General features: G+C 44.7%; 4 protein-coding genes and 1 pseudogene across 11 annotated transcripts in view; all 5 read left to right on the forward strand.

The window, feature by feature from the left end:
• The first annotated feature begins 1342 nt into the window (after nucleotides 1-1342).
• Nucleotides 1343-85627, forward strand: LOC124011223 (aryl hydrocarbon receptor-like). 3 transcript variants are annotated; one of them, XM_046324368.1, is made up of 14 exons: nucleotides 1343-3732; nucleotides 4540-4560; nucleotides 4685-4875; nucleotides 30920-31035; nucleotides 42532-42621; nucleotides 45882-46005; nucleotides 48712-48845; nucleotides 63964-64166; nucleotides 68443-68552; nucleotides 76236-76377; nucleotides 78612-79118; nucleotides 79365-80607; nucleotides 82642-82681; nucleotides 83023-83088. In XM_046324368.1, exons 1-13 carry the CDS (start codon nucleotides 3692-3694, stop codon nucleotides 82663-82665), a joined length of 2946 nt encoding a protein of 981 aa, XP_046180324.1. In that variant the 5' UTR covers nucleotides 1343-3691; the 3' UTR covers nucleotides 82666-82681; nucleotides 83023-83088. The 3 variants fall into 3 exon arrangements, with proteins under 3 accessions (XP_046180324.1, XP_046180321.1, XP_046180323.1); XM_046324365.1 differs by lacking the exon at nucleotides 82642-82681 and having other exon boundaries at nucleotides 83023-85627; XM_046324367.1 differs by lacking the exons at nucleotides 4540-4560; nucleotides 82642-82681 and having other exon boundaries at nucleotides 83023-85627.
• LOC124011224 (polyadenylate-binding protein 1A-like) lies at nucleotides 57236-62479 on the forward strand. Its single transcript, XM_046324369.1, has 4 exons — nucleotides 57236-57252; nucleotides 60607-61820; nucleotides 61904-62099; nucleotides 62347-62479. The coding sequence occupies exons 2-4, from the start codon at nucleotides 60608-60610 to the stop codon at nucleotides 62411-62413; spliced, it is 1476 nt and encodes a 491-aa protein (XP_046180325.1). The 5' UTR covers nucleotides 57236-57252; nucleotide 60607; the 3' UTR covers nucleotides 62414-62479.
• A 22101-nt stretch (nucleotides 85628-107728) lies between the features above and the next one.
• LOC124010692 lies at nucleotides 107729-119680 on the forward strand (annotated as a pseudogene).
• Nucleotides 119681-120023: 343 nt separating this feature from the next.
• LOC124010869 (major facilitator superfamily domain-containing protein 6-A-like) lies at nucleotides 120024-137048 on the forward strand. Of its 4 annotated transcripts, none has more exons than XM_046323609.1 (12): nucleotides 120026-120264; nucleotides 127857-129199; nucleotides 129321-129391; nucleotides 129617-129671; nucleotides 129808-130130; nucleotides 131040-131137; nucleotides 134996-135157; nucleotides 135367-135465; nucleotides 135648-135727; nucleotides 135843-136043; nucleotides 136287-136290; nucleotides 136473-137048. In XM_046323609.1, the coding sequence occupies exons 2-12, from the start codon at nucleotides 127859-127861 to the stop codon at nucleotides 136481-136483; spliced, it is 2445 nt and encodes an 814-aa protein (XP_046179565.1). In that variant the 5' UTR covers nucleotides 120026-120264; nucleotides 127857-127858; the 3' UTR covers nucleotides 136484-137048. The 4 variants fall into 4 exon arrangements, with proteins under 4 accessions (XP_046179568.1, XP_046179565.1, XP_046179566.1 ...); XM_046323610.1 differs by having other exon boundaries at nucleotides 136241-136290; nucleotides 136473-136614; XM_046323608.1 differs by lacking the exon at nucleotides 136287-136290 and having other exon boundaries at nucleotides 120027-120264.
• Nucleotides 137049-142743: 5695 nt separating this feature from the next.
• Nucleotides 142744-144179, forward strand: part of LOC124011386 (NGFI-A-binding protein 1-like) — a 7070-nt gene continuing 5634 nt past the window's right edge. The window contains exons 1-2 of one of the 3 annotated variants that reach the window (XR_006834577.1): nucleotides 142744-143084; nucleotides 144021-144179. The exon at nucleotides 144021-144179 is cut by the window's right edge and continues 659 nt beyond it. Coding sequence is in view for 2 of the 3 variants with exons in the window: in XM_046324705.1 (XP_046180661.1) it covers nucleotides 144023-144179 (157 nt within the window). In the remaining variant the exon portion in view is untranslated. The remainder of the gene's footprint in view (nucleotides 143085-144020) is intronic. The other 2 variants (XM_046324705.1, XM_046324706.1) reach the window with 2 other exon arrangements.

Raw genomic sequence — 144179 nt, forward strand, 5'->3', positions numbered from 1 at the left:
AGTAAAGATGAGGTCGAGCGTATTGCCTGCCTTGTGAGTAGGGGGGGAAGGTGAGAGGGTGAGGTCAAAAGAGGAGAGGAGTGGAAAGAAGGAGGCAGAGAGGAATGAGTCAAAGGTAGACGTGGGGAGGTTAAAGTCGCCCAGGACTGTGAGAGGTGAGCCGTCCTCAGGAAAGGAGCTTATCAAGGCATCAAGCTCATTGATGAACTCTCCGAGGGGACCTGGAGGGCGATAAATGATAAGGATGTTAAGCTTGAAAGGGCTGGTAACTGTGACAGCATGAAATTCAAAGGAGGCGATAGACAGATGGGTAAGGGGAGAAAGAGAGAATGACCACTTGGGAGAGATAAGGATCCCGATGCCACCACCCAGCTGACCAGAAGCTCTCGGGGTGTGCGAGAACACGTGGGCGGACGAAGAGAGAGCAGTAGGAGTAGCAGTGTTATCTGTGGTGATCCATGTTTCTGTCAGTGCCAAGAAGTCGAGGGACTGGAGGGAGGCATAGGCTGAGATGAACTCTGCCTTGTTGGCTGCAGATCGGCAGTTCCAGAGGCTACCGGAGACCTGGAACTCCACGTGGGTCGTGCGCGCTGGGACCACCAGATTAGGGTGGCAGCGGCCACGCGGTGTGGAGCGTTTGTATGGTCTGTGCAGAGAGGAGAGAACAGGGATAGACAGACACATAGTTGACAGGCTACAGAAGAGGCTACGCTAATGCAAGGAGATTGGAATGACAAGTGGACTACACGTCTCAAATGTTCAGAAAGTTAAGCTTACGTAGCAAGAATCTTATTGACTAAAATGATTAAAATGATACAGTACTGCTGAAGTAGGCTAGCTGGCAGTGGCTGCGTTGTTGACTTTGTAGGCTAGCTGGCAGTGGCTGCGTTGTTGACACTACACTAATCAAGTTGTTCCGTTGAGTGTAATAGTTTCTATAGTGCTGCTATTCGGGGGCTAGCTGGCTAGCTAGCAGTGTTGATTACGTTACGTTGCGTTAAAAGAACGACAACAATTATCTTTGATACACAGACGGCTATGTAGCTAGCTATGTAGCTAGCTACGATCAAACCATCACAGATTGACGTCAGAATGGGGTTTCCAGTAAATGTCTTAATATTCTTGGGAGTAAAGCAATATGGAACATATTACATACTGTATCTTGTACTTTTAGAATATGCCCTTCAATCTGAGTCCATTTAGGAGGGTTATTCTCATTAAACCAGAGAAATAGTCATCTAATCTGTGCTGTAGATATCTATATCTTAGACCAGTTAATTGTGTAACCAGTGATGTGTCTAGTTTTGTGAGAAATACTAAGATACAAAGAAATCTTGTGCACTATATCTCCCACTGAAAATCCTGTGATGCAAGAGTTCTCTCAAATCTTTTGAGTCAGTGGTTCCTAAACCAAAGCAAACAGCATGGGGGAAAGAGGGCACCCTTGTCTTGTACTTCGACCGATAGGGAAGCAGAGCAGACACCATTTAATTTGTGCTCACTCTGGCTTTTAGTGTGTCATATAAAAGCTTAACACAGTTACTGAAATATGCACCAAAATGTAAATTCTCCAAAACCTTGAAGAGATACTTCCATTCAACACGATCAAATGCATTCTCTGCATCAAGTGATACTACAACTGCGGGTTCATCTGACTGTCTTGCTTCGGATAAGATATGAAAAAGGCGCCTTAAGTTATTAATGACATTCTATCTTTAATGGACCCCAGTCATTGTTAGTCAATGTTCGTAGGTACTCTTCCAGCCTGAATGTGATGGCTTTAGCAATCAATTTCAAATCAACATTAATGAATGAGATTGAGCGATAAGAAGATGGCATAGTGTGGTCTTTTTCCAGATTACAGATCAATTAAATCAAGGCCTCTTGTAGAGTTGGAGCCAACACGCCCTGTCAATAATATGTTGATGCATTTCCATTAATGCATCTATTAATTGTTGTTTAATTTTTTGGTTAAATTCTACAGTGAAACCGTTCCTGACTGAAGGCTCATGACTGCCCTCAGCATTTGCCCTTTGTTTATTGGCTAATAAATTCGTATCTCTCTCCGATAGTTTGGGCAGTTTTAGTGACTTCAGGAAAAGTTACGATTTTTTTTTTCAGATTCTAAATTTTCCAGATGCTTATGTGACTCCTTTTCACCCTAGAGGTGAATGATATTATCTGCCCTCTCAGGTATGCCTGAGGGCCCTCATGATTACTACAGGATAGGAGGAGAGAGAGCAGTCAGAGTATTTATTTCCAATAATAATTTTATCTTTAAAGACATACCTTTTTCAAAGATGTATGTTATGTTATGCTGTGTTATGCTATGTTACTTTATGTCATGATATGTTATCTGTGAAAGTAGAAGTAGTAGCTTGCCCCAACCACTTATGAAACGATGTTATGTCATATTCATTTTGGTCACTAGAGGGAGCATACTCACATAACATTACCACAAGCCCTCTGGTGTTATACAAAAAAGAGATAATATGTTTGCACACAACTCACTTATTGAGTAATACTGGGCTGAAACAGGAAAAAGAAATGTTGGTGTTATTCAAGAGTAACTTTTTTTCTTGTAGTTCTGGAGAAAATACAAGAAAGAAAGAAAGAAAGAAAGAAAGAAAGAAAGAAAGAAAGAAAGAAAGAAAGAAAGAAAGAAAAAAATAACTTTTAGAAGGTTGTGAAATGTCATTTTCTGACCTGAGGAAAGGTCCTCATGGTTATTTTAGTTATAGAAGGGCATACCTAAAATGAGTAAATCAAGATAAATAAACTTCTGCAAGGTTTTCCAACTTCACTAAATATATAATTGCATAGTCGAATAGCCAACCAACTTTACAAATAGTTGACAAATTGTGCCAGTGACCAAATGGAACCTTGAGCTGATCCTATTTCTGTTAATTGCTCGCGCCCTCTAACCTGAGGCCTAATCCTTGCGCGCGCCCTCTAACTCAAGGCCTCTGATTCGCGCGCCCCCACTTCTGATCCTTGCGCGCTCTTGCACAAATCTGTGCCAGTTGTCTGGTCAGTCCAGTCCAATGCGTGTACCCTGGAATAACTGGGTTGTGAGGGGGGCTGTGGGCTCAGGTTGAGAGCGCGCTTTAGCTGCTCGTGCCACAAGAGATTTGCAAAGAAGCGATAGCGAAAAAGCGGCAATATGTTTCAATCTCGTTATTATTTCCCCCTCTATTTTTTTCCACTAATGTTAACTTTGTATCGAAACGAATGATGACATGGACTTTGCATGATGAGGAAGGCATTTAATAACGGATGTCAACAGCATTTTACGCACAGGTTAAACACGGCGGAAGGGATGCACTTGCTGCCACTTTTTGACGAATGTCAATTTAGCATTGCTTATTTGATGGAAAACTATATTTCATTGTGAAACGGCGTTCAGTTGCATGCAAGGGCATTGACGTAATCGTTGTCAGTATTTGTTTGTAGGCTTAATGATTTGAATCGCCTGACAAACATCCACGTCATTGATGTAGGACAAGAGGACTGATGAATCAGAGCATTGCTTGATCCATTCTTGAAAACAGTTCCTTCTGGACATGATCTGGGGATGAGTAGATAAGATAGGTTATTAGACAACCATTACCGGGTTTATGTAGATCGGCTCGGTCTACAGTTAACATAGAATAATTCGGCTATACCACAGGCTACTAGTAAAGCCTCAACCATGTATGCTGGACGGAAAAGAAGAAAACCGGTGCAAAAAGGGTACGTGAGAGTTTTTTGAACATTGCATTAGCTTGAATAATGAACTAAAATGGCCCACCAAAAAGTTGTTATTCTTTTTTATTATTTGATAATATATGAGTCAACGCTATATGACATGATAGTCACTCACGATCCATCCAAATAGCATGTATATATCTTCAATATTCTTTGGTGCAGACAGATGTGGATATATATATATATATATATTATAAGCAGTATGTTTATCCTATGTAGTATATTGTGTCAGGATAATGATGCGTAATGTTATGCATAATGTCTTGAATAAAAATAACTCAACACATAATTTGACTCATAATCATGATGAGGTCAAATGGTTGAAGTGATGTTCAATTCAAATGGAGAGAGATGATTCAATATGATGATTCAATTTGATTCGATTTGAATCTTAACGAACCCATGCCAGTGCTTCGGGCACAGGTGCAAGGCGCGTAAGGCTCGTGCTCATCATTCTCAGGCCTTAGGTATTTATTTTCGTTTCAGTATTTTTCATAGTTCAATGTGCCCTTATTGTATCGTGTGAAACGAAAAGTACTTGTAACTTGACTATTCATATTTTTTCACACTGTATTTCAAATGGTATTATTGCTTATCTATAACTGGTTTTAAAAAAATAAGCTAAAAAGGAGCAAAAATAATAATTAAACTTATAAGGAAATAAGAAAATGATTATAATAATATTGTTATTATTATTGCTATTAGTATTATTATTGATATGATGATTATTTATTATTAAATGTATAGTATTATTATTAATACCAATATTTAATTATATGATTTATCATTCAGCATCGAAGTGAAAGACCAAAAGTGAGTACTGAGTGGCAATAGGTCCACTGTTTACCTTCTTATCAACATTGAGAGAATTAGCTTACTGGCTTCATAATTTCCTCTGTGATTCCCTAATAAACCCCATGTCTCTTCTCCTGCTCAGAGAGAAACAGACAGCTCCGTCTGAAGGGACCAAGTCTAACCCATCAAAGCGCCACCGGGACCGTCTGAACTCTGAGTTAGACCGTCTGGCCAGTCTACTGCCCTTCCCAGAAGAGGTCACCTCCAGCTTGGATAAACTCTCTATCTTACGGCTCAGCGTGAGCTACCTGAGGACCAAGAACTTCTTCTCAGGTGATTGTGTGTGTGTGTGTGTGTGTGTGTGTGTGTGTGTGTGTGTGTGTGTGTGTGTGTGTGTGTGTGTGTGTGTGTGTGTGTGTGTGTGTGTGTGTGTGTGTGTGTGTGTGTGTGTGTGTGTGTGTGTGTGTGTGTGTGTGTGTGTGTGTGTGTGTGTGTGTGTGTGTGTGTGTTGGCTGCAGGTAACTGTGTGGAGGTTATAAGCTTAGGATATGCACTGTACGGACATACAGTGGGGCAAAAAAGTATTTAGTCAGCCACCAATTGTGCAAGTTCTCCCACTTAAAAAGATGAGAGAGGCCTGTAATTTTCATCATAGGTACACTTCAACTATGACAGACAATATGAGGGGAAAAAACACGGACTTTCAACTCCCTCCAAAGATTTTCTATAGGGTTGAGATCTGGAGACTGGCTCGGCCACTCCAGGACCTTGAAATGCTTTTTACGAAGCCACTCCTTTGTTGCCCGGGAGGTGTGTTTAGGATCATTGTCATGTTGAAAGAACCAGCCACGTTTCATCTTCAGTGCCCTTGCTGATGGAAGGAGGTTTTCACTCAAAATCTCACGATACATGGCCCCATTCATTCTTTCCTTTACAAGGATCAGTCGTCATGGTCCCTTTGCAGTAGGTATGGTGTTCTTTGAATGCAACTCAGCATTCTTTGTCCTCCAAACACGACGATTTGAGTTTTTACCAAAAAGTTATATTTTGGTTTCATCTTACCATATGACATTTTCTTCTCAAGACACACCACATACATGATGTGAAGACAATCCTGAACTACTCGAATAAGCTAATCAATGACATACAAAAACACATTTTTATACACTTTCAATATGGGGTTTTCTATGCCAGAATCCCAACCTTTTCCGCCCTTCCAGTTTTAGGATGATGCTGCTCTGCAGGCGCTGAGTTCTGGAGGTGGTGATGGGTCATGCATAATTCAAAGAAATTGAGCTTAAATCATTTATAAAACAGAGGGAGGAAAATGTTTGTTTTAGACAGTCAATTTTAAAATGGCCGTTGAGGTGAGTCGAATGGAAACAGTGGGCATGACCCAACTCTGCCGTGGGTAAGAGCTGTATTGAAGATGCTGCATGGGGAATGGAAAGTGCATAGCTGGGGAGGAGAGGAGAGGAGGGGCAGGGTTGAGATTGCTTATGGGACTATCTTCAAGGCACACCGGAACAGAGCTCAAATATTGTGGCGATGTTTCACCTCAATCACTTCTGGACCTTACTACCCAATGTGTATGGTTTTAAGAGAAACCTCCGTCTATTTGGAAAGGGAAGGGAGATTGGAGGTTTGCGTTTGGATCAGCGTGCGCCTGTGGAGACAATAACAGGTTTAATATTGGAGAGGACTCCACTAGGAGTTATTTTAATTAAAATACCAGGAGCAGAGACTCCCAGGACAGGTAGAGAGATTAACCAAGGAGAAGTCCCTTCCTTCCCTCCCATCCACCACACTGCTTAACAGAAACACTTAGGAGAGGAAGAAAGAGGGGAGAGAATGAAAGAAGGGGAGAGGAACCAAAAGGGCTGAATGTAATGAAGTATGAGTCCTCCATTACTGTTTTCCTGGGATCAACAATGTGATCATGTGTGAACATGCCCCGTCTCTCTGTGAGGCGCTTTGGATAGAAGTCGCTGCTCAATGACATATATGATACATTATGTTACACCATACATCAACAATTGATTAAGTGCAATTGGAAGAAACTGTGTTTCGTTAAATCGATTGAATACTGAATATTTTATAGCTGCGTTATGTCGGCGGCAATGTAAATGAACTTAAACAATGTAACACTTGAAGGAAAAATACAAATCTGATCACATTTTTTGAATAAATCATGGCTAGCTACAATAAAGCCTAGCTACAGAAAATTGCCGTGGGTCGTCCTGCATTCGATGGCACCGTTTTGCACCATTTCACCCAAACTGCTGTACCAGTGTACCACTATAGATAAGGGTACAACATGCGTATGACACTCGTGTGTAGCCTTTGCAGTGAACCATTTTTTTTATGTGAAAATAGTACAAATGCTATTTGATGTGCAGGGATTAGAAGAGTTATGTTATGTTTTGCATGCTTTTAGTGAAGAGCTTGTGTGGGTTTTAAATGGAAGTTTAGCATAGCTCTTTAGATTCAACGGGCAACTAATACTTCACAGTAGCCTTGTACTGTACATCATTTTAACATTGGTAGATCGTTAGTTCCATGGTTGTCCACTTTGCCCTGGGTCTGACAGAGACTGTTAATGAGTCTGAGCATTGGAGATATTCAGAGTGGCTTTGGAGCGCACAATAGGGCAATCTTTACAGGGTTTTGTCACAGAGAAGGAGTGATCGTGAGAGAGAGAGAGGGAGAGGGGGAGAGGGATAGGGAGCGGGAGAGGGGGGGAGAGGGATAGGGAGCGGGAGAGGGGGGGAGAGGGATAGGGAGTGGGAAAGACAGGAAGGGTGGATGTGGGGGTATGGGTCACATAAGGGTGGAAACAGTTAAGCCAGACCGTAAAGCCTGACTTATTTGAGGTTTTTTGGTCATGTTTTTGCTTATGTCATGGTAATAGTCTCATGTGGCTCAGTTGGTGGAGCATGGCACTAGCAACGTCAGAGTTGTGGGTTCGAATCCCACGGGGGCGACCATTATGAAAATGTATACACTCTCTACTTTAAGTCCCTCTGGAGAAGTGGGTCTGATAAATGACTCACATGTCAATGTTAAACTGTTACATGACTCAGCTGAACTGTTTCCAGATGTGCAGCTTGGTGTCGACATTCATTCATATGGTGACAATTAAATATGGTGTAAAGACCAGTTTACAAAGAAATGTTCACACACTAAGGGCTTTATTGTCTCATCTGGCGCTAAGGAGGCGCAAGTGTCAAACGCACGTCAGTTTGCAATTTCGTCGTCGCTGGCACACTGGCATTTTCCAGGTTCGGCAATTTGCCTGTCTTAACATCGGCTCCCTTGGGCTGAGGTGGTAGGGTTGGCAATATTTGAGTTGTTTCCTTGAAAACAAGTGTTTTCTCCCAATTTAATTGATTTTGATTAAAAACCCAAACATAGCCAACCCTCCCCTTAAATCAAGACTGGTTTAAACAACATCGCATAGGTGCCTATTTTTTATCCTGGCCATTAGCCAACTAGCCTAAGTGTCAAATCAAATCATATTGTATTGGTCACATGCATATGGTTATCAGATGTTATTGCGAGTGTAGCGAAATGCTTGTGCTTCTAGTTCCGACAGTGCAGCAATATCTAACAAGTAATCTCTAACAATTCCACAACAAATACCTAATACACACACATCTAAGTAAAGGAATGGAATAAGAATATATACAGTGCCTTGCGAAAGTATTCGGCCCCCTTGAACTTTGCGACCTTTTGCCACATTTCAGCCTTCAAACATAAAGATATAAAACTGTATGTTTTTGTGAAGAATCAACAACAAGTGGGACACAATCATGAAGTGGAACGACATTTATTGGATATTTCAAACTTTTGTAACAAATCAAAAACTGAAAAATTGGGCGTGCAAAATTATTCAGCCCCTTTACTTTCAGTGCAGAAAACTCTCTCCAGAAGTTCAGTGAGGATCTCTGAATGATCCAATGTTGACCTAAATGACTAATGATGATAAATACAATCCACCTGTGTGTAATCAAGTCTCCGCATAAATGCACCTGCACTGTGATAGTCTCAGAGGTCCGTTAAATGCGCAGAGAGCATCATGAAGAACAAGGAACACACCAGGCAGGTCCGAGATACTGTTGTGAAGAAGTTTAAAGCCGGATTTGGATACAAAAAGATTTCCCAAGCTTTAAACATCTCAAGGAACACTGTGCAAGCGATAATAATTGAAATGGAAGGAGTATCAGACCACTGCAAATCTACCAAGACCTGGCCGTCCCTCTAAACTTTCAGCTCATACAAGGAGAAGACTGATCAGAGATGCAGCCAAGAGGCCCATGATCACTCTGGATGAACTGCAGAGATCTATAGCAGAGGTGGGAGACAAATCTGGCCTTTATGGAAGAGTGGCAAGAAGAAAGCCATTTCTTAAAGATATCCATAAAAAGTGTCGTTTAAAGTTTGCCACAAGCCACCTGGGAGACACACCAAACATGTGGAAGAAGGTGCTCTGGTCAAATGAAACCAAAATTGAACTTTTTGGCAACAATGCAAAACGTTATGTTTGGCGTAAAAGCAACACAGCTCATCACCCTGAACATACCATCCCCACTGTCAAACATGGTGGTGGCAACATCATGGTTTGGGCCTGCTTTTCTTCAGCAGGGACAGGGAACATGGTTAAAATTGATGGGAAGATGGATGGAGCCAAATACAGGACCATTCTGGAAGAAAACCTGATGGAGTCTGCAAAAGACCTGTGACTGGGACGGAGATTTGTTTTCCAACAAGACAATGATCCAAAACATAAAGCAAAATCTACAATGGAATGGTTAAAAAATAAACATATCCAGGTGTTAGAATGGCCAAGTCAAAGTCCAGACCTGAATCCAATCGAGAATCTGTGGAAAGAATTGAAAACTACTGTTCACAAATGCTGAGCTTGAGCTGTTTTGCAAGGAGGAATGGGAAAAAATGTCAGTCTCTCGAAGTGCAAAACTGATAGAGACATACCCCAAGCGATTTACAGCTGTAATCGCAGCGAAAGGTGGTGCTACAAATAATTAACTTAAGGGGGCTGAATAATTTTGCACGCCCAATTTTTCAGTTTTTGATTTGTTAAAAAAGTTTGAAATATCCAATAAATGTCGTTCCACTTCATGATTGTATCCCACTTGTTGTTGATTCTTCACAAAAAATACAGTTTTATATCTTTATTTTTGAAGCCTGAAATGTGGCAAAAGGTCGCAAAGTTCAAGGGGGCCGAATACTTTCGCAAGGCACTGTAGCAAATTGAATGGCCCTGACTGCAGATTATTGTAACTGTGTGTGTGTGTGTGTGTGTGTGTGTGTGTGTGTGTGTGTGTGTGTGTGTGTGTGTGTGTGTGTGTGTGTGCGTGCGTGCGTGCGTGCGTGCGTGCGTGCGTGCGTGCGTGCGTGCGTGCGTGCGTGCGTGCGTGTGTGACCACTGTCTAGGTGTTTTCAAATGCTGGAAGTGTTTTGCCTCACAACGCTGTAACCCTTCTACTTTCTCTCAAACGGGGTGTTTGATCAGTCTTGCCCTTTTTGTTGGCCTTTTATCTGGGTACTGGGTAGAGCTTCTGCATGTTTCCCTTCTGCTGCCACATGACAGTGTGCAGGACCGACGCCAGCTTCAAAAAGATGGAAAACGTTGGTTAACACATTTAGGGTGGAGAACAGGAGATCTGATTATAAACTGATCGTTTACTCAAAATCAACCATAATGTCATCGTTTGTTCACCATTGATAAACTTGATAAACTGTGTTGATAAGTTTTACCCAGTATAAAACTCTGCAGTCGTTCCGTTTCAATTTGCCCACCTGCTTCTGGGTTTTGTTAACATACCGTTTGATTTAGATAAAGAGTATTCCGTCTTTTCGATGTCTCTCTCCAACTCGCGGAGATGAGGTGATGATGGTGTTGTTGTATTTTCTGGTTGCCTCGTGCCGTTACACCAACCCGGTCACCCCCGCCTGTGCCTGCCCCCTCTCTAAGCTCTGTTTAATTGAGTGTATCTGTCACGCCCTGACCTTAGAGATCCTTATTTATTCTCTGTTTGGTTTGGTCAGGATGTGACTCGGGTGGGAAAATCTATGTCTTCTATTTCTTTGTTGTTTTTCCGAGTGTGGTTCCCAATCAGAGGCAGCTGTCTATCGTTGATAGCTTACGGCACAGCCTTGGATTTGTGTCGCGTTACAAACGATAGCTAAACCTCAGTGGCCGGAGTAGAGTAGATCTGTTGTCTGGATCTGGTGGGTTTTTGCCTCAGATCACCTTGTCTTCTTTACATCCATGGTTCGATTGATTTGAATGAGTCTCAACCATGACGGTTCCAGATCACATTGGTAAATGAACTCCCAGTGATTTTGCATGAGACCCCTTCTCTTCTCACATGGAGAGAAAAGGGGACCCTGTGCTAACGATCTTATGACTGGTCCATGATGAATTGACTAGAGCCAATGGAGAAGTGATGGATGAGGACTTTGTGGACCACACAGAGCCAGAGAAACAAGACTGAGGTTTTGTCTCAAACTGGTTAAAAAGCAAAAACCAAGTGGGTGGCTAGAGAGCAAAAACTAACAAAGAACCCCGTTATAGAAAGTTCAATTCCAGGTCTTGGACTTTAAAGAAATATAGCTTTTATAAGTGTAACATTGTTAAACAGTTCTCAGAACTGAGACACAAAATAAAGTGTCGCTTTTGTTTTCAATGTCTTACTATCAACATATTGTCATTACATCGAGCTGAAAAGGTGCATTTGAGGATAAAAGTATTTTGGAGTAAAAACAACAGGATTAATCCACTTAAAGAGGGTTTATACTCCTTTGAAAAGGAAAATAAGAAGGGGGGGGTGGAAAACCCCCCAGCAGCATAACAGAATCAAACCTTGTGGACACAAAAGGGCCAGTCTTGTGCTGCTATGTCAAGGTAGCCAGACAGGAATACATTGGTCTTAAAAGGTCACTTTGGTGTGATTACCGGAGTGTACCCATCAACTGACCTATTTTCTCATGGTTCAACCTACTGTAGTGCCCAGTGCTATTAGAGAGAGAGATAATGAGATTCAGTAGATAAAGAAGAAACTGAACAAATAGTCTCTCTCTCTGTCTCTCTGTCTCTCTCTCTCTCTCTCTCTCTCTCTCTCTCTCTCTCTCTCTCTCTCTCTCTCTCTCTCTCTCTCTCTCTCTCTCTCTCTCTCTCTCTCTCTCTCTCTCTCTCTCTCTCTCTCTCTCTCTCTCCAAATTCCTGCTCTTTACCTTACACCATCAGTCTGTCAACAAGCTTTTCTTAATTCCTGGAAAAACTGATCCCGTAGTGTGTGTGTGTGTGTGTGTGTGTGTGTGTGTGTGTGTGTGTGTGTGTGTGTGTGTGTGTGTGTGTGTGTGTGTGTGTGCGTGCGTGCGTGCGTGCGTGCGTGCGTGCGTGCGTGCGTGCGTGCGTGCGTGCGTGCGTGTGTATAAAGCACTGTCATTATGTTCCATCAATGAACCCCCTCACACACACAGACACACACCATGCTCCAGCCACAGGCCACCATATTTTCACAACAACAGCCATGTTTATTTTGGCTAAGCCCGACCCTAGTGCCCCATCCCTCCCCAGTGTGATTGTGTGTTTGCGTGCGTGTGTGTGTGTGTTGAACTGATCACAGCCCTGGTCACTTATTAGACTGAAGCTTCCATACAGATCAGTCAAACTGTCTTATGAGGAGTAGAGGAAAACAGACCCCTGCCAACACAGCTTACAGTTCTCTTAATTGCTTTGGCAGCTTTCAGGTAAACTTTGAGCATGATGACAATTTTAGCCAGAGAGAGGCTTACTGTAGATTTGAAATGGAGACATGATGAGCTACGAGTTCCCTCCTCCTTCTCCCTCTCTCTCCTCCTGTTAGCACTAGTCACAGCTATCTCTCTCCCCTCTCTGTCTCTCTATCTCTCTCCTGTTAGCAATAGTCACAGCTATCTCTCTCCCCTCTCTGTCTCTCTATCTCTCTCCTCCTGTTAGCACTAGTCACATCTATCTCTCTCCCCTCTCTGTCTCTCTATCTCTCTCCTGTTAGCAATAGTCACAGCTATCTCTCTCCCCTCTCTGTCTCTCTATCTCTCTCCTCCTGTTAGCACTAGTCACAGCTCTCTCTCTCTCTCTCCTCTTTGTTAGCACTAGTCACAGCTATCTCTCTCCCCTCTCTGTCTCTCTATCTCTCTCCTCCTGTTAGCACTAGTCACAGCTATCTCTCTCCCCTCTCTGTCTCTCTATCTCTCTCCTCCTGTTAGCACTAGTCACATCTATCTCTCTCCCCTCTCTGTCTCTCTATCTCTCTCCTCCTGTTAGCACTAGTCACAGCTCTCTCTCTCTCTCCTCTTTGTTAGCACTAGTCACAGCTATCTCTCTTCCCTCTCTGTCTCTCTATCTCTCTCCTCCTGTTAGCACTAGTCACAGCTATCTCTCTCCCCTATCTGTCTCTCTATCTCTCTCCTCCTGTTAGCACTAGTCACATCTATCTCTCTCCCCTCTCTGTCTCTCTATCTCTCTCCTCCTGTTAGCACTAGTCACAGCTCTCTCTCTCTCTCTCCTCTTTGTTAGTCACAGCTATCAATTAATTTCAAGGGGCTTTATTGACATGGGAAACATGTGTTAACATTGCTAAAGCAAGTGAGGTAGATAATATACAAAAGTGAAATAAACAATAAAAATGAACAGTAAACATTACGCATACAGAAGTTTCAAAACAATAAAGACGTTACAAATGTCATATTATACATTTGTAATGTCTTTGTTTTGAAACTTCTGTAAGTGTAATGTTTACTGTTCATTTGTATTGTTTATTTCACTTTATTTCACTTACAGTGTCGTAACAATGTACAAATGGTTAAAGTACATAGGGGAAAATAATATGGGTTGTATTTACAATGGTGTTTGTTCTTCACTGGCTGCCCTTTTCTTGTGGCAACAGTCTCTCTCTATCTCTCTCCTCCTGTTAGCATTAGTCACAGCTATCTCTCTCCTCTCTCTGTCTCTCTCTGTCTCTCTCTGTCTCTCTCTGTCTCTCTCTCTCTCTCTCTCTCTCTCTCTCTCTCTCTCTCTCTCTCTCTCTCTCTCTCTCTCTCTCTCTCTCTCTCTCTCTCTCTCTCCTCCAGTTAGCACTAGTCACAGCTACCTCTCTGTCTCTCTCCCCTCCTTGTCTCTCTCCCTCTGCCATGACTTGTGAGACAGTAGAATAACTAGAGACAGTGTTGGGACAAAGACTCTCTTATCTGAGCAGGAACCCGTCCCAGCCACGGTACCCACTATTAAGGCCAGGGAATCGTCCATCATTGTGTCAGTCACACATTTTTCTGCTTTAAGTGGCCATTAACGCTCATTAAAATCTGATAGAGTGGGGACTGTTCCAGTGCTCTGCTGCCGAGCTGTCACAAGGCATTGCAGTCTCCTGATAGCTATCCACTACTCTACTCGCTCCAATAAAAACTAAAGGGAAAACAGTCTCCACAAAATGAAATGGAGAGGGAATGTGCTGTGACAAAAGCATCCCGCTACTGAAATGAAATCTTACCGTTGTAAAAAAAAAAAAGCTGTAATGTGACATTTTGTGACATTAATTTGGCCTAGCGTGTTCTTTTGACCGCTTATGATCCGAGTTTTGTTCACGTAATGTTTTTAAATGTTTTATCATCATGACTGGAAGCAGGAGCTTTATTGCCTGTGGTTTGTGTTGGTTTTCAGCTGAGATGCTGCTGACTTAATTGTTGGACCAATTCACATTTGACATGCAGTCTCCTTCTAAAAGCTCCTTCTCCAGAGCAATGCCAGGCCACCGAAGATCCTTCTAAACCCGGATCCCAGACTCAAGTCAAGTCAAGTTTATTTGTCATATCCACAGGATACACATGGTGTACACACGGTACAATGAAATGGAGGTTCACCTCTCAATAATGTGACAACAAGAATATAAAATGTCAAAAGTAATAAAGTATACGCATTTCTTTCTATATAATATAAATACAAGGAAGGCATTCAACAATTTACACGTGTGTCAGGAAGGGGGATATTGAGAGCAAAGTGTTTAAATTGTGCAGTTTAGCATTAATAAATAGATGTCTTAATAGCAGCAGTCGCGATGTGTGTGTGTGTGTGTGTGTGTGTGTGTGTGTGTGTGTGTGTGTGTGTGTGTGTGTGTGTGTGTGTGTGTGTGTGTGTGTGTGTGTGTGTGTGTGTGTGTGTGTGTGTGTGTGTGTGTGTGTGTGTGTGTGTGTGTGTGTGTGCACGTACCAGCAAAGCAAAGCGGGGCGAAGGAGAGCGAAGCCTGTACAAATCCACACTGACAGATCCACTACTACCTGGGACTTATTGGTCACGTCAATGTTTACATTGATAGATAGCTGCTTCTGGCAGACATGTAGTAGGGCCAAATAACGTACATCTCGATGTTTGTGCGTGTGTGTGTACATGTGTTGTGCATATTTGAGGCTATGTGAGTGAGTTCAAGTGTGCTACGGTGTGCAGAGTCAGCAAAAATGGTCAGTCCCGGATCAAGTGTTCAGCAGTCTGATGGCTTGTCCCTGACCCCATGCTCCGACGCCGTCTGCCAGGCAGTACAGGAGTGAACAGTCTGATGGCTTGTCCCTGACCCCATGCTCCGACGCCGTCTGCCAGGCAGTACAGGAGTGAACAGTCTGATGGCTTGTCGCTGACCCCATGCTCCGACGCCGTCTGCCAGGCAGTACAGGAGTGAACAGTCTGTGGCTGGGGTGTGTGGGGTGTGGGGTCCCTGATAATGTTGCGGGTCTTCCTCAGACAACCCGTTGAGTAGATGTCCGGTATGGATGGGGAACACGGCCCCAGTGATGGACGCGTTTATGTGACTATTTCCCGCCTGGTCCCTGTCACTTTCACTGTGTGTTTATCAGACCCTTTATTTCCCCTTCTGTTCACTGTGTTTACTCCCGGAAACATTTCATGCGCTGTCCACATGATCAATATTTCATTTCATTTCTGCTTTTCAACTATCGTATGGTGTAACCCGAACCCAGGCGGTGTACTGTAGGCCTATGGAGCTTATGGAGTTGGCTGAAATTGATACATAGGCAGAATGCTATGGTATGCTATACATTGTTGGGAGTCATTGCTACAGGCAGTTACAGAGCATAAACAGCTTTATTTAATCAAGAGGCATATTGATGTTTGTCTTTTGTAATTAGTGTGTAATGAAACCAGCAGACAAACAGGAGATCCATAAATTAGTCCGGTTAGTGGCCGGGCCTCTCTCTCCCAGCGGGGCCACCCCAAATGTGCCTGCCCTGCCCTCTCTGGCCACCCAATGGCGTGTGTGTGCGTGTGTGTGTGTGTGTGTGTGTGTGTGTGTGTGTGTGTGTGTGTGTGTGTGTGTGTGTGTGTGTGTGTGTGTGTGTGTGTGTGTGTGTGTGTGTGTGTGTGTGTGTGTGTGTGTGTGTGTGTGTGTGTGTGTGTGTGTGTGTGTGTGTGTGTGTACTCCCCTCTCTGCTACCCCATGAAACAGTGAGAAACAGTGCTGCCAGTTGGCTAGCTACTGTATTGGCGCCCTGTAGGCAACATCAAACAGGATCAGGGCCACCATGCAGTGTGTGTATGTGTGTGCGTGTGTGTGTTGTTGCCCTGTAGGCTACATCATCCAGCGTCAGACACTCCTAGTGGAACTGGAATTGCCGATGCATCAGTTCTTGGAAGTGTTTTGTTGTTAAAGAGGAAGTGTTGTTTATGACGAGTGGTGCACAGCGCTGAGGTTTGGCTCAGCTGGATTCAGAGCTGCTATTCCCTTACTCTACGTAGTGACATTTTACACATGAGAAAACACAGTTACAGTTGAATTCGGAAGTTTACATACACCTTAGCCAAATACATTTAAACTCAGTTTATTATAATTCCTGTCATTTAATCCTAGTAAAAATTCCCTGTTTTAGGTCAGTTAGAATCACCACTTTATATTAAGAATGTGAAATGTCAGAATAATAGTTGAGAGAATGATATAAGGTGCCTTGCGAAAGTATTCGCCCCCCTTGAACTTTGCGACCTTTTGCCACATTTCAGGCTTCAAACATAAAGATATAAAACTGTATTTTTTGTGAAGAATCAACAACAAGTGGGACACAATCATGAAGTGGAACGACATTTATTGGATATTTCAAACTTTTTTAACAAATCAAAAACTGAAAAATTGGGCGTGCAAAATTATTCAGCCCCCTTAATGTAACGGCGTTCGTCTGTTGAAAGAAGAGAGTCGGACCGAAATGCAGCGTGTAGGTTACTCATGACTTTAATGAACTGAATCGCGGTACATGAAATAACTGAAATACTAAATACAAAAACAACAGAACGGAACGTGAAACTAATTACAGCCTATCTGGTGACTACAACACAGAGACAGGAACAAAAACCCACGAATTACAAAGCGAACTCAGGCTGCCTAAATACGGTTCCCAATCAGAGACAACGATAAACACCTGACTCTAATTGAGAATCGCCTCAGGCAGCCAAGCCTATACCACACACCTAATCAGCCGCGATCCCAAATAATACAAACCCCAATACGAAACACAACATATAAACCCATGTCACACCCTGGCCTACCCAAACATATAACAAAAACACAAAATACAATGACCAAGGCGTGACACTTAAGTTAATACTTTGTAGCGCCACCTTTTGCTGCGATTACAGCTGTAAGTCGCTTGGGGTATGTCTCTATCAGTTTTGCACATCGAGAGACTGAATTTTTTTCCCATTCCTCCTTGCAAAACAGCTCGAGCTCAGTGAGGTTGGATGGAGAGCATTTGTGAACAGCAATTTCCAGTTCTTTCCACAGATTCTCGATTGGATTCAGGTCTGGACTTTGACTTGGCCATTCTAACACCTGGATATGTTTATTTTTGAACCATTCCATTGTAGATTTTGCTTTATGTTTTGGATCATTGTCTTGTTGGAAGACAAATCTCCGTCCCAGTCTCAGGTCTTTTGCACTCCATCAGGTTTTCTTACAGAATGGTCCTGTATTTGGCTCCATCCATCTTCCCATCAATTTTAACCATCTTCCCTGTCCCTGCTGAAGAAAAGCAGGCCCAAACCATGATGCTGCCACCACCATGTTTGACAGTGGGGATGGTATGTTCAGGGTGATGAGCTGTGTTGCTTTTACGCCAAACATAACGTTTTGCATTGTTGCCAAAAAGTTCAATTTTGGTTTCATCTGACCAGAGCACCTTCTTCCACATGTTTGGTGTGTCTCCCAGGTGGCTTGTGGCAAACTTTAAACGACACTTTTTATGGATATCTTTAAGAAATGGCTTTCTTCTTGCCACTCTTCCATAAAGGCCAGATTTGTGCAATATACGACTGATTGTTGTCCTATGGACAGAGTCTCCCACCTCAGCTGTAGATCTCTGCAGTTCATCCAGAGTGATCATGGGCCTCTTGGCTGCATCTCTGATCAGTATTCTCCTTGTATGGGCTGAAAGTTTAGAGGGACGGCCAGGTCTTGGTAGATTTGCAGTGGTCTGATACTCCTTCCATTTCAATATTATCGCTTGCACAGTGCTCCTTGGGATGTTTAAAGCTTGGGAAATCTTTTTGTATCCAAATCCGGCTTTAAACTTCTTCACAACAGTATCTCGAACCTGCCTGGTGTGTTCCTTGTTCTTCATGTTGCTCTCTGTGCTTTTAACGGACCTCTGAGACTATCACAGTGCAGGTGCATTTATACGGAGACTTGATTACACACAGGTGGATTGTATTTACCATCATTAGTCATTTAGGTCAACATTGGATCATTCAGAGATCCTCACTGAACTTCTGGAGAGAGTTTGCTGCATTGAAAGTAAAGGGGCTGAATAATTTTGCACGCCCAATTTTTCAGTTTTTGATTTGTTAAAAAAGTTTGAAATATCCAATAAATGTCGTTCCACTTCATGATTGTGTCCCACTTGTTGTTGATGCTTCACAAAAAAATACAGTTTTATATCTTTATGTTTGAAGCCTGAAATGTGGCAAAAGTTTGCAAAGTTCAACGGGCTGAATACTTTCGCAAGGCACTGTATTGCAACATTTCTTTCTTTCATCACATTCCCAGTGGGTCAGAAGTTTACATACATTCAATTAGTATTTGGTGGCATTGCTTTTAAATTGTTTAACTTGGGTCAAACGTTTCGGGTAGCCTTCCACAAGCTTCCCACAATAAATTGGGTGAATTTTGGCCAATTCCTCCTGACAGAGCTGGTGTAACGGAGTCAGGTTTGTAGGCCTCCTTGCTCGCACACGCTTTTTCAGTTCTGCCCACAAATTTTCAATAGGATTGAGGTCAGGGCTATGTGATGGCCACTCCAATACCTTGACTTTGTTGTCCTTAAGCATAACGATGGTCATTGTGGCCAAACAGTTATATTTTTGTTTCATCAGACCAGAGGACATTTCTCCAAAAAGTACGATCTTTGTCCCCATGTGCAGTTGCAAACCGTAGGCTTTTTTTATGGCAGTTTTGGAGCAGTGGCCTCTTCCTTGCTGAGCAGCCTTTCAGGTTATGTCAATATAGAACTTGTTTTACTGTGGATATAGATACTTTTGTACCTGTTTCCTCCAGCATCTTCACAGGGTCATTTGCTGTTGTTTTGGGATTGATTAGCACTTTTCGCACAAAAGTACGTTAATCTCTAGGAGACAGAACACATCTCCCTGAGCAGTATAACGGCTGCGTGGTCCCATGGTATTTATACTTGTGTACTATTGTTTGTACAGATGAACGTGGTACCTTCAGGTGGTTGGGAATTGCTCCCAAGGATGAACCAGACTAGAGGAGGTATAAAAAAAAATCTGAGGTCTTGGCTGATTTCTTTTGATTTTCCCATGTTGTCAAGTAAAGAGGCACTGGGTTTGAATGTAGGCCTTGAAATACATCCACAGTTAAACCTCCAATTGACCAAACTATGACAATCAGAAGCTTCTAAAGCCATGACATCATTTTCTGGTGAAATAATCTGTCAGTAAACAATTGTTGGAAAAATGACTTGTGTCATGCACAAAGTAGATGTCCTAACCGACTTGCCAAAACTAAAGTTTGTTAACAAGAAATGTGTGGAGGGATCGAAAAACGAGTTTCAATGACTCCAACCTAAGTTGTACGTCAACTTCCGGCTTCAACTGTATGTGTTCTAGTATTACAGTATGAACATGTACACTTAAGGGTCGTGTTCCAAACTGTACACTTCCATGTAGGTTACAAAAGCAGTTCTAACTTAACATGTCCTCAGCTCTGTCTTAACATTTCAGAATTCGCTTCCTTCTGTTACCCACATCAGGAAGAGAGACTCATGGTTTTGAGTTGCTAAGCAATGGGGGGGGGGGCTGAAATCGCCCCCGGCTCGCCCAAAATAGATTACCCCCCATATCCAGCTATGGGGTGTAATTTGGGAGCTAGCCCTGAACAGACAGGGATTCATTGAGTCCAAGGAGGTTGAACGGTACAGCATGGCTATGTGCTTGGATCAGATAACCTTGGCAATGAGAGTCATCAGCAAACCACTGTAAGCCAATTCACAGCTCATTGCGGCATCAAAATGTATCCCAGGTATTCCAGGAAGAGGAAGGAGTCCTCTTAGCCAGCTACATAGTCGTCTCCAACTGTACTGTGTCATATGCACTTCTCGCCTGTCCTGATCAGATCAGCTGATTAAAGCCACATCATGCGACAATAGTAGCATTGCTTGTTGTGACCATGATACAGTGGTACTGTGATCATGTTAGCTGTCTGTTGTTGCTGTGCAGCTGTCCTCACCCTCAGATGAACAAAGTGCTTTCAGACAGTCTTGAAGAGGAAGAGAACGTAATAGTATACTTTAATATCCCATTGGGAAATGCTTTGCAACAAGGGGATGTGCTTTTTAAAGACGGAATCACAAAGAAGTACCGGGGGGGGAAAGAGAAACAAATTACAGATTTTCTCACTCAGGAGGCCTACTATCTTTTGATCAAATAAACATCCTAATTTGAACCAAGTTGACAGCGTCAAGGACATTTCACGGTACATGTTGTTTTTTAAAGTGTTGTTTATACAGACGGACAGCGGGATCTGGCAAGAAGCCAAACACACATGTTTTATTAGTCTCTGAGGACATCTTGCTTCTTCAAGGTTTCTTTCTGGATCATTTCTTTCAGCCATGTGTGCGCTTTCCTTTCAGTTGAGACATCATGATTCATTGATTGATTTATTCAGTCGAGTGTGGTGGAGGTTATTCAACTGGGAGCGCTCCCCCTCTCTTTAAGCTTTCAGTATTGTCTGGGGTAGTCAGTCTTGTGACCTTCGTATTGTTTTCCATTCAAAAAAAGTTCTAGTCCCGGATTCAGTCCGAACGCTCTTTGTCGACTGCACCTTTTAAAGGCGATGTTCCCGTGTTCACGGTAAACACTGCATATATCAGCTCAGTCGAAAATTACCTTTAAATGGCGCATAGCAGACAAAACATGATCTGATTGAATCCTGGCCTAAGTTGTATTGTAGTTGTGTTTGGCTGCAGGTACTCTAGAGGTTAGAGTGTTGTGCCAGTAACCAAAAGGTAGCTGGTTTGAATCTGTTAATGTGCCATTGAGCAAGGCACTTAACCCTAATTGCTCCTGTAAGTCGCTCTGGATGAGACGGTCTGCTAAATGACGTGAATGTAAAATGTTGTATTTACACTTGGTTGTCCTGATTGCGCTTTATGGGCATCCAAACACCACTGTTTCCAGGATAGGCCATCTGCTCTGCTGTGATCTGAGAGCAGGCAGATTAGGGCTTACGTAACACTACATCGCTTTTCAGTTCATGTTATTATCATCCTCGTGCGTGTGTGTGTGCGTGCGTGCGTACGTGTGTGTGTGTTGGAGCAGTACATACTGCACTCTTCAGATGTTGTTTATGCAAGTGGTTAATAAATTAATTAATGCTAGTGGTTCTGTTTTCTAAAATAACGGATGGTTTGGGTGGGGAAGGGTTTGTGAGTGTTGAGTGTTGTGCAAAGCTACACCTGTTCTATTTCTACTTCCTGATCCTAAGCCTCCCTGGTGTGTGTAGAGGGTTAAGTCGATCCTCCCCACCCAGAGAGGCACTGATCTCACGCTAGAACGGAGAGTGGAAGTAGCCTGGGTACCAGTCCGTTTGTGCTATCATTCCACTCCTTGCCACTCCTTGTTTGGCATGACAACAAAGCACAACGACTGGTACCAAGGCTAAAGTGGAAGCCCTGTAGAGCAACTTTCTGGTGCGGTGTCGTAGTACAGCATTAAAGTATCCTGGTCCCAGATCTGTTTGTGCTGTATAACCAACTCCTATGATCAAGTTGACCGTGGCAGTTGGCAAGACAGCACTAACAGATCTGGGACCAGCATGTGGCGTTGTAGTAACGTTATATAGTGTTGTGTCCCAGGCAGCATCGCTCTCTCTCTTTCTCTCTCTCTCTCTTCTACTGCACCTGCTCAGCCACTCAGGAAATCCATGTGCCTGGTTGCATGGAATAGTGGCTGTATAATTACTCATGTTTTGATTTCAATTATACAAAAGTTCACATCACGTCATAAGCATAGAATGGCCTTAATCACATCTTAATAATGTTCCTCGTTACCAAGCTAAATATAGGGTCATATAACGTGATTCAAAGCGTTTAGCATTGTTATTGTGCTGCACAGCATGACAGAGATATCAATGAGGCTATAATACGACGGGCGAAGGGAAACATAACATGAATGGAACAGTCCTCTAATGAGTGAACCATCTCAATATTGTACCATTTCCATTCAGTCCTGGAGTAATGCTTTAAGATGTATCCAGAATCTACAACTAGACAGTCAAGGCCTGTGCTCGGGGCTTGAACTATCACTAACCAGTGGTGTAGTGGTGGGTAAACGCAGGTAACCTTTTTTTTTGTTTTTGAGAGAGAGCTTTTACCCACTTTTTGCAGGAATAAATGTATTGAAAATACAGGGAGCGTTACTTTAGTTTCCATTAACGGAAATCAACGTTTTCCTACCTGTTTTTTTGTTTGTTACCTCTACGTCACTGCTAACCTGGCCAAAAGAGCTCTCTTCCTTGGCTAAATGGAGAAATCTGGAAATTGATGAAAGAATGAGATTATGCTCTAAAAACAGCCCTAAAATCTAAATCAGAGCATGACAGACGTAGGTTTACCATGTTGAGAAATAAGGTGATAAACGAAATCAGACAGGCCAAGGCAAACTTTTTTATTAACATAATTGGTGAAGCAAAGGGAAATTCTAAATTGATATGGGATAATCTAAAAAAGTTAACAGGGAAAGACCATAGTAACACTGCAAAAAGACTATAAATCATGGTGAATAACAATCTAACACAGGATGCAGTTGAAATAGCAACAGCCTTCAATTCCTACTTTATTGACTCTGTCAGGTTACTGACACAGAACCCCTCCACTGATTTCTTGGGCTCAGTGCTAGTGAATGACACTCAACCTGTCTTCATTATAAGGGAGGTTTCTGAGTCAAAGGTGAACAAGGTGATTAGCTCACTAAAGAACTCTAAAGCCAAAGATGTGTTTGGGATGGACTCTACCTTTCTTAAAAACTACAAAGAGTCACTCATTGGCCCCATTACTAAGGTCACCAACACATCTATTGGTCTCAGTGTGTTTCCAAGGGTATGGAAGTCGGCCATAATAACGGCCATCTTTAAATCAGGCGACCCTGCTGACGTGAGTAACTACAGGCCCATTAGTATACTACCTGTGGTGTCAAAGGTTGTTGAAAAGTGTGTAGCAGAACAACTGATTGCCCACCTCAACAACAGCCCCTTCACATTACACTCCATGCAGTTTGGCTTCAGAGCGAAACACTCCACAGAAACGGCCAACTGCTTTCTTCTGGAAAATGTGAAGTCCAAGATGGACAAAGGGGGTGCTGTTGGGGCTGTGTTTCTGGACCTAAGGAAGGCTTTTGATACTGTTAACCATGAGATTCTCATCACAAAATTGTCCAAGTTCAACTTTTCCCCTGATGCCTTGAGATGGATGAAATCATACCTTGAAGGCAGAACTCAGTGTGTCAGAGTGAGCAATGAGCTGTCGCCCACTCGTAGCTATGATGTGGGCGTGCCCCAAGGGTCAATACTGGGGCCCCTCCTGTTCAGCCTGTACATGAATGATCTGCCTTCTGTCTGTACTGGGTCTGAAGTTCAAATGTATGCAGATGATACAGTGATATATGTGCATGCAAGGAGCAAACAACAAGCTGCACAAGAACTCACTACTGTAATGGTCCAGGTTACAAAGTGGCTCAGTGACTCGTGTTTGCATCTCAATGTGAAAAAAACTGTTTGCATGTTCTTCACAAAGAGGGCAACAGATGCTACTGAGCCAGATGTCTATGTGTCAGGGGAGAAGCTCCAGGTGGAGCTTGGCCAAGTACCTTGGCATCATACTTGATTCCAACCTCTCTTTTAAAAAGCATGTGAAAAAGGTAATTCAAATAACTAAATTCAATCTAGCTAATTTCCGATTTATACGAAATTGTTTGACTACAGAGGTAGCAAAACTGTACTTCAAATCTATGATACTCCCCCACTTAACATACTGCTTGACTAGTTGGGCCCAAGCTTGCTGTACAACAATAAAACCTATTCAGTCTGTCTACAAACAGGCTCTCAAAGTGCTTGATGGGAAGCCCAATAGCCATCATCATTGTCACATCCTTAGAAAACATGAGATCTTGAGTTGGGAAAATCTTGTGCAATACACCGACGCATGTCTTGTATTCAAGATCCTTAATGGCCTGGCTCCCCCTCCACTCAATATTTTTGTTAAACAGAAAACCCAGACATATGGCAGCAGATCCACAAGGTCTACCATGAGAGGTGACTGTATAGTTCCCCTAAGGAAAAGCACCTTTAGTAAATCTGCATTCTCTGTGAGAGCTTCCCATGTCTGGAATACACTGCCATCAGACACGCATAACTGCACCACATATCACACTTTCACAAAATGCTTGAAGACTTGGCTAAAGGTCAATCAGATTTGTGAACATGGTCCCTAGCTGTGTGCTGCCGCTTTCCATGTTGTCTGTAGCTTGTGAGGTATGGAAACACTTTGTTGCTTTTATGAATTTTGTCTTGCTGCTTTTTGTTCTATGTTGCTCTGTCTGTATGCTATGTCTTGCTTGTCCTATGTTGCTATGTTGCTATGTCTATGGTGCTATTGTCTATATTATAATTGTTTTTAATAACCTGCCCAGGGACTGCGGTTGAAAATTAGCCGGCTGGCTAAAACCGGCACTTTTACTGAAACGTTGATTAATGTGCACTGTCCCTGTAAAAAATAAAATAAACTAAACAAACAAAACAACCTATGATGAGGTTGAATGTTCTCTCCCCTACAGTTAGACATGGGGTTTAGCAGGAGGATGTTGTTACCTCTACGTCACTGCTAACAACCTATGATGAGGTTGAATGTTCTCTCTCCTACGGTTAGAGATGGGGTTTAGCAAGAGGATGTTGTTACCTCTACGTCACTGCTAACAACCTATGATGAGGTTGAATGTTCTCTCCCCTACGGTTAGACATGGGGTTTAGCAGGAGGATGTTGTTACCTCTACGTCACTGCTAACAACCTATGATGAGGTTGAATGTTCTCTCCCCTACGGTTAGAGATGGGGTTTAGCAGGAGGATGTTGTTACCTCTACGTCACTGCTAACAACCGCTCCTTGAAAGCGGCAACTCTACCCTTTAGCTCAGTGTGAATGTTGCCTGTAATCCATGGCTTCTGGTTGGGGTATGTACGTACAGTCACTGTGGGGACGACATCCTCGATGCACTTATTGATAAAGCTAGTGACTGATGTGGCGTACTCTTCAAAGCCATCGGAAAAATCCCGGAACATATTCCAGTTTGTGCTAGGAAAACTGTCCTGTAGTTTAGCATCCGCTTGCCTGACCACTTTTTTATAGACCGAGTCTCTAGTGCTTCCTGCTTTAAATTTTGCTTATAAGCAGGAATCAGGAGGATAGCGTTATGGTCAGATTTGCCAAATGGAGGGCGAGGGAGCACTTTGTACCACCTTTAATCTCTGTGTGGATTAAAGGTGGTCTAGAATTTTTTCCCCCTCTGGTTGCACATTTATCACGCTGATAGAAATGAGGTAAAACTGCATTACAGTCCCCGGCCACTAGGAGCACCACCTCTGAATGAGCGTTTTCCTGTTTGCTTATGGCGGAATACAACTCAGTGAGTGTGGTTTTAGTGCCAGCCTCGGTCTGTGGTGGTATGTAGACAGCTACATACCACGGGTATGCACTGAACCACACAGCCATATATTTACAACAGTACAATGCCGTTTGCTGTTACAGTATGCAGTACAGTAGCCATCTATCCCCAGTGCACTCAGCCACAGAGTCACAGCCAGAGGTAGGGAAGGTTAGAGAATGCCGGTGGTGGCCCGCAACCGATGGAGTTGGTCATCTGTACACTGGAACTGAGGAGCTCCTATTCTGATTGGCTGCCACCACATTATGCCAACAGGAAGTGTGTGTGTTCAGTAAGCGGGCGGCAGGCAGTCACTCTCCTTGTTCTACGGAGTCAAAAGCAATTGTTGTTTCCTAGGCGCCCCGGGCGCTGTGTGTGTGTCCCAGGCATCTGCTGCTGCTGTGGTGTCATCGACACGTAACGCGGCGCACAAATAGGCCCTGGTGTTAATGTTTGATGGCGGACATGCCTCTCCTCTCCCGGCTCTCCCTTCAACAGCAGCAGCAGCCTGTGTGGTACCACGACACTGCACTCTGTCTCAGAGAAAGCTCTCATCACTCCCCTGTTCATTCACTTAGACAGGTGTGATGTAATGGCTCTTGCCGTCAAGCCAGCACTGGCTATAGCTAACGTTATAGTGGATTTTCTCGCTTGTCAGGGGCTGTTGATTTCTAGGGCTAAGTACGTAGAATGTGCTGGGTTGATTATGAGCATTCCAGAATCCAGTTGATCTCTATGTTGAATGAAAGAGTTGATTGTGTTGGAGAGATGGGATAAAGATGAGTTCCATGAGCCAGGGTTCTAACTGAATCCTGCTCTGTTCTGTCCAGAATAGCAACAAGGAGCCGTCTCTTCTTCTTCTTCTTCTTCTTCTTCTTCTTCAGAAAACCACCGCTACGCTATTTGCACCAGCGTGTCAATTCATGTTTTGTAAGGATGATCCGACCGCCCAGTTTCACCCAATTGATGTCCAGCCTCTCTTCCACATGCTTCCCTAGCCGCCTGACTCTGGATTTCAGGTAGCTAGGGGAAACAGCCCTGCTATAACTACGAATACTTTTCCTTGATGGCTGGAGAGGGAGGGAGAGAGAGGAAGAGGAAGGCAGACTGACCTGCTACTGCTCTACTGCTTCATTGTGGAAATGAGACACAGGTCTGTGTTCGTGAGAGCAACGTTGGGTGTGTGAGAGAGAGAGAGGGTAGCATGTTTTTAACTCCAAGCGGACAGATAGACAGGCACTAGACCCTGTGTAGTGTAGTATAATGTATTGCCGTGCACTGTACTGCCTTGTAGTGTAGTATACTGTACTGTAATATACTGTAGTATGTCCCTTATCTTGTTCTGTCTCTAACAGAGAAGAATTTCCCAATCCCCTTTCAAACAGGGAATGCTGTGAGGGTCATTGGTGATGTTGTGCGTAAACACCAACCTCGCATCAATATCAGCGGTTTTGCCTGTAAAGTGCTGTGTCTCATCAGAGAGGCTACAATATACAGTTCATATCACTTCAACTCATTTTCACTCGTCTTTACAATAAGGAATCGCTGAGTAATAAAAGGGTCAAAGGTTAAGTAGAGTATTTCTGTCGCCTCTAGTCACGGTGAAACCGCATTTCCTAACCCCTTTAATACTGTTCGCGGAATGCTATGAGAGTTTCTATCATTTCAAATCTTTATTACTCGTTTGGACAAGGAGTTTCTGGGGATCTCTGTATGTAAGGTGAAACGATTAGTATCGCTGTTTTTGCCTTCCAGTCACAGAGACTGTGTTGGGGTCCTGAGAAGTACCATTGGTTGCGTGCTGGCCGGCCTTATAGCCCTGTCAGAAAAGGAATGCTTTACTGATACTTCCCAGTAGATGAGTTTATATCATTGCCAAGCAGAAGGGTTTAGTGTGTCAGTATGAATCTGTGTCTGGGTCTGAGTATGGGTCTGAGTCTGGGTCTGACTCCCAGCACATTGACCTGATGGCGATAGACTTAACCCCCACAACTAAGTCCTAGGATGGTGGGTGTGTTGACCTTGTGACCCCTCTATTGTCCCCTCTAGCCTCACCCCCCAGCCCCCTCAATCAAGTCCTTCTCCAGATCACTATAGACCTGTGTGTTGGTCATTTAGAGCATCATGTCCACACACTGCTCAGGGGTCAGGGAGTTGTATAGGGGTCAGAGGTCAGGGGTCACGCTGAGCGACTGTAGAGTCTAATCCCTCTCGTCTCTGTGTTTGGGTGTTACAACTCAAACTTCATTTTCTCCAGTTGAGCAGTAGCCTACATCCAAAATGACACGTTCATTTCGATTTATAATATGTGTTTCTTAGAGCTACTGTATATGTGTGTGTGTGGTGTTTAACGGTATATCCATATTGTAGAGCCAGGCAACCTCCCCACTGGTTTGAGCCTGTGATCCAGACTGGACCATGTGGGATGAGGAGGGGGTACTGTGGGTAGAGTACTCCTAGTTAGTTCTCCAGGGAGGGCAGACTGAGGCTACAGAGTGATGGGCATACACACACACACACACACACACACACACACACACACACACACACACACACACACACACACACACACACACACACACACACACACACACACACACACACACACACACACACACACACACACACACATTGGACAGAGTGAGGCTCCAGAGTGATGCTCCAGGTTTAGAGGTGCTGTAGAGATGTCACACTTGTTGGTGTCTTTTTTCTCACTGTACAACACTAATGCCTTTTCCACGTCTCACACAAGTGGAGAAAATCCCTGTCCTGTCTGTCCTTCACTTTTCTCTCTTTCACTCCCTCTCTTCGTTTTCTCTCTCTTACTCTGTTTTTTCTTTCCTCTCTAACTCCCTCATTTTTGTATTTTCTCTCTCTGTCTCTCTTTCTCTCTATCTATCTCTCTCTTTCCTACTCTCTCTATTTTCTAAAGCATATTCAGTATACTAATAATTCAGAATACTTTCTCAGTGTTTTATTGTAAGGCTTTAGCTCTTTTCATTCCCACATCTCCTCCTTCTCTTTCTCCCCCTATCCCCTTCATGGTCTTCTCCTCCCTCTATCCCCTCCATGGTCTTCTCCTCCCCCTATCCCCTCCATGGTCTTCTCCTCACCCTATCCCCTCCATGGTCTTCTCCTCACCCTATCCCCTCCATGGTCTTCTCCTCACCCCTATCCCCTCCATGATCTTCTCCTCACCCCTATCCCCTCCATGATCTTCTCCTCAACCCTATCCCCTCCATGATCTTCTCCTCCACCTATCCCCTCCATGGTCTTCTCCTCCCCCTATCCCCCATGGTCTTCTCCTCCCCCTACCCCCATGGTCTTCTCCTACCCCTATCCCCTCCATGGTCTTCTTCTCCCCCTATCCCCTCCATGGTCTTCTCCTCGCCCTATCGCCTCCATAGTCTTCTCCTCCCCCTATCCCCTCCATGGTCTTCTCCTCCCCCTATCCCCTCCATGGTCTTCTCCTCCCCCTATCCCCTCCATGGTCTTCTCCTTCCCCTATCCACCCACGGTCTTCTCCTTCCCCTATCCCCCATGGTCTTCTCCTCCCCCTATCCCCTCCATTCTGGGGCAGCAGGTAGTCTAGTGGTTAGAGCGTTGGACTAGTAACCGAAAGGTTGTAAGATTGAATCCCCGAGCTGACAAGGTAAAAATCTGTCATTCTGCCCCTGGACAAGGCAGTTAACCCACTGTTCCTAGGCCGTCATTGTAAATAAGAAATTGTTCTTAACTGACTTGCCTAGTTTAAAAAATCAAAAATGATCCTCCCCCTATCCCCCCATGGTCTTCTCCTCCCCCTATCCCCTCCATGGTCTTCTCCTCCCCCTATCCCCTCTATGGTGTTCTCCTCCCCCTATCCCCTCCATTATCTTCTCCTCCCCCTATCCCCTCCATGATCTTCTCCTCCCCCTATCCCCTCCATGCTCTTCTTCTCCCCCTATCCCCCCATGGTCTTCTCCTCCCCCTATCCCCTCCATGGTCTTCTCCTCCCCCTACCCCCTCCATGGTCTTCTTCTCCCCCTATCCCCTCCATGGTCTTCTCCTTCGCCTATCCCCTCCATGGTCTTCTCCTCCCCCTATCCTCCATGGTCTTCTTCTCCCCCTATCCCCTCCATGGTCTTCTCCTCCCCCTATCCCCTCCATGGTCTTCTCCTTCCCCTATCCCCCCATGGTCTTCTCCTCCCCCTATCCCCTCCATGGTCTTCTCCTCCCCCTATCCCCTCCATAGTCTTCTCCTCCCCCTATCCCCTCCATGGTCTTCTCCTCCCCCTATCCCCTCCATAGTCTTCTCCTCTCCCCTATCCCCTCCATGGTCTTCTCCTCCCCCTATCCCCTCCATGGTCTTCTTCTCCCCCTATCCCCTCCATAGTCTTCTCCTTCGCCTATCCCCTCCATGGTCTTCTCCTCCCCCTATCCTCCATGGTCTTCTTCTCCCCCTATCCCCTCCGTGGTCTTCTCCTCCCCCTATCCCCTCCATGGTCTTCTCCTTCCCCTATCCCCCATGGTCTTCTCCTTCCCCCTATCCCCTCCATGGTCTTCTCCTCCCCCTATCCCCTCCATAGTCTTCTCCTCCCCCTATCCCCCCATGGTCTTCTCCTCCTTCTGTCCAGGCCAATGTTGTTTGCCTCACTGGATCATCCTCCTCTCATAATGAATGTTTGCAAACACATCAGTAGTACTTCAAACTAACATGGGCTCAGTCAGAGCCATTAGCACAGCTACAGAGAGCCAGAATAGACAGCAGCATGCGCTAGACTAGGCTAAAGAAAGCACTCCGCAATGCCTGCTTGGAAAACCTGGAATGCTGGCAGAACCCACATCAGCCTTTAAAGCCCCCTTTAAACTGTTTGAAGTTTTGATTATCAATGCCATATGATTGGTTTCATATTTGTGGTGGTGGATGGCGTTTGTTGTTTGCGAGTCATAATGAATGAGCCTGTTCAGAGATGGTGTTTAATGAATTGTTAATGAGCTAGGGACCTGTCATGCCTGTGTGTTGTAAAGCACTCTGACATTCACAGCAGTTCTCTGTAAACACTATTTCAAAGACTTAAACCCTCTCTCTCTCCTCTCTCTCTCTCTTTCTCTTCACCTCTCTCTCACTCTATAGTTGCCCTGAAGACCCACGCTTGCAAGGGTTTTAAGGCCAACAGTGGTAACCATGACAACAGCAAGACATCGGGATTGGTGGATGGCTGGATGCCCGAGGGTGAACTCCTATTGCAGGTTGGTGGGCAGGCTCCAGGTGCAGGGCATAAACACACGACAAGCAGTGTGACACCCCAGCTGGGGCCTGCACTACACCATACATTCTGTGCACTGTAACTCTATCAACATATGTTTCAAATCATTGCATCAGAATGTTCCATTATGTCAAGAAATACTATGAGCCATCTTTCCACATACACACACCACCACCTGTAGCCTAGGCACATCTGGTCTACTCCACTCTACTCCAAACTGACCAGGAGACATAAGAAGACTACTCCCTCTGTCAAGCTCATATCATCTAGCGTGTCTCGCTTCAGATCAGGGCTGGTTTTATAGAGCACGCTGCCTGCCTGCCACAGTGCATAGCTACATGTCTTAGCATTTCCCCAAACTTTCTGGGCTTCTGTTCTGTCCCTTAAGCATGCCACGGGCTTGGAGAGAGAGAGAGAGCCTGGAGAACATGGCGAGAGTTAGAGAGAGAGGGAGAGAGAGAGAGCTGTCTGGCTGAAGCGTAGCTAAGTTAAGTGAGCAGTGCTTAGATTGGAGAACAGAAAGAGAACATGGCGAGAGTTAGAGAGGGAGGGAGGGAGGGAGAGAGAGAGAGACAGAGAGAGCGAGACAGAGAGAGAGATGTCTGGCTGAAGCGTAGCTAAGTTAAGTGAGCAGTGCTTAGATTGAAAGCTTTCCCAGGCAGGCACAGTTAAGAGCCTTGATAGAGAGGCAGGTGAGACAGGAGACTGCAGGGCTCTCACACACAGCAGGCACAACATGGCAGACATGGAAAGTCTGTCTTGTAGAGGGAGTGCACCACAAGGGGACAAGCATAGATATGTACAGTTGAAGTCGGAAGTTGACATACACCTTAGCCAAAGACATTTAAACTCAGGTTTTCACAATTCCTGACATTTAATCCTAGTAAAAGTCACCACTTTATTTTAAGAATGTGAAACGTCAGAATAATAGAGAGAATTATTTATTTCAGCTTTTATTTCTTTCATCACATACCCAGTGGGTCAGAAGTTTACATACACTCAATTAGTATTTGGTAGCATTGCCTTTAAATTGTTTAACTGGTCAAACGTTTCGGGTAGCCTTCCACAAGCGTCCCACAATAAATTGGATGAATTTTGGCCCATTCCTCCTGACAGAGCTGGTGTAACGGCGTCAGGTTTGTAGGCCTCCTTGCTCGCACACACTTTTTCAGTTCTGCCCACAAATGTTCTATGGGATTGAGGTCAGGGCTTTGTGATGGCCACTCCAATACCTTGACTTTGTTGTCCTTGAGCCATTTTGCCACAACTCTGGAAGTATTCTTGGGGTCATTGTCCACTTGGAAGACCCATTTGCGACCAAGCTTTAACGTCCTGACTGATGTCTTGAGATGTTGCTTCAATATATCCACATAATTCTCCCAACTCATGATGCCATCTATTTTGTGAAGTGCACCAATCCCTCCTGCAGTAAAGCACCCCCATAACATGATGCTGCCACCCCCGTGCTTCACGGTTGGGATCGTGTTCTTCAGCTTGCAAGCCTCTCCTTTTTCCTGCAAACATAACGATGGTTAATATGGCCAAACAGTTCTATTTTTGTTTCATCAGACCAGAGGACATTTCTCCAAAAGTACAATCTTTGTCTCCATGTGCAGTTGCAACCCGTAGTCTGGCTTTTTTCTGACGGTTTTGGAGCAGTGGCTTCTTCCTTGCTGAGCGGCCTTTCAGGTTATGTAGATATAGGACTCGTTTTACTGTGGATATCGATATTTATGTACCTGTTTCCTCCAGCATCTCCACAAGGTCCTTTGCTGTTGTTCTGGGATTGATTTGCACTATTCACACCAAAGTATGTTCATCTCCTTGAGACAGAATACGTCTCCTTCCTGAGCGGTATGACGGCTGCTTGGTCCCATGGTGTTTATACTTGCGTACTATTGTTTGTACAGATGAACATGGTACCTTCAGGCATTTGGAAATGCTCCCAAGGATTAACCAGACTTGTGGAGGTCAACAAATTATACATCCACAGGTACACCTCCAATTGACTCAAATTATGTCAATTAGCCTATCAGAAGCTTCTAAAGCCATGACATCATTTTATGGAATTTTCCAAGCTGTTTAAAGGCACTGTCAACTTAGTGTATGTAAACTTCTGACCCACTGGAATTGTGATACAGTGAATTATAAGTGAAATAATCTGTCTGTAAACAATTGTTGGAAAAATCACTTGTGTCATGCACAAAGTAGATGTCCTAACCGACTTGCCATAACTATAGTTTGTTCACAATACATTTGTGGAGTGGTTGAAAAATTAGTTTTAATGACTAAGTGTATGTAAACTTCAACTGTAAACTGTAAACTTCAACTGTATAGTAATAGTGTTCTAATTCTATTTATATGGGGGAAAGTTAAGTACTGCTGGTGCTTATTGGCAGATTGGGCTCTTTCCTTAACATACAGGATCTCAGCCTAGAAGGAAAAGGTTGTACCAGGCCTGCTGAGACCAGCTGATTAGTTTGGACTTGTTTAGAGTAGCTTCAAAAGTTATGTCCATGCCATAGCCTACGTTGGTGCCATCATTCATCCCCAACTTAAAGAGACATTGCTCTATTCTGTCATGCACTTACAGGGGCTTATTTGGCCCTGCACTTAAAGGGACAGCGCTCTATTCTGCCCTGTTCTTTGAGACTGTATCAACAGTTAACAAATGAAACAAATACCAAAATATTGTTTTTGAGTGGAATTGTCCTTTAAAGGGACAATGCTCTATATTCTGCCCTGCTCTGTACTGGATGTTCATTCAGGGGAGATGTGATCTGCTTCATCTGCAATCAGCTCTATATTCTGCCCTGCTCTGTACTGGATGTTCATTCAGGGGAGATGTGATCTGCTTCATCTGCAGCCCCCCCCCCCCTGTTGTGCCATCATGCAGAGTCACACCGTGCCAGAACAGTCAACACAGAATCTCTTAAGACAGGCTGAGCTATAGAGGGAGGGAGGGAGGGAGGGAGGGAGGGAGGGAGGGAGGGAGGGAGGGAGGGAGGGAGGGAGGGAGGGAGGGAGGGAGGGAGGGAGGGAGGGAGGGAGAGGCTTTGAGGGAAGGAAATGAGGGAACTATTGTATTTGAGAGAGAAAGCATAGTAAATGGTGAGAGAGGGGGAAAGAGAGAGAGAGAGAGATGCTAAATGAAGGCGAGGTCGTTATTCATGACATTGCTGTTGAGAGGGCCGGAAAGAGAAGGGGGGAGAAGAGAAGAGATGGGGGGTCGGTGGAGAGGAGAGGCTATTTCTGACCAGGGCTGGCTGTCTTGCTATGTTCCATTTCAGACACTTGGCCATGAATTATAGAGTGACTGTGAGGACATCCATTATTGAAAAGGGCGGTAAAATGAGAGCAGAAAGGTGTTTGATATTCTCCATGTAGCCTAATGTACATGACCTTTTTTAAGTCCACGTCATTCAGGTTACTTTTTCAGTGGATCAAAATATAATTCCACAAGCATTTGAAGTTCAATAAAGGCATGGGAGAATCAATATCAGTACAACATCAGCACAACATCAGTACAATATCAGTACATGCCAAAAAGTAAAACAACTGATTGTACAAGAAAGGAATGCACCCTTGTGTGTTCCCTATGGCCTGCCAGTCTGTGCCAGTGTTTGCCCTACCATACTGTGACATTGTTTGCCCTACCATACTGTGCCAGTGTTTGCCCCACCATACTGTGACATTGTTTGCCCTACCATACTGTGACATTGTTTGCCCTACCATACTGTGACATTTTTTGCCCTACCATACTGTGACATTGTTTGCCCTACCATACTGTGACATTGTTTGCCCTACCATACTGTGACATTTTTTGCCCTACCATACTGTGACATTGTTTGCCCTACCATACTGTGACAGTGTTTGCCCTACCATACTGTGACAGTGTTTGCCCTACCATACTGTGACTTTGTTTGCCCTACCATACTGTGACTTTGTTTGCCCTACCATACTGTGACATTGTTTGCCCTACCATACTGTGCCAGTGTTTGCCCTACCATACTGTGACAGTGTTTTCCCTACCATACTGTGACATTGTTTGCCCTACCATACTGTGACATTGTTTGCCCTACCATACTGTGCCAGTGTTTGCCCTACCATACTGTGACATTGTTTGCCCTACCATACTGTGCCAGTGTTTGCCCTACCATACTGTGCCAGTGTTTGCCCTACCATACTGTGCCAGTGTTTGCCCTACCATACTGTGCCAGTGTTTGCCCTACCATACTGTGCCAGTGTTTGCCCTACCATACTGTGCCAGTGTTTGCCCTACCATACTGTGCCAGTGTTTGCCCTACCATACTGTGCCAGTGTTTGCCCTACCATACTGTGCCAGTGTTTGCCCTACCGTACTGTGACATTGTTTGCCCTACCGTACTGTGCCAGTGTTTGCCCTACCATACTGTGACATTGTTTGCCCTACCATACTGTGCCAGTGTTTGCCCTACCATACTGTGCCAGTGTTTGCCCTACCATACTGTGCCAGTGTTTGGCCTGCCATACTGTGCCAGTGTTTGCCCTACCATACTGTGCCAGTGTTTGCCCTACCATACTGTGCCAGTATTTGCCCTACCATACCGTGCCAGTGTTTGGCCTGCCATACTGTTCCAGTGTTTGCCCTACCATACTGTGCCAGTGTTTGCCCTACCATACTGTGCCAGTGTTTGCCCTACCATACTGTGACATTGTTTTCCCTACCATACTGTGACGTTGTTTGCCCTACCATACTGTCCCATTGTTTGCCCTACCATACTGTGCCAGTGTTTGCCCTACCATACTGTGACATTGTTTGCCCTACCATACTGTGCCATTGTTTGCCCTGTCAGTCTGTGGCAGTGTTTGCCCTGTCAGTCTGTGGCAGTGTTTGGCCTGCCAGTCTGTGGCAGTGTTTGGCCTACCATACTGTTCCAGTGTTTGCCATACCATACTGTTCCAGTGTTTGGCCTGCCAGTCTGTGCCAGTGTTTGCCCTACCATACTGTTCCAGTGTTTGGCCTGCCAGTCTGTGCCAGTGTTTGCCCTACCATACTGTTCCAGTGTTTGGCCTGCCAGTCTGTTCCAGTGTTTGCCCTACCATACTGTTCCAGTGTTCGGCCTGCCAGTCTGTGCCAGTGTTTGCCCTACCATACTGTTCCAGTGTTTGCCCTACCATACTGTGCCAGTGTTTGCCCTGCCAGTCTGTGCCAGTGTTTGTCCTACCATACTGTTCCAGTGTTTGGCCTGCCAGTCTGTGCCAGTGTTTGCCCTACCATACTGTTCCAGTGTTTGCCCTGCCAGTCTGTGCCAGTGTTTGCCATACCATACTGTTCCAGTGTTTGCCCTACCATACTGTGCCAGTGTTTGCCCTGCCAGTCTGTTCCAGTGTTTGGCCTGCCAGTCTGTTCCAGTGTTTGCCCTACCATACTGTTCCAGTGTTTGGCCTGGCAGTCTGTGCCAATGTTTGCCCTGCCAGTCTGTGCCAGTGTTTGCCCTGCCGGTCTGTGCCAGTGTTTGCCCTGCCGGTCTGTGCCAGTGTTTGCCCTGCCGGTCTGTGCCAGTGTTTGGCCTGCCGGTCTGTGCCAGTGTTTGGCCTGCCGGTCTGTGCCAGTGTTTGCCTTGCCGGTCTGTGCCAGTTTTTGCCCTGCCGGTCTGTGCCAGTGTTTGCCCTGCCGGTCTGTGCCAGTGTTTGCCCTGCCGGTCTGTGCCAGTGTTTGCCCTGCCGGTCTGTGCCAGTGTTTGCCCTGCCGGTCTGTGCCAATGTTTGCCCTGCCAGTCTGTGCCAGTGTTTGCCCTGCCAGTCTGTGCCAGTGTTTGCCCTGCCAGTCTGTGCCAGTGTTTGCCCTGCCGGTCTGTGCCAGTGTTTTCCCTGCCGGTCTGTGCCAGTGTTTGGCCTGCCGGTCTGTGCCAGTGTTTGGCCTGCCAGTCTGTGCCAGTGTTTGGCCTGCCTGTCTATGCCAGTGTTTGGCCTGCCCGTCTGTGCCAGTGTTTGCCCTGCCCGTCTGTGCCAGTGTTTGCCCTGCCAGTCTGTGCCAGTGTTTGGCCTGCCTGTCTGTGCCAGTGTTTGCCCTGCCTGTCTGTGCCAGTGTTTGCCCTGCCAGTCTGTGCCAGTGTTTGCCCTGCCAGTCTGTGGCAGTGTTTGGCCTGCCAGTCTGCGCCAGTGTTTGGCCTGCCTGTCTGTGCCAGTGTTTGCCCTGCCTGTCTGTGCCAGTGTTTGCCCTACCATACTGTTCCAGTGTTTGCCCTGCCAGTCTGTGCCAGTGTTTGCCCTGCCAATCTGTGCCAGTGTTTGCCCTACCATACTGTGCCAGTGTTTGCCCTGCCAGTCTGTGCCAGTGTTTGCCATACCATACTGTTCCAGTGTTTGGCCTGCCAGTCTGTGCCAGTGTTTGCCCTACCATACTGTTCCAGTGTTTGGCCTGCCAGTCTGTGCCAGTGTTTGCCCTACCATACTGTTCCAGTGTTTGGCCTGCCAGTCTGTTCCAGTGTTTGCCCTACCATACTGTTCCAGTGTTTGGCCTGCCAGTCTCTGCCAGTGTTTGCCCTGCCAGTCTGTGCCAGTGTTTGCCCTACCATACTGTTCCAGTGTTTGGCCTGCCAGTCTGTGCCAGTGTTTGCCATACCATACTGTTCCAGTGTTTGGCCTGCCAGTCTGTGCCAGTGTTTGCCCTACCATACTGTTCCAGTGTTTGCCCTGCCAGTCTGTGCCAGTGTTTGCCATACCATACTGTTCCAGTGTTTGCCCTACCATACTGTGCCAGTGTTTGCCCTGCCAGTCTGTTCCAGTGTTTGGCCTGCCAGTCTGTTCCAGTGTTTGCCCTACCATACTGTTCCAGTGTTTGGCCTGGCAGTCTGTGCCAGTGTTTGCCCTGCCAGTCTGTGCCAGTGTTTGCCCTGCCAGTCTGTGCCAGTGTTTGCCCTGCCAGTCTGTGCCAATGTTTGCCCTGCCAGTCTGTGCCAGTGTTTGCTCTGCCAGTCTGTGCCAGTGTTTGCCCTGCCAGTCTGTGCCAGTGTTTGCCCTGCCAGTCTGTGCCAGTGTTTGCCCTGCCAGTCTGTGCCAGTGTTTGCCCTGCCAGTCTCTGCCCGTGTTTGCCCTACCATACTGTTCCAGTGTTTGCCCTGCCAGTCTGTGCCAGTGTTTGCCCTGCCAGTCTGTGCCAGTGTTTGCCCTGCCGGTCTGTGCCAGTGTTTGGCCTGCCAGTCTGTGCCAGTGTTTGCCCTACCATACTGTTCCAGTGTTTGCCCTGCCAGTCTGTGCCAGTGTTTGCCATACCATACTGTGCCAGTGTTTGCCCTGCCAGTATGTGCCAGTGTTTGGCCTGCCAATCTGCGCCAGTGTTTGGCCTGCCTGTCTGCCAGTGTTTGCCCTACCATACTGTTCCAGTGTTTGCCCTGCCAGTCTGTGCCAGTGTTTGCCCTGCCAATCTGTGCCAGTGTTTGCCCTACCATACTGTGCCAGTGTTTGCCCTGCCAGTCTGTGCCAGTGTTTGCCATACCATACTGTTCCAGTGTTTGGCCTGCCAGTCTGTGCCAGTGTTTGCCCTACCATACTGTTCCAGTGTTTGGCCTGCCAGTCTGTTCCAGTGTTTGCCCTACCATACTGTTCCAGTGTTTGGCCTGCCAGTCTGTGCCAGTGTTTGCCCTACCATACTGTTCCAGTGTTTGCCCTACCATACTGTGCCAGTGTTTGCCCTGCCAGTCTATGCCAGTGTTTGCCCCAGTGTTTGCCCTACCATACTGTTCCAGTGTTTGCCCTGCCAGTCTGTGCCAGTGTTTGCCATACCATACTGTTCCAGTGTTTGCCCTACCATACTGTGCCAGTGTTTGCCCTGCCAGTCTGTTCCAGTGTTTGGCCTGCCAGTCTGTTCCAGTGTTTGCCCTACCATACTGTTCCAGTGTTTGGCCTGGCAGTCTGTGCCAGTGTTTGCCCTGCCAGTCTGTGCCAGTGTTTGCCCTGCCAGTCTGTGCCAGTGTTTGCCCTGCCAGTCTGTGCCAATGTTTGCCCTGCCAGTCTGTGCCAGTGTTTGCCCTGCCAGTCTGTGCCAGTGTTTGCCCTGCCAGTCTGTGCCAGTGTTTGCCCTGCCAGTCTGTGCCAGTGTTTGCCCTGCCAGTCTGTGCCAATGTTTGCCCTGCCAGTCTGTGCCAGTGTTTGCCCTGCCAGTCTCTGCCAGTGTTTGCCCTACCATACTGTTCCAGTGTTTGCCCTGCCAGTCTGTGCCAGTGTTTGCCCTGCCAGTCTGTGCCAGTGTTTGCCCTGCCAGTCTGTGCCAGTGTTTGCCCTACCATACTGTTCCAGTGTTTGGCCTGCCAGTCTGTTCCAGTGTTAGCCCTACCATACTGTTCCAGTGTTTGGCCTGCCAGTCTGTGCCAGTGTTTGCCCTACCATACTGTTCCAGTGTTTGCCCTACCATACTGTGCCAGTGTTTGCCCTGCCAGTCTGTGCCAGTGTTTGCCCCAGTGTTTGCCCTACCATACTGTTCCAGTGTTTGCCCTGCCAGTCTGTGCCAGTGTTTGCCATACCATACTGTTCCAGTGTTTGCCCTACCATACTGTGCCAGTGTTTGCCCTGCCAGTCTGTTCCAGTGTTTGGCCTGCCAGTCTGTTCCGGTGTTTGCCCTACCATACGGTTCCAGTGTTTGGCCTGGCAGTCTGTGCCAGTGTTTGCCCTGCCAGTCTGTGCCAGTGTTTGCCCTGCCAGTCTGTGCCAGTGTTTGCCCTGCCAGTCTGTGCCAATGTTTGCCCTGCCAGTCTGTGCCAGTGTTTGCCCTGCCAGTCTGTGCCAGTGTTTGCCCTGCCAGTCTGTGCCAGTGTTTGCCCTGCCAGTCTGTGCCAGTGTTTGCCCTGCCAGTCTGTGCCAATGTTTGCCCTGCCAGTCTGTGCCAGTTTTTGCCCTGCCAGTCTCTGCCAGTGTTTGCCCTACCATACTGTTCCAGTGTTTGCCCTACCAGTCTGTGCCAGTGTTTGCCCTGCCAGTCTGTGCCAGTGTTTGCCCTGCCGGTCTGTGCCAGTGTTTGGCCTGCCGGTCTGTGCCAGTGTTTGCCCTGCCGGTCTGTGCCAGTGTTTGGCCTGCCGGTCTGTGCCAGTGTTTGCCCTGCCGGTCTGTGCCAGTGTTTGCCCTGCCGGTCTGTGCCAGTGTTTGCCCTGCCGGTCTGTGCCAGTGTTTGCCCTGCCTGTCTGTGCCAGTGTTTGGCCTGCCAGTCTGTGCCAGTGTTTGGCCTGCCAGTCTGTGCCAGTGTTTGCCCTGCCTGTCTATGCCAGTGTTTGCCCTGCCTGTCTATGCCAGTGTTTGGCCTGCCCGTCTGTGCCAGTGTTTGCCCTGCCAGTCTGTGCCAGTGTTTGGCCTGCCTGTCTGTGCCAGTGTTTGCCCTGCCTGTCTGTGCCAGTGTTTGCCCTGCCAGTCTGTGCCAGTGTTTGGCCTGCCAGTCTGCGCCAGTGTTTGGCCTGCCTGTCTGTGCCAGTGTTTGGCCTGCCTGTCTGTGCCAGTGTTTGCTGTCACTCTATCAGGGGGCATACATCCAGACCAGATGGCATACAGGCTGGGAAAACAAACAACTAGCTGTGCCATGTTGCAGACTGGAACAGGCTTGCTCTCTCCCTCTCTGATCTTTCAACCAGCCTCTTTCCCTCTATCCATTCCCCATTCTCTCTATCATTCCCTTGTCCTGTTTTTTTCTCTCTCAATCTCTTCTCTCACTCCATCTCTCTCTTTTTCGTATCCCTCTCTCTTTCAATCTCCCTTCATCCTTCCTTCCTCTCTCGTGAGCTATTCTCTCTCTCCATTCCCAGTGCGCCTCTCACATCCCCTTGCCACATCCCCTTGTGTTTTGTTCTGTCTGCTGACGGCAGCTATAACTACAGCAGGCAGCGTTCTTTCATCCTGGACAAGTGCATGATGTCCACAGCCCCATGAAATATGAAAAATACATTTTTGATCAAGATTTTTGGTGACTGCCCAAGTCCCGTCCCCCCCAACCCCCAGGGAGGAGGCTGTGTGGTCTTCAGCTAGACAGAATAATCTAAATATTTATACAGAGAGCCTGAACACCGCTCTGCTTTCTGAGTGTTTATGTACAATGTGGGGGTGTCGGGCCACAGAGATGGAACTAGGAAGTGGAGGACAGGGCTGCTGAGGAGAAATGGAAGGACTTACAGATGACCTGGGGTGACAGTGGGGGTGGCAGCTTTCTGGGTATTTTTTGAGAGAGCGTAGGACCTGCATAATAAAGAAGAAACTGTATGAGCCGGCAGCTGCGAGGCTCCTCGGGATCCCATGGATGTCAGGGTTTCAGACAGGACTAGGAGCCTTCAGGTTTAAAGACAGAAATAAAGGCAGGCCATGATGAGCAGTTTGTGGCCCTTGAGTTCATTATAGCTTACCCAGACAAAAGCTAAGAAGTACTTTACACAACGCTAACTGGGGGGAATATGATATTGGGTCTGCCAGGTAGAATTTGAATCATATAGCTATTTACTTGCAAAAGGGATGGGAGTCAACCAACCTGATATTATCTGGGCTATGTTTCTCTGGGTGCCATCCGTGGAAAAAGGCAGATAATGACCTGTGTATGGTAGGCTATGAGGCTATAGTTTCCATCCACTGTAGATTGTGTAATGGGGCTCTCGTTGCTGACATGTTGGAAATGAATATGATGGGGTGATTCAAGGACGTGAGTGTCAGGACAGCTTCCCTGTAGTGCCATCGGTTGGTTTAGGGAACGTGTACCCACGCACGCATACACACCTAGAGCGATAAGAGCGACGGAACGACTCCTTTGCCCCTGAGCGTTGTGGGGGAGATGGAATAGCAAAGTGTGAGACGCTCTGTATGGTTCTGTGACCTACACCCCCGCCCCCTCTCTTTCTCTCTCTCACCCCCCCCCCCTCTTTCTCCCCATCTCCAGCCTGTCATTGTGTTCAGGTGACACGTCCTCAGAGTGGGGCGTCTTGCCTCTCCTCCTCCCCTCTCCTCCACTGCTCCTCTCCTCCCCTTCTCCTTCACAGCCTGAAGTGGTGTCATGCCCCTGTTTGCAGTTTCTCTTTTTGTCGCCCTCTGTTTCCCCCTCTGCCCCCCCCCCCTCTCTGTTTCCCCCTCTGCCCCCCCCCCCCTCTGTTTCCCACCTTCCATTTCCCCCTCTCTCAGTTGTGTCTGTCAGAATAGGCCAGGTTTGACAGGACCTCCCGTCCTCAGGAATCTGTCTTGTCTGTCTGCACGCTGTAGTCTGTCCTGCTGTTTTATACATGCTTGGTGTTGGCATTGAAATACAAGACACACCAAATGGCACAAATGTATCACTAGAATATGGGTTGTCACTGTCTTCTCGTGATGGACACCGGACACAGTCATTCAGAAGCTGCTATTCATTTGCGTCAATCTCCTCTCTATCCTCGTTGTCCAGCCCAAAAATAATTGCACTCGCTAAACGTCTTTGATAGCAGTACGCAGTGAGGGACATTCCCTAACTTCCTGTCTGTTGTGACTTGTTCTCCCTCCTCAGGCCCTTAATGGCTTTGTCCTGGTCATCACTGCAGAGGGGGTCATATTCTACTCCTCTCACACCATTCAGGATTACCTGGGATTCCACCAAGTAAGTCTCTACTGCTGATCACAGGGCTCGCAGCCACTCAAACACACTGGCACACGCACCACACACACCGTACATCATACACACACACACTGCCGCTCAAACACGCACGCACGCACACACACACACGCAGCACACACACCATACATCATACACACACACACACTGCCGTTCAAGCACACACACACACACGCACGCACACGCACACACACACGCACACACTGAGCTGAGAGAGGAGGATTGGGCCTGCCTACAGAGCCACAGCATGGCACTAAGGGAGTCTGGAAGAGGTTAGCCTCAGCCAAGCCAGTTGGACTAGGCTTTACATGACTCTGCCCTCATTCTATTTACTATAGAACGAACCAGGGAGTGCTGGGACACGGACTGAAAACTATAGTCCTACTGGTTTTTGTGCCAAACCGGATCTAGCGCACCTGATTCTAATAATTATCTGGTTGATAAGCTGAATCAGGTTAGTTACAACTGGGGTGGAAGTGAAAACCTACAGGAGGGTAGCTCTCCAGGAACAGGTTTGGGAGTGAAAACCTACAGGAGGGTAGCTCTCCAGGAACAGGGTTGGGAGTGAAAACCTACAGGAGGGTAGCTCTCCAGGAACCGGGTTGGGAGTGAAAACCTACAGGAGGGTAGCTCTCCAAGAACAGGGTTGGGAGTGAAAACCTACAGGAGGGTAGCTCTCCAGGAACAGGTTTGGGAGTGAAAACCTACAGGAGGGTAGCTCTCCAGGAACAGGGTTGGGAGTGAAAACCTACAGGAGGGTAGCTCTCCAGGAACAGGGTTGGGAGTGAAAACCTACAGGAGGGTAGCTCTCCAGGAACAGGGTTGGGAGTGAAAACCTACAGGAGGGTAGCTCTCCAGGAACAGGTTTGGGAGTGAAAACCTACAGGAGGGTAGCTCTCCAGGAACAGGGTTGGGAGTGAAAACCTACAGGAGGGTAGCTCTCCAGGAACAGGGTTGGGAGTGAAAACCTACAGGAGGGTAGCTCTCTCTGCATCCTGCCCCTTCTTTGCCCCAACAGTTACAGCCAGAATGAGGGTGAACATAAATATGCTGCTGTACAGTGCCTACCTTCACCCAAAACTGCCTTGTGTCCTTGCCTGCCCTTTTGCACCACCTCCGCCCACCTCCATTCCCTAATCTTGCCCTCAATGCCCTCTGGTACCCAGCCCTGCTCTGTGCTAAGAGCTTTAGCTTGCTAGAGTCAGGATTTTCACTGGATAAGGGTTTGATAACCCCGTCCAGAGAGGTCAAACGCAGGTTAATCAGTTAATAGGAGCTGATCTATAGCATATTTAATCACAGATCTCGGTAAGCATGCATACTGTCTGTCCTACGTTTGTTTAATTGAGTTAACCCCCAGCAGCTGATTAACTGCTCTCATAGCCTTATTTATTCAGGTTGGATCACCTTTTGATAACATCCATGCTCACGTACACAGTTGGGTTAAGCTGCATTAGCAATTAATATCACCCGTTAAAGCTCTCTCTCTCTCTTTCCTTCTCCCTTTCCTTCTCTCTCTCTCTCTCTTTCCTTCTCCCTTTCCTTCTCTCTCTCTCTCTCTCTCTCTCTCTCTCTCTCTCTCTCTCTCTCTCTCTCTCTCTCTCTCTCTCTCTCTCTTTCCTTCTCCCTTTCCTTCTCTCTCTCTCTCTCTCTCTCTTTCCTTCTCCCTTTCCTTCTCTCTCTCTCTCTCTCTCTCTCGCTCCCTATTTCTCCCTTTCCTTCTCTCTCTCTCTCTCTCTCGCTCCCTATTTCTCCCTTTCCTTCTCTCTCTCTCTCTCGCTCCCTATTTCTCTCTTTCCTTCTCTCGCTCTCTTTCCTTCTCTCTCTCTCTTTCTCCCTTTCCTTCTCTCTCTCTCTCTCTCTCTCTCTCGCTCCCTCTTTCTCTCTTTCCCTCTCTCTCTCTTTTTCCTTCTCTCTCTCTCGCTCCCTATTTCTCTCTTTCCTTCTCTCACTCTCTTTCCTTCTCTCTCTCTCTTTCTCCCTTTCCTTCTCTCTCTCTCTCTCTCTCTCTCGCTCCCTCTTTCTCTCTTTCCTTCTCTCTCTCTCTTTCCTTCTCTCTCTCTTTTTCCTTCTCTCTCTTTCATTCTCTCTCTCTCTTTCCTTCTCTCGCTCCCTCTTTCTCTCTTTCCTTCTCTTTCTCTCTTTCCTTCTCTCTCTCTCTTTCCTTCTCTCTCTCTTTTTCCTTCTCTCTCTTTCATTCTCTCTCTCTCTTTCCTTCTCTCTCTCTCTCGCTCCCTCTTTCTCTCTTTCCTTCTCTCTCTCTCTTTCCTTCTCTCTCTTTTTCCTTCTCTCTCTTTCCTTCTCTCTCTCTCTTTCCTTCTCTCTCTTTTTCCTTCTCTCTCTTTCATTCTCTCTCTCTTTCCTTCTAATAATATATATATATATATATATATATATCTTGTTATATCTTGTTATTCTCTCTCTCCCTCTCTCTCTCCCTCTAGCTCTCGCTTTCTTTCTCTCTGTGTTCATCAGTGGAGGCTGCTGAGGGGAGGATGGCTCATAATAATGGCTGGAAAGGAGCGAATGGAATGGCATCAAATGTATATGATTACCATTCCCTCAATTCCGCTCCAGCCATTACCGCGCGCCCGTCCTCCCCAATTAAGGTGCCACCAACCTCCTGAAGGTGTTCATACTGCTGTAACTGCAAGCTGCAGTAGAATAAATGTTCCCACAGTGTGAACAACACCTCTCAGGCCTTGTTTCATTTCAACAACCATCACTTCACATCTACAGCGCTAACTGAAATCCTTTTGGATGTGGCTGCCTGTTGTGGAGCTGTGTGTATGGTAATGAGAGGTAGCACTGAGATGCTAGTGTGACACGGAACCTCGGGCTGTGCTGTGACCATGTCACCACTCACTGTGTCCATGTCACCAACTCTCTTGAGGTGGTCCAGCTCATGCCCTAACCTTCCTCCTCACTGCAAGCCCACAAAACAAGGAGTGTGTGTGTGTGTGTGTGTGTGTGTGTGTGTGTGTGTGTGTGTGTGTGTGTGTGTGTGTGTGTGTGTGTGTGTGTGTGTGTGTGTGTGTGTGTGTGTGTGTGTGTGTGTGTGTGTGTGTGTGTGTGTGTGTGTGTGTGTGTGTGTGTGTGTGTGTGTGTAGAATCTTACTGATTCTACAGGAGTGAACTCAGTTGTGTTTAGATCATTTTTCAGTAAGTCAGACAATAGTTCCCAGTCCTATGTGCTGGTGCACGTGACCTTTCTAAAGACCTCTCTCTTTCTCTCCTTGTTCCAGACAGACGTGATGCACCAGAGTGTATTTGAGCTGATCCACACTGAGGACCAGCAGGAGTTTAGGAGGAACCTCCACTGGGCTCTCAACCCCCCGGGCGTGCCCCAGCAGGGGGAGTCACCCCCAGGTCAGTCGTACGCTGCGTCTCACTGTCTATTCCTGGCCGACCCATTTTCACGAATCTGTCCAAAGCCACTGTGAGCCTTTCACATTACTAAACTAAACTAAACTAAAAAGAAACATCCTCTCACTGTCATCTGCGTTTATTTTCAGCAAACTTAACATGTGTACTGTAAATATTTGTATGAACATAACAAGATTCAGCAACTGAGACATAAACTGACATGTGACTAACAGAAATTGAATAATGTGTTCCTGAACAAAGGCGGGGATGGGGTCAAAATCAAAAGTAACAGTAACAGTCAGTATCTGGTGTGGCCACCAGCTGCATTAAGTACTGCAGTGCATCTCCTCCTCATGGACTGCACCAGATTTGCCAGTTCTTGGTGTGAGACGCTACCCCACTCTTCCACCAAGGCACCTGCAAGTTCCCCGGACATTTCTGGGGGGAATGGCCCTAGCCCTCACCCTCCGATCCAACAAGTCCCAGACGTACTTAATGGGATTGAGATCTGGGCTCTTCGCTGGCCATGGCAGAACACTGACATTCCTGTCTTGAAGGAAATCACGCACAGATCGAGCAGTATGGCTGGTGGCATTGTCATGCTAGAGGATCATGTCAGGATGAGCCTGCAGGAAGGGTACCACATGAGGGAGGAGGATGTCTTCCCTGTAACGCACAGCGTTGAGATTGTCTGCAATGACAACAAGCTCAGTCCGATGATGCTGTGACACATCGCCCCAGACCATGACGGACCCTACACCTCCAAATCGATCCCGCTCCAGAGTACAGGCCCCGGTGTAACGCTCATTCCTTTGACGATAAACGCGAATCCGACCGTCACCCCTGGTGAGACAAAACCGCAACTCGTCAGTGAAGAGCACTTTTTACCAGTCCTGTCTGGTCCAGTGACGGTGGGTTTGTGCCCCTAGGTGACGTTGTTAATGGTGATGTCTGGTTAGGACCTGCCTTACAACAGGCCTACAAGCCCTCAGTTCATCTCAGCCTATTGCGGACAGTCTGAGCACTGAGGGAGGAATTGTGAGTTCCTGGTGTAACTCGGGCAGTTGTTGTTCCCATCCTGTACCTGTCCCACAGGTGTGATGTTTGGATGTACTGATCCTGTGCAGGTGTTGTTACACGTGGTCTGCCACTGCGAGGACGATCAGCTGTCCATCCTGTCTCCCTGTAGCGCTGCCTTAGGCGTCTCACAGTACGGACATTGCAATTTATTGCCCTGGCCACATCTGCAGTCCTCATGCCTCCTTGCAGCATGCCTAAGGCACGTTCACACAGATGAGCAGGGACCCTGGGCATCTTTCTTTTGGTGTTTTTCCGATTCAGTAAAAAGGGCTCGAGTGTCCTAAGTTTTCATACCTGTGACCTTAATTGCCTACCGTCTGTAAGCTGTTAGTGTCTGAACAACCGTTCCACAGGTACATGTTCATTCATTGTTTGTGTTTAATTGAACAAGCATGGGAAAAGGGTGTTTAAACCCTTTACAATGAAGATCCTTTAAAAGTTATTTTGGATTTTTACGAATGATCTTTGAAAGACAGGGTCCTGAACAAGGGACGTTTCTTTTTTTTGTTGCTGAGTTTAGCTAGCGATATATGTTTGATGCTTTGTTGCAAATGTACAGATGGCAATACATACAGTATATATGCCATACTGAAATTGAACTTGTGGAAGGGGCTGAGGTGAACTACTAGCGGAACAAAAACAAAAGATAAAAAAGAAACTGCTTTGTTTCAATGTGGTAGTTAGTTGTAGTGACGTCGTTGTTTCACCTTAAAGTGACACATACAGTGACAGCATACACCACACTGGTTGACGTTTACTACTAGCAGAACAAACAAAAAAACATGAAAACATGACCAAACGAAGAACTGCAACGAGTCAGCCTGAAGTCACTCAGACCCAATGGGTTAGTCACTCAGACCCAATGACCCCAATTTCCCCAGCTGAGCTATGTAGAGAGAGGGAAGGAGATGAGAGAGAGGAGGAGGGGGAGAGAAAAGAGCATGTAGAGAGAGAGAGAGTGAGAGAGAGAGAAAAGAGCATGTAGAGAGAGAGAGAGAGAGAGAGAGAGAGAGAGAGAGAGAGAGAGAGAGAGAGAGAGAGAGAGAGAGAGAGAGAGAGAGAGGGGAGGAGGAGAGGGAGAGAAAAAGAGCATGTAGAGAGAGAGAGAGAGAGAGAGAGAGAGAGAGAGAGAGAGAGAGAGAGAGAGAGAGAGAGAGAGAGAGAGAGAGAGAGAGAGAGAGAGAGAGAGAGAGAGAGAGCATGTAGAGAGAGAGAGAGAGAGAGAGAGAGAGAGAGAGAGAGAGCATGTAGAGAGAGAGAGAGAGAGCATGTAGAGAGGGAGGTGATCTTTATCAGGCTCTCCATGACTTGCAGGGTAAATGTTAGAACACACACAGCCGTCGGTTTTAATTAGGCAGGGGGTTAGAGCTAGCTACCGTAGCGTTATCGTGGTACTTTAGAACAGGGACGGAATGGAGAAGAGGGAGGAACAGACTGGAGCTACACACCCACACACACACACACATAAGTGCACGCACACACATGAACATACACACACTCACCAAACATAATGTAGGAGCATCTGGACCCTGTTAAACTCTGTTCAACAGCCATTTTAATAGACCACAAATGAAGTAGGCATTGAATATAGTGATTTGACTTGGTCCTTGACCTGTTTCTATTCCTCAGATGGAAAGCCAGTCCCCAGCTCATCCCTGGTGACCTATAACCCCGATCAGCTGCCTCCAGAGAACTCCTCCTTCCTGGAGAGGAACTTCGTCTGTCGCTTCCGCTGTCTCCTCGACAATTCCTCTGGCTTCCTGGTTCGTAACCAATCATATTCCTCCTCTCTTAACCTCATCTGCACAGGAGTACTGGAGACTGACATGTCTCCTTTTAGGAATATTATTCTTGCAATGATGTTTGAGCTCATGTTCGAGATTTGCCCTCCATTGAAGACAGCCATTGTTGGACTTATGGTCTGTGTATGTGTGGATATAAGGGAGAAGGCGTGTAAGTGTCTGTGTGTACGAGCGTCCTTACTTCCATGTGTACTGCATTCTTGCGTGCGTGCGTACGTCTACAAGTGTGTGTGTGTGTCAGATCACACCTCGAGACATCAGCTTTATTAGAAGAGAGTGTTCCTGTGACTGTGTCCCATGACTGTACTGAGGGAGGCTGAGCCGTACAAGAACAAAGGCCTGGGAATACCCAGACACTTCTAGTCTGGCCCCTGGCGTGGGGTGTCCCGACTCCCACCAGAGAGCCCCAGAGGCAGGCACTTTACAGTGCTACTGTACCACCTCCCCCCTTATCCCAGAGCTACCCTCCATTACTGACCCCTGAACTACTGAATCACCCATACCCCCCTATGCCCCCCGACAGATCCTCCCTCAGCAGATCTCTGAGCATTCTACTTTCCAGGGCTACCTCCCCCATTTAGACCCCTACCTCCCACTTCCTCTGCCTCCCCCACTCCTTCCTGGCCCTACCTCCCCCTTTCTCCACTTCTCCGTCAGAAGCACAACACTCTAAGGCCAAAGGAGACTTTTTCTCCCAGCTACAGTAGCTAGAGAGGCTATTAGCCTGGTCAGCGTGGTGTCGTACCACTTCAGACCACGGCGGGATCAGAAGCCACTACCCTCCCTCAGTAATCCGTCTTAAAGAGCCACAGGGTCGTGGGGAAAAGGGCTTAAATCTGCCTTCCAGAGGAAGAGAGCACCCAGAGAGGAATTTGCTTAGTCAGAGTAGCTCGAGGACTCCCAAAGGGCTCAATCTTCTCCTCAGACTAAGGTTGTGCTGGATACCACAGAGACAGAGAGAGAGAGAGAAGAGGACAGAGCCAGAGCACATTGACTGGGCTAGAACACAGTAACATAGAAGTAAATGTATTGCTGTAGGGGCCTACAGTATAGTCCACGTGCAGTTAGTATAGTACAGTCAGAGAGCTGTGAGGGATATCAGCCTGTGCTTGCTGTTAAATCTGCATTGCAGAGCTCATGGTGCTGGTGTGGGTGTGTCATAGTGGGCCCTCCTGCCTGGTGAACAGAAGGGGGAAGCCCCCTCCTCTCCTGCGCTCTTCCTAGACTCTACGTCTCACCAGTACAGAACGTGACCAGAGTAGTGGGGGCTGGTGGTAGGGGAAGGGAAGAGGAGAGTAAGATCGGGGTATTTCCCAACTCTGTGGAGGTCATTTGCGTGAGAGGTAAGCCAAGGGTCTGCCTCGGTCTAATTTCCATAGCATTGTTTTGGTAATCCTATTGCTATTTGAGGGTAGATTCTTGACATCATTGCACCTCACCTTATGCCCAGCAGGACCAATTAACAAGATGTTTTATTTTTTTATTTCACCTTTATTTAACCAGGTAGGCTAGTTGAGAACAAGTTCTCATTTACAACTGCGACCTGGCCAAGATAAAGCAAAGCAGTTCGACACATACAACAACACAGAGTTACACATGGAATAAACAAACATACAGTCAATAATACAGTAGAAAAAGTCTATATACATTGTGTGCCAATAAGGTAAGGGAGTCAATAATAGGCCATGGTGGCGATGTAATTACAATATAGCAAACACTGGAGTGATAGATGTGCAGAAGATGAATGTGCAAGTAGAGATACTAGGGTGCAAAGGAGCAAGAGAAGTAAATAAATACAGAATGGGGATGAGGTAGTTGGATGGGCTAATTACAGACAGGCTATGTACAGGTACAGTGATCTGTGAGCTGCTCTGACAGCTGGTGCTTAAAGTTAGTGAGGGAGATATGATTTTTGCAGTTTGTTCCAGTCATTGGCAGCAGAGAACTGGAAGGAAAGGCGGCCAAAAGAGGAATTGGCTTTGGAGGTGACCAGTGAAATATACCTGCTGGAGCGCGTGCTATGGGTGGGTGCTGCTATGGTGACCAGTGAGCTGAGATAAGGTGGGGCTTTACCTAGCAGAGACTTGTCGATGACCTGGAGCCAGTGGGTTTGGCAACATGTATGAATCCTTCAGGGCCAGCCAACCAGAGCATACAGGTTGCAGTGGTGGGTAGTATATGGTGACAAAATGGATGACACTGTGATAGACTGCATCCAATTTGTTGAGTAGAGTGTTGGAGGCTATTTTGTAAATGACATCGCCGAAGTCGAGGATCGGTAGGATGGTCAGTTTTACGAGGGTATGTTTGGCAGCATGAGTGAAGGATGCTTTGTTGCAAAATAGGAAGCCGATTCCAGATTTAATTTTGGATTGGAGATGCTTAATTCTAGCTCTTGATTCTAGCCATCCCGGATCCGGGATCGTGTATACAGCCTCAAGCTCATTAAGATAACGCAACGTTAACTATTTAGCCTAGCATTCAGCATGCAACATTTTCACAAAAACAAGAAAAGCATTCAAATAAAATCATTTACCTTTGAAGAACTTCAGATGTTTTCAATGAGGAGACTCAGTTAGATAGCAAATGTTCAGTTTTTACAAAAAGATTATTTGTGTAGGACAAATCGCTCCGTTTTGTTCATCACGTTTGGCTACGAAAAAAACCTGTATCCAGGAGTGTAATTCTCTAGGCAAGCTCATTAGCATAACGCAATGTTAACTATTCATGAAAATCGCAAATGAAATGAAATAAATATATTAGCTCTCAAGCTTAGCCTTTTGTTAACAACACTGTCATCTCAGATTTTCAAAATATGCTTTTGAACCATAGCTAAACAAGCATTTGTGTAACAGTATTGATAGCCTAGCATAGGATTAAGCCTGGCATTCAGCATGCAACATTTTCACAAAAACAAGAAAAGCGTTCAAATAAAATAATTTACCTTTGAAGAACTTCAGATGTTTTCAATGAGGAGACTCTGTTAGATAGCAAATGTTCAGTTTTTACAAAAATATTATTTGTGTAGACAAATCGCTCCGTTTTCTTCATCACGTTTGGGTAAGAAAAAAATGAAAATTAAGTCATTAAAACGCAAACTTTTTTTGTTAACAAATTAACTCCATAATATCGACAGAAACATGGCAAACGTTGTTTAGAATCAATCCTCAAGGTGTTTTTCACATATCTATTCGATGATAAGTCATTCGTGGCAGTTTAGTTTCTCCTCTGAAGAAATGGAACGCGCATGGACCTGGAGATTACACAATAATTTTGACGCAGGACACCGGGCGGACACCTGGTAAATGTAGTCTCTTATGGTCAATCTTCCAATTATATGCCTACAAATACGTCACAATGCTGCAGACACCTTGGGGAAATGACAGAAAGGGCAGGCTCATTCCTGGCGCATTCACAGCCATATAAGGAGACATTGGAACACAGCACCTTCAGAATCTGGGGCATTTCCTGTATGAAACTTCATCTTGGTTTCACCTGTAGCATTAGTTCTGGGGCACTCACAGATAATATCTTTGCAGTTTTGGAAACGTCAGAGTTTTTCTTTCCAAAGTTGTCAATGACATGCATAGTCGAGCATCTTTTCGTGACAAAATATCTTGTTTAAAACGGGAATGTTTTTTATCCAAAAATTAAGAGCGCCCCCTATCTCGAAGAAGTTAATGTGATTCTGGAAGGAGAGTTTACAGTCTAACCAGACACCTACAGTGGGAAGAACAAGTATTTGAAACACTGCCGATTTTGCAGGTTCTCCTACTTAAAGCATGTAGAGGTCTGTAAATTTTATCATAGGTACACTTCAACTGTGAGAGACGGAATCTCAAACAAAAATCCAGAAAATCACATTGTATAATTTTTAAGTAATTAATTTGCATTTTATTTCATGACATAAGTATTTGATCACCTACCAACTAGTAAGAATTCTGGCTCTCACAGTCCTGTTAGTTTTTCTTTAAGAAGCCCTCCTGTTCTCCACTCATTACTTGTATTAACTGCACCTGTTTGAACTCGTTACCTGTATACAAGACACCTGTCCACACACTCAATCAAACAGACTCCAACCTCTCCACAATGGCCATGACCAGAGAGGGTGTAAGGACATCAGGGATAAAATTGTAGACCTACACAAGACTGGGATGGGCTACAGGACAATAGGCAAGCAGCTTGGTGAGAAGGCAACAACAACTATTGGCGCAATTATTAGAAAATGGAAGAAGTTCAAGATGACGGTCAATCACCCTCGGTCTGGGGCTCCATGCATGATCTCACCTCGTGGGGCATCAATGATCATGAGGAAGGTGAGCGATCAGCCCAGAACTAAACGGCAGGACCTGGTCAATGACCTGAAGAGAGCTGGGACCACAGACTCAAAGAAAACCATTAGTAACACACTACGCCGTCATGGATTAAAATCCTGCAGCGCACGCAAGGTCCCCCTGCTCAAGCCAGCGCATGTCCAGGCCCGTCTGAAGTTTGCCAATGACCATCTGGATGATCCAGAGAAGGAATGGGAGAAGGTCATGTGGTCTTATGAGACAAAAATAGAGCTTTTTGGTCTAAACTCCACTCGCCGTGTTTGGAGTAAGAAGAAGGATGAGTACAACCCCAAGAACACCATCCCAACTGTGAAGCATGGAGGTGGAACATCATTCTTTCGGGATGCTTTTCTGCAAAGGGGACAGGACGACTGCACCGTATTGAGGGGAGGATGGATGGGGCCATGTATCGCGAGATCTTGGCCAACAACCTCCTTCCCTCAGTAAGAGCATTGAAGATGGGTCGTGGCTGGTTCTTCCTGCATGACAACGACCCGAAACACACAGCCAAGGCAACTAAGGAGTGGCTCCGTAAGAAGCATCTCAAGGTCCTGGAGTGGCCTAGCCAGTCTCCAGACCTGAACCCAATAGAAAATCTTTGGAGGGAGCTGAAAGTCTGTATTGCCCAGCGACAGCCCCAAAACCTGAAGGATCTGGAGAAGGTCTGTATGGAGGAGTGGGCCAAAATCCCTGCTGCAGTGTGTGCAAACCTGGTCAAGAACTACAGGAAACGTATGATCTCTGTAATTGCAAACAAAGGTTTCTGTACCAAATATTAAGTTCTGCTTTTCTGATGTATCAAATACTTATGTCATGCAATAAAATGCAAATTAATTACTTAAAAATCATGCAATGTGATTTTCTGGATTTTTAGATTCTGTCTCACAGTTGAAGTGTACCTATGATTTAAAAAATGACAGACCTCTACATGCTTTGTAAGTAGGAAACACTGCCGATTTTGCAGGTTATCAAATACTTGATCTCCCCACTGTAGGTATTTGTAGTTGTCCATTCTAAGTCAGAACCGTCCAGAGTAGTGATGCTGGACGGGTGGGCAGGTGCGGGCAGCGATCGGTTGAAGAGCATGCATTTAGTTTTACTTGCAGTTGGAGGACACGGAAGGAGAGTTGTATGGCATTGAAGCTCACCTGGAGGTTAGTTAACACAGTGTCCAAAGAAGGGCCAGAAGTGTACATAATGGTGTCGTCTATGTAGAGGTGGATCAGAGAATCACCAGCAGCAAGAGCGACATCATTGATGTATACAGAGAAGAGAGTGGGCCCGAGAGTTGAAACCTGTGGCACCCCCATAGAGACTGCCAGAGGTCCGGACAACAGGCCCTCCAATTTGACACACGGAACTCTATCAGAGAAGTAGTTGGGGAACCAGGCGAGGCAGTCATTTGAGAAACCAAGGCTGTTGAGTCTGCCGATAAGGATGTGGTGATTGACAGAGTGAAAAGCTTTGGCCAGGTCGATGTATACAGCTGCACAGTAATGTCTCCTATCGATGGCAGTTATGATATGCACCCATGACCAGCTCTGAAACCAGATTACATAGCGGAGAAGGTACACTGTGATTCGAAATGGTCGGTAATCTGTTTGTTAACTTGGCTTTCGAAAACCTTAAAAAAGCAGGGTAGGATAGATATAGGTCTGTAGCAGTTTGGGTGTAGAGTGTCTCCCCCTTTGAAGAGGGGGATGACCGTGGCAGCTTTCCAATCTTTGGGAATCTCAGACGATACGAAATAGAGGTTGAACAGGCTAGTAATTGGGGTTGCAACAATTTCGGCAGATCATTTTAGAAAGAGAGGGTCCAGATTGTCTAGCCCGGCTGATTTGTAGGGGTCCAGATTTTGCAGCTCTTTCAGAACATCAGCTATCTGGATTTGGATGAAGCAGAAATGGGGGAGGCTTTGGCGAGTTGCTGTGCAGGGCTGTTAACCGGGGCCAGCCGTAGAAAAATGCTTATTGAAATTCTCAATTATAGTGGATTTATCGGTGGTGACAGTGTTTCCTAGCCTCAGTGCAGTGGGCAGCTGGGAGGAAGTGCTCTTGGGAGGAGAGAGCCATAAGACCCACCACACCATACTGACCTCGCATGAGAGGATACATGCCGAGAGGAGAGGAGGAGGAGGAGGAGAAGTTCGGAAAAAGGAGAGCAGAGGAGGGGTGGAGAGAGTTAGGGAGAGGTTAGTTGAAATGAGGAGAAGGGAGGACGAGGCCCAACTTAAACTCATCAATCAGAAGAAAGAAATGAATTCCACCATTTACCTCTCTCATAAACTTTGTGTACTATTTTTATCTCATCTTTGAATTGTTGACGTAATCACTCCAGAGGACTCAGAGCGGAGGACAAAGTATCCGGTTACATTACAGTACCTTGGTGTGTTTTATCCCTTCCTTGCATGTTCTCTAATCTTCCATCACCCTATTCCCTATATAGTGCACAACTTTTGACCAGAGCCGTATAAACCCTTGTCAAAATCAGTGTGCTAAATTGGGAATAGGGTGCCATTTAGGACACAGTCCAAGTCTCATCTGGTGTCATCAATTTCCATCCTAAACATCATTCTCCTATTATATGATGGTTATTACATACAGCATGGTGCATTGTATCTGACTCTCGTAGGAGAATAATGAACAAGTTAATTGAATCGTTTTACTTTTCCTCATTTCGCTGAAGTACGGGGAACTCTAATGACATTTTCCCTCGAGCATTCAACTGTTAAATAAAGTCAAAGAGATGCGTGTCCGTCAATGCTAATGTTTCATTTGTTCCATTCTTGTTTTCATACGGGACAATATTCAACATGACATTGTTGATTATGGTAATGCCTATTGTCTAGATCCTTGCACGGCTTTTGTTGCTGTTAGAATCCATCAACTAGTAGGCCATGAAATCTTAAGAGGCTTCCGTTTGGCTCAGGAAAAAAAGCTATTTCTTCCTGTGAGAATGTCTTGTGTCGACATTCAGTCATGTGCAATGTTATCTGAATAAAGATTGCACTGGAGACTGACTTTGAGCAGGAGACACAGCCCCGTCAATATTCCAGTAGGAGATTCAAGCTGTCACACAAATGAAGCTCAAAGAATTCTGCTTTTGCTGGTTTGACAGTTGCATGTCCCAGTGAATTGGCACACATACAGTAGTTTCATTAGTTCATCCTGGTCGTCTGTACTGTAGTCTCTCTTTGACGCACTGTTAGCTGACCAGCGTATGCAATATTTGTTTCTGGTTCCATGATCATTTGTAACCTAGTGTAGCAAGTCCAGACCTTCATTAAATAAACAAAAAGGTATGTTCCCCAACCAGAACCAAATCTTGTGTGCTGGCCATGTAAACAAGAGACTAGGTCATTTGTACTGCTCTAGTAGCGTTCTATTCAACTACAGCCCTTCACTACATAAACAGAAGGTCCAGTAAGTTCCTAACCTGAATGTCCAGTATGTTCCTAACCTGAAGGTCCAGTATGTTCCTAACCTGAAGGTCCAGTATGTTCCAAACCTGAAGGTCCAGTATGTTCCAAACCTGAAGGTCCAGTATGTTCCAAACCTGAAGGTCCAGTAAGTTCCAAACCTGAAGGTCCAGTATGTTCCAAACCTGAAGGTCCAGTATGTTCCAAACCTGAAGGTCCAGTATGTTCCAAACCTGAAGGTCCAGTATGTTCCAAACCTGAAGGTCCAGTATGTTCCAAACCTGAAGGTCCAGTATGTTCCAAACCTGAAGGTCCAGTATGTTCCAAACCTGAAGATCCAGTATGTTCCAAACCTGAAGGTCCAGTATGTTCCAAACCTGAAGGTCCAGTATGTTCCAAAGCTGAAGGTCCAGTATGTTCCAAACCTGAAGGTCCAGTATGTTCCAAACCTGAAGGTCCAGTATGTTCCTAACCTGAAGGTCCAGTATGTTCCTAACCTGAAGGTCCAGTATGTTCCTAACCTGAAGATCCAGTATGTTCCTAACCTAAAGCTTAAGCAGAAATCCACAGGACAGGCGTGAACTCAAAAATACCATCCTAGTGCACCTAGTGCACCTCAACTCCTGGTATTTACCCAAAGCCAATTAGCTCTAAGTATTGATGTTTTAACAGGGACAGAAGAAGTTCCCTTTCATTAGATCCATGGCACTCATCACTGTCAGGAGAGGGACTGATGTGTTGCCGTGGAATCACACCACGGCGAAGGAACAGAACATAACATGCCTCTCGAAGTATCTTCTCCGATCCATCCTGTCCTGTCATGTCACGCAAAGAACTCAGAGCGAGCCTGACACTGACATGTCGTGCACGTCATATGTCGGTTACTTACTGTGAATGTAAATACGTATTTCTGCCCCTCCAGCGAACCGTGCGACCTGTGTGCTCTGCTGTTCTGTGTTGTTTCTCATCAAGGTGCACCACGCATCCACGTGATGGAGATGGATGGTTCTACTGTAGTGTAGTGTGTGTATGTGCGTGTGTGTGTGTTTAATGTAGTGCAATGTAATATAGTTCTACACTGTCCCTCTGGGGATCTGACAGACAGGGGAGGAGGAGGGTCTGAATATTTTAACAGTCCAAAAGCCACATGCAAAGGCTTCCCTGGCTTTTCTATTTAGCAATTTGATGAGCAGGGTTATGGCCTGCTAGGTGGGGATGACAGGGCATCTTGGATGTTTACAGTGTGATCGAAGGGCCCCCAGGCCTCCAGCCAGCCTAGCGAGAGTCAGAGAGACAGGCTCAAAGACAAGGCTCAGCCGTTAAGACTGGTCTCTCTCTCTCCATCTTCCTCTCGCTCTCTGTCTTTGTCACTCTCTTTCTTCTTTCCAGGGGTGACTGTTGTAAATAAGGCTTGATTGCGTGCGACAGGGAGAAAACGAAACAGGCACTGAGTGGAGTAGGGAGAAGACAGCACATGTGATATCATTTTCATTGTCACAGCGGCAGCAGAGGAATGTGTCATGCAGTTGAATGGGAGAGTCCTAGTCTCTCTCTAGTCTAGACTGCTGTGGTTGGCTAAGGGAGATCGTTTGAATCATTCACTCTCTCCTGACACTTCTCGGCTCTCATACAAATGAATAACATCCTCACTGTAGTATACAAACAGAGATATAGCAAACCTGACTGACACAGAGCTCTATTACATTTTTAAACGGTTCAGTTTTACAGGGGTATTGTTCATTCAACCTCTCACTAAAAGTGCAATGACTGTGAAACAAAAGCTATTCCTCTAACCTGAGTGTGTGGTTTCTCTCTCTGTCCGATTTGAGTATAAAAATCATTCCAACCTACTATTTACCATTTTATTATTTGTGTTTTATCCATCGATAAAGAGAACATGCTTAGGGTTTGCCATGTGTATCCTGCGTTGGAGATATTACAGTCATTTAGATCATCAGTTGAAGTCGGAAGTTTACATACACCTTAGGCAAATACATTTAAACTCAGTTTTTCACAATTCCTGACATTTAATCCAAGTAAAAATTCCCTCTCTTAGGTCAGTTAGGAACAACACTTTATTTTAAGAATGTGAAATGTCAGAATAATATTAGAGAGAATGATTTATTTCAGCTTTTATTTCTTTAATCACATTCCCAGTGGGTCAGAAGTTTACATGCACTCAATTAGTATTTGGTAGCATTTCCTTAAAATTGTTTAACTTGGGTCAAAAGTAACCTTCCACAAGCATCCCACAATAAATTGGGTGAATTTTGGCCCATTCCTACTGACAAAGCTGGTATAACTGAGTCAGGTTTCTGGGCCTCCTTGCTCGCACATGCTTTTTCAGTTTTGCCCATACATTTTCTATAAGATTGAGGTCAGGGCTTTGTGATGGCCACTCCAATACCTTGACTTTGTTTTGTAGGCCTCCTTGCTCGCACAAGCTTTTTTAGTTCTACCCACACATTTTCTATAGGATTGAGGTCCTTTTGTGATGGCCACTCCAATTACTTGACTTTGTTGTCCTTATGCCATTTTGCCACATCTTTGGAAGTATGCTTGGGGTCATTGTCTATTTGGAAGACCCATTTGCAACCAAGCTTTAACTTCCTGACTGATGTCTTGAGATGTTGCTTCAATATATCCACATCATTTTCCCAACTCATGATGCTGTCTATTTGGTGAAGTGCACCAGTCCCTCCTGCAGCAAAGCACCCCCACAACATGATGCTGCCACCCCCGTGAATTCACGGTTGGGATGGTATTCTTCGGCTTGCAAGTCTCCCCGTTTTTCCTCCAAACATAACGATGGGAATTATGGCCAAACAGTTATATTTTTGTTTCATCAGACCAGAGGACATTTCTCCAAAAAGTACGATCTTTGTCCCCATGTGCAGTTGCAAACTGTAGTCTGGCTTTTTTATGGCAGTTTTGGAGCAGTGGCTTCTTCCTTGCTGAGCTGCCTTTCAGGTTATGTTGATATAGGACTCGTTTTACAGTAAATATATATACTTTTGTACCTGTTTCCTCCAGCATCTTCACAAGGTCCTTTGCTGTTATTCTGGGATTGATTTGCACTTTTCGCACCAAAGTACGTTCAGTTCTAGGAGACAGAATACGTCTCCTTCCTGAGCAGTATGACGGCTGCATGGCCCCATGGTGTTTATACTTGCTTACTATTGTTTGTACAGATGAACTTGGTACTTTCAGGCGTTTGGAAATTGCTCCGAAGGATGGAGCAGACTTGTGGAGGTCTAGAATAAAATGTTACTCATGTACAAGTTGGATATATGATACAGAGGTCTTGGCTGATTTCTTTTGAGGTTCCCATAAATGTCAAGCAAAAAGGCACTGAGTTTGAAGGTAGGCCTTGAAATACATCCACAGGTACACCACCAATTGACTGAAATTATGTCAATTAGCCTATCAGAAGCTTCTAAAGCCATAACATTATTGTCTGGAATTTTCCAAGGCACAGTCAACTTAGTGTATGTAAACTTCTGAACCACTGGAATTGTGATAGTGAAATAATCTCTCTGTAAATAATTGTTAGAAAAATTACTTGTGTTATGCACAAAGTAGATGTCCAAACCGACTTGCCAAAACTATAGTTTGTTAACAAGAAAAACGAGTTTTAATGACTCCAACCTTAGTGTATGTTAACTTCCGATTTCAACTGTATCTCTCTCTCTAACTTCCCAAACTGTTAAAAAAATAAAGATTGGGTTACATTTAGTTATGTGTTCAAATTGTAAATATTTCTGTTTGCTATCTAAATCCTGTTAACTACATGACTATGATGCAATAAAGAAAATATGGAACATCAGAATTGCATTTCACGCTACATCACTTATGACATCACAAATCAGTTAGTTCTGGGAATTTAAGTACATGACAGCTGCTCATTCGCCTGTCATTCTGTGTTATTGAGCTAGCTTCAATACGTGTGAATTAGGTCCAAAATATCCAAAATGAATTCTTTGTATGTTGGTGACCTCCACCAAAATGTCACCGAGGCAGACCTAAACGAGATGTTTAGTGAGGCTGGACCAATCATTTCTGTTCGTGTATGTAGGGATCGGGATACACATCGTTCCCTCGGGTACGCCTACGTTAACTTTTATCAGCAAGACGATGCTGATCGTGCCCTGCTCATGTTCAGCAATGATATGCTCGAAGGAAGATATCTACGCGTCATGAGGTCTGATCCTGACTGTACCCTGAGGAAGAGTGGGGTGGGAAACATCTTCATCAAGAACCTGTGCAAGAAGTCTATAACAAACAAAAACCTGTACGAGACCTTCTCAGCATTTGGAGACATCTACTCTAGCAAGGTAGTTTGTGACGAGAATGGCCATTCCAAAGGTTATGGTTATATTCAGTACAAGACCCAGGAGGCTGCTGATAGAGCCATCGAGAAATTAAATGGCATGTTAATGGATAACGAAAAAGTGTTTCTCGAGCACTTTAAGTCACGCAAAGAGCGAGAGGAGGTGCTTGGAGCCAAGGCCAGAGAGTTCAACAACGTGTTTGTCAAGAACCTTGGCAGAGACACGAACGATGAGAAACAGATTGAGCTTTTTGGAAAATATGGACCAACCGTTAGTGTCAAGGTTATGAAAGATGATAACGGGAAGTCGAGTGGGTTCGGTTTTGTTTGCTTCGAGAGGCATGAGGATGCACAGAGAGCCGTGAACGAGATGAACAGGAAGGAGCTAAACGGGAGGCTGATATATGTAGGCCGCGCACAGAAGAAAGCCGAGCGCCAGACGTTGCTGAAACTCAAGTTTGGGCAGAAGAAGCCTGACCCCAAGGCCAAATACAGAGGTGTAAATCTCTTTGTAAAGAACCTGGATGATGCCTTTGATGATCACCGTTTAAGGAAGGAGTTTTCTGCATTCGGAACAATCATCAGCGCCAAGGTGATGACGGAGAACGGGCGCAGCAAAGGCTTTGGCTTTGTTTCCCTCTCCTCCCCCGAGGAGTCCACCAAGGCTGTGACGGAGATGAATGGCCGTATTGTGGGAACCAAGCCGCTTTACGTGGCCCTGGCTCAGAGCAAGGAACAGCGGCAACAATACCTGGCAGACCGGTACAAGCAGAGGATGGTCAGTGTCATGGCAGTGCCCAACCCCATCATCAACTCCTACCAGCCTCCTATTCCACAGGTAAATCCAAACAAGAGTCCATGCAGAAAATCATATATCCAACTTGGACATGAGTAATGAACATTTTATTGAGAAATGCTAACTTCGAATTCCATATAGCCTTTTACTCCAATGTGCACATTCCACAGGCCCAGTCCCATGCAGCTGCCTACTACTTCAGCAACCAACTGGCTCAGCTGAGTTCCAGCCCTGGCATGATGACCGTTGAGCGGATAGCAACACAGGCCTTGGGCCAGCGCCCACATCATCCTGCCAGTGCAGATGCAGCCACTGCCATGAGCAAGCCTCAGTACAAGTATATGTGATATAATTAAATGTGCCTTTAATAAATACATAAATACAGTACCATTAAGTGTACCAGCAATCAATATGCTCATCATTCATCTGAGTGTGAGCTGTATTGATGTCTAAGCAGTTTGATTGTTGATGTTTAGGTATTCCTATATGTGGAACATACAGCCAGCTTCTCATTCATGAACAAACGTGACTGAAGCAAGCTTGGTTGTGCTCGTGAATCATTTCTCATATTTTCTCCCTTTCAGGAATTCAACATTCGCAGCTGGCGATGGCTTACGCAATAACTCTGCTCCCCACGGCAGTCCATATTGAAGTCCAGGAGCCTCACCAAGCTAAAGCCGGACATAAATCTGTCCCAAACACTGGAGCTTGAAGCCAAGAGAGGAACAGGGTCCTTCAAACTTCCTTTACAGAAGAAGAAAGAAAAATTTAAACAAAATGATATTTTACAGTAAAGGCCCAGTGCAGTCAAAATTATGTTTCCTGTGTTTTGTGTCATATAACAGCTGATGAAACTAAGACTGTAAAAGTATGAAAGATATTTTGCAGTGTTATTTCCTAATAGTTGCTGGTTGAAAATACAATCTACACAGGACCTTGTAATCAGAAAGTTTTGAATGGGTGGAGTTATAGCCTGCCTGGTGACACCACCAGGCAGCATAAGTTAGTATGCCAATAACAAAGAGAGTTCCAAACCTAGCTAGTTTTCAGGTTACATATCACTCCCACTAAGCCCCTCCAATTAGGTCCCTCACTCAGACCACTCACAGACAGTCTAAAGAAAAAGGGGTTGTTTTGCTAAAAAGCTATTTTTGGATTATTTTTTACAATTTTATTGGAAAACTATTACAGTAAGGTACTTAATTGTCACGCAGAAATGATTTAATATTGAGATGAAAACGGCTGCATATGGACCAAAAAAAATAACGTCATAAGATAAGCTAGACCTTGAAAGAAACAAGGGTCATTTTAGGTCTGAAAAATGGGAATATTAGTTTCCTTTGTTTGACTTTAAAAAAAATGTTTTTTTACCGTGTTTGTGTGTAGCAGACATGAGTCGTGCTCATGGTTGATCATGGTCTCGTGATGGGGAAGCCATGCCTGCGACTTGGCTAAAGGGAGTTTCCTCTTGGTCTAATGGATATGATGGTGTTGTTGCCCAGCACCCTGTAGACACTTGTGTACTCTATACACATGTTCTCCACCAGCTTACAGCACAGCTCCACGATCAGAGGGACAAACTGGGGGAGAAGGGAGAGAGTGGGGAGGGAGGGAGGGAGAGTGGAAGAGGGACAGTGACTTAAGGGATGGAAAGTTGCCAAAACACTGTTCTTCAAAACGCACACTGTGTTTTGATCCATCAGTGCGTCTCCCTCCAGGATACAACAAATCTCTGCACATCTTAAAGGCGATCAATGAGACGACAGGCCTAAATACTGCGCAGTACATCCATGTCTTACAGTAGCTGCACTGCTCTACACCAAACCTGGGTTCAATTAGTATCCATTTCCTTTCAAATACTTTCATCTCTTCCATTTCCTCTGTCTATGGTGTCAGATGGGCAGGGTTTTCACTTTGCACTTTTGAAACTATTCCATTGGTACCAGACAAGCTCAGTCAAGTGCACAAATACTAGTACTATTTACATACTACTATTTTATTTTATTATTTTAATACTAGTAATACAATAGTATAGTTTTAGTATTTACTAATAGTATTTTCTAATAGTATTTACTATTAGTACTACTGTTGTCTCACGTTGCTATCCTTCCAAGTCTCGTTCAATACTCGGCTATTGGTTTCCAAACGAATACTGTATGAGGAAGCATGGACCAACCAGCTTTTTTTTTCTTTCTCCCCAGGCCCTGACCCTCCAGGGCCGTCTGAAGTTCCTGCATGGCCAGAACTGCCACCTGGATGACGGCTGCAACGTGCCCCCCCAACTGGCCCTGTTTGCCATCGCTACCCCCCTCCAGCCTCCATCCATCCTGGAGATCAGGACCAAGAACATGATCTTCAGGACCAAACACAAGCTGGACTTCACCCCCATGGCCTGCGACGCCAAGTATGCTCACGCTATTCAGTCTTACTTCACTGCGACGCCAAGTATGCTCACACTATTCAGTCTTACTTCACATTATGATGGGATGTTGTTAAAGTTCCACCGGTTATACCTGGTTGAATTAACTTCATTAGAACCCCTTTTAAAAAACGGAACTCGTTGTAATCTGGTTGTAATGATGTCATTTCAACCAGTTTTGCCTGCTGGGGTGTTGCTAGGGTATTTCCTACTGTGAAGAGCAATTTCTTGTCATGTGGCTATAATATGTTTGAGGTAGTGGTAATTCAAACATATTTTCACTGCCATTGATGTCCTGTCTCTAATAAAAAAACAAAAAAAGTGTTTTAAGTGAGAATAATCTGCAGCCGAAAAAGAATGGAAATTCACGAGCACCACAATACCTATTCCACCCATGCTCTACTAAGGTTTTCAGGCAAACAGCTTTGACCTACTACAATAACTATGTTGGTATTGTACTTCAAACTATGTATAGGCAGGATGAATAGGATTCAAACCTTCTCAAACAGTCTAATTCATACTCTTGCAGGAGGTGCTTCCACGATAATGTGATTTGTACCACATGCAAGGTAAAGTATTTGATTCTTCACACTCCACAGTGAGAAGTTCTCATTACACTACCTTTTCATGCATTTTTTATTAAATGAAAGCAAGCTTTTCTATAAATACTTACGAGACCATCAGGCTTTATTGAGCTGTTTTGTCTTGTAGTAATGTGGTGCATGCCTGTATTTCCTAAAACCTTTATTTTAGCAAAACATGTCATTGAAAAAAAATATATCATAATAACAACCTTTTTTGGTCAGTAGATGCCCAACATAACAACAGGTGGTGTGTTGGACATAGTAGCTCAGATTGATAGAGCCTGTCTACATGCCTGATTTCTGTAACCGTTAGCTTACCTGTGTAATATTGGCATAAGCTCAGAACCAATTGTGTTTCAAACAAGTTATGTTTGTACTTGTATTTATTTTTGCAATAAAGATGTTGAAGCAACATTAATACAAATGTACAATAAGCATAGGTCTAAAAATACATACAGCCAAATGATACATAGTTTGAAGTACAATATCAACATAGATACTGTAGTAGGTGAAAGCTGTGTGCTGGAAAGCCTTGGTAGAGCATGGGTGCTCGTGAATTTCCTTTCTTTTTTCGGCTTCAGACCAATTCCTATTCTCACTTAAAAATATATTTATTTATTTTTATTTCCATGTTTTTTACACCGGATGGTGATTATGCAACATTATTATACAACATTATAATTAAGCAATAAGACCAGGGGGGGTGAGGTATATGGCCAATATAAGGGCTGTTCTTTTTCCACGACACAATGCGGAGTGCCTGGATACAACCCTTAGCTGTGGTATATTGGTCATATACCACAAACCCCCGAGGTGCCTTATAGCTATTATAAACTGGTTACCAATTAGAAAAGTACAAATAAATGTTTGTCATACCCGTGGTATACGGTCTGATATTCCACAGCATTCAGCCAATCAGCATTCAGGGCACAAACCACCCAGTTTATAATACAACATAACACATGCTCTCCTTGCGAACCCTCACAATGTCATGTGTTTTATCAATCGATTTATTGATAAGATCCCAGTATATACTCCTACTGATCATTGCTCAAAGCAAATTGGCAAGAGCAAGGAAACAAAGACTGAAGCAAATATTTACTATGCGATTATACAATGTAGCTGGCTAGATGACTTCAGGAGCGCAAAATATGGATGAGCTGTCCGCAATGGAAGGGTTCTGAAAAATGATTTCTTGCCAAGGCGAGAAGTGATTGTGAATATATCATAGTCATCCACCTCGGTGGAAACGTCTTGGGACACATAAAGGGGACAGCGCTGGTGCGTCAGACACCAGCTGATTAGGAGGTAGTCATCCGAATGTTCACAGGACATCGGTGGTCTACTCTGTCATCACACAGTAGAGGAGTTGGATGTTTCAGTGGGAGGAGGACATCAACAAGCGCATAGAGATGGCCAGGCACTCTGTCAACCAGCTGGTGTTTGCAATTCTCCGTGACAGGCGCATGCACACAGTTGGCCACTTCCTTGGGCATTACCGTAGGGCAGGGTTTCCCAAACTTGGTCCTGTAGTCCCCCCTGGATGCAAGTTTTAGTTTTTGCCCTAGCACTACACAGCTGATTCAAATAATCAAAGCTTGATAATGAGTTGGTTATTTGAATCATCTGTGTAGTGCTAGGGCAAAAACCAAGGGAGGGATGGCTTGAGAGTCTGAGAGCTGATCATTCCTCCGTTCTAGCAAGATGCACACAGTAGTACACACCCCTTGCCTGCCTCTCCACAAAGTCAACGGCTCTTTTAAGAGCTACCTAATAAATGTAAATAAGTGTGTGTGTCGGGAGAGAGGGAGGGAGGGGGCTGTCAAAACTATAAATGAAAGAATGGTCAAAATATGTATGGTATGCTACAAATTCCAATTTGTTATGGCTAATGTTAGCTAGGTGGCTAACACTAATGTTAGCTAGGTGTCTAACGTTTGCTAGGCTAGGGGTTAAGGTTAGGAATGGGGTTAAGGTTGCAAAGTATATTAGTTTAAAAAGTAGTAAGTAGTTGCAAAGTTGGTAGTTAGCTAAAATGCTAAAGTTGTTCAAGATTTGAACAACTTTTGAGTTGCTAGAAATCTGCGTTATATGCCCATCCTTCCACCCCGACCAACCACCCTCGAGGCTTTTCCTATTTCTGAAGTAAATCTCTATTTGTGATGGCATGTTATAGAAGGGTCCAGACACTTTTTTTTGTGATTTGGTTTGTTTTTGAGAACATGCCATTTTACATCAAAAATAGAGATTTACTTCAGAAATAGGAAAAGTCTCCTTCAAGTAACCTTCTGTCTGATGTAACCATACCAAACGTAACATAAGATACTTATTTCAGTGTTCTGGATACACATTTGCTATGTTCAACATAGCTAACTTACAATTTCTTAACAATGCTATTTGTTTTCTTGCTATGGTTTGTGTTTTGGTGTTGGTTGTTCTTAGTCTGGGGAAATATAGCGTAACTAACTGCAGTGTTTATCCTGTCTGAAATCTGGCTACCTCGTTTTAGCTTTACCATAGCTTGGTACGTACAATGCAGTTTTTCCAAAGTTTTGTGGTTTTAAACTTAACGTTAACTAGCTATATGTTTTGTGTAAGAATGTATTATATATTGTGGTGCATGAACTGACCATACACGTTATCTAATGTTACAGTATAACGTTTGCCAAGGTTACTTGGATACATTTAATTGGCTATCATATTTGTTTGTTCTCCAATTTACACGCAAGTGTCTAGATCAGCAGTAAAGGGGTGATGACTTTAGCATTATGTGAAAAACCCTACGTGTCAAAATATAGCTAGCTAGCTTTCATCACTTGTCGGTTAGCTAACTTACCTTACCAAAGCTAGCGCTCATCTCACTCGTATAATGTTACGGTAGCCAGCTAGCTAAACAAAACAAAACCACATTCATTGGCTAGCTACCTGTATTTGCCTGTTGGTTAGCTAGTTAGCTTTCAGCGGACTGGTGTTAGCTACAGAAGCTAGCCGTTGGACTTTGTACAAGTAACGTCAGCTACCTAGCTAATCAAAATATCCGTTTGCATTCATTGATTAACCTTAGCTTGAATACCACCATATAGCTAGCCATATACATTAGACTAGGTTTGCTCATGTACACTTCATATGACTGGCAGGTGGGGCAAGCAGCTCTGTTGTTGCCGAGCAACCAACCCAGTGTTAGGACTATGAGTTTCGGCTAAAGATGTTAGCATTGTCAGCTACAAAAAAGGTAGATGATCGTTGTTTCTTAACAGACGCAAATGTGCACGTGAGAGCGATAATTTATACATTTAATAAAAACTGCTGCACCTACAAACTTAGTCAAGCCGGCGTTTTTCTAAAGCCCAATATTCACTTTATGGAATCTTTAGTCTTGTTTTAATCCACCGTCTAGGATTTAAGATGGGTAGGCGCAATAAATAATTGTAAAAATCAATTGCTAGCTGCCCTATAAAAAAATCTGCAGTTAAAAAATCTGGCAGGTGGTTCTCGGTAAAGGACGAAAGGCTCATGATGAGAGGCGGATGAGTGTGTTGTGGACCTACAAGTTGATTTGGGATTTTCATTGAGGTTGGTGTCATATATTTAACACTGAGCTTCAACCAATGCCTATAATAGACGACTAGTGTCTCGTCTATAATAATGGTGTTTTTGTGTATCTTATTGCATTGCAGGGGGAAGATCGTGCTGGGCTACACTGAGGCTGAGCTCCGGGTTAGAGGCTCTGGATACCAGTTTATCCATGCAGCTGATATGCTCTACTGTGCTGAGAACCACGTCCGCAGTAAGGCTTTTACTATGACATCTCTACCTTTAATAATAATAATGGGATATTCCAAATAACATTGGTTTAGAACAGTAACTTGACAATTTAACGTGATATACACTACATGGCCAAAAGTATGCTCGTCGAACATCTCATTCCAATATCATGGGCATTAATATGGACTTGGTCCGCCCTTTGCTACTATAACAGCCTCCACTGTTCTGGGAAGGCTTTCCACTAGATGTTGGAACATTGCTGCAGGGACTTGCTTCCATTCAGTCACAAGAGCATTAGTGAGGTCGGCACTGATCAGTCGGCGTTCCAATTCTTCCCAAAGATGGATTTGAGTTCAGAGCTATGTGCAGGCCAGTCTTCCACACCGATCTCTTCCACATTCTTCCACACCGATCTCAACAAACCATTTATGTATGGACCTCTCTTTGTGTATTAATAACAACAAGATGACTCATGTCAAATATACTGTGTCCATAAAATGTGTATAGGTTCAGAGCTTTTGTGAAACAGCACAGTTATATAGCAAAACAGAAATCAGACTTCAGCGATAGATTGGAGGGGTTTGATGGTAGCTGAAGGACGGGATTGAAAACCAACAAAAAATAACTATTGTAAAACACATTGTGTCTGTAAAATGTACAGTACCAGTCCAACGTTTGGACACACCTACTCATTCAATGGATTTTCTTAATTTTTACTATTTTCTACATTGTAGAAAAATAGTGAAGATATCAACACTATGAAATAACACATATGGGATCATGCAGTAACCATAAAAGTGTTAAACAAATCTAAATATATTTTATATTTGAGATTCTTCAAAGGTGAATAAGAATATTTTGAAGATAAATACACAACGCAGAGGATGAGAGGAATAAAAACTAGAGTACTAATGGTATTTGGCCCAGATGTACTGCAAGGACTTCTGATTGGTCAACCCCAGGCTAGGGTGGGGGGTTATAAAAGTCATCCTGTCCTTTGTTCTTTGGAGAAAAGCTGAGGACAGGGGAGACTGAACATCTACCTCCTAGCATAACATCTATGGTATGTCCTTCTCAAATAAACCTATTTTTCTCCCCCTGATTTGCTTTGGAGTTTGCGTTATTGAAGAATGACATAAATTGCTAACAGTAGCAACCCTTTGCCTTGATTACAACTTTTGCACACTCTTGGCATTCTCTCAACCAGCTTCACCTGGAATGCTTTTCCAACAGTCTTAATTAACTTCTTCGAGATAGGAGGCGCTCTTTTAATTTTTGGATAAAAAAACGTTCCCGTTTTAAACAAGATATTTTGTCATGGAAAGATGCTCGACTATGCATGTAATTGACAGCTTTGGAAAGAAAAAACTCTGACGTTTCCAAAACGTATCCAAAAAGATATTATCTGTGAGTGCCCCAGAACTAATGCTACAGGCGAAACCAAGATTAAATTTCATACAGGAAACGGTCCAGATTTTGAATGCCCTGTGTTCCAATGTCTCCTTATATGGCTGTGAATGCACCAGGAATGAGCCTGCACTTTTTGTTGTTTCCCCAAGGTGTCTGCAGCATTGTGACGTATTTGTAGGCATATCATTGGAAGATTGACCATAAGAGACTACATTTACCAGGTGTCCGCCCGGTGTCCTGCGTCGAAATTATTGCGTAATCTCCAGGTCCATGCGTGTTCCATTTTCTTCAGAGGAGAAACCAAACTGCCACGAATGATTTATCATCGATAGATATGTGATAAACACCTTAAGGATTGATTCTAAACAACGTTTGCCATGTTTCTGTCGATATTATGGAGTTCATTTGGAAAAAAGTTTGGGTTGTAATGACTTAATTTTCGGGGGTTTTCTTACCCAAACGTGATGAACAAAACGGAGCGATTTGTCCTACACAAATAATCTTTTTGGAAAAACTGAACATTTGCTATCTAACTGAGAGTCTCCTCATTGAAAACATCTGAAGTTCTTCAAAGGTAAATTATTTTATTTGAATGCTTTTCTTGTTTTTTTGAAAATGTTGCATGCTGAATGCTAGGCTTAATGCTATGCTAGGTTATCAATACTCTTACACAAATGCTTGTTTAGCTATGGTTCAAAAGCATATTTTGAAAATTTGAGATGACAGTGTTGTTAACAAAAGGCTAAGCTTGAGAGCAAATATATTTATTTAATTTCATTTGCGATTTTCATGAATATTTAACGTTGCGTTATGGTAATGAGCTTGAGGCTATAAATAGGATCCCGGATACGGGATTGCTCGTCGCAACAGGTTAAAGGAGTTCCCACATATGCTGAGCACTTGTCGGCTGTTTTTCCTTCACTCTGCAGTCCAACTTATCCCAAACCATCTCAATTGGTTTGAGGTCGGGTGATTGTGATCTGATGCAGCACTCCATCACTCTCCATCTTGGTTAAATCGCCCTTACACAACCTGGTGGTGTGTTGGGTCATTGTCCTGTTGGAATACAAATGATAGTCCCACTAAGCGCAAACCAGGTGGGATGGGGTATCACTGCAGAATGCTGTAGTAGCCATGCTGGTTGTGTGCCTTGAATTATAAATAAATCATTGACGATGTCACCAACATAGCACTGCCCACACCATCACACCTCATCTACCCATGTTTCACGGTGGGGGGAAACACACATGAGGAAATCATCTGTCCACCTACTTTGTGTCTCACAAAGACATGGCGGTTGGAACCAAAAATCTCAAATTTGGACTCCTCAGACCAAAGGACATATTTCTACTGGTCTAATGTCCATTGCTTGTGTTTCTTGACCCAAGCAAGTCTCTTCTTCTTACTGGTGTCCTTAAGTAGTGGTTTCTTGGCAGCAATTAGACCACGAAGGCCTGATTCTCGCAGTCTCCTCCGAACAGATGAGGTTGAGATGTATCTGTTACCTGAACTCTGTGAAGCATTTATTTGGTCTGGAATTTCTGAGGCAGGTACCTCTAATGAACTTGTCCTCTGCAGCAGAGGTAATTCTGGGTCTTCCTTTCCTGTGGCGGTCCTCATGAGAGGCAGTGTAATCATAGTGCTTGATAGTTTTTGTGACTGCACTTGAAGAAACGTTCAAAGTTCTTGATATTTTCCATATTGACTGACCTTCAAAGTAGTGATGGACTGTCGTTTCTCTTTGCTTATTTTAGCTGTTCTTGCCATGACATGGACTTGGTCTTTTACCAAATAGGTTTATCTTCTGTATACCACCCCTACCTTGTAACAACACAACTGATTGGCGCAAACTCATTAAGAAGGAAAAAAATTCCACAAACTAACTTTTAACAAGGCACACCTGTTAACTGAAATGCATTCATGGTGACTACCTCATGAAGCTGGTTGAGAGAATGCCAAGAGTGAGCAAAGCTGTCATTAAGTCGAAGGGTGGCTACTTTGAAGAATCTCAAATATAAAATATATTTAGATTTGTTTAACACTGTTTTTTGTTACTCCATGATTCCATATGTGTTATTTCGTAGTTTTGATGTCGTCACTATTATACCACAATGTAGACATTTGTAAAAATATAGAAAACCCCTCGAATGAGTAGGTGTGTCCAAACTTTTGACTGGTAGTGTATGTAGTATGAATAAGCTGGAAGTAGGAGCCTAGGTGTTGTTGTCCACTAGTTTACTCAAATTGGGAGAGGGGTAGTAGGGTTAGGGGAAAATAAAAAAGGAAAATCTATTTTAAGAGATTGAAAATCATGCAGACAATTAAATTTATGGAATCTACCATCTATCTGCAATATTAAAGCTAATCTACCCCCCAAAAAATGTTTTATAAAAAACAAACATTTAAAGGGCCTTCCCCAAACGTTGGAAGCACAGACTCGTCTAAAATGTCATTGTATGGATGTAGCGTTAAGATACGTTCTCCTGGCATCCGCCAAACACAGATTTGTCCGTCGGACTGCCAGATGGTGAAGCGTGATTCACCACTCCAGAGAACGTGTTTCCACTTTTATTTTTATTTCACCTTTATTTAACCAGGTAGGCTAGTTGAGAACAAGTTCTCATTTACAACTGCACCCTGGCCAAGATGAAGCAAAGCAGTTCGACACATACAACAACGCAGAGTTACACATGGCATAAACAAACATACAGTCAATAGTACAGTAGGGGGAAAAAAGTATATTTAGTGTGTGCAAATGAGGTAAGATAAGGGAGGTAAGGCAATAAAATAGGCTATAGTGGCGAGGTAATTACGATATAGCAATTAAACACTGGATGGATAGATGTGCAGAAGATGAATGTGCAGGTAGAGATACTGGGGTGCAAAGGAGCAAGATAAATACATAAATACAGAATGGGGATGAGGTAGTTGGATGGGCTATTTACAGATGGGCTATGTACAGGTGCAATGATCTGTGAGCTGCTCTGACAGCTGGTGCTTGAAGATAGTGAGGGAGATAAGAGTCTCCAGCTTCAGCTATTTTTGCAGTTCGTTCCAGTCATTGGCAGCAGAGAACTGGAAGGAAAGACGACCAAAGTAGGAATTGGCTTTCGGGGTGACCAGTGAAATATACCTGCTGGAGCACGTGCTCTGGGTGGCTATGTTGACCAGTGATAAGGCGGGGCTTTACCTAGCAACGACTTGTAGATGACCTGGAGCCAGTGGGTTTTGGCGACGAGTATGAAGCGAGGGCCAGCCAACCAGAGCATACAGGTCACAGTGGTTGGTAGTATATGGGGCTTTGGTGACAAAATGGATGGCACTGTGATAGACTGCATCCAATTTGTTGAGTATGCTATTTTGTAAATGTCGAGGATCGGTAGGATAGTCAGTTTTACGAGGGTATGTTTGGCAGCATGAGTGAAGGATGCTTTGATGCGAAATAGGAAGCCGATTCTAGATTTAATTTTGGATTGGACATGCTTAATGTGGGTCTGGAAGGCATGTTTATAGTCTAACCAGACACCTAGGTATTTGTAGTTGTCCACATAAGTCAGAACCATCCAGAGTAGTGATGCTGGACAAGCGGGCAGGTGCAGGCAGTGATCGGTCGAAGAGCATGCATTTAGTTTTACTTGCATTTAAGAGCAGTTGGAGGCCACGGAAGGAGAGTTGTATGGCATAGAAGCTTGTCTGGAGGTTAGTTAGCACAGTGTCTAAAGAAGGGCCAGAAGAATACATAATGGTGTCGTCTGCGTAGAGGTGGATCAGAGAATCACCAGCAGCAAGAGCGACTTCATTGATGTATACAGAGAAGAGAGTCAGCCCAAGAATTAAACCCTGTGGCACCCCCATAGAGACTGCCAGAGGTCCGGACAACAGGCCCTCTGATTTGACACACTGAACTCTAACAGAGAAGTAGTTGGTGAACCGGGCGAGGCAGTCATTTGAGAAACCAAGGCTGTTGAGTCTGCCAATAAGAATGTGGTGATTGACAGAGACGAAATCCCTGGCCAGGTCGATTAATACGGCTGCACAGTATTGTCTCTTATCGATGGCAGTTATGATATCGTTTAGGACCTTGACCATGGCTGAGGTGCACCCATGGCCAGCTCGGAAGCCAGATTGCATTGCTGAGAAGGTATGGTGGGATTCGAAATGGTCTGTGATTTATTTGTTAACTTGGCTTTCGGAGACCTTTGAAAGGCAGGGTAGGATAGATATAGGTAGCAGTTTGGGTGTAGAGTGTCTCCCCCTCTGAAGAGGGGGATGACCGCGCCAGCTTTCCAATTTTTGGGAATCTCAGACGATACAAAAGAGCGGTTGAACAGGCTAGTAATAGGGGTTGCAACAATTTCGGCAGGTAATTTTATAGAGAGAGGGTCTAGATTGTCTAGCCCGGCTGATTTGTAGGGGTCCAGATTTTGCCGGTCCGGTGTCCAATGGCAGTGAGCTTTACTACACTCCAGCCAACGCTTGGCATTGCGCATGGTGATCTTAGGCTTGTGTGCAGCTGCTCGTCCATGGAAACGCATTTCATGAAGCTCCCGACGAACAGTTCTTGTGCTGAAGTTGCTTCCAGAGGCCGTTTGGAACTCTGTAGTGAGTGTTGCAACCGAGGACAGATTATTTTTACGACAGTCACATTTGTGAGCTTGTATGGCCTTCCACTTTGTGGCTGAGCCGTTGTTGTCCCTAGACCTTTCCACTTCACAATAGTACATAACAAATCGAGCTCTCTGAGTTTAAATACTGGAGGGGACAATTTGCCTAATGAAAGTGTTAAAATAGTCTAGTGAGTGTAAAGACAAGCATGATGTTGTTAATATCAACAACAAAAAGATCCAGTATTCATTGTTCGACAGATGGTTATTTCAGTACAGTATATGCTGTTTTTCAAAACTTTTGACTCACAACCTTTCATTGCTTTTAGAAAGTAGTCCAGGGTAGTACGTCAGTATGTTTAAAAGACATGTAGGCAGAGCTTTGATTGGCAAACTGTCCGAGAGTTCGTGGAAGTCTGGTTGCGTCCTTAATAGTCTCTCCTTTCTCCCAAAGTGTACACTTGTTCACTTCCCTTCATGGATTTGAAAGGAAATGACTGGTATATTAAACTCCCTCTAGCCCATGCCTACAGCAATCCAATGCTTTTACATTGGTTGAGAGTAGTGAACCAGTGCACACTTCAGGAGGGATTATTGGGACAAACCATATAGACGGCGTTGGCTGACAAACGTCACAAAAATGATGCGCGCACATCGATGTGGCCGGAAGCCACGCGGTTTTTATGATTATGAGCGGTCGGGTAACTAGCAACAATGGCTAAAAGCTGCCTTGTGGGGAACCGTAGGTGGCTTGTTTCAGCTAGTTTTATCTTGTTGTTGATACCATGTCTTGTTATGAGGTGTTTTGACAGATTTCATGTCAATTCTAATATGGCAAAACAATTCACTAGCTAGTTAACCAGCAACTCTAACGATGTATTTGAGAGACAGGTGCTCATTGTGCACATTAATTCATGTTTTCAATTACCATTTGGAAACAAAATGTAGTCTACATGTTGTCAGCAATTTAAGCCGATCCCGTCTGTTTTGCCTCATAGTTAAGCGCTCAACGTTTTTTGTTGCCAAACAACCAACCCGTCTCTGTGGGACACATGGTTGGCTAGAGTGGAGAATATGTTTACACATAATCCAGATTATGGAGGAGATTGTGCAAAGCCCAGAGCAGATTAGAGCAGAGTGAACAGAGCAGAGTGGTGAACTGGGGCCACATATCCATATCAGGAATGGAATAAAGATCCAAAGTCCACCAGTGTCCACTGAAAGTGACACACGAGTTTCAGCAGCACTGCAGGGGAACACATTGGGTGTAAATCTGCCGTGTCTGCACATCTCTTTACTGCAAGCCTCTCTTTAGAACAATGGGTCGACGGGTGTCTCACACCTGTGTCCATTCGCCACCATGAACCTACTCCGGAAAGCTGCACAGTTGAGACGTGTTCTACTCCACAACACGCCTTGCAAAGACAAGAATAGGCCAATTGGGTGAAGGATCAAGGATTGTGTGTGTGTGTGTGTGTGTACATTTAGAGGTGTGATGGTGCATAGGTGCATGTACACTCGCATGCGAACAGCATCTTTCGGCAGACTTGCTTTTGTAAGCGTCGTGAGTGTGTAGGGGTTGGTTCCATGCATGGGTGCACATATGCACTGTGTTGACTATGTTAAGTTATGACCATACAATCATTGGTTCTGATACATCCCCCCTGACTCGGTGTCGTATGTGATTCCAGTGATCAAGACCGGAGAGAGCGGGCTGACGGTGTTCAGACTGCTCACTAAGGATAACCGCTGGAGGTGGGTCCAAGCCAACGCCAGACTGGTCTACAAGAACGGCAAGCCTGACTACATTATCGCCACCCAGAGGCCCCTGGTGTAAGTGCAGCTTTAGCCCCCCTGTTTGTATGAAAGATTTCAATGAGGTGAATGTAATGTGTAATCCTAAACAGTCAGAGCTCTTTAGTCCATAGTGTTAGAGACTTTTGTCCAAATAGTAGTCCCTAGTGTTCTGGTAAGCTATGTCTCATCCTCCTCTTGTTCCCAGTGGGTAAGAGGGAGGACAGTAGATTGGATTTCATCACGTTAATAAAATCCTCGCGACCCCAAATATATTGGGGGTAAAAATGTAATTCACAGGAAATGTTTACTTTTTTAATGTGGGGCTTTGACAGTCAATCATTTAAATAATTTATCTCATATAGATATATCCCATATCCCCATGTTGTGTCTGAGCGTCTCAGGGTCAGGGGGCGTGGTCAACAGTGCGTACCTCATCTCTCCTGTCACATCCAACCTGGATCGATATTTGGTTTTAATGCAGATGAGGGCTCTGAATCCGCATACCATGAGTTTTAATGCTCTGAGGGAGACTGCATTGTATTCCCTTGGAGTCAAGAACCAAAACGTCTCCATAGTGACCGGTGAATCCATTGTCTGCAGCATTCGGTCACATGGCAGCTTGATCAGCTGTTCAATTTCACTTCCCGGCATGTCAACTGAATCAGGATCACACAGATTTTGCTGATTTGTTATATAATTTGTTTGTATGTCCCCTGCGTGCTTGCGTTCAATTCGTTCACTTCCCCAAATATGTCTGTTACATAGGCAAGGAGACACATTTTCTTTTCATTACACAGAAAGTAAACAAAGTTTGTCATTTAAATCCATTGCGAATGACAACCGATCCGCTCTCAATTTGAAAAAATCTTTCCAACACTCCCCCTCAATAACCACCAAGCTTCGGTGTGAAAGACAACATTGTCATGCTCTGATCCCATATCCCCAAATAGTTTTGAGAACAGGTGTGCACAATGTAGTTTACAATGTTCTGCGCTCAGCTCTTTTGCCGCCAGTTGCTCTCGGTGTATCCAATATAGCTCAGTGGGTGTTGTCACGCCCTGGTCTTGTGATTGTCTCCACCCCTCCAGGTGCCACTTATTATCCCTGGTGTATATATCCCTGTGTTTCCTGTCTCTCTGGGCCAGCTCGTCTTGTATGTTTTTCAAGTCAACCAGCGTTTTCCCGTTCTCCTGCTTCTATTCTCTTTTGCTATTCCTCACGGTCTTGACCCTTGCCTGTCCTGTCTCTGAGCCCGCCTGCCTGACCGCTCTACCTGACCCTGAGCCTGACACCGAGCCTGCCCGCCGACCTGTACCTCTGCCTCCCTCTGGATTACCGACCTCTGCCTGCCTTGACCTTGTCTTCTGCTTGCCTCTGGAACGTTAAACCATTGCTACTTCGACAGTCTGCATCTGGGTCTTACCTTGATTCCTGATAGGTGTATCATACAATGCGTCCATTTGGCAGAGGGCGACACATTCATAACTAAAGATCAGAGGCCTGCCCACCGTCCCATGGTAGATGGAGCCCCATCTGTGCAAAAGCCCACCATTCGATCCCATGGAATCTGTTTTTCAGCACATTGAACGTCCCCTGTGCCATATCATGCTTGGGAATAGTGAGACAACAATATGCCCTCGTAAATAGCACAGCTAACATCTATTTGGAGAGCATAAGGTGGGGAGTTTGAGTCGTTCAGTCAGTTTCCTCTTGATTGCTTGCTATAGCATAAATTTGTAGTTTCACAGTGTTATCTGACAAAGGTATTGCTGTGAGTTTCTGTGTCTCTGTCTCCCCACACATTGTTTTCCCCCATATCAATTGCGGCCGGTAATGTCCGTCTCTGCAATAGCGTGTGATTTCATAGCGTAGCAGGCTTAGCCATTCACCGTGGAAAAGATTCAAGTGCAACCGTCAAGAGCGGCCTTTTGCCACGATCTGAGGGCGCTCTGTCGTTGGATTTGAACTTTTAGATTTGAATCATTTCATTCCGATTTTTAAAGTTCACCACATGATCATTTTGATTTTGAGAGACAAAGAAGATATGTTTAGTTTTTTTTTTTACCAGGATTTTGGAAATTCTCCCACAACCCCATTTTCATATCAGGCAACCCGACATGGGTCACGACCCCTAGTTTGGGAACCGCTGCTGCACACTTAAAATGACGCTCCCACCAACTTTAAGGACACAAAGCCTTAACTTTGCTGGAGTTTTATCCTAAACAGAAAGAGTGTGTTCTGATTGGTTCTCTCCATCCTCTCGTACTCAGGGAGGAGGAGGGAGGAGAGCACCTGAGGAAGCGTTCCATGCACCTCCCCTTCACCTTCGCCACGGGCGAAGCACTTCTCTACCAGAGTAGCTACCCCATCCACGGCCTCACCGACTCACTCCAGACTAAAGGCAAGACCAAGTCCAAGAAGGCCAAGCTGGACAAGAACTCGTCGAAGGATCACGGTGGACTGGACCCCAGCTCCCTGCTTGGGGCATTGATGCGGCAGGATGAGTCCGTGTACGTGTGCCAACCAGCCGTCGAGCCCAAGATGTCCTTCCACAGTAGTCTGTTTAGTGAGCGAGGCGAGGGGGAAGGGCAGAGCAGTGGAGGCTGTAGCAGTGGCCCTCTGGGTGGGGGTGTGGGAAAGAGCTGGAGCTCCGTGCCCAACGGGGTCACCACCACCACCTCCACTGGCCCCAACGGGGAGCCTCCACCCAGCTTCGACCCACTGCTCGCCACCCTGGACTCACTATCTCTGGAGGGGGACGAGACATGCTCTAACAGGTGATTGTATATTTGTATGTACATTTAAGTAATTTATTGTATATAATGTTATATACAAGTATTTTCCAATTGAATTGAGTGTAATGTCCCTTTGGACTGCCCACTGTACAGCCAGTCTTGCCCAACCTTTCCATTTTTTTGCCCTTCAGTTTTTAATTCCAATATTTTGTTTATGTATGCATTGTTGTACTCCCAAGTCTATATGTATTTTGAATTTGTCAAATAAAATAAATGTCTTCCCATCAGCGAGCTGTTCTCTGCTCTGGAGAACCTGGGTCTGAACGCAGAGGATCTGGAGCTACTGCTGCTGGATGAGAGGATGATCAGAGTGGAGATGGATCCGGACTACATCCCCTCGCTCAACGACCTGCTCACCAACAACGAGATCCTCTCCTACATCCACGACTCGCTGGAGAACAAGACCGAGGAGGGCCAGGGTGGGGACAATCACGTGTCCATACCACAAGCCTCAACCACAACCCATCCCCCTGGCCCTATCCTTAATTCTACCCTTATCCCTAACCTTTATAACCAAGCCACCCCCGCTATGCATATCTCTACCCTCCACCCCCAGGCTACTATCCCACCTATCCCCCAACCCACGTTACCCCCTCACAGACTACCAAAGCAGCCACCCATAGTGCAGCTCTCCCAGCAGATGCAGCAGCACCTCAACTTAGTAAAGCCCGTTCTGGCAAAATACCCCTGGCCCCCGACACAAACGGACGTCCCCACGCCAAGCCAGCCAGACACACTGCAGCACACAACCTCACTAACAGTGGTCGATAATGGTCACTGGCTTCACCAGCAGGAGCATCTGCATGCGGGGCTGGACGACCACTGCCACAGCATTCACCCTCTGGTCAACGGTAAGACATCCCAGCTGGGGCCTCAAGGGTCCGGGCAGCTCAAACACCACCAGCACCAGAACATCATCCATCTTCAGAGCCAGTGGCAGCAGCAGAACCAGCACCTACAGGTCCAGCTTCAGCCTCAGTGCCATTTCAAACAGCAGAAGGCAAGTAGCAACAGCGGTGCCACTCTCAACGGGGTGCACCCTGATCCCGATTGGCAGAGGTACGGCTACGACGACCAGTTGGGACTGACCGCTAACGGAGCCTGCACCGTCTCCTACACCAACGGGCGCGCGGACACCCTCTCACACGCTACAGGAGGTGAGGTCACTCTCACAGATTACGGTACGGGTGCTTCGACTACCGTGGGCATGGTGATGAACTGGGGTACGGTGGGGGGCACAGGTCACTACCAGGGAAAAGGCGGGGTGACTGCTACCCCCTCAGACCATCTGGAGCATCACAAACAACATTCTCCACTGGTCCCATCCGCCTACTTTCACCGCCAGTACCCCACCACCCAGAACTCCTTAGATTACATCCTGGGGCTGTCACAGCCGCAACACACCATGCCTTCTCTGGGCGCCTACGGCATTTTGAATCGCCCCGCTTCCCAAGATGCCACTCACTGCAAGGTAAGAGTCAAAGAATAAAGCAAGATGCTCAAATATGGATAATAAACCTGATGTCTTTTTCTTTTGTAATATTTGGTGAATTTCTGTGACTGTATGTTTGTGGGACTGTCTTGTTAATGGTTGACATCCCAGCATTAGGAGCACTATTTCTATGTCATGAAAGCGATTTCTATGTCATGTGAAACCGACGAGTGGAGAGCAAAGGGTCACGGCGGTGGAGAATCTGTCGATGGAGAGGAACGTAGGTCTCCCGTGGAGTGGCGTTGGATCTTTCAGGATTGCGCCACAATCAAGTCAACCGTTGAAGGGATTCTGTCGACGTAAGCATCGACAGCAGTAGGAAAACCCTCTCCTGCCAGGGCTGTTTCCTTGCCGGTAGCACAACTTAGCCTTGACCTAAATGCCCCGGAACTGATCCTACCGCAGTGTGATTGTGACGGAAGCAGCTCTGTTCTGCAGGGACCGCCTTACAATCTGTTCAAAGCTGATAATGTCAAGCATGACTTCTGATCAGGACACTGACTGGGAGTGAACTGGTGTCGGCTACGTCCATGGCTGCTCCTTCAGGGTGTCGCGTACTGTACAGTTGCAGTATATGTTGTGTTCGGGTCATGTAGGGTCCCAGCTCCGTCGAGGATTGAATGAGGTCGCTTTTAAGAGTGTATCACGCGCGGTGTGCGTGTCACACACACACACACGTTTTTACCGGTTGCTAACGTGTCGATCTGAAGTGAAGACGCTCCGTTTTAATTGCACAACAAGCCTCCGTACATTTGGAGACGAAGGTGAGATTAGGACCCGCCTCTGTGCATTTGTGAATACAGTACAGGAGGCTTGTCAGGGAGGGACACAAGGGGCTCAGTCGGTCAAAACAAGGTCTCAGGACAAGACGAACTGGACATTAGTACAGCACACAGTCCATTCTGCATGCTGGACACCATCTTCCTCTCCTTGTTGTTTGTTGTTGTGCTGAATTAATGTTTCAAGATCCATGAAGGGTAACGAACGATAGAGTTGGTTGTTCTCTTTGTTGAGAGAGAAGAGCCGATGGTGAAGAACTGTAATGAATAGAACAAGGTTGAAGTCCCACAATGAGAGCTATAGCTCCCAGGCAGCGACTGCTAACCGGACCGGCAGCCATTCATGCCCCCCATATCCCACTCCGCCTTCCCTGTGTTTTCCTTCAGGGTCAGCGACCACGCCCCAGAGGAACATAGAGCCAAGCTGGCCAGTCAAGCATGAGCTGTCCTGACCTACAATTTTCCCATCGTCATTACCTAATACATAGAGGGGCAGAAGAATGTGTGGCAATGTTGTGTGTATGCGCATGGGTGCGTGCCTATATGTGCGGTGTCACATCCCACCACAGGGGGTGCTGTTTACCCCCGGCTAGGGGTGTTGATGTGATTTGGGATTGAGTAGCATTAGAGATTAGTTGAGTTTGGCCTACCTTAACCTGGCTGGGTTTGTCCTGCTCCAGGTGCGCAGTGTCCTGCTGGCCTGCCCCTATGGGGGGCCTATATAAGGTGGCCCTATTAGGATTTCTACATGGATGATGCCTAGCTAATCCATTTAGGGCCCACTAAGCAGGATTACAATTAGGCCGATGGTAGAAACTGTCACAACAGACACATACAGGGGATTCCCTCATACAGGGAAGCCACAAAGTACATACGCACACCTATGGAGTATAGAGAGTGGAGCTCAGTGCTTGTACCAGTGTCAGTACTCTGTTGGTTTGGCGGATATGCTACTTTGTGTAGTTAGCTAGTGTATTAGCAACAACTACAAGCTACAGTTAGAGTAGCTATCTCTGTTGTCTAGTTCCACCCATCCTCTGCTGTCCACTAACCTGTGTGTGTGTGTGTGTGTGTGTGTGTGTGTGTGTGTGTGTGTGTGTGTGTGTGTGTGTGTGTGTGTGTGTGTGTGTGTGTGTGTGTGTGTGTGTGTGTGTGTGTGTGTGTGTGTGTGTGTGTGTGTGTGTGTGTGTGCCCGCTCTGCACCACTCCGCTCTCTGGCTGACCTGACCTGCAGGACCCCTTTCCTGCAGTCAAATGACATAGTGTCCTCATGGGTACAATCTTATTCATATTTTTCATAATAAACATTATTTCTAAAAAATCCACAGAAAATCTGTTTTTATGTCAAAAGGTTTTGTTATATCTGTTATGTTATATTTGTTATGTCTTCTGTGATGTATATAAAGTGTCATATTGAGATGCAAACTCAAAATGTAGTACGTTTCAACTCTATATCTGACCTGGTGTCTTCTTCTTGTTTAAGCCCATAACCATGTGTGTGAGGTGTACCCTTCTGTTTGAAAGTAGATTTGTTTAAGACTACCTGACCCTGATTCTATGTCCTATCATATGCATACAGCTCCAATGATATTTTTTAATGTTGTTCTGTGTTTAGATGGAGAGCGGCTGCATCCTCAACGACACCAACGTTGCTCACACAGGGAGCTGTCTACTGCCCGATGTGAACGGCCAGGCAGCCAGCGACAGTCTCCACCCCCAGCCCGGCGCCCTACAGACCCCGCCCACCCTCCCAGACCCACAGACTACTGGCTTCTACCTCTGAGACGGGGGGGGGGGGGGGGGTGTCAGTGCAAAGAGAGACCATTGGACCGTTTTGTCAGGGGGCATAAAAAAAATTTAACAGAGGAGGAGACGCGAAAGAAGAATTTAAACTGAACCGTGGATGTTACGACTTTCTATGTAACATTCTCTCCATTTCATTTGTGTAAGACGGACTCAGGACTCGGTGAAAGAGCTCAGCATAGTGTCTCTCTGCACTCTGACAATAGTTTCCCCACTGGCACACAGCTCAGGGGAAACCAAATGCATCTTCTCATGTTACACATTTTTTTATGAAGGGTATGGTTGAGAGAGCGGCGATTTCTTCACCACTGTGATTTTCATTGTTTTTCTTTATGGGTGTACAAAATACAGTTTCGGACAAAGATTATTAACAAGACTGTGAGAAGAGATGTGTTTTACCACTGTCATAGCTACAGTACCACTGTCATAGCTACTGCGCTTCAGTACAGTCATAGCTACTGCGCTTACCACTGTCATAGCTACTGCGCTTCAGTACAGTATAACTTGTTAAAGGAGGGAAAGTGAATGTGGGTATGGAAAGGATGGAGAAGGATTGATATGGAGATTAATATTCATTATGAAGAATGATGAGACATGATTTGAAGGAGCTGGATGTCTGAAATTATTGTGAGGTAGATTTACAAATGTTCTGTTCTGTGTTATGTTTTGTTGTGTCATCTGCCCATAGAGAGGAAGAGGAATTGATTCAGGTTTTGGTGATCTACGTGTTGGTAAAATAGTATATAGGTTGTCCTCTGACGTGTTATTGAGATTGGATAAGTGAAACAGATCCCATATTATGGTCAAATGGTATCTAAATATGAAGAGGGAGAGCAGATTGGAGGAAGGGATGACCGTTTTGGGGTTTTGTTTATTTCCATGCTGCATTTTAGCCTGGAAGAAGTTTACGTTACCAGTGCAATGATGTTGTGTATTTATTTAAATGGCACTCAAATCAACCGAAGCATTTTCTTCTTTTCTTGACTGGCTACAGTGTGAAATCACTCAGTAAATTAAGTTCCGGAATACAGCAGGAGATGGCTTACATTCAGAAGTAAACAAGCAAATTCCAGATCCATCATTCCTCTTTGAAAAGCTTTGAGAAAAATATACATTTGGATTCAAGTTGATTTCCTGAATTGAAATGAAGTTGAGCTAAAAACAAACTGTATTCGCTGCCGATGGCAAGAGGAACGGGAACGGCAGTTTCTGACGTGACGAGAAAGGTCGTTTCAGTGGGCCTCCTCTCTTACAGGGCCCCAAGTGATTCTGTCATGGTCATCTTATCACAGTGGATCTCACACCTCTCCTCGGGGACCCCCAGAAGATACACAATTCTGTTGTCGCCCTGAACGAGCACACCTGATTCACTTAGTCAAGGGCTTGATAATTAGTTGACGAGTTGATTCAGCTGGGCTAGCTTTAGAATAGGTCAAAAGCGTGGAAACACTGCTTTATCGCACTGAAGACCCGTTCCATGAGGATTGACTTGGTCACACGCAGACTCACGGGCATTGATTCAAATGAGAGGACAAGTCTTTTTAAAGAGATTCTGTATTGAAAAGTTGCAATGTTGAATGTGTTGTGTATATTGTAAAAGAGTTGTAAAAATATCCTATTTGCAGTATTTCGTTATTAAAAGTGCTGGAAAATAATTTTTATTAATATTGGTAGCGTTAGAATTCTCTCCATTCAAAATGGCACTATATTCTCTACATAGTGCTATACTTTTAACCAGAGCCCTATGGACCCTGATCAAAAGTAGTGCACTATATAGGGAACGGGTGCCATTTGGGATGTAACTTATTACATAAATGTCACAAACAAATACATTTACAGACTTACCTCTCTTTATATCTGTTTGTCTTTTTTTGTATACAGACATTTCTTATATGAAATAGATTTATTTAAATCAACCAGGAGATGTATGTAAAAAAATAAAAAAGCAAAGTGGCAATCAATAACAACTGCTTTTTTAAATTGTGTTAATAGTAAGGTATTTTTTATGACATTTGTTGCAAGCACTATTTTAAAAGCACTGGTCCTTACAAGCCATTTTTCTCTAGCACAAAAAGTAGGCTTGTAGAAAAGAATTTTGGACTCAATATTATATTGACTACAATACCTACAGTTCTGTGTTTTATTTCAAAATCATGTTTGGAGAACTTTTTATGACTTTTACTCTCAAGGATATGGTGCCATAGTGGTGACATACTGGAGACTCACATCCCAGATTTTTATGTTTAAAGATACAATGGTGTCATTGTTCTTTCTTTTTTTTATCACGTTGAATTTATTGAATTCATTTTGATATTCTAACACACAAAGTTATTGTAGATGTAAAAAAATTAATAAAAGCAGTTCAAATGTTAAAATATACTATTTGATCCTGGAAATAAAGGATTTGTGCAATCACAGTTCATCCTAATCATAGTATGTTTGTGCTCATATTATTTTGTTTCTTTGAAAAGTGTTAATTGAACAATTATTTCTGATTGGTTCTGTAATGTACACTATGAACTTAAAGGTGTTGATTTTTTTAAACATTGGGTGTTAAAATCACAATTGAAAATGGGTTGTTTATGTTCTAATACGAAGGTCCATCATTTCTTCATCCACAAGTCTCACAGCTCACTCGTGTGCCTACACAGAAGCACCGTTAAAGGCAATGGCTGCTGTGCTGTCTGGACAGTAGGTTATAGACAGACAGATAGACTTTGTGGGGGACAGACAGACATTGAGGGGACAGACAGTTATGAGACTGAAGGTCAGACATACATTTAGGGACAGACTGACAGACTTGTAGGGGACAAACCAAGGCGCCAGACTGGAAGCGTGCTTTCGAATTCCCAGAGGACAGCTTCGGTATTGCATTTCAACTGAAGTACGGCCCAGAAAGACAATTCCCATCGACGGCCCCATAATTCGAAAATTCATAATAAAACACTTTTAGTCATCACCTTTGTGAATAATCCATTGAATTATTCAAATATTAGTTGCCGAGGCCAATTTGTTTTTTTTTAATCACTCAGCCGAAGATATTTACATTTCATATTCATGCTCTGATGTCATGAGCCCAGCTAGCAGAGTTTCCGGAGCATGTTCCCACGATCCTGCCGTCTCATCGGGACTAGCGCGCAGGCATAGTAGTCCCGGTACAAAAAAGAACAACCACGAAACGGCATATGCGAACGTGAGTAGATTACGTTGAAAACAACGGGCGTCCATCTTGGACTCTGTCTCCAGTACTTCCAGACCTAAGTGGGACAGACAGACGTTTGAGGAGACAGACAGACTTGCCCTGGAGACGGGAGTGACTCACGCTATGCACCACCCAACCAGAAAGTGAGACAGTCTCTCTGAGAGTGCTTCTATCTCCATCCTCATTGATCGCTTCTCTCCACCCATCCCCCCCTTTCATCCCCTGGACAATCTCTCCCTTTTTGCACAATGGCAATGTGTGAACACTGACCCAGGAGCAAGCAAACAAACACATATTGATATGCCCCGCTGGAGACTAGAATAACTACACCTAGCAACAGCGGAGACAGACAGTGACAGGCATCCATTTTCTTTCTGCATGTCTGACTGACTTCCCTCCATGAAACTAGCACGCCATTTTCTCCATCACTTCTTATCTCCTTTCGGTCTCTCTCCTATATGTCTCCTGTATGTGTATCATGGGCTGTGTTCAGAAGCAACGAAATGGGAGAACATATTTTGAAACTGAGTGAGTTAGACCTGGATTTCTGTGGCAAACCTTTTTGGTACGCTTTGCCCTACTGAACACAATGGACCATAATAGACAAGGTGTTGGTTGGTGGGGACAGGAGAGAGACCCTCTGTGGCGTAGCTAGACAGTCCAGAGTCCAGACAGAAACAGCCCCCTGCCTCGTCACTCTAATGCCTGCCAAGTTTCAAACAATCTCTGTCTAATGAAGTGTGACAGCCTGACAAATTTTATTGAATAGAAACGCAAAGAAACGCTATTTTTGAATGTTTACAAAAAATCTTAGTCGAACCATCTTGGGAGCATCAATTCAGGAATATGTCAATCTTTCACTGGGGGACTTTTACATGCAGTATTATCTTGGAAGTAGTTCCTGCTTTACAAAGCTTCTCCGTTACATTCGCCTTTAGAAATTGATGTAAATATAACAGGGTTTTATTCCAGCACATATCCTGTACATGTTTATCTACTTTAGAACGATGGGGAGAGTGTTCAGAAACCAAAGAGGGACGCAATGCCCAATGACAGATGCGCAGGGTCACCCAAGCCAACCAATCCCTCCGGTCTGCCTCCCTCACTAGCCCTTTTTCATCTTTAATGACCCACATGAAATCCTTTCTGAGAGTTCTTCTTCTCCTTTGGTTTCCTCAGTCAGCCATGCATGCTTGTAGCATGATCAACAGGAGGAAGCAGGGCTGCCCCCTAGGTCTTCCCCAGTGTTTTCCTGCCCGTCCCACTCCATTCCAAGGGGGAATGTTTTCAAGGTGCGGATGGAGCTCATGTGTATGATGATCCCTCTCTACACCATACCTAGCCCCTCTGTGAACAGTTGACAACAGAGGCGGCCCAAATGGCACACTAATCCCTACAAAGTGAACCACTTTTGACCAGAGCCCAATGGTCCCTGGTCAAGTGTAGTGCACTACATAGGAAGCCATTTGGACACAGGCCGTAGCACACAACACTATATGCATTATAGATTCACCATCAGCCCTGGAACTGAACCACTGAGCACTCCCCCATTAGGTCACGACAACCCACTCCTCAATTAGGAAGCTTTCCAGGTTTTATGTCACCACAGCAGCCTAGTGCATTGAAAGCATATTAAATATGAAACGGTTGCTCCATACCATTCAGGGCGGGCCATTTCCCTAATGGCAAATATAGGTTATGTACCTATGCTATGCGAGCAGCAATCTTGAGAAAGAGAGTGGTGACCTGGTTGTTGAGTGACCTGGTGACAGCAAAGCCTAAATTTTACATAACATTTGAGTAATTTAGCAGACTCTCTAATCCAGAGCGATTTACAGGAGAAATTAGGGTCAAGTGCCTTGCTCAAGGGCACATCGACAGATGGCCCCAACGCTCTTAACCACTAGGCTACCTGCAGCCCTACTTGAATAGAATACAATACGCCAATACTTGACTACAGACAATCAAGGATAACTGCAGAGTAGGACTGAGAGGGCCTTAGATATGCTGCAGTTATTTTTTCCAAAAGCAACAGAAAGATGGTGTGTTTGCTTTTTTAAGTATAGAGTTCGATTCTGGTTTCAAGTACTTTATCATTGAGTCGTGCATTGTGTCCTGGAGTATCCTCTCTCCTTTGTCCACTCCAGGGACTCTGAGTGCATTATAGACCGGTTTCTGTGTTGTTTCTTATCTCTTCTCTTTTTATTTGTCCTCTGTGCACTTGACACACTGTGTTGCCCAGGAAGTGTTGCTGCTGGAGACAGATCTCTCCATCGAACCCCCCCTTCCCTCCCTCCCTCCCTCCCTTCATCCATCCCTCCCTCCCCACTAGTGCCCCGTCGTTCAGCCCCCATCCCCCAACACACACACACGCCCCGTTCCCCCCACCGCCCCATGGGCTGTCAATGCACATTACTTCCAGCTTGTTGCACACACTCCCTTTTCTCTCTCCTACTCATAGCAATATTGATTTTTGTTGGGGTTATATATATAAATATATATAAATATATTAAGATCATTTTGACTCTTTTTAACTCTACTGAAAAGTCGTAGAGTTGAAACAATGAAGAAGTTGGAGCACTTTTGGCGTTTGACTGTGACTCAATTCTGTAGCGGGGAGGTGTGGTGGAGGCAGAGGCTAATGGGATTTCTCTCTCTCTTCTCTCTCTCTCTCTCTCTCTCTCTCTCTCTCTCTCTCTCACAAAGAACATAAAAACAGAAGACTTGTGCGCCAAGACTCTTGGCTCCCGAAGGTTGTACAGAATGTTGTTTGCTCTTAACATCAACCACGAAGAGATCAAATCCCTTTAGCTCAACAAGCCAAAGCATAAAGCAGACATGGGTCTGCCACACCTCCACATGTGGAAGAGGGAACTGTCATGAAGGTTTAAAGAAGAGGCACGGCCAGTGTGGGAAGAGAGGGAGGAAAGCTCTTATGGACATCCCCTCCAGGGCATGATGCACCCCTCCCTCGGAGTATACAGACCTTAACCTAGATCCTGAGACCCCCCCCCCCCCCCCCCTGAGAGGTGTGGAGCACAGTGGAGCTAGCCTGCCATCTAGACTGCTGCTAAATGCAGTAAACAGACACCCCGCGTTCACGGTAAATGCTACATGTCGGCCCAATCGGAAATGACCTTTATATTTCTAGAGAGCAATCTGTAATGCTTCAGCGATACAGATGGAATAGAGCCTTGAAATGTATATTTGTCCATTTTGCAATTGCGAATGAAAATGAATGGAAAAAATACGGACCAATTTAGTTATGGAGAAATGTCTTTAAAGTTAACTTTTAAAAAGTTACAGTAATATTTTCATCAGAAATACCGTCTTGGTGACTGAAGAATTCCAGACAGGCAGGAACTAGGGCGGTCCAGAGCCATGTATTTATTTGTTCTAAATATATGCCTCTTGGATGGTCCATTTCCTGGCTGTGTGGGAGAGGTCAGAAATTATCCGGTGGCCAACTGAAAGCTTGCACTTAGTGTCTAGTGGGCCCAGAGGGTGTGGGGTGGGGGGTTGGTTGCTAAGGGAGTCTGAATTGGTCATCAGTCAACTAGCATCCACCAAGCCAGTTGGACGCCCATTTTCCTGACCTTGTACTAGCTCCCCTGTGTGTAGACTTCAGCAGCACTCAATACTCTGCTAAACTGTAGGCACGGCATTTAAATGTCGTATGTAGAGAGACCAGGTAGTGGTTCCACGGAATGTCCTGCACATAATTAGAAATGTACATTAAGAAAGACCACACAGTTTTAATGGCAGCTTTAATGATGTGTAGAATAGAGCTGAAATAAATTCAAGCATATTGTGCCAAATGCTACTTGCACAGGTGGTTGGTGACACCTTAATTGGGGAGGACGGGCTTGTGGAAATGGCTGGAGTGGAATAGGTGGAATGGTATCAAATACATCAAACACACGGTTTCCATTTGCTCTGTACCAGACATTGTTTTGACCGTGCTCCCCTCAGCAGCCTCCACTGGTTACTTGGGCCACGTAATGTCCATGTTGCAGTACAGACAATGAACTAATGGCTAACAGTCAGCATATACAGTGATCTCCAAAAGTATTGGGACAGTGACACAAATATCATACCCCCAAGACATGCTGACCTTTCAACCTTAAAAGAACAGGGGAGGTCATCATTATTCACAATTCATACAGGTCTGTCCGTAATCATGGTGGCATGCACCTTAATGTAGAAGTATTTAGAAACATATTCTATTCATATAAGTGACTCCAAAATTACACGATACACTATTTACCATTCGCAAACGTGCAGAGCCACAAACTGGATGTAGTCATTGTGGGCTATGAACGTGGGACCAAATGCTTAGCTTTTTGCTACTTTAATACACAAGTGAATTTGTCCCAATGCCTTTGGTCCCCTAAAATGGGGGGACTATGTGCAAAAAGTGCTGTAATTTCGAAACGTTTCACCCCAATATGGACGAGAAGTCCGCACTTTAACCTCATCGTCATTGTGTCATTTCAAATCCAAAGTGCTGGAGTACAGAGACAAAACAACAACGAAAATGTGTCACCGTCCCAATACTTTTGGAACTCACTGTATCAGCAAAATAATTTGTTGTCCCCTTTGTTTTTGTTAGAAGTCATGTTTTTTTTTTTTTAAGCCTTTCGTGAACTAACACTCACACTTGACTCTTTTCCCACTTACTAGCTCTGACTTTGCTGATAACTACTTTATCGGGGAAAACATTTACTTACTATGACTGTGATATGCGGTTGTCCCATCTAGCTATCTTAAGATGAATGCACTAACCGTAGGTCGCTCTGGATAAGTGCGTCTACTAAATGTATAAAATTTAAATGTCACTCTTCATCCTCCTCATCCGATGGGAACAGCCTAATACGATGTGATGCCTCAGAATACAGAGTGACATCACTCAACAACTTCACTTCCCGTGGCATCTTAATGAAGTCATACAAGACATTAATCATCATCGGGAAGCAGGAAGTCATCCAACCAGCCCAGGGGCTCTGCAGTATCGGGATGTGTCATCAGCTAATGCAATGTTATTCCTCCCAGCAGGGGGGCGGCCCAGCCCAGCCACCATCCACTCAATGAGTTAGCACATCCAGGGGGCACCTTCAGCAAACGGAGGCTGTGCCAATAATAACCCTGGCCCGCTCTCCAGCCAGCCAGCAGCCAGCCCAGTGCTTTAAATAGACACAGATCAAATCAAATTGGCAGTTTTTTTTTCTCTGCAAAGGTCAGTGAGTACTTTCTCTGATAGACCTGGAATCCCAATGTACTGTAGATGGGTAACCAGCAGGATATAGAGAGAGGACTTCTTGGTAGGAAAGGTGTAGACTCTAAGAGATCTTCTGCTGCTGAGGTTAACTCTTAGCACCTCACCTCTGTGGCCCAGGTGGAGTGACAGTCTGTCATAGGTGCTCTCTGTCACAGCTCTGTTCCCTGCAGTTCAGCGAGAGACCAGCGGCAGCACTCCGAGAGCGGTTGGCTTAGCGAGAAGGATGGTTCCAAATGGGCAAAACAGGGATCCCACAGATCAACCTGACCCAGCATCATGGAACCTTGCTTAAGTAGATGCTGTATTGGATGTCCTTGGCTTGACACACAATGGTTGCATCCCAAATGAAAGCCTATTCCCTTTATAGTACCCCATTTGGGACGCAAACCATGGGACCTGACCTCATACTCTCACATAAAGCAATACGAAATAACATTGATTAAAGTTACCTATGGGAGCCGACAGGAAAACTAGCCTGAACCTATGTCCAATTGCCCACCGTCACAAGTACTGTGCATGTTGTGAACAGTACACTGTTTGTCCATTGGACAATAGGAGACATTCCTTCTGCCTTTGTATAATGCCTCAGTGAGCATATTTTGCAGCACGGTTTAACTTATAACCTTCTCTGGCAGTGTGTTATGGGTGACTCAAAGCAGCGGGCAACCATTAGCTTGTCTTTTGTGTCAATATGCCACAACAGGTTTTGATCAGCTGCTTAGTTGGTGAGCCCCAGTGGATGTGGAGGGAGGCAGTCAGATACAGGAGGAAACATGAAATATTCATTGTGTGGAATGAACCAGGGTTGGGGGTCAACTCAAATAGAAAGCAGTCAATTCAAGAAGTAAACTAAAATTCCAATAAAGAAAGGAGAAAGGAGCATATGTTTTAAATGATTTCTCATTAACTGAAGGTATTTATGTAATTGTTTATTTTTTATTTTTAGAGTTTAAATGTACATTTGAATTGACTGATAATTCGAATTGACCACCATGCTGGTCTGAGATTTTCTCTGTGCAGAGATTTTGACATAAGCAATCAACTCTGTGTACTTCCACTCATGATGCAATCTCACGTCACCCCACTCCTCCGCTCTCTCCACTGGCTTCCAGTTGAAGCTCGCATCCGCTACAAGACCATGGTGCTTGCCTACGGAGCTGTGAGGGGAACGGCACCTCAGTACCTCCAGGCTCTGATCAGGCCCTACACCCAAATAAGGGCACTGCGTTCATCCACCTCTGGCCTGCTCGCCTCCCTACCACTGAGGAAGTACAGTTCCCGCTCAGCCCAGTCAAAACTGTTCGCTGCTCTGGCTCCCCAATGGTGGAACAAACTCCCTCACGACGCCAGGACAGCGGAGTCAATCACCACCTTCCGGAGACACCTGAAACCCCATCTCTTTAAGGAATACTTAGGATAGGATAAAGTAATCCTTCTCACCCCCACTCCCCCCACTTAAAATATTTAGATGCACTATTGTAAAGTGGCTGTTCCACTGGATGTCATAAGGTGAATGCACCAATTTGTAAGTCGCTCTGGATAAGAGCGTCTGCTAAATGACTTAAATGTAAATGTAAAATGTAATGCAATCATTTGTAAATTTAGCCAATTTACATATTTTATTCTTGATAATTTATCCAAATTCAATCTGGTGAGACTCTTTGTACAGACAGGATATCCTGAAACAGCCATCAGCCTCTCTATACACATTGTATTTGCTCCTGCATCTCTTCACGGACTATGATTAAATGTAAAAAAATAAACAATAAAAACACCAAAGCCATAGACTATTTCCTCTGCTGCCGCACTGCAAGAGGGCATCAAGTCTGACACCAACAGGCTCTTAAACAGCTCCTATCCCCAAGCAATACGACTGATAAATAGCTAACAAAATAGCTACAAGGACCGAGTTTACCTTGTATCTTGATTGACCTTTTATTTCAGTCTCTATGCATACTCACAGGAGCCTACACACTCACAGGGGCCTACACACTCACAGGGGCCTACACACTCACAGGGGCCTACACACTCACAGGGGCCTACACACTCACAGGGGCCTACACACTCACAGGGGCCTACACACTCACACACACTGTCACTCCAACACAAACACAAACATTCAAACATTCACTCCGTCATCTGCTCATTCACACATGTCACAAACCGGCTCAAAGCCCGTAACAAAGGGAGACAGCGTGGAGATAAGGAGTAGCAAAATATGTATTTATTAACTAAAGCAACTAAGTATAATATACAATGGTGTGTGTAATCAGTAATCAGTAGTGTAAGTGAGTGTTTTGCATGCATGAATGTGATAATGCAGGGTGATGAAAGGTGCCAAAGCAAACAAACAAAAGGCCACCAAGAACCACAACACAATCTACAACGGGTGTCTGCATGGAGAGAGTCTCCTCCATGAATGTGGAAGAGGTCTATTTATCCTGGGAGACACCTGGCCCAGGTGTTTCCCATGTAGCTGACGACCCTCTCAACTCCGCCCACCGGCATCCTAATAAGGAAACAAGAACAAAGACAGAATACGGCAGACAGAGTGGGAGGGTCGTCACATTCCCCCCCATAAAACCGGGGACCAACAAGGACCCCGGAACAACATACCAGCCTCCCGCGTCCCAAATTGACACAGGCCTCTGCGTCCCAAATTGACACAGGCCTCTGCGTCCCAAATTGACACAGGCCTCTGCGTCCCAAATTGACACAGGCCTCTGCGTCCCAAATTGACACAGGCCTCTGCGTCCCAAATTGACACAGGCCCCTGCGTCCCAAATTGACACAGGCCTCTGCGTCCCAAATTGACACAGGCCTCTGCGTCCCAAATTGACACAGGCCTCTGTGCCCCAAATTGACACAGGCCTCTGTGCCCCAAATTGATGAGGGTTTACGTGTTCACACTTACAATTTGCCCCAGCCAACCTCCTCCCCAGACCTCAGCAACCTTCGCACAGGAAGCAACATTTAAGAGGAAAGAAAACAAGACCAGGAGGGAGCAGACAGGACAGAGAGAACATGACAATACGAAACAATGGTCAGTCACGTAAACATTAGGAACAGGGCGCACGAGAGTGCGCATCAGCAATCACGTTTTCAGTCCCCCGGATGTGCCTCACATCGAGATGGAATGATTGTAAAAATAAACACCATCGCATTATCCTCTGGTTTGGACACATCATGGACCTCAAAAAAGTGAGGGGTTATGGTCGGTGTAGACCACAATAGGTACTACCCCGACCCGACATACACTTCGAAGTGTTGTAGCGCCCAAATGAGTGCTAGCGCTTCCTTTTCAATAACCGAATAGTTCAACTGATAATCGTTAAACTTTTTAGAAAAGAAACTAACAGGCCTCTCAATCCCAGACACATCTGCTTGCAGCAAAACTGCACCTGCCCCCACATGACTAGCATCCACCTGCAAGGTAAATGACAAATCCATGCGAGGAGCAGCCAGCACTGGAGTTGAGGTAAGCAACCTCTTTGAATCTTCAAAAGCGTGTTGACAACGAGTAGACCAAACGTAAACAGCCTTAGCTTTCAGCATATCTGTCAAGGGAGCGACCACAGTAGAGAAGTTATTACAAAAACTACGGTAATAACCAATCATGCCCAAGAAACGCATCAGTTCCTTTTTAGTAGTTGGTGGTGGAAAAGCATCAATAGCCACCACTTTAGCCCGAACAGGACGCACTTCACCCTGCCCAACCACTTTTCCAAGGTATGTAACGGTCGCCTGAGCAAACACACATTTTGCCAGATTGATTGTGAGGCGACCCGCAGCCAGACGTTCGAACAAGGCTTGAATACGGGACAGATGTTCTTCCCAAGTATCTGCATAGATCACTACATCGTCCAAATAAACAGCGCACCCGGTCAGACCGGCGACAACCCTGTTCATAAGTCGCTGAAAAGTGGCAGGTGCATTGCGCAGACCGAAACTCATAACTGAATACGAGTACAGACCAAAGGGTGTAATAAAGGCAGAGATTTCACGTGCCCTACTCGTCAGTGGCACCTGCCAATAGCCTTTTAACAGGTCAAATTTGCTCACAAACTTAGCTGCACCGACTTGATCAACACAGTCCTCCATCCGAGGAAGAGGAAATGAATCTGGCTTTGTGACACTGTTTACCTTACGGTAGTCCGTACAAAAACGGTTTGTTCCATCCGGTTTACTGACCAAGATACAGGGAGAAGCCCAACTGGAGAAAGAAGGCTCTGCTATCTTACTCTCCAGCATGTACTTGACCTCAGCATCCAGACAACGTAGTTTCTCTGAAGAAACTCTATAGAACCGCTGACGAATGGGGTCAGCACCTCCAATGTCAATATCATGTTCTATTAAGTTTGTACGTGTAGGTGTATCAGAAAATAAACCTGGAAATCTCTGAATCAGACCAACCATCTCTTTCCGCTCATCAACAGGTAGGTGAGTGAGAAGACTGTCTAAAATATCCAGTGTTTCTGAATTTTTCAATCTACCCTGCAATATACAATCGTCAGGACCAGGAACATCTTCCTCCTCATGCACAGGTCTAGCACGACAAGAACCCAAGGAAACAACGGTATCAGCCAAAAGAACAGGTTTACCGTCCTCTGTAGAATCCCACTGTTCAGTCTCAGAGGAACGTGCATAATAGGGTTTTAACAGATTTACATGGCACAGCTGGTGTGCTTTCCTCCGTTCTGGAGTGGCAACTAGATAATTTTGCTCAGTGTACTGGCGCACCACTGCATATGGACCTTGAAATTTGGCTTGAAAAGGAGAACCAACAATTGGCAGCAGAGCAAGAACCTGGTCACCTGGACTAAAGTGACGAGGCTCAGTTCGGCGATCAAATATGCCCTTCATCCTCTCCTGTGAAGATGATAACTTCTCTTTAGCCATTTCACCAGCGGCATACAGCCGTCGCCGGAAATCACACACATACGAACACAGGGACTGAGGAGGCTCGGGAGACTTCCAGTCATCCTGGAGAACAGATAAAAGTCCACGCACCCTATGTCCAAACACAAGGTCATTTGGACTGAAACCTGTGCTCTCCTGTGAAACTTCCCTAGCGGCTAACAGTAACCAAGGCAACCCCTCCTCCCAATCCTTATCCATCTCAGTACAATAAGCTCTCAACAAAGACTTAAGTGTTTGATGGAAACGTTCCAGTGCTCCTTGACTTTGCGCGTGATAGGCGCTAGACACATTGTGTTTAATATGGAGCTGTTGAAGAACCTGACCAAACAGATTAGAGGTAAAATTAGATCCTTGATCACTCTGAATGACCTTAGGGATTCCAAACAATGAGAGAAACTGAGTCAAAGCTTTTAACACCGATTTAGTCGTGATAGATCGGAGAGGATAGGCAGCAGGAAACCTAGTGGTCTGACACATCACAGTGAACAGGTAACTGCTACCCTTTTTAGAACGAGGCAGAGGACCCACACAGTCAATAATCAGATACTCAAAAGGTTGGCTGAGTACAGGAATAGGAAACAATGGTACTGGTTTAATAGCTTGATTAGGCTTACCAGTTAATTGACAGGTGTGACAAGTTTTGATAAAATCAGAAACATCCCTCTTTAATCTAGGCCAAAAGAAATGTCTTAATATGCGATTGTAGGTTTTCCTCACCCCCATATGTCCAGCAACGTCGCTGTGAGAAGTTTCCAACACCAACTCACGAAGCTTAACTGGTACAACAACTTGACTAATTGCCTCCCCCAGAAAAACACTATCATGAGACACCCACTTTCTCATCAGGACATCCTCTTGGTGAAAATAGCCATGGGCGACATCTCCCAACTGTTCTATAGGCACAATTTGATCACGCAACTCTTCCAACGTGGGGTCATCCCGTTGAGCATTGATTAGATCTGAGCGGGTTACAGATAACGGGATAACAGGGAAGACAGTGACATACTTTGTATTATTATCATTAGTCGGCGCAGTGACTAGTTCGCCACGGCTCATAGAACGTGTCACTGCACACGCAGAGAACACCTCTGGGAAACTCTGTACACTCTCATCAGGAATCCCAACAAATGACGGCTTAGTGGAAACCACTAGAGATGGAAACACGACTGGCCATACACGCTCACCTGCCAAGTTATTCCCAAGGATAACGTCGATACCCTCAATAGGCAACGAAGGACGCACCCCCACAACAACTTCACCCTTCACCAGCCCACAATCCAACATCAGTTTATGCAATGGAACTGACAGAGTGTTCAAACCTATTCCCCTAATTAGAACACTATTCCCGAATCAGTCTCAGCAGAAAAGGGTAACACAGACTCCAACACAAATGATTCAGAGGCACCTGTGTCTCTCAGGATCTTCACTGGCACTAGGTCTTTACTTCCTAACATAGACACAAAACCTTCTGTAATGAAAGGTAAATAGTCTGGATCAATATGGACTTTCACATTCTCCTGGGCCTGAGGAAATGAGTCAAGAATGAACTGATGTGGAACAGGTGCAGCTAACGCAGCAGGCTTAGATTTAGCGTAAGCACCCTTTGACCTGAGAAGTGGACATTCGTTTTTCCAATGACCTAAACCTTGACAGTAGTGACACTCCTGCCCAAAGTCAGCCTTACCATGGGAGTCAGGTTCAACCCTAGTTGAATAGAACTCTGCCCGAGAACCAAAGTATCTCGGTGAGCGAAGCCCAAATCTATCCGAATGCCCCCACTCTTTCCGAATACGGGGTTTTGCAAAGACACTTTTGTGAGTCAACACATACTCGTCCGCCAAAACCGCAGCTTCAGCAACATTCTTTACTTTCTGTTCATTAATATAAGTGGCAATACGATCAGGAATTGTGTCCTTAAATTGCTCTAACATAATCAGATCACACAGCCCTTGGAAAGTCACAACTGCAGAGGCGGAACACCAGCGATTAAACTGTAAAGATAACTGTCGCGCAAACTCAACATGAGTCTGGTTATCGTCCCTTTTTAAAGTTCTAAATCGTTGGCGGTAAGCCTCAGGGACCAATTCATAAATCTGTAACACAGCTGTTTTAACTTTATCATAACTGGCACTGTCGTGTACACTAAGAGCTGAATATGCTTCCTGCGCTTTACCAGTCAGCACACACTGCAACATTAAAGTGCGGTCAGAATCAGGCCAACTCCTAGCGTCAGCAACCCGCTCAAACAACGAAAAGAATGTCTCGGGGTCCCTTTCATTAAACCGAGGCAATAACCGCAAGTTCCCAACAATATCAAATGTCTCTGGGGCATGACCAAAAGCAGAACTACCCCTAGGTAAATCTGGGTCACCTTCCCAAAACAAACTCTCCCCTGAGATCTTTCCTTCCCTAACCAACTCTATACGTTCTTGTTGCAACTTGATTTTAGCACGCTCCATATCTTGTTTAAATGCCAATTCCTTTTCATATTTCACACGATCATGCTCTAGCTTCTCACGATCATGCTCTAGCTTCTCACGATCATGCTCTAGCTGTAACAAAAGCAGTTCTTTCTGCTGTTCAAAAAGAAGGCTACTAGGACTAACCGATGGAATGGCCATTGTAACGTTATGGGGAGACAACAAATCCTCAGCAGAGGCTGGCCCGGTGGTAACTTCAAGAATACCACTCTCCATCAGATTGGCTTTCAATATCAACCTAATAGAATCCTTTAGACGTTTATCACTAATCTCAACCTTGTAGTGTTCCGCGACCTTCAACAGCTGTTCTTTAGTACCTAAATCTAACAATTCCTCTGATGGAGAGCGAATGAACTTATCTACATAAGACGCCATAATCACACAAAAAAAAATTATCGCTTTTCCCTTCTGCTGAGCACACCAGAACACAACCCGAGAATTGACAATCACCCTGAGCACCACAGAAGAGAGATGAGATATGGAGCTTCCCCAAAACCTACAATAACTCAACCCTAGTCTTCGTGCAGATTTGCGGTGGGAATTTACGCACTGTAGCCCGCTGGCAAGGAAATAGAACTCCCCAGCATGCTGGCAAATTCCACTAAGCCACGGATGTGCCCCCGAGACAACTGCTCAGTCCACAGACACCACACAAAAATAACAAACATTAACCATGCCCAACATATTCCAAAAAATGAAACACGTCGCTAAACCTATCAGGGGAAAAAGGCTATAGCTCCGGGTAGCAAGTTCCACTACCCTACCCAAATCTCCCACCGAGGTACACAGCAGATTACTCACTTCAGACTGACGTCCCAACAGAAAGTAGAACAAGAGTTCAGGCTAGGCAGGGCCTGGAAACTAACCATTATACTCTCTCCAACATAGCACACAAACCAAACAACAAAGGCAACCAATACTGGGCCGATCACACTCAAACACCATATTCAAACCAAACACGTACCTCCACGGTCTCCCAAACCAATAGTTCAAAGATCCCAGACGAGCCCCCACTTTTCACGAACCGGCTCAAAGCCCGTAACAAAGGGAGACAACGTGGAGATAAGGAGTAGCAAAATATGTATTTATTAACTAAAGCAACTAAGTATAATATACAATGGTGTGTGTAATCAGTAATCAGTAGTGTAAGTGAGTGTTTTGCATGCATGAATGTGATAATGCAGGGTGATGAAAGGTGCCAAAGCAAACAAACAAAAGGCCACCAAGAACCACAACACAATCTACAACGGGTGTCTGCATGGAGAGAGTCTCCTCCATGAATGTGGAAGAGGTCTATTTATCCTGGGAGACACCTGGTCCTTCTGTAGCTCAGTTGGTAGAGCATGGCGCTTGTAACGCCAGGGTAGTGGGTTCGATTCCCGGGACCACCCATACGTAGAATGTATGCACACATGACTGTAAGTCGCTTTGGATAAAAGCGTCTGCTAAATGGCATTTTTTTTTTTTTTTTTTTTTTTTACCTGGCCCAGGTGTTTCCCATGTAGCTGACGACCCTCTCAACTCCGCCCACCGGCATCCTAATAAGGAAACAAGAACAAAGACAGAATACGGCAGACAGAGTGGGAGGGTCGTCACACACATAATATGCACATACATTTACACTGACTCGAAACACCCGTACACCCACTCACATGCAAGCTGCTGCTATTCTGGTTATCTTATATCCTGTTGAGCAGTCGGCTTATCCCTACACATACTGTATCTACCTCCACCACTCCACTGTTCCTGCATGTAAATGTCGCATTGGAACTGACTTTTTAAATATATATTGCATATAGTATGTTCACTTTCTTACTTTATTGTGTATTTCATATTTATTCATCTTATTTCTTGTTGTTGTTTTTTCTATCAATACATTGTTATTGATTATTGCATGGTTGGGTTTTGAGTTTTGCAAGAAAGGACTTCCACTGTACTTGTGCATGTGACATTAACACTTGAAATTTGGAACTTGTAAATATACATTTCTCTGAGACTATTTGCTGTCAAAGAGCAAGATGTGCAAGATTTGATGCCCTGAAAGATGAGATGAGTGGAACATGAGTTGATGATATGGAGAGTTTGTTAATCCCAGCCCTGCTCTGTTGTTTTGCCTCGTAATGGAACTGACCCAGACATGTTTCTCTGTAATGCTTTCTGATTGGTAGACCACCAAAACTAAACGTAAACAACGGGAGAAAAGAGGAAGAGAATACCCCCCACTCATAATATTATGATGGGGCTTCTCGATGGTAACAATTCACTGAGCTGAGGCTCACTAGTTTTGTCCTGGAGCTGAAGACAGCGCACAGGAGAAGCACTGTGGCCTCTGATGCAAGGCCCCCCAACCGTGTGTGTGTGTGTGTGTGTGTGTGTGTGTGTGTGTGTGTGTGTGTGTGTGTGTGTGTGTGTGTGTGTGTGTGTGTGTGTGTGTGTGTGTGTGTGTGTGTGTGTGTGTGCGCGTGCGTGCGCGTGCGTGCGTGCGCGTGCGTGCGTGCGCGTGTGTGTGCGTGTGCGTGTGTGTGTGTGTGTGTGTGTGTGTGTGTGTGTGTGTGTGTGTGTGTGTGTGTGTGTGTGTGTGTGTGTGTGTGTGTGTGTGTGTGTGTGTGTGTGTGTGTGTGTGTTCCATCTGCTATATGCCAAGAGGAGAGCTCAGAGATCTTCAAGGTCATGTTCACTACACAAAATGGAGTTGGGTTTTGATAACTGGTGGTGAGATTTGCTAGCAACAACATTGAGTCACCATCCATCGATTCTTGTAAAAATTTCAATTTACCTGTAGCTATGTTTGTCCTGTACAACTGTACAACTGCGGTCCTTCCATGAGGTGCTGAAATCAAATACGAACACCGACTCTTTCTTCATTTGTGTTCCTCGTACTACGTAGTCAGATTCAATTGGCACATGAACATTCACGCTTAGTTGAGCAACACAAATGAGGAAAACGTTAGTGGTTGTTTCCAAGTAAAAGTTCTTTATTAAAAGTATGAATTTCAGCACCCCGTAGGAGGACAGCAGTTTTACAGGACAAACATAGGCACAGGTCACAGGAGGTTGGTGGCACTTTAATTGGGGAGGACTGGCTCGTAATAATGGCCGGAGCGGGATGAATGGAACGGTATCAAACACATGGTTTTCATGTGTTTTATGCCACCATTCCATTTACTCCATTCTGACCATGATTGTGAGCCATCCTCCCCTCAGCAGCCTCCACTGGTACAGGTAGGCGTTTTCAGAATTGAAATTTTTACAAGAATGGACTGATGGTGACCCAATGTTGTTGCAAGCAAATCCCGCGACCTGGTATCAAAACTCAACTCCGCCTCAATATAAGAGAACTGAGTTGAGCGTTCCTCAGCTCCAGCATACAGGTATATGTCTACACTATACATTCAGTGCTAGTGACTGTAAGTACTCATTCAAACCAGGCTGTGTATACAGACATCAATACTGTCAATGCCTTGCCCTTGCTATTTACCAAAGACACCTTCAACAGACAGAGGACAGAGCTGTGCTGTGCTGCACAGACAGGAGGTAAAGAGGAGAGGAGGTGGGAGAGGAGGCGGAGAGCAGAGTGAGACCTGTTGCCTTGATGAGATAGGAAGTGACAGCAGAGTGCCTCATAGACTGGCACTGGGAGCCAATTATAGGTTTATGAAATATCAGCTGCCTACAGATATAGGATCTTAAAGGACAATTCCACCCAAAAACTTTATTTTGGTATTTGTTTCATTAGTCCATTGTTGACATACTGTAGTCCCAAAATGTTTTGCTTGACAGCAATCAAGATTTCAAGATATGTAACTTTCAAAATATAGAAATCATCCCCTGTGTAACAGCAGATTTCCTCCTCTTCGTCTGAAGAGGTGTAGCAAGGATCGGACCAAAATGCAGCGTGGTAAGTGTTTTAATAGTATAAACTGAACATGACACAATACAAAATGAATCTAAACGAAACAGTCCCGTGTGGCACTAACACTGACACAGGAAACAAACACCCACAAAACAACAGTGAAACCCAGGCTACCTAAATATGGTTCTCAATCAGGGACAACGATAAACAGCTGCCTCTGATTGAGAACCATATCAGGCCAAACCCAGAAATAGGAAAAACATAGAAACTCAAACAGACTGCCCACCCCAACTCATGCCCTGACCATACTAAATAAAGACAAAAGAAAGGAAATGAAGGTCAGAACGTGACACCCTGATGAAGCATTTTGCATCATGTGATCTAAAATGCGGCATAAAATTTTGTGAGGAAAAATCAAGTCTGAAATTTGAAAGTGGAAATTACAAACTTCAAAAGCCTTTTTAAACCTCAAATACACTACAAGTTTGACATTTTCTGCATTGCATCAAGGTTCCCCTGCAACAGGGTGATCAAATTAAGATCCTATATCTATACCTGGCTGTCCAGTCTTCCTCCCATATCCTGCACACACACACACACAAAAACACTTGTGCGTACTGTCGTGAAAATTTCCTCTATTTACCAAATCATGAGAGCAAACCACACACAAGTCAGAGTTAGTTATCACAAAGTCCATCTTTAATTATATGAGCTCTATAATGATATAATAATATAATATCACAACCCTGTGACTCTCAGATCAATTCAGTGTCTATCAATGAATTCTCTGAGAGTCCCTTCCACATTTCAACTGAGATCCTTTATAGCAAAGTCACACACAGGATAAGACAGCATCGGCATAATTCATCGTTCTTTTCTCAAACTCAGAACCATAAACAAATCCTCCATATCAACAGCCATATATCAAATCCATCCCATCTTGACAAGATCACAGAGACATACTGACTGGCACACAGACATTGTGGAGCCAAGAGATACACGCTTGACCTCTCCCCTCTCTCCCCGGCCCAAGCAACTTAGTCTTGACATAGAACAGATACTGCAACCCCGCCACAGTATTATACAAAAATAACATTCTGATGAGAAGTAACCAAAAAACATATGATGAATATAAAACATCTTACCAACTAATTCTGATTATTCCCCAACAGTACACACACACACACACACACACACACACACACACACACACACACACACACACACACACACACACACACACACACACACACACACACACACACACACACACACACACACACACACACACACACACACACACACACATACACATACACACACACACACACACACACACACACACACACACACACACACACACACACACACACACACACACACACACACACACACACACACACACACACACACACACACACACACTTAACATATGCACATACACACACACACACTTAACGTATGCACATACACACACACACACTTAACGTATGCACATACACACACCATTTACTGAAAATTCCAGAAAATTGATACAGACACTAAACAAACACACACACAAACATACATACACAGACATGCACACACACACTGCACACACACACATGCACACACACCCTTCTACCTTCTCTCCCCCGGAGGTGTTTTCTTTATCGACCGTGGTTCTGTCTGGAGATGTTCTCTGTCTCACCTCAGTTCACTCAGCTGTGTAATGTGTACCGTCACTTTAATAGCCCGCCTGGCAACCTCCTTCCTCTGTAACCTCCTGCTCCAGCCGCATGACAATGACCTAACTTACCTAGCTACCAACCAAAAGGATGGTTTGGTTGGTTCTGTGCTCTACGCTGACCACCAAGCTCACAACCCTGGGTTTGAACTCCTCCATATGCAACTGGGTCCTGGACTTCCTGGCGAATTGGGCCGCAAGTGTGCGTCCTCAGTCCTCTCCTGTTCTCCCCCGTGTACCCACGACTGCTTGGCCTCACACAGTTCCAACTCCCTCAACAAGTTCGCTGATTGCGCGACAGTAGTAGGTCTGATTACCAACAGCGACGAGGCGGCCTACAGGGAGGAGGTGAGGGCACGTTGATGGCGTGGTGCCAGGTAAACAACCTCTCCCTCAATGTCAGCAAAACAAAGGAGCTGATCGTGGACTTTAGGTTGAACCAGGCTGGGCATTGTTAGAGATTTCTGCCCTATGTGCACTCAAGGGACCACAGGAAAACTTATTTAGTCAGAGGATAGTTTGTTTAATAAGAATTGCAACCCGGAGTACATTTACATTTACATTTAAGTCATTTAGCAGACGCTCTTATCCAGAGCGACTTACACTTACAGCAATTTGCAAACAAGACACTCAGTTCTCACAATGGTTTTTTCCCTTTTTTATCCCCAACTGAGGTTCACCCCACCCAGGGTGATGTCCTATAACTTTAATACCATATAAGCTCATAATTACAGTTTTTTGGGATTGCTTACACACTAAAATTAAAAGTAGTACACTATTAGCAAAACCTAACACTCAAGAAGCAAAACATAAGCCCATATTTGCACAACTACAAGCACATTGTCAACCTCACACTTGTTGCAAAACTCTTCGCACAGTGATTTGCAAAACACTAAACACACTTAACATACATTACACACAAAAATCTATCATGAAGTCACGTCCTTGCAATACCAAAGCACTAACTGTCAAATTACCACACCGTCCAACCAATTGGTTCAACACAGTCATCAGGTGTGCAAACACTCGTTTGCTTAATTGTAGACACACCAATCAGGTGTATAAGCACTATAAAAAGCAGCAGGTGAGTTCATCGGTCTTCAAACACAATGGAAAGAGTCAGAGAAAGAATAAGACGAGGAGGAGGAGGAGGAGGACAAGGAGGAGGACGACGAGGAGAATGAGGAGGATGAGGAGAACGAGGAGGACGACGAGGAGACTGAGGAAGAGAACGAGGAAGACGAGGAGGAGGAGGAAGGGGAGGAAGAGGAAGATAATAAGGTGCTCAAAGAGGACCAAATCTGACAAATGAGATCCGGGTAACATTGGTTGACCACGTTGTCAACCACGGCCTGACGCTGAGGGAGGCTGGACTGCGAGTACAGCCAAATCTAAGCCGATATACAGTGGCAAGTGTGATGAGAACATTTAGACTGGAAAATAGGTATTGTAAAAATATCATAATATCAAAAACATCTGCACGGTTTCAGTAACTGCTTACAGTACTGTATTCTATGCACTATCCGCACTTCCGTTACCTTTTCCTGTGAAATTACTGTACTATTGTATACTGAGTTTTTCTCTACACAGGATTGAGGGTCAGGGTTAGGGTTAGGGTTGAGGCTGGGTTCAACCTGACGAGAACACGAAGGAGGGGAAGAAACCTCATTGGCCACAGGGCTATAGTCAATGTCCCAGGGCAACGTGGGGGTAATATAACACTGTGCAGCCATTACACAGAATGTGGTCCTCCAAAGCCATGCCCATATGGGCCCTTACAACACAGCACTCATACTTACATTTTTGGACCAATTGCACAAATCGATCATATGCAATACATTGTTGTCTGGGACACGTGTCTTTCCACCGCTCTGGTCTGGTTCAGATCTGGTTTCAGCAACATCCACATTTCACCGTCCTATATCTTCCACCATACTCTCCATTCCTCAACCCTATAGAATAGTTTTTCTCAGCATGGCGGTGGAAGGTATATGATCTCCGTCTCCAGGCTGAGGTACCCCTCATCCAAGCCATGGAGGAGGCCTGTGACCAGATGGAGGTAGCAGCAATGCAAGGATGGATTGGTCATTCAAGACGTTTCTTTCCAAGGTGTCTTGCTAATGACAACATTGCCTGCGATGTTGATGAAATTCTCTGGCCAGATCCAGCTAGGCGAAGAGACAATGTCTAGTTATTTTTTATTTGATTTTTTTGATCTTACAATACGTAAAGTGACATTTGGTTACAGTATTATGAATCTCCATGTCAACATTTTGGGCGTGTTGAGAAATAAATGAGTTTCTTCAGTCTGCAACATTGGTCTTGTGTAGTGTTTGGTGAATTTACATTATATTTGTACTTTGTTGATAGTAGCCTACTCTAATCATATGGAAGTAGAAGTGCTAAAAGTGTTTTAGGTTTATCACAGCAGAGTGTAACTCGTGCAAACAGAGTATAGTAATGTGAAACGTGTGTGTTTCATATTGTAACAAAGTGTGGTTTTTAAAAAGAAGTGTATAGTTTTTACAAGAGTGTTTACTTTTGCAAAGGATCTGTAGTGTTTTGCTAATTGGGTGTGTGGTTGTGCTAATTGTGTGTAGTGTTTTGAAAACACGGGCCCTGTTTTGAAAATCGTGCTTAAGCAATCAAAAAAAACTGTAATAGTTGCTAATACAAAGATGTCTCTGCTAGGCGGAGTTCAGCTTACTGTTATTTGCAGTTCGTTTCCCAATCCTTCTTCCTCCTGTTACTATCATGTGCTAGCAGAAGTAAGAATGGAGCGTAGTATCAACAGGAACTGAAAGTATAGTTTCAACAAACAGGCATATGACTTTTGTACAGATGACCTCTTCATGCACTTACAAAGTGTCTACCGCTGATTCTTCATCTCAAGCGAAAGCAAAACATGAATCATTGTACTTTCGTAATTACAGGTGTTCCTGTAATGTGCAGATAATATAAAATTCCTTTCAACATGTCCCCATCCTCATCAACGGGGCCGCCGTAGAGACGGTCAAAAACGTCAAGTTCCTCGGCGTACACGTCTCAGAAGCGCTGAAATGGTCAAAGCACACCTACACCGCGTGGTGAAGGCACGACAGCGACTCTTCAACCTCAGGATGCTGAAGAAATGTGTCCTGTCCCCGAGGGCCCTCGCAGTGTTCTACAGGACCACCATGAAGAGAAAACTGTCAGGCTGCATCATAGCCTGGTACAGCAACTCCACCTCTACAATACCAGGTATCGCAGGAAGGCCAGAAAGATCATCAGGGACCCCAGCCACCCCAGCCATGGCCTGTTCTCCCCATTTCCATCACTCATTACAGGAGCATCGTGTAAGACTGGCCAATAGCTTCTACCCCCCGGACCATCAAGCTACTGAATAGCAACCACTAGTCAGCTACCCCCCGGCTGCTCCCCCTATAGACATCCCCCCTCAAGAATTCCACTGTACCCTGTAACTATATCTGCAACCCTGTACATGTGACTATTAAACTTTCTAATCTAATAAAGGACAAAAACAATAATAAGTAATAAGAGAAAAATGAAAGAATGGACATGAAGCAGGTTTTAGCCAAGATGACACAGTCAGTCCCTTCTCTCCCTCTTTCTAACTGTCCTCCCATCTCTCCCTCCCTCAACTTTCCCTCTCTGTCCCCTCTACCTTCTCCTCTACTCCTCTCTTTGTCCCCTCTACCTTCTCCCCTATTCCTCTCTCCCTCTCTGTCCCCTACTCCTCTCTCCCTCTCTCTGTCCGCTCTACCTTCTCCCCTACTCCTCTCTCCCTCTCTCTGTCCCCTCTACCTTCTCCCCTATTCCTCTCTCCCTCTCTGTCCCCTACTCCTCTCTCCCTCTCTCTGTCCGCTCTACCTTCTCCCCTACTCCTCTCTCCCTCTCTGTCCCCTCTACCTTCTCCCCTACTCCCCTCTCCCTCTCTGTCCCCTCTACCTTCTCCCCTACTCCTCTCTCCCTCTCTCTGTCCGCTCTACCTTCTCCCCTACTCCCCTCTCCCTCTCTGTCCGCTCTACCTTCTCCCCTATTCATCTCTCCCTCTCTGTCCCCTCTACCTTCTCCCCTATCATCTCTCCCTCTCTGTCCCCTCTACCTTCTCCCCTATTCACCTCTCCCTCTCTGTCCCCTCTACCTTCTCCCCTACTCATCTCTCCCGCTCTGTCTTCTCTCTGCCTCTCAACCCAGAAGGAACACTGAGCAAGTCTCTCCAATCAGCCTCTGACGCACGGATGCAGCCTGTTCGTCAGCAGAACGACACATCCAAATATTTATGTATGAATTACCCCATCACCACAGTGACCTTTCTCCAAAAATTCCCTCCTGGTAGTTTTCCCACCTCAGTTCCTTCTCTTCCATCTCGGCCCATTTCTATGTGTCATCTTGCTCTGAATTGTCAGGTTCACTGACCATCTGGGTTAGCCAAGGGGAAGTGAATCTCTCTTGGTTTTATCAAAGGCTTTCTGAGAGGGAGCAAATGTTCCTTGGTCCTCTGTTGTTCTGATATGGTTGCTATTCTGATCTTATCTACTTATGATTTATTTTGTGTAATTCCCTCCAAGGACAGCGTAGGTAAAAACTTAAAGATTAAGACTTATGTAAGGTAACATTAAAACCCTGTTTGTGTGTGTGTGTGTGTGTGTGTGTGTGTGTGTGTGTGTGTGTGTGTGTGTGTGTGTGTGTGTGTGTGTGTGTGTGTGTGTGTGTGTGTGTGTGTGTGTGCGTGCGTGCGTGCGTGCGTGCGTGCGTGCGTGCGTGCGTGCGTGCGTGCGTGCGTGCGTGCGTGCGTGCCTTGCACAATCAAGGCAAGTGCTAGGACTTCCTGCCAAAACCATGTGAAAGAGTCACATTGTGTGACCATAATCCACCTAATACCATAGTCCCATATTAAATGATGTTTGCACAAACAATTTACTCCTGAGTTTACCTAACACTTTACCTAACACTACATTAGTTTCACAGCTTTGAGGAAATCCTCTCCAAAAAAAGCATTACTCAGAAACTGAATGCAAGAACCAGTGGGATCTGTTGCATAACTTTGCCAAAATACCACACAAGAGGTCTCCACACAATCGTATACCGTGTAATAATAATATACGCCATTTGGCAGACACTTTTATCCATAGCAACCTACTGTCATGCATGCGCACATTTTTTGTATTGGGTGGCCACAGCAGGAATCAAACCCACCACTTTGGTGTTGCATGCACCATGATTCTACCGACTGAGCCGCACAGGGCAAGAATACTGCGGTCCATATTATTCAACATGTCTCTATGTAACACGTTGTAGTATCCGCATAATAGAATAAGGAGGAGTCAAAAACAAACTCCTGTGGGTCTTTCTGACCCACATTCAACAATAAATGACTGGAAAATAGAATAGAGGATTGTGTGTGTGTGTGTGTGTGTGTGTGTGTGTGTGTGTGTGTGTGTGTGTGTGTGTGTGTGTGTGTGTGTGTGTGTGTGTGTGTGTGTGTGTGTGTGTGTGTGTGTGTGTGTGTGTGTGTGTGTGTGTGTGTGTGTGTGTGCGTGTGTGTATCTCTGTAGCTCTCTGTATGTGTGTTGTGCGTTATGTGAGCGTGACTGACCATGTGTTTGTGGGTCGGTTGGGCCTGCGTGTTCGGTGTGTGTCACTCAAACAGCGGATAGAATTTGTTGGGCCACAACAACACGTACGCTGCGCAGCTGAAGCAGGTCTCCAGTCATGCGTGGCTTGCTGCCTGCCTTAGTGTCTCTTTACCGCTTGGCTGGCTAGCCGCCCGGTGCCACGGGGCGTTATTTACCACCACAACTAACCTAACCGTTCATATCCATACAAACGGACATGTCCTATCTATGCCGCCTTAGCTGATATTCCTCGAGCTTTCTCTGTCAAATTTCTTTTGTAGGATTTGAGGCACGGGAGAGGCGGTACACTGCCACAAATAAGGCTGCTTGGCATTTCCAGCTGTATCTGAATCTTCCATAGCCTGTAGCCTATATCACCGTTTATTCTAACGGAAGGCTGTACTGTATTTGAGGGACATGTTTTCTACTAACTCTTCATAGGGACGAGTCATGGCAGTCGCAGTCCCAGTCCCAGTCCCAGTCCCAGTCCCAGTCCCAGTCCCAGTCCCAGTCCCAGTCCCAGTCCCAGTCCCAGTCCCAGTCCCAGTCCCAGTCCCAGTGCCACATCTGTGGATCCCTGGCCGACTCCTCTTGTTGTGGCTGGATATTGACCGACATGAGTCGCATACAATCTGAACTGGGTACATTAATTCACTCCTTCCTTCCACACACACGTGCGTGCACACGCACGCGCACACGCACACACACACACACCATCTCCTTCGCTGTCTTTCTGTGTGAGGTGCTACATTTGATCTATCAGTAAGTGTGAATATTCAGTCTGGCCATCCTGCTGCTCCCAATCTGTTCCTACAGCTAAGAATAATAACATTGCATTAAGTTACGTTACACTGCTGCAAATGTTACCAAGTTTGATGGACAGCCTGGACAGCTTAGACAGCTTGGCTTGCTGTGCAAAGTGGCTGTTTTCACAGCTCTTTCTCGCACACATTCCCATAAACTCTGATGACCCCACACATATTTAAAATTCAACTGCTCAAATTGACCATAAGCAAGTGCACAGGGTCATTGGTAGGTTCAGTTAGTTGTTTTAAAAATGCATTGTGACCTTTAACCTATTGTTTTTTGTTTGTTCCTCTGTGGTCCTCCTTTCAGACATAAAGCTCTGTATGGACCCCCTGTTCCTCATTCTTGTCAAACATTACAAGGCAAATGTGTAATGAGTCCCACTATCGCTCTCTCTCTCTCTCTTTCTATCTCTGCATCCTTCTCTCTCTCACTCACTCACTCTCTCTCTCTCTCTCTCTCTCTCTCTCTCTCTCTCTCTCTCTCTCTCTCTCTCTCTCTCTCTCTCTCTCTCTCTCTCTCTCTCTGGTCTCATTTTCAGGCTAATGCATGCTGGTGGAAACAGGTCTGATGGATCTGTGAGTGTCACACCATTATCCCCAGTGTATTATACCTGTGTTCTCTGTTTGTCTGTTGCCAGTTAGTTTTGTTTCGTAAGCCTACCAGCGTTTTTTCCCATGCTCCTGTCTTTCTCTAGTTCCTTTAATAGCTTTCCCGGTTTTTGACTATTCTGCCTGCCCCGACCCTGAGCCTGCCTACCGCATCTGGGTCTTCTCCTGAGCCTTGGTATGTGAGGGTCATTGACAGGACTAGAGGTCCCCAGACAGTCATTGTAATGTGGTTCAATGTGCTGATAAAATTTGACCCAAACTGGTAACCCAAACATTGTTTGAGTCCAAAATGGCACCCTATTCCCTTTATAGTGCACTACTTTTGTTTGGGGACCATAGGGCTCTGATCAGAATTAATGCTCTATATAGGGAATAGGGTGTCATTGCGCTGGGATACAATGAGGATAGGAAACTATCTGAATACCACATGACACTCTTCAATTGACATGATCAACATGACAGCAAAAAAATGCATTAGCAGTTGCTACATGCAGTACCAAATTCAAAGGTAGAAGGTAAAATAGAATGGTGTGTATTGATTGTAAACGAGTGAATGGTACCCTCTGCTGGCCAAAAACGGAAGCACAGGAGGAGTCATTACGTCATAACCACCACAACCAATTTAGGCCCTGTTTGTTTGGGCTGCATCATGGTTCTAATAAAGATTTGATTCAGGCATCTATGTAGATGTAATGTATATTTTTTACACACATTCATCCACCATTGTCTTTAATCCTTAGATGGCTGTGGAATGGGTAGAATTGGAAATAACTGGGTCTAATGTTGGTAACTGGGTCTAATGTTGATTTCATTCACTCATTATTTCTGCTGCCACTGATAACGTCCATTGTCCCTACAGCTCTGGCAGCTCGGTGTGTAGAGGTGTATCCTACTACAGAACCGTGATATAGTATGTTCAGAGAGGTCATCCCAGCACCTGTGAGCTTCCATGGGACGTTCTCTCAATCCAACTGCTCCAGCTGTCATGTCTTTAATCAATCATGTATCCCACAGCTAGGCTGGAGCAGGTGACAGGTGTCTCAAAGACAACCCCTGATTCTATCACACCACAGTGACAGATGGGACTCTGGGAGACAGGGACAGATCAAGAGCAATGTGGAGCATGGGGATGTCACCATCACTGTGTCTGTGCAATCCGGGGCAGGGATAAGAAATTCATCATTGGTATTCTTACAGTAATTCACAACTCTTCTGATGCTACTGGCTACTTATAGAGATATTTACATGGACTTAAGCCACTGTGAGGTTGTCTTTTATAGCTGTAGTCTTGTGACTCTGACCAGAGACCATCCTTTGTTTATAGGACTTGTAAGGGGGAGGCTTACCGATGCACTCCTTCCAGTACCGGCCCCCTCTCTGTTCTTACATGCGGATGTTGTAGGTTCATGCTCTACAACATCCGCAGAGTACGACCCTGCATCACACAGGAAGCGGCGCAGGTCCTAATCCAGGCACTTGTCATCTCCCGTCTGGATTACTACAACTCGCTGTTGGCTGGGCTCCCTGCCTGTGCCATTAAACCCCTACAACTCATCCAGAACGCCGCAGCCCGTCTGGTGTTCAACCTTCCCAAGTTCTCTCACGTCACCCCGCTCCTCCGCTCTCTCCACTGGCTTCCAGTTGAAGCTCGCATCCGCTACAAGACCATGGTGCTTGACTACGGAGCTGTGAGGGGAACGGCACCTCAGTACCTCCAGGCTCTGATCAGGCCCTACACCCAAACAAGGGCACTGCGTTCATCCACCTCTGGCCTGCTCGCCTCCCTACCACTGAGGAAGTACAGTTCCCGCTCAGCCCAGTCAAAACTGTTCGCTGCTCTGGCCCCCCCAATGGTGGAACAAACTCCCTCACGACGCCAGGACAGCGGAGTCAATCACCACCTTCCGGAGACACCTGAAACCCCACCTCTTTAAGGAATACCTAGGATAGGATAAGTAATCCTTCTCACCCCCCCCCCCTTTAGGATTTAGATGCACTATTGTAAAGTGACTGTTCCACTGGATGTCATAAGGTGAATGCACCAATTTGTAAGTCGCTCTGGATAAGAGCGTCTGCTAAATGACTTAAACGTAAATGTAATGTAAATGTAAATGTGGACAACAGATAAAAACACTGGATGTCACTGGATATCAAATGGACAAGCAGGAAAAGGTGTGTGTTGCTACCTTTACACTGCCTGTTGTTTTCCTCCGCAAACATGACAGTATGTGTTTGACGTTTGGCTCTCTCTATTGAAGTCATTCAAAACATCTTGATGGCGAAAATGAAGTCCATCTACAAACGGAAAAGCCATAGGGGAAATTAAAGTAACGTGATGTTGCTTCAGTATGATTGATAGTAAAATAATATTGGAAAAGTAAAGATATCCAAACACGATTAGGGTAGTACATTAGTAAAAAAGTATATATTTTAACGACTGTTACAATCATGTTTATCAATTGAACACGCTTACTTTTCTTTAGGCATGTAACTAAATATGATCTAGAATCTGTCCAGTCAGTCTTCTATAAGTATAGTGAACAAAAATGTTTCATGAGCTGAAATAAAAGATCCCAGAAATGTTCCATATGCACAAAAAGCGTATTCCTTTCAAATGGGGCAGCAGGTAGCCTAGTGTTTAGAGAGTTGGGCCAGTAACCAAAAGGTTGCTAGATCAAATACAAATCCTGTTGCCAAAAAATTTAATGTTAAATTCTCTATCATAAGCCGCTTCCCACGTTGTTTTAGAGAATTTTGCAGTAAGTGGAACCGGCTCACAACTGCAGACCACGTGTCACCACACCAGCCCAGGACCTCCACACCTGGCTTCTTCTTCTGCAGGATGGTCTGAGACCAGCCACACGGACAGCTGATGAAACTGTGGGTTTGCACAGCCAAATCATTTCTGCACAAACTGTCAGAAACCGTCTAAAGGGAAGCTAATCTGTGTGCTCAACGTCCTTGCCAGAGTATTGACCTGACTGTAGTTCGGTGTGTCGTAACCGACTTCAATGGGCAAATGCTCTACCTCAATGGATGAATCCCGATTTCAACAGTATCAGGCAGTGTGTAGTTTGGGCGAGCGGTTTGCTGATGTCAACATTGTGAACAGAGTGCCCCATGGTGGCGTATGGTATAGGCATGCATAAACTATGGACAACGAACACAATTGCATTTTCTCGATGGCAATTTGAATGCCATGATGAGATCCCATTGTCGTGCCATTCATTCGCCTCCCTCACCTTACGTTTCAGCATGATAATGCTGGAAGACGCTGTCATACACGTCAATCCAGAGCATCCCAAACATGCTCAGTTGGTGACATGTCTGGTGAGTATGCAGTCTATGGAAGAACTGTGACATTTTCCGCTTCCAGGAATTGTGCACAGTTCTTTTGTGCACAATTCCTGGAAGCAGAAAATGTCACAGTTCTTCCATAGACTGCATACTCACCAGACATGTCACCAACTGAGCATGTTTGGGATGCTCTGGATTGACGTGTATGACAGCGTCTTCCAGTTCCCACCACTATCCAGAAACTTTGCACAGCCATTGAAGAAGAATGCAACAACATTCCACAGGCCACAATCAACAGCCTGATCAACTCTATGTGAAGGAGATGTGTTGCGCTGCATGCGGCAGAAACGGACGCGTTTTCTGATCTAAACCCCTACCTTTTTTAAAAAGGTATTTGTAACCATCAGATGCATATCTTTGTTCCCAGTCAAGTGAAATTCATAGATTAGGGCCTAATGATTTTATTTAAATTGACTGATATATATATATATATATATATATATGAACTGTAACTCAGAAATTGTTGCATGTTGCGTTTATATTTTTGTTCAGTGTATGATTTGTGTGGCAGACAAAAGATCTGCTATATTGAAATATCAACACTTTGTTTCTTGTCACAGAGATAGAGTTGTCCAGGTCAGGCCTTGCTGGAAAGTAAACCAGGGGCCAGAAGGAAATTCAAACCCCTAAACAACTCTGTCTAACTTCTCTTTCATAGCAGACACCTTATCTAAAGCAGGGTTTACCAAACTTGGTCCTGGTGCCCCCTCCGGGTGCACGTTTTGGTTTTTGCCCTAGCACTATTCAACTGATTCAAATAATCAAAGCTTGATGAGTTGGTTATTTGAATAAGCTGTTGTGTAGTACGGGAGACCCTGAACTAAAGCAACGTACAGTTCAGTGAATGCATACCTTTTTTGTAAGCTGTCTGGGTATTAGATCAGCCTTTCTTAAAGTATGAGTCGCGAAACAGAATGGGTCGCAGCCCTGTTAATGGTGGGTCGCGAGGTGTCAGAGTACATTTAGAATTATTTCATTAATTACTGGAATTGATTTTGGCCAAGTGCAACTGCACTCTCTGTCCGGTACGCTCTCTACTTTGCAGCGGTGTTTCTGCTCAGTTTGGCAGCTGCGTGAGAGGAAGATGTCCGTGTCCTTCACGGTTTAATTAACATAGATTTTTTCGACAGTTTTCTTGAAGATCACTTCGCGACACACACGCTGCAGTGCTGTTGTTCAACAGCAGATGATGCGCTGTCAGCCACTGGCTTGTAATTAATTCCCACTCGCCATCACTTACCGCTGTCATCGAATGGACTCAAGCTAGCCGCCACAAGTTCTATTGTCATCAAACGCAAATACAGCGATGGGTTTCTCTCTCTCGGTTTCATACAAACTTTGAGAAATAACGAGGAGCGCCCACAATGTGTTTTGTGCAGGGAAGTGCTTTAGTAATGAGTCTCTCAAAATCGAACAAATTAAAACGACAGGTCCTGACCAAACATCGACAGCTTCACGGTAAACCCAGGGAGTTATTTTAGAACAGGGCAGAATACTTCAGGAAGCAGTGCTTTGACAATGGAAAAGTAAGTCAGCTAGCAAGGTATTGTTGTAATTGTATAACAGGTGATGATAAGCAGAAATAAGGGGAGTACTACTCTCATAGTCGTCGATGTGAGTTTCTCTTCAAATAACCCCCTGGCCTTTTACCCAGCTAATAGCTAACATTAGCCAAAGCAAGCTATCTAGCTAACGTTACTGATAGTGCAACCCTAGTAACAGTACAGATGAAGATGAGGGTGGAAACTGTTGCTGTTCAAACACAAGCAATCGTTTTTTATTCTGAACTGGAATACACTGATAGACGCAAGATGCTTTTTGAGGCTGAGAAACTGCCTGAGAAAGCAGTAGATGTTCTGATCCTGTTTGGCACCACGTACCTGTGCGAGTCAGGGTTCTCAACTGTCAAAAACTGAGCCCAGAATAGACCTGCTTGTTGAAAACGTCAACCAGTCACACACCTATCATTAGGACTGTGTGTGTTTTATGGTCTACATCTGTGTGATGTGATCGATCAGTTTATTCCAGTGATTTATTTTATTTCAACAGCAACAGGTCCAACCTAGACACATGTAAGAGTATTTTAATGGGGAAACATTTAACACGAGTAGCTGTGTATATGGGGTATTTCATTTAATTGTTCTTTGTCGATGTTGCATTTGTGATTGGGCATAAGGGCAATGAAATGTACCTATATTTACATGTTTTTGTAAGCTTGGGTCCCAGGAACCCACAGAATTTCTCATTTGGGTCCCAGGCTGAAAAAGTTTAACCTCTATTAGATACACCCAAGAATTGAACCCACAGCATTGTGGATGCTAGCGCCATTGCGCTTACCAACTGAGCTACACAAGCATCCACCATGAGGTAGCCATTTCTGCCTTTCACATGGTGATCGGGGAAAGGCTTATGTGGGTAAGATGAGATGTCAGATTAATGTAGGTGGATGGATTGATTGAAGGATAGATAATGAAACTAAGTTAGGGATTTGGTTGGAATTACTATAATCTTTCTCGCTGCAGTTCAACAGGTTCAGCAGATAAATATCTGATTCATCAACTAGGCTACATAAATGGAAGATCATCTTACTCCCCTCCACCCCTGTAGACACCTGCTGTCCTTAAATCACGTAACCCACACGCTCATGCTTCAAAGAGGGAAGTGTCGCCTTATTCTCAGATGTTGCCCCAGTTTACAAGCAATCTCTTTAAAACCCCTCTCCAGCCCCCTCCTCATCATAGATGTGAAGGTAAGGCATTCATGTTTTCTCTTTATTTTATTATTGCCATATTTGGTCAAAATGGATTCTTTGTTGTAGATCGTTGTGTCGGGGATACTTGTATAATGGTAGCTTAATTCATGAACGTTTTAGGGCTATATTGCTCAACTCTATTACGCTATCTAGAATCCAGTTCCGAAATTACTACACAACAACATGCAAATAGACTGTTGTTTCTGGTGTACTTAAAGTTGTTGTACCTATGTATTAAGGCTGTATGTTATGTGTTACCACATTTTCTCTGTCTCATTTTTACAGGTGTAAGGGGCCAAAATGCAGTACTTATTTTGTCTCCTACTGTTGATGAAGGTTTACTCCAAGTCTCACGGCACCCCGTGCGAAAAAAGGCTGCGAATGTCGCGAGGAACTGAAACTCTCCGCTTTGCACTAAACGCCCTCTTTACCCAACCACATCCCTCCTTACACGCAACACCCGGACCTATCTATGAACCTCCTAACCTTTATTCCCGACGAGTTCCTTCCAAATGGAACGCAAACCGAAGAGTTCTGCTTATAAAGGACAACAACATCAGCGCTGTGGCTGACGGGGCCTTCACCCAGCTAGAGTTCCTTCAGCAGTTGGACCTGGGTTGTAACAGGTAGTGGAGAGTTTTTCCCTGGCCACCGTGCTCTTGTTTCTGTTTTGCTCATTGAGGTCTTGGTCCGGGTTATTGTAAAGCACTTTGTGGCAACTGTTCATGTCAAAGGGGCTTTATCAATTCAATTTGATGGGTGGATAGATTGATTGATTGATGTATTGATTGATTAAACAGGATCTCGTCCCTGAGCGAGAGCTTCTCCCTGGGCCTGAATGCTCTGAGAGAGCTGCAGCTGAGCCACAACCACCTGCACACCCTGGACAGCAGGAGCTTCATGCACCTGGATGGCCTACAGAGGCTCAACCTTACTGGCAACGCCATCCATAACATCCAGGTGAGGTTGTTTTTACATTACAACATCAAATAAGGTGACACAGGACTTATGCAATTCTATTCTGTTCTATTTTACTATATTATATTGTGTTTTATTTGGTTTTATTCTATTGGGTTCTGTTCTATTCCATCCAGGTGAGGTCCTTTGGCTCCATGTCCACCTTGCGGCAGCTCCACCTGGAGGACAACCATCTCGTCTCCCTAAACAATGGGGTGTTCTGCATGCTGTGAAGTCCCTGGAGGTCCTCAACCTGCAGGGGAACCAGCTCAACAAGACCCAAGAGGGTGTCTTCCATGATCTCCCTGGCCCTGCTCAACCTGGCCCACAACCAGATGAGCACCATCTACTTCAAGACCTTCCTAAGCATCCACATGTATAGTACCCATATCCTGTTGGAAGGAAACCCCTGGAACTGCAATCGTGACCTACAGAAAGTGTTCCATAAGCTTAGAAGTGTTCAAAGGCTGTTCTTGGATGATTACTATAATCTTAGCTGTAATGCTCTGACAGAACTAGCGAACTACAGGTTGATGGATGTGGATACGGAGCCGTGTATCGCCGAGATGGTTATTGTGCTGATTATCACGATCACAATGGTGGAGGCCATGGTCATGGCGGAGAGGAAGAGAAAGAAGAGGGGAAGGCATTGGACAGAGCAGGGCAACTTGTCTGACTCAGATCACAAGGGACTGACTTCTTCTCGGCAACACAATCCTTTTTTGTACACTTGTACAGTAACATGAAGAAAATATCTCTCAGAGACCATTAGAAACATTGCCATATTTTAAAGGACATTTTACAATATTGTAATGAAACAGGCAGGAGCAGGCCTCGACCTTCTAGCCCGAAGTCCAGCGCGCTATCGACTGTGCTGCAAAAGCACGCTCAAGCGGCAGAGTCGATGATCCGCGTTTATAAACCCTGGGTCGTTACAATATGAACAATACTACAGGTGTGAAGAATATTAAATTAAACGAAATTGAAAGGTGCACAAGCTACATTGTATTCTATCTATTTCCTTTATTATGTAGGAAATATACATTTGATAGATGTTATAGATTTTTAGAAACAATAACAATTGCACATATTGCCTTTACAATTCGTTATAAACATGCTCTTAAGCATTTACAGTAGTTGGTGTATGTTGAAGGGCAGCGGGACAATATTTGGGAGGTTGGTTTCACTTTAACAGATAGCACAGACGTCACACGAAACCCATCCTCTGGGCGTATCGAGTTTGGAGTTCCCATCTGAGCGAAATGGCCTGAACGAAGGTGTGGTTGTAGGTCGGAGTATTTGCATGAGTCTTAAAATATATTACTTACGGTGTATCGTTCATCTGTATCATGCATGCATAGGAAAACGACGAAATAAACTGTATTGTAGGAAATGCAGGAAGCGTTCGATTTACGACTAGGAGTCACAACTGCCACCGTCGAACCTGCGTAGTCATAGTTGAAAGAATAGGAATACAGACCGGACTTTGTCAGGTAAGCTTGATGAGAACACGGGCGTCCAAGCTCATATTTCTATGTTAAAGAGAAACTGCGCTAATTTTGTAATTTTATTGCGAATCTACAATATTTTGATGTAAGTGCTCTGTTTAGCACTGTTTAATGTAAACGTTTTACTTTTTACGTCTTCAATTTGGTGTTGTGTTCATTATTTGACAGTGAAACATGCATTTAGTTCATACTACCGCATTGGACGGTGAAATGTATTTTCTCACCGGTTTCACCGGTTCTTTTGATATGACACCCACTCAACGAGCAACATGAGTTCTTAGGTTGTAACAATGTTACTATATTTCTTACACCCATTGTGCAACTTGTGGGTAGCTTTATCTTTATTGTAGCCACGCTTAACATGTTTACTGTATAACATAGTGTTTTCAATATGCTTTGTGTTGTAATCAAATTTTACTATGCGTGTTGTTAACCAGCACATCAAGTACACGAAGTCAGTAAGAAACAAGTGGTTCCGTTTCCTGTGTAACATCAAAATGAGTAACATGAATATTGTTATACGTTCTTTTTTTCTACAACAAAGGCAGACTCCACCTAACTTTGGCATGTAGTCCATGTCTGCAATCATTTTGAATGTGAACTGAATGTTTGTTTGTCTCTCACGGTCTATTTGCACACACACACACACACACACACACACCGTACCGGTCAAAAGTTTGGATATACCTACTCATTCAAGGTTTTCCTTTATTTTTTAATGTGTTTTACATTGTAGAATTAGTAGTGAAGATATCAAAGCTATGAAATAACACATGGAATCATGTAGTAACCAAAAAGTGTTAAACAAATCAAAATATATTGGAGATTCTTCAAAGTAACCACTCTTTGCCTTGATGACAGCTTTGCACACTCTTGGCATTCTCTCAACCAGCTTCACCTGAAATGCTTTTCCGACAGTCTTGAAGAGTTCCCACGTGTTGAGCGCTTGTTGGCTGCTTTTCCTTCACTCTGCGATCCAACTCATCACAAACCATCTCAATTGGCTTGAGGTTGGGTGATTGTGGAGGTCAGGTCATCTAATGCAGCACTCCATCACTCTCCTTCTTGGTCAAATAGCCCTTACACAGCCTGAAGGTGTGTTGGGTCATTGTCCTGTTGAAAACAAATGATAGTCCCAATAAGTGCAAACCAGATGGGGTGGCATATTGCTGCAGAATGCTGTGGTAGCCATGCTGGTTAAGTGCACCTTGAATTCTAAATAAATAACCGACAGTGTCGCCAGCAAAGTACCATCACACCTCCTCCTCCATGCTTCATGGTGGGAACCACACATGCGGAAATCATCCGTTCACCTATTCTGCGTCTCACAAAGACACGCCGGTTGGAACCAAAAATCTCACATTTGGACCCATCAGATCAAAGGACGGATTTCCACCAGTCAAATGTCAATTGCTCATCCTTCTTGGCCCAAGCAAGTCTCTTCTTATTGGTGTGTTCTTTAATAGTGGTTTCTTTGCAGCAGTTTGACCGTGAAGGCCTGATTTCACGCAGTCTCCTCTGAACAGTTGATGTTGAAATGTGTCTGTTACTTGAACTCTGTGAAGCATTTTTTGGGCTGCAATCTGAGGTGCAGTTAACTCTAATGGTTTTTGTGACTGCACTTGAAGAAATGTTCAAAGTTCTTGAAATTATTGACTCACCTTCATGTTTTAAAGTAATGATGGACTGTTTCTCTCTGCTTATTTTAGCTGTTCTTGCCATAATATGGACTTAGTCCTATTTGGTAAAAATACCATCTTCTCTATACCACATGTACCTTGTCACAACACAACTGATTGGCTCAAAAGCATTAAGAAGGAAAGAAATTCCACAAACTAACTTTTAACAAGGCACAGCTGTTAACTGAAATGCATTCCAGGTGACTACCTCGTGACGCTGGTTGAGAGAATGCCAAGCGTGTGCAAAGCTGTCATCAAGGCAAAGGGTGGCTACTTTGAAGAATCTCAAATATAAAAAAAATATAAAAAAATTGGTTACTCCATGATTCCATATGTGTAATTTCATAGTTTTGATGTCTTATTCTACAATGTAGAAAATAGTACAAAATAAAAACCCTGGAATGAGTGGGTGTGTCAACTTTTGACTGGTACTATATATTTGTTTTTACTTTCTTTGATTTACATTCAGTCCTTCAGTTGTATACAGTAGGTTTTTGGATGGCCCTACCTGTGAGTGGCTCAACTCTCATGCTGTCATCTCATTGCAGCAACTCTGTGAAATCCTTAGCAGAGGTATTGTAGTACTTTGCCTGTCTCTCCTGACTTTCTTTGAACTTCTCTGCTGACCATTAATTTTGTCATTCCTGGTCTCAGCAGATTTTCAATCATTCGCACTATTGTCTTTGTACGTCTTTCCATCAAGTGCCATTGCAGGGCTGCTGTCTGTTGCTTGTGACGGGGTATTTCTGTGATCTAGCGTGACTAGGTATGGGTCAGCACCTGCTCTCTTTGCTTTTTCCATCAGTCGTTCGGCTGTTTTCGCTGCGGATTCCAATTTCCCATTACTTTGCGAGTATACTGGTGACAATGTTTAGTGTTTAAAGTCCCAGGCCTTGTTGAAACTTCGGAACTCGCCTGAAGAGTACTGGGGCCATTGTCTGAATATAGGATGTCAGGTATGCCGTACCGTGCAAAGTGTGTCTTTTAGTTTTCAAATGACTGTTTCTGACTGTGTTCCCCCAAATGTTCCAATTTCCAGAAGTTTGAGAGTTTTCAATCAACTGTGACCATGGAGTCTCTGAACTCCAACAGGTCCATATTTTTCTCCCAGGGAAGCTTTGGTGCTTCGTGTGGTTTCAGCGTCTCTTTCTGCTGCTTCACACCCCATGCAGTGCAGGTGCTACATTGTTCCATGTATGTTCTCAGGTGTGCATTCATGCCCGGTCAGTAGACACACTCGCAAGCTCTTCTCAGACATCCCTCAATTCCTATGTGTGAGGAATGGATTCTTTGAGGGCAACAAGCACAACGACTCGCTCGCCTCTGAAGACAACTCCACTTTGCACACTCAACTCATCTTTGTTGTGAAAATACATTGCTCCTTCCAAGGGTACCTGTTCTTTCCCTTCTGGCCACCGCTGCAGGATCACATTCTTCAGTATCTGGAGCTTCAGTGGCTCTCTGGATGGCCTTTAGTCTCTCGCTTGACACAGGCAGGTAAGTGTATCATGTTGATTGATTCCACAGGGCCTCTGTTCTCCTGTTCTGTGAGGCACACCCTGCTTCGCACCACATGTTTTCCAGGAACCTATCTGAGACTGACCACCGGGGTCTGTGCAATGGTGTCAGCTGATTTTTCTTGAAAGCCAGCTCGAGTCCTTGTGTGTTAGGTGTCACAGCGGGCTTGCAGTGGCGTGGCTGCAGAACTTGGATAGGTAGTTTACCATACCCAGGAGGCGCTGTACCCCCCCCCGCACATCTGTAGGCCGAGGCATCTGTCTGATGGCTGTCGCTTTTCCGGGACCACTTTCAAACCCATCTGATGTTAGGTGACCAATGTAGGGCACTTCCTTCAGCCTGAGCTGCAGCGTCTCTGGATTTTGTCATCGTCCCGAATTGCTGCTTCATCGTTGTCTTCTTTCCCCCATAATCAGGATGCCATCTGCAGTGATTTTTATTTATTTATCGACTCCTCGGCAGACCTTCCATTCCTTTTTTCAACTTCCCCTGAAAGATCTCTGGGGCTGAACTGATTCCGATTTGGCATGCGCAGCCACCTGTAGCGTGTCCCATGGCAGTCGAGAACGTGGTGAGATAGCTGGATTCCTCATCCAGTTCCACATGTCAGTTGTTTTTTTCCTTCACAAACAAGATGACACACGTGTTCAGGTCTGGCACCACGTCTTCAATAGTGGGTAGTGGGTAATGGCTCCACTTGAGTGCCTTGAAAGGTTTTGGATCGATACACACTCATCGTTTTCCAGATGGTTTATGCATTGCGATCAGGCTGCCAATCCAATCTGTGCCCCCCCCAACTGCTTTTGCCATCCTTTTGTATAGACCACCAAGCTCCTCTCTGAGTGGTTTATATAGTGCTACTGGACAGGCCCCCCTCGCTCATCCACTCCCAGCTTCAGTTTGCCAGGTAAGCATCCCTCTCCATGGAATACATCAGCGTACTCCTGTTTTCTTGACGGCCAGGATGCTGTGATGCTGCACAGTAAGCAACTCCATTGCCTGGATAGCCTTGCTGCCTACAATGGGGCCTGTGCACGTTCTTGTTGACTATGATGAACTCACCTCTGTAGGTTTTGTTATTGCGTGGATTGATCACTTCTTTTTTTTTTAAGTGTGCACTTCCCCAGTGGCGTCAGACTACTCTTGTTACACATCACCAATACCTGACTGCAGGGCTCTAGGTGACTGTCTTTTGTGAGGTTTGCAGGGATAACATTACAACTAACACCACAATCAGGCTGAAATCTGACTGAAATCTTTCTAAAAAATCATTTTGTTGACCAGCATGGTTGCAAAGAGAGCAGCATTGCGGTCAGTTATTTGTTATTCCTGTACCACGTTGATGCTCTGACTTTGGCCTGTGTGATGCAGAGAACATCCTCACTTCTCTCCAGATTCAGCTGATGCATTTCACATTGCCAGGACCGTTTCTCTTTGCTGGTCCCTGCACTTTTTCAAACCGTAGAGAAGGGATTTATTTATTTTTTCACACAGGATTTACATGTTTGTCCACAGTATCTGCATTGTAACAGTGCTCTCTTTCTCTAGTCTCCTCTCGGTCTCTCTTCCAGTGTTACTGCACATTTTTACTTTAGCTCCTTGTCTGGACAGTTCGGCAGCTCTTCCAATCTGTATGCACATAATCCAGTCCCTGATAAGTCTGTGATTACTACAAAGTTGCAGGTGGCCGCTAGAGTCCTCAATTCAGTGAGATATTTGTCTAATCTCTCATCTTGGCCCTGACTCCGCATGACAAAAATGTATATCTCTCAATTGTTTCATTTTTCTTTGGATCACAAAATGCATTCTAGTGCTGCAATTACTTCCTCAACACAGAGATTGTCTCTTGTACTGCCCACACCAAGGGTCTCACAAATCCCTCTGCCTTTTCCCCCAATTAGGTAGTACAATAGCTTCACTTTGTAGTCCTAAGGTTTTCTCCCATTTGTAAGAGCTATGTACAAATTTAAATTCCTCTTTCCATCTTTTCCAGGTAAGTGCTAAATTACAATCGTCAAAGTCTATTTATTTTTTTTGTAGAATGGAATGTTAGCTACTCACATCTGCTTATGTCCAATAGACAGCTTTTAGTATAGTCATTCTATAATCAACTAGCATTGATGTTCGGCACGATGACTAGCTTGTAAAAGTATAACTTTTTCAAACTGGCGCCTGGGATGTATTCTTAAAAATATATATAATAATTCACTGCCACCATGTTTCAATATGCTTTGTGTTATAGTCACAACAAAAAGATCATTTGTAAAAAATCCAAATTTCACAGGTCTTCCTTGTAAAGGGTTTAAACACAGTTTCCCATGCTTGTTCAATGAACCATAAGCAATTAACTTGTGGAATGGTCTTTAAGACCCTAACAGCTTACAGGACAGTAGGTAATTAAGGTCACAGTTGTGAAAACTTAGGACACTAAAGAGGCCTTTCTACTGACTCTGAAAAACACCAAAATAAATATGCCCAGGGTCCTTGCTCATCAGCGTGAACGTGCCTTTGGCTTGCTGCAAGGAGGTATGAGGACTGCAGATGTGGCCAGGGCAATACATTGCAATGTCCGTACTGTGAGACGCCTAAGACAGAGCTAACAGGGAGACGGGACGGACAGCTGATCATCCTCGCAGTGGCAGACCATGTGTAACAACACTTGCACAGGATCAGTACACCTGAACATCACACCTGCGGGACAGGTACAGGATGGCAACAACAACTGCCCGAATTACACCAGGAATGCACAATCCTTCCATCAGTGCTGAGACTGTCCGCAATAGGCAGAGAGAGGTAGGACTGAGGGCTTGTAGGCCTGTTGTAAGGCAGGTCCTCACCAGACATCACCGGCAACAACGTTGCCTAAGGGCACAAACCCACCATTGCCGGACCAGACAGGACTGGCAAAAAGTGCTCTTCACTGACGAGACGTGATTTTGTCTCACCAGGGGTGATGATCGGATACGTGTTTTATTGTCGAAGGAATGAGCATTACACCGAGGCCTGTACTCTGGAGCGGGATCGATTTGGAGGTGGAGGGTCCGCCTTGGTCAGGGGCGGTGTGTCACAACATCATCGGACTGAGCTTGTTGTCATTGCAGGCAATCTTAACGCTGTGCATTACAGGGAAGACATCCTCCTCCCTCATGTGGTACTGTCACGAGATTTTTTAATCCCAATGATAACTGACAAACAATAGCTCTGACCAATCACCGAGATCTGTAAGACCATGGGTTTAATAATAATTAGTCAGACTCTGCCTATGCAAAACGAGTACAGTTTATTCAGAGAACGTTCTAAAGTCCATTATACAAAGACATCCATTTTATAGCTGCGCACATACTTTCACACAAACAGTAGGTATCCTACGCACATACTTGCACACAAACCGTAGGTATCCGACGCACATACTTGCACACAAACTGTAGGTGAGTTTTATCCTTCTCCATAGTTCTCACCACTGTGTATCATCACTGCCCAGCCGACAGTTCCATTCCCCCGAGATTAGGGAATCCTTGAGAAGTACTCCCTATGCTATCATAGGTTCCTCAGAGGCCTAGCCAGGTCGGTTCAAACACAGTTTAACTGTTCTGTTTTTTTTTTCTTCGGCACACACATACAAGTTCAAATCCTATACTACGCCTTGCTCAGACAGTCTGTGTTTTTCCACTATACAGATGCATTGTTTTACCTAATTCTGACTAACACTACACACATCATCAAATTATAATTTTATGATTCTAATCAATTTTATATCTTTCATATCTATCATTATCTTTCAACATATACATTATTTTATCAGGTACCCTTCCTGCAGGCTCATCCTGACATGACCCTCCAGCATGACAATGCCACCAGCCATACTGCTTGTTCTGTGCATGATTTCCTGCAAGACAGGAATGTCAGTGTTCTGCCATGGCCAGCGAAGAGCCCGGTCTCAATCCCATTGAGCATGTTCTTTGACCTGTTGGATCGGAGGGTGAGGGCTAGGGCCATTCCCCTCAGAAATGTCCAGGAACTTGCAGGTGCCTTGGTGGAAGAGTGGGGTAACATCTCACAGCAAGAACTGGCAAATCTGGTGCAGTCCATGAGGAGGAGATGCACTGCAGTACCTAATGCAGCTGGTGGCCACACCAGATACTACCTTACTTTTGATTTTGACCCCCCCCCCCCTCAGTTTATGTCTCAGTTGTTGAATCTTGTTTTGTTCATACAAATATTTACACATGTTAAGTTTGCTGAAAATAAACGCAGTTGACAGTGAGTTTCTGTTTCCTGAATAACATCAATATTGCTACACATAGACTGTATGGTTATGATAATCAATGTAGCCTGTTGTATAGGTTACAGTAAACATGAATCTAACTTCCTGTCTTCCAGAGATGCCCGCAGACGACAAAGTGGTCATCCTTTCGGATGATGAAGAAGATCAAAAGAGGAAGTACGTCCTGGACGAACCCTTCAACACTCTTTCCCTGGAGCTTCAGACCGACCGAGAGCCAGGCTCCACTCCAGTGTCTGCTGCAGCATCAGACACACAGTCTGCTCCAGAGACACCCATGGCCTTACCACTGAAAGACCTAGGCTGCTTTGAGAGGATGTCCCTAAGAGTCAACTCCCAGCTCCTCATCTCCAAGATCTTCTACTTCTTCTTCTATGCAGCATACGGATCCCTGCACCCACTCCTAGCCGTCTACTACAAACAGCTAGGGATGTCACCAAGCCGTAGTGGACTGTTGGTTGGGATCCGGTACTTTATAGAGTTCTGCAGTGCGCCATTCTGGGGAGTGGTGGCCGATCGTTTTAAGAAAGGGAAGCCATTGTTGCTGTTCTCTGTGCTGTGTTGGTTGGTGTTCAACTGTGGCATCGGCTTTGTCAAACCAGCTGACATGATCTGTAAGGAGAAGGTGGACATCCCCACTGTGGCCCCACCAATACTGCCCTTGACTACTATGACACCAATTAACGGCTCGCTACCAGACGCATCCACCAATCATACGAGAAGTCGCCGGGATTTGTTTCAAAGTTACTTTCCTAGCTTCCCTTTTATTTTGAAGGGCCTTGATTCTGGCTATAGCGTACGCCGCAGGCATAGGAGAGGTGCTGATAGCAATACCACTCAATCCACTGGGGTGCCTTACGAGCAGAACAATGCTACTACTACAGCCACGACAACGGCCACTCACACCCCCACCGGCGCCCAACCCAGAGTGGTGCCTAATGAGCAAGCCAATACCACTCAGCTTTTACCGAATACCACAAATATGTCACTGACTACTAAAACCCCCACCCATACACCTACCCATGCCCCCACCACCACCAATTCCACATTGATGCCTCACGAGCAGGGCAATACCACTCAAGTGACTCCAAATACTACAACAACTCCTATGGCAACCACTACCACCACCCCTGCCCCCACCCAACCTAAAGAGTACATCATTGAGTACAACGAAGATCAGGTCGAGAGCATTTTTCTCCTGATCCTCTTGGTCATCATCGTGGGTGAGTTTTTCAGCGCGCCGGCGGTCACCATTGTGGACACCGTGACGTTACAGTACCTGGGGAAGCACCGGGACCGTTACGGCCTGCAGAGAATGTGGGGGTCCCTTGGCTGGGGCGTGACCATGCTGCTAGTGGGTATCTGGATAGACCACACCCACATTACGCTGCTCATCGACGGCGTAGTCGGCTGTATCCTGCCCGAGTACAAGAACTACCAGGTAATGTATGACGTTGAAAATGTGACAAATAACAAGCAATGGGTCATTAAGGGCAACATAGTTGATACGTAAATAAAACATTTAGTTAATGTGTTCATTTCTTCACTCGTTCCTTCCCCAGGTGGCCTTCATAGTGTTTGGAGTGATGATGGGTCTGGCCCTGGTGGTAGCAACACAATTCTACTTCGACAGGTAATAGGGGCGGATCCAATTTAAACTGTTTGAAACCTTACCCTTTTTTTTTTTTAGCTTTTCCTTAAATCAATGATTTTATTGTTATTTTAGACTTTGTTTGTTCTTTTATTCATCTATTTTATAGAATTGCTGTTTGTTTTTAATATCTTCTATTTGATTTATTTTACTGTAAAGTGTGTGGAGATTTTTAAATGTCTTTTGAAATGAAGTTTGATTTGATAGTGGGGACTACAGACAGGAGTTGCCTCAGAGGGCCCAGGAGGTAGAGATACCACAGGTAAATCTACTGGAAAATAAAAACTCACACTAACACTAAGTGGAAATAGTCTTTCTAATTTCTTTAGCCAAAGCATATACTGCTTTAAATAGAAAATTGTTATTTTATTCATTTTACACCATTTTTTTGCACACAGGTAGATGGGAACGTGGCATCTCCAGAGGAGAGCTCCACCTCGGACCAGACCCCCATCACCCCAGGGTCCACCACCACCGAACAGCCTTTCTATTACAGTGACCTCCTCAGGCTGCTGTGTAGTGTTCAGTACAGCACGGTGCTGTTCGTCGCCTGGTTCATGGGCTTCGGTTACGGCTTTGTGTTCACCTTCCTGTATTGGCATCTAGAGGACCTGAAGGGGACCACCACGCTGTTTGGTGTGTGTTCGGTTCTGAGTCATGTGTCGGAGCTGGCTGCTTACTTCACCAGTCATAAGTTTATCGAGCTGGTGGGACACATCAGGTAAGGATGGGGTTGTTGGTGTTCTTGTTTTTGGGAGGGTGGTGGAGGAAGGGATATCACATTATCCATCTCTTTTAACCAAATATTTGACCAAAAACAGCAGCAGCAACAACGACAACCAAAAGCGCACAGTATTTTCTGAAACTGAGGATTTCCACATTTGCGGCATATAAACGATCGTGTTCGTTTAGAGTGCCTCTTGCTTGAACGTCACACAGGCCTTGTGCGTATACTATAGTCAGACAGACTGACCTAGCACAGAGCAGGGACATTTGAGAGTGTGGTGTTATGTTTAAGGAGGGGGGCCCATCCATCTGGCAGCTCTGTGCGACCTATGTCATTTTGACGCACCATTTTAAAGCGTTCTTCTCTAACATCGTGGGTGGTTATAACCCCACACGTCATACCTATTAGTGCAAAGGTCTCAAGAATTCTTGTGCTTTTTGCCTCACCAGTTCAATTGGGCACTGTGCACAAAGAGTAATACTAACTATACCTAGTAGGGCATCTCTTTTAAACCAGGGGTTGGGCAACTCCAGTCCTCAAGGGCCTGATTTGGTGTCACACTTTTTCTCCATCCCTAGCAAACAGCTGATTTAATCCAGTTTCATTCTAAACTGAAGATTGTGATTATTGGAGTCAGGTGTGTTAGTTGGGGCAAAACTGTGACGCCAATCAGGCCCTCGAGGACTGGAATTGTCCATCCCTGTTTAAACCTTGGATGAGTGTTCTGCGATGGGATCCAAATTAACGCAACAAAAGACGCTCCAAGTCTGAAAAGCCTATACATTCCATACATCACCCTATTTGATCTGTTTTTCTTCTTCTTAATAACTTTTGCTCGGAGTACCTAACCTCTGAAAATCTCATCACTAATTTCTTTCTTTCCTCCCTGTTTTCCTAACTTAGGGTCTTGTACATTGGCTTGGCATGTAACACAGCACGCTACCTGTACATTTCTTACTTGGAGAATGCATGGATAGTTCTGCCTATGGAGGTCTTACAAGGTAAGAGAGAGCAGGTCCGATATTGACATTACTTCCTGTTGACATCTGACTGAGGAAAGGTTCAAATTTGAGTCCGTAGTTAAGGGCTGTATTATTGAACCTCAGTAAAGTACATCTTAGGACAGGAATCTCTGTTATTTCAAGCAATCGCTGCCTTATAAAACACCTTTTTAATGTTAATATAGGAATGTTAATATGGATTTTAATTGAAAAGACCGTAACAGTATCACATCAAATGCTGTCATATTAAAAGACAGTATCAACAAAAGGAAATTCAATAAGGATATCCTGGTAATGTCATATGACTCGTGAATAGGCACAATGTTAACCCTGTTTGTCGATCTGTGGTTACAGATGAGAGATTATTTAAGAGCAGGTTGGATGGGTCTTGTCAAACACTGGAAAGGAGAATATATTGTTCCACTCCCTCTTTCAGACACCTTGGGTACACAATAACCAATAGGACAGAGGTAGGCAACTAGATCCAGAGGGGGCTGAATTTTGTTTAAGAGAATGGTTGGGACCCAGAGAATAATTATAATTTGTACACTGCAAATTGACCACAACTAAGCCCATAAAGAGATTGTATTTTGAGACGCAATCATGTATTCGATTTTTTTGTGATGTGGGAACACTTGGGAACAGACTTACTCAATGAAACACATTTTTAGTTGAATTCCTGGTGATTTTACACTTCTGGGGTTGTGGTCTGGGGTTGTTTTTCATGGTTCAGGCTAGGCCCCTTCGTTCCAGTGAAGGGAATTCTTAATTCTACAACATACAATGACATTCTAGATGATTCTGTGCTTCCAACTTTGTGGCAACAGTTTGGGAAAGGCGCTTTCCTGTTTCAGCATGACAATGCCCCCGTGCACAAAGCAATGTCCATGCAGAAATGGTTTGTCGAGATCGGTCTGGAAGAATTTGACTGGCCTGCACCGAGCCCTGACCTCAACCCCCATCGAACACCTCTGGGATGAATTGGAACGCCGACTGCAAGCCAGGCCTAATCTTCCAACGTCAGTGCCTGACCTCAGTAATGCTTTTGTTGCTGAATGGATACAAGTACCCGCAGCAATGTTCCAACATCTAGAGGAAAGCCTTCCCAGAAGAGTGGCGGCTGTTATAACGACAAAGGGGAACCAACTCCATATTAATGCCCTTGATTTTGGAATGAGATGTTTGACGAACAGGTGTCCACATACTTTTAATATAATAATAATATATGCCATTTAGCAGACGCTTTTATCCAAAGCGACTTACAGTCATGTGTGCATACATTCTACGTACTTTTGGTCAGGTAGTGTGTATATATATATAATGATTATTTGTATAAAAAAAAATATTTAAAAAATAATAATAATTACTAAAAGCGTTCGGGGGTCCAAAATAAATAGCCTGTTGCCGACCCCAGCTCTAGGACAGGGGTCGACTTATAAAGTGAATGTACTCATCCATGATTCTTGCAAGGAATTTAACTATGGCATTGTGTTTTGAGGCCTACGCCTCATGACAATTTTTCTAGTAATAACTGATAATGCGCTCAATAAGTAAGAATAAGCTTGTTATTACTGGTCATAAGTGATAGGCACTGTTTTCTTCTTCCTGAGCTTTTGTCTTAGAAGTGTTTTGCAACCCCAGCCCACAAAGCAAAGTAAGATGACCATCCCATTACTTCAGCATAAGGATGTGTGTGTGTGTATATACAGTTGAAGTCGGAAGTTTACGTACACCTTAGCCAAATACATTTCAACTCAGTTTTTCATAATTCCTGACATTTAATCCTCGTAAACATTCCCTGTCTTAGGTCAGTTAGGATCACCACTTTTATTTTAAGAATGAGAAATGTCAGAATAATAGTAAATAATTATTTCAGCTTGTATGTCTTTCATCACATTCCCAGTGGGTCAGAAGTGTACATTCACTCAATTAGTATGTGGTAGGATTGCCTTAAACAATTTAAACTTGGGTCCAACATTTTGGGTAGCCTTCCACAAGCTTCCCACAATAAGTTTTGTGAATTTTGGCCCATTCCTCCTGACAAAGCTGGTGTAACTGAGTCAGGTTTGTAGGCCTCCTTGCTCGCACACGCTTTTTCAGTTCTACCCACAAATTTTCTATAGGATTGAGGTCCTTTTGTGATGGCCACTCCAATTACTTGACTTTGTTGTCCTTAAGCCATTTTTCCACAACTTTGGAAGTATGCTTGGGGTTATTGTCCATTTGGAAGACTCATTTGCGACCAAGCTTTAACTGATGTCTTGATGTTTCTTCAATATATCCACATAATTTTCATCCCTCATGATGCCATCTATTTTGTGAAGTGCACCATTCCCTCCTGCAGCAAAGCACCTCCACAACATGATGCTGCCAAACCCGTTGCGTCACGGTTGGGATGGTGTTCTTCGGCTTGCAAGCCTCCCCCTTTTTCCTCCAAATATAACGATGGTCATTTATAGCCAAACAGTTCTATTTTTGTTTCATTAGACCAGAGAACATTTCTCCAAAAAGTAAAATCTTTGTCCCCATGTGCAGTTGCAAACCGTAGTCTGGCTTTTTTATGGCGGTTTTGGAGCAGTGGCTTCTTCCTTGCTGAGCGGCCTTTCATGTTATGTGGATATAGATACCTTTGTACCTGTTTTCTCCAGCATCTTCTCAAGGTCCTTTGCTGTTGTTCTGGGATTGATTTGCACTTTTCGCACCAAAGTACATTAATCTCTAGGAAACGGAGCGCATCTCCTTCCTGGGCTGCATGGTCCCATGGTGTTTATACTCGCATACTATTGTTTGTACAGATGAACGTGGTACCTTCAGGCATTTTGGGAATTGCTCCCAAGGATGAACCAGACCTGTGGAAGTCTACAAAAAAATCTGAGGTCTTGGCTGATTTCTTTTGATTTTCCCATGATGTCAAGCAAAGAGGCACTGAGTTTGTAGGTAGGCCTTGAAATACATCCACAGGTACACCTCCAATTGACTCAAATTATAGCCAGTCAGAAGCTTATAAAGCCATGACATAATTTTCTGCAATTTTCCAAGCTGTTTAAAGGCACAGTCAACTTAGTGTATGTAAACTTTCCAACCGACTGGAATTGTGATGCAGTGAATTATACGTGAAATAATCTCTGTAAACAGTTGTTGGAAAAATGACTTGTCATAAACACAGTAGATGTCCCAACCAACTTGCCAAAACCTATAGTTTTGTTAACAAGAAATGTGTGTATCCATCTGACGTTTTGAATCTGTGGTCACGGAATGAGAAGTCCGTCTGCCTGACGGATGATGAATGGACCTAAATAAATTCGAGGTGAGGTTTCCTGTTTGTTTTTCCAATTTGTGCTAATACTACAAGACGGACTGCTTTTTCTACTTCTGTATATGTCATTATTTCAGTACTAATGTAAAACATTTTACATTTAGCAGACATTCTTATCGAGAGCGACTTACAGGAGCAATTAGGGTTGAGTGCCTTGCTCAAGGGCACATCAACAGATTTTCTTTTCACTTTGTCGGCTCGGGGATTCAAACCAGCGACCTTTCGGTTACTGGCCCAACACTCTTAACTGCTAGGCTACCTGCCGCCCCTTCTTTGAAGAAGCATTTTTATCCTATAAGCTGTGTAATGTTTAACACCTCCATCAATGTTTGTCCTCTGGCATCATTGACATTTTAGTCATTTAGCAGACGCTCTTATCCAGAGTGACTTAGTCGTGAGTGCATTTTTGTACTGTTCCCCCATGGGAATCAAACCTACAACCCTGGCTTTACATGTGCCATGCTCTACCTCTGAGCCACACACAGTATTTCACTTTTCTAACCTTTTTGTTTTGCCTTTCTGTCTGTCTCTTTGTGCTGTAGGTGTGACCCATGCGTCGGTTTGGGCAGCCTGTATCTCCTACCTGAGTGCCGCGGTGCCCCCAGCTCTGAGGACCTCTGCCCAGGGTATCCTCCAGGGTCTACACCTGGGGCTGGGACGGGGCTGTGGGGCCATGGTGGGGGGTGTCTTCGTCAACTATTTTGGTACGGATGCGACAACAACGGCCCCTTTTGACAGTCCCATTTGTGTAGTGAAATTTAGCAACTCCTGAGAACCAATGGGTTATGGTTTATTACATATTTATAAACTACACATCCACTAATAAATCATTCGTAACCCTATTAAATGACACCTTTGGTGTTAGCATTTATGTTTTTTTGTGTATCTGTAATGTGCATCTTTCTTTTTCCAGGAGCTGCAGAGACGTTCAGAGGTATTGGAATGGCTTCCCTGGTTATACTCCTCATCTTCTCCTTCATTCAATGTCTAACTGGACAGAACGGGGAAAAGGGTGAGGGAGGGGAGAGAACCTCAGTTCATATTTTATTTTACAGACCCTGTTCTATATAGAATGGTTTAATGGATTGCTTCATATATTGCACTAAAACTAAAATATTTATACAACTGCAAACCACCCTTATTTTTCACAGTGTACCATACAATAATAACCTAAATTTGTATTCCCCTCAATAGAGGACAGGATGCTAGCAGAGAACATTCCGGTTCCATCCAGTCCAGTTCCCATCGCTACCATAGACTTGATGCAGAGCCAGGTCAGAACTCTCCAAGTTGTTGTACTCATATGCTGCTTCTTTGAGCAAACCAATTTCCCATTGTGGGACAATGATGTGTACTACTACTACTACTAATTACTACTACAATTACCAGGTTGGTGTGATTGTGCCCCGCCCTGACCCTGGACCCCCGGCTAAGAAGACCAAGCACCAGGAGGAGCAGGAGGATGTTAACAGACCGGCCTGGGTGCTGAGTGGATCCCCCTGGGTCACCATAGCCTTCGCTGTCTGCCAGATCAGAGAGATGTACTGCATGGCCAAGAGTAGTCTACCCTCTGAGACACAGCCACTGCAGGTAGGATGATGGACGATAGTCCTTTTTTTCTTTTTTAAAGACGTGTCAAATCTCAATGAGAACTCTTGTCCTCGGATGTGCGACTCGAAAGTTTAAGAATTTCAAGCCAGTTCATGTTGTTTTTTTAATAACCTTTTTAAAAATTATTTGATTTCAATGGGATTTATTTTTCTGTTTTTATATCGTATGGTTAACAGTGACTATGTGAACGAATTTCCCCCCACGCCTTCATGTGAACTAAAGAAAGGTGAGACTGTGTGCGCACTGTAGAGGTGAATTGTCTTTGTGACGTGCTGTGGTGAATGTGGTCAGATGTCCTATGTGCCTGTGTTTGGTTTAGTGCATGGTTTGGTTATATCTTCAGTGTATCCAAAACATTTTGTCACGATGGATCAGCCAATGATGTTCTATTATCTTGTCTGTTGCCAGGAGCAAAATGATCAGACCTCTTCTGAATACCAGGCAGTGGAGACTGAACACCGCACAGAGCAACAGGAGTCGCCACACCACCATAACGGTTCCCCAAGCAGTGTATCTAGCAAGGCCCACCCCGCAGAGCACCCCGAATCCCAGCCCTCTCCCCTACCAGACCAGGGGAACTCTGTGGCGCACCCTGCCTTTTTACCTGGTAATTTTGAGGCTTCACATCAACTGTCTAGTACAAACCCTTTCCGGCAGTAGATTAAAGGCTTGAGTTGAGTTTAGAGACAGAGCAGGTACTTACATTGTCACGGGTCTCCTTTTGGTTCCTGCGACATGTACAGCAGGGAAGAGGTATTCCACATCGAAGTACAGAATGATTGCTTTCTGTGCGGGTGTCATCTGACATGGTGTAAATAGAATTTGATCTCGAAAGGGTCCAAAGGGAGTGTTGCCTTCTAGAATGCAATGTATTTATTTCCTGTGTGTCTTCCTGCACGAGCTTCTGACAATCATGTTATTATTTTGACTCTTGGGATGAAATGATGTGTATATACAATAAAAATGTATTTTGTAGATAAATCATTTTAACTTTCAGTTTTTTTTCTTCTGGTGTCTCAATTATATTTTTGCTGTCTGTATTCCGGCATGTTTTTAAAAGCCCAAGAGTCGACACTTGGTGGCAGTAGTGTACCGCATTGGAGTAATAACCCTAAGCGTGCGTGTTGTGTGAAGGTTGAGGTCAGGGTGTGCTTGCTGTTGCTGCTGATGGGAGTGTGTGGGAGGACAGTAATGGTGTTTTCTTCAGAAAATACACCACAATACCATCTGCAACATCCCTTGTCTCTGCAGAAAATACACCACAATACCATCTGCAACATCTCTTGTCTCGGCAGAAAATATAAGCTAATATTGATGTTGGAAAAGAGATTGAATTAATTGGACTTATTGTTTTTCCCCCAAATCGTCTTTGTTTTGAACACAGAAATTAATGTAATTCATTATCATGATTAGTGTACTCTAAATAGTTATTACACTACAACAGTCTCAAGAGACAACACTGACCGTGGCAGCTGTCTTATCCAATATGGTTAAGCATGTTGTCTACATCTAAGGAATTAATCATTTGTACATTTTACCTTAAGATTTCTCCATCAGCTGCACTCCATGAATCAGTTCATTTGAAGGTACCCCATGAATCAGTTCATTTGAAAATCTAATAAAAAATGATGATATTCTCATGTACTTTAATGATCTTATTGAGGCAAGCACCAGTATAATATTTGTTTACTCTTGACCACACAGACTCGCACATACATTAGTCCGCTGCAATGCCTTGTGGGTACGTATGGCTTTGCTGAAAGTGTTGAGTCATGGAATGGTCCTATTTATGCCTGTGGTGTGGACACTCCAACATGCTAGGACGTGATAGGACCAAACAGCTGCCATGTTCAGTAGGGCATCATGTTGCAGCATCCTTTATTTACACAGTACACTGATAATGCTGCACTGATGAAATAGCTACACAATAGTCATGCTGATCATTGGAATGATAGGTGTGATATGGTGTAGGCCTAGGCGAGCTTTTAAAAACACTCCAGGATAGTACAACATGTGCTATAGCGGAGAGGCAGTGAATTGATTATTGGAATGTTCCGACTGTGTTGGTTTCTCTCTGGCTGTACCATCAATGCCCTCTCCCTCCGCAGAAGCTACACTGCCTTTCCAATCCAAACTGCCTCAACTCCTAGCCTTTCATCCGAAGCCAAACAGAGATTCAATATCCATCTCTACCATCAATTTTAAATGTGGTGTTTGTTTCCTTTTGCTTTTTATGCGTTTTGAGATTATTTTATTTAACGAAAAGTGCTGTGCAAGTAAAATGTTTATTTGTATTATGTGTTTTGTGTATATTGTAGGCCTAGGACCTTTTGACAACATCTAGTCAATTTAAAATGCCTGTTTTTTTATTTCCAACGCAACTGATGCAGTTCTACACATGAGCGCTCATACAGTCACCAGGGTTAAGATGGTGGAAAACATTTTCAAACAGATTGAAAGCGATAGTCTATGCCTACTAGCTGAATGTGTCAAATTAGAGCACAGATCGCTACTCTCCGTTGCAAACAGTTTTGCTACGGTGTCTGTGTGCCCTACTAAGCATGACCCAGGATGTCCTGCAGAGTGAGGAAAAAGTGCCCTGTGTGACACAGTGCGAGGCTTTGTCTCTACCGTCGTCAATACAACCATACATAATGCCCACAGGGCCAGCCTCTCCGTGGGCTGATCAGTACAGCCCACAGCCCACAGCAGCCCCAGCCTTGGCCTGCAGGAGGCACAGCAGGGGAGCTCAGAGCCATGGTTACTCCCACCAATACCCTGTTGGGCAGCAAAGCCATAGGATACAAGGAGCAAGAGCAGTGTGGAAGAGACGAATGACTTCACATCCGTTTAGGCCTAAGTACTGTAGTGGTTCATTGAGGTCTAAGCAGTTGATCTTTGATTTAAAACATTTCTGCACTTCTATAATTAGTATGTCAGTTTCTTCTCAAGTGCAGAGAAAGAGAGGGAGAAACAGACCCATCCCTTTGGTTTAAGTGCAAATGATAAGTACTGTAAAGTACATGTGAGGCATACTAAGTTGCTGAGGTTTTGTGATTGAGTCAGGGACTTGTTTTTGCGGGTGGGCGTGTGAGTAGGGGGGATCCTAATCCCTAGCGTCTGCTGTTGTTTTTCATGCCTGTTGGGTTGAGATCAAAAACTTAACGGCAATAATCATGCAAAATTGTCTGGCTTTCGCTTCAAAGAGAACACCAACATTAGTTTTACTCCTTTTCTTGTTTGTGTAGTTTGTTTCATCACTTCTACGAGTTTTTTATAAAGGGAACTGGGTTATCTTTGATAGACTGAGGATACAATACAATGTCCCTGAAATAAATGCTACATTTAAACTGTCATTTAAGAGCACATGAGTCTAGACTTGGCATGTGCATGAGGCGATAGTTAGACATATCCCCCCCTGCGTTAGCAGATTGAGCTCCAACACCATCAGGGCTGGTGTACAGTGGGGAAGATGGCCGAAGACAGGCAGAAGTGGAGAGCCTTTGTTGCTGCCCTATGAGCCAGCCCAGTCGTGATGGGGGTGAGTGAGTGAGTGAGTGAGTGAGTGAGTGAGTGAGTGAGTGAGTGAGTGAGTGAGTACATTGGAAGATAATCTGACACACATTAGCTGGGCTAGGCGGTGGGCGGTAAGGGGGGTCTCTGGAACCTGCGTGATCGTAGGCCCACCCACATGGGTAAATCCCCCGGGGTTTAGAAATGTAATCTCGTTTCATTATGACTCTGAGAAGCCCACTATGGACCCTGAGTGTGGGTCGATCATTCCTAGCCTGCCTCTGTATTCGTCATTAGGTACGAGTTTGGTGTATCTGTTTTGTGTAGACAGATTGCTATTTACTGGGAAAATTCACTGCATTTTCAGCTGCTCCATTTATGAACATTATAGATGCACAATCAACATAGTAACATTGATCTAAAAATGTCCTGAAGGTATTTGTAGTAATTCTACCCCATAATTTCTAAGATTGTAGTACCTTTTTTTCAGACAATCCCCACCCACACAAAAAACACCCACACACACACTTCCGCCCACACACACAGCACACTCTGCCGCCCGCATACACACTTCCACCCACACATAGCTCGCAGACACACGTTGACAAAGACATAAGATGCTCATGGCATCGAACACAGAAACACACACAAAGTATTGGGTTACACTTTACACACTGCTTAGGGTTCACCGACAAAAAGTTATTTTTCACTTAATAACAAAATATTGAAAGTAAGCTATTCACTTTCCTAATGTAATCGTGTGTTAACACATCCACACGTGTTCATGTCTGTCAATATTGAATGGATCATATTCTAATTGATGTGTTATATTCATGTCCTGCATCTTAACCATTTTGAGACCAGGAAGCTTCCTTTGTTGTGTGCGAGGTTGTTATCACAGGGTAAGGCGAGGGGATGACAAGCGCACACTTGCGTGCGTGTCGGTGAAATGTGTTTGTAATTGGTACAACAGTGAAAATGTTCAGAGCACTTTTAAAAAGAGCACGTATGTAAATCTGAAATACAGTACCGATAAAACAATTAGAGGCAAATGGAAAATATATATGTTATCTCATCTCTAAAAGTGGACGTGTTCAATGGAAGATATGTTATCTCATCTCTAAAAGTGGACGTATTCAATGGAAGATATGTTATCTCATCTCTAAAAGTGGACGTGTTCAATGGAAGATATGTTATCTCATCTCTAAAAGTGGACATATTCAATGGAAAATATATAGCCTATATGTAGCCCTGTAATAGTGTGCAGAAATGCCGCGTGTATTCGGAGAGTGTGTGTGTGGCCCTGCTGTCTCTGATGTAAGGCCCCCCAATCCTGTGTGTGTGTGTGTGTGTGTGTGTGTGTGTGTGTGTGTGTGTGTGTGTGTGTGTGTGTGTGTGTGTGTGTGTGTGTGTGTGTGTGTGTGTGTGTGTGTGTGTGTGTGTGTGTGGTGTGTGTGGGCTCTGACAGGTCAAGGCCATCCACAGACAGGATTAAAAGAGTGGGTGTGCTGCTGGAAACTATCTGGGCTGAACTTACCTGTTCCCTGTTACCCTCGCCCTGCCTGGCTGTATGGAAAACACATCTATAAAACCACACAACAGCTGCTCCTATACTCTGTCTATGTCCCGAATGGCTACCTATTCCCTATTCCCCATAGGGTTCTGTTCAAAAGTAGTGAGCTATATACGGAATAGGGTGCCATTTGGGACGCATACTCTGACTCAATTACCTATCCTCATCATTAATCTTCTTCATAAAATATAACGTAGTAAACTACTGTAAATAGTAATAATAATAATATATGCCATTTAGCAGACGCTTTTATCCAAAGCGACTTACAGTCATGTGTGCATACATTCTACGTATGGGTGGTCCCGGGGATCGAACCCACTACCCTGGCGTTACAAGCGCCATGCTCTACCAACTGAGCTACAGTAGCTAGTCGGTTCTTTTCTCTGTTCTCTGGTCTCATAGCTTCACAAGGATGGGAAATGCAGTATATACTCCTCTACTCAATTATCCTGATAATTCATCTTCTTGTTAAAAAAAACAACTTAGCAGGTAAAGTAGTAGCCTAGCTCGGTAAATAGATACTCATAATTATAATTTTTCATTAAAAGAATTAGCAGCTGATAAAAGTAGCTCTGCAAATATAGACAGTAGTTAGTAGGTGTACCATGCTTCTGAGTCTCTTTTCTCGTGAGTACAAGAAATGTGCGCTGAGAGTTTGTTCAGTAGCAGCATGTGTGGATTCTAGATATTCTAGATCTATTTTTCAGGATAAAAACAAAGCCTCATCATCTCCCCAAGGCTGTACTGTGTGCTGTGGCTGCATGGCCTACTTGCCAGAAATAGCTCATTGATACAGAAGCAGATTGAGTTAATATAACAGTAAGCAGGAAGCTTTCTGTTGTGTCTCTAGAGAGAGCAAGCCTTCCTCCTTTCTATAATTTGTGATAATAATGTGAAAATATGAGTTCATATTCACAGGACAGTGAAGGACACAGAATGAACTTCTCATTCTGTGAGTTGATTATGTGTATTGTAGACAGTCCACGCCCAAAGTGAAATGGGCAATGCACAAGTCTGAGAGTATATTTGGAAAGGGAGGACAAGGGGCTGGTGCCAGCCAAAGATTTGTGTGGGTGTGTGTAAGTCCTTAGAGAAATGTTTGTGGTTCCCATGCACACATAGGACAAAGTCCCCCTTCTCTCTCTCTGCCTATATTCCCACTTACTGCCTCAATTCTGAGAGTAATCTGATGGGTAAAACACAAGGAGACACTGAAGTGTCATGGCAAGAAACTCCAAATAAATGTTTGCATAGAAACATAAATTTGCATATACTAATGTGTTTTATCCAAAGAGCGAAGGAGTAAAATAAAAATGTAAATAAAGAAATTAAATGATCAAATAACCTAATTACATCATTGATAATATGAGACAATCCTTATTAGTCTATCTGAACTGTCAACAGTTTCACTTCTGTACAGTCATATAGCCTATAGGGCGTTTTAGGGTCTACTCTACTCTCAACTCACACAGTCCCAGTTGACCGACGCTGCCTGCCTCTGCCACTGCTGAGATGTGGTGCTTGGTATTCCATGCAGAAGCCTCCCACGCCCCTGTCCGCCCACGCCAGGATTTGCGTCACGCAGGCGCGTGGGAGTGAGCACTGTAGCAACCGCGGAATATCCCAATTGCAATAGCCGAGGAGGAGGGGGGTAGGGTAGCAAGCAGGCAGCTCACATTCATCTGGTCTAGAGACGTTCAACACAATCTTATTTCTATTCAAGGAGGCGAAGGAGGGAAGGTAAACGTTGTCATAGAACGCGAGGACTGTTTAGGCCAGAGAGCGCGCTTATTAGGAAATTAGAGAGCGTCTTTTGAATCTATCGATTTTTGTCCAGTTTATTCAGTTACAGTTTATGGCAGTTCAGGCTATAGTGTAGTTGATACATTGAAACAACTAGATAAAGGAAAGGAACGTGGTCCAACGTTCACCAGGTATGTAGCAATTAAAATACATAGTTGGAAGATGTTATTGGGCTATGACAATAATGTAACAAGTTGTAGCCTTGATACAATGTTGCAGCACTGTTCTATTATTGCCGACAATGGTATTTTTGACTTGTCTTCCTGATGTGGATTTACTTGAGAGACCGGTTTTGAGTTACATTTAGTCTGGTGCTGGGTTACTGCATTTTGCGTTTACCTTTTTACGTTGTGTGTTTCGAAACGAATTTCTTTTCTATTTAGCTCGATTGATTTGTGCAAGTATTCCATGCTCGTATTGTCTTGATTCGCCTGTGTGACTGTGATGTATTGTGTGCCTCTTGATCTGCTCTGTTCTGTGGAAGGTTGAGTTTTATCAGGTTGCTTTGCATTTTTCCCCAGAGGTTCTGACAACAAGTAGTTGTAGGACTGCAAGTGCAGACCTGTCTTGAACTGAGGGATAGTGAATTAGCAGGTGGTGTTTGTGCAGTTGTTGGCCAACACTCTGAAATCACATTGATGATAAACAATCAAATTATTTTATTCACCTAACTGAAGGTCAATCAGAAATATCTAATTATTTGTGACATAGTCCTCTAACTTGCAAGAAATGCGTAGCTGACAATCCCTTGGATAAAGCGAGTGGAGCCTATGTGTGTGAGAGAGATAGAGGCCACCTACGCATGTGGTCCCATCAGCAACTAACAGGACTCTAACTGCTAACCGCCACTCTTCCTTCTGCAGCCCTAATACTGCAGAACTTACAAAGGAAACTCAGACAGAGTGGAGGGAGTGCCTCTTCCTCTCTCAGTCAGTCAGCCAGCCAGTCAGTCGCACACAAACACAAAACACACACACCCCCCACTCCCCAAAACACACACACATACACCAACACTCTCTTGTCAGGCAGAACCTCTTGCCCATCCCGTCTTGTGTTCTCTCTCCCAGGCATGGCGGCGGCGTTGCCCAGAACTCTGGGGGAGCTGCAGCTCTACCGAATCCTCCAGAGGGCCAACCTGCTGTACTACTATGAGGCCTTCATCCAGCAGGGAGGAGATGACGTGCAACAGCTCTGTGAGGCCGGGGAGGAGGAGTTCCTAGAGATTA

This window comes from Oncorhynchus gorbuscha, linkage group LG23 (assembly GCF_021184085.1).
Source record: "Oncorhynchus gorbuscha isolate QuinsamMale2020 ecotype Even-year linkage group LG23, OgorEven_v1.0, whole genome shotgun sequence".
NCBI lineage: Eukaryota > Metazoa > Chordata > Actinopteri > Salmoniformes > Salmonidae > Oncorhynchus > Oncorhynchus gorbuscha.

Coding starts and splice junctions, on each gene's coding strand:
- LOC124011223 (XM_046324365.1), top strand. CDS start 3,692: ATGTATGCTGGACGGAAAAGAAGAAAACCGGTGCAAAAAGG. Junction 4,876..30,919: donor GACCAAGAACTTCTTCTCAG/GTGATTGTGTGT, acceptor CTCACTCTATAG/TTGCCCTGAAGACCCACGCT. Junction 68,553..76,235: donor TGCTGAGAACCACGTCCGCA/GTAAGGCTTTTA, acceptor ATGTGATTCCAG/TGATCAAGACCGGAGAGAGC.
- LOC124011224 (XM_046324369.1), top strand. CDS start 60,608: ATGAATTCTTTGTATGTTGGTGACCTCCACCAAAATGTCACCGAGGCA. Junction 61,821..61,903: donor ACAGGTAAATCCAAACAAGA/GTCCATGCAGAA, acceptor AATTCCATATAG/CCTTTTACTCCAATGTGCAC. Junction 62,100..62,346: donor ATGAGCAAGCCTCAGTACAA/GTATATGTGATA, acceptor TCTCCCTTTCAG/GAATTCAACATTCGCAGCTG.
- LOC124010869 (XM_046323608.1), top strand. CDS start 127,859: ATGCCCGCAGACGACAAAGTGGTCATCCTTTCGGATGATGAAGAAGAT. Junction 130,131..131,039: donor GAGCTGGTGGGACACATCAG/GTAAGGATGGGG, acceptor TTCCTAACTTAG/GGTCTTGTACATTGGCTTGG. Junction 135,158..135,366: donor TGTCTTCGTCAACTATTTTG/GTACGGATGCGA, acceptor TTCTTTTTCCAG/GAGCTGCAGAGACGTTCAGA.